This window comes from Chiloscyllium plagiosum, unplaced genomic scaffold (assembly GCF_037043375.1).
Source record: "Chiloscyllium plagiosum isolate Xiang-an unplaced genomic scaffold, Cpla_swu_hap1 HiC_scaffold_32, whole genome shotgun sequence".
Classification (NCBI taxonomy): Eukaryota; Metazoa; Chordata; class Chondrichthyes; order Orectolobiformes; family Hemiscylliidae; genus Chiloscyllium; species Chiloscyllium plagiosum.
In genome coordinates, this window is record NW_028270170.1 from 19,308,657 (window position 1) to 19,452,835 (window position 144,179).

General features: G+C 41.1%; 1 protein-coding gene across 1 annotated transcript; it reads right to left on the reverse strand.

Annotated features, from left to right (window-relative positions):
- Positions 1-2,546: 2,546 nt before the first annotated feature.
- Positions 2,547-115,980, reverse strand: etv4 (ETS variant transcription factor 4). The gene is made up of 13 exons (XM_043675033.2): positions 115,743-115,980; positions 101,364-101,472; positions 100,910-100,994; positions 100,736-100,783; positions 96,132-96,185; positions 64,040-64,166; positions 58,320-58,499; positions 56,469-56,722; positions 44,896-44,964; positions 32,918-32,986; positions 26,815-26,984; positions 11,930-12,031; positions 2,547-8,854 (listed from the first exon to the last, which is right to left on the reverse strand). Exons 2-13 carry the CDS (start codon positions 101,406-101,408, stop codon positions 8,633-8,635), a joined length of 1,425 nt encoding a protein of 474 aa, XP_043530968.1. The 5' UTR covers positions 101,409-101,472; positions 115,743-115,980; the 3' UTR covers positions 2,547-8,632.
- Positions 115,981-144,179: the final 28,199 nt, after the last annotated feature.

Genomic DNA, 144,179 nt, shown 5'->3' on the forward strand with positions numbered 1-144,179 from the left:
AATTAATAATAGTGTTCTTTTAAGTCAAAGGCTGAAAATAGTTCTTTGTTTCACTTCTCTTTGACCAGTCTGTCTTGAATTCAAAGTCATAATGTGGTATCAAACCATATCATAGGAGAGGTGGGGCTGTGGAGGCATTTGGGTTTGAGGTGTTAAAAAAATTGAGGCGTTGCCAGACCAGTAGGCAATGTAGATCAGCGAGTACTGAGCCATAACGTCATAGAGCTGTGCAGCATGGAAACAGACCCTTTGGTCCAACTCGTCCATACTGACCAGATGTCTTAAATTAATCTAGTCCCATTTGCCAGCATTTGGCTCATATCTCTCTAAACCCTTCGTATTCATATACTCATCCAGATACCTTCTAAATGTTGTAATTATACCGTCCTCCACCACTTCCTCTGGCAGCTCATATCGTACATGCACCGCCCTCTTCGTGAAAAACTGCCCATTAGGTCCCTTTAAATCATTCCCCTCTCACCTTAAACCTATGCCCTCTAGTTTTGGACTCCATTACCCTGGGGAAAAGACCTTGACTAATCATCCTATTGATGCCTCTCATGATGCTCCAGGGGAAATAGGCACATCCTATTCAGTCTCTCCCTATAGCTTAAACCCTACGGTCCAGGAAACATCTTTGTAATCTTTTTTGAACCCTTTCACATTTCACAACATCCTTCCTACAGCAGGGAGATCACTGGGCTGACAAGTAGACAGCATTTGGGACACATTAGGAAATGAACAATAGAGATTTGGATAAATTCAAGTTTATAGCAGGTGGGAGATTGGAAACTTACTAGGATAGCATTGGAATAGTCAACCAAGGTGCGCTTCATGTCAAATAGCTTACCAATACTTACTGTGCAGGTCACACATGAACAATGGTAGCTTGTTTGAGTCAACAGATCCAAACATGGGAAGTATTAGGAGTTGGGAAAGGAAAGAGAACAGCAGTAAAAGAAAACATGAGAAACTTGAAAAGCATATAAAATAAGATAGGAGTGATTGATGAAAAAAAATCCTAACAAAGAAATGTACAGACACTGATGAGTTAAATGTTACACCAGATGAAAAATGCCTACTTTGAGAAAAATTGGTGATATTAAACTCAGGGATACAGTGGCAGAGTAGTTTCTCCTGGGGTAGTAATTAAGGGGTTTGGACTAATGATCCAGAGATGTCTATTTGCCAAATCTGGCCACAACAGCTGGAGAAGATATATTTAGTGGATTAAATAATTCTGGAATAAACATCTCCTTTCAGTAATAGTGACTGTGAAACAACCGGAAAATTGGTAAAACCCATCTAGTTCACTAATGTACTTCAGGGGTGAAATCAACTGTTCTTACCCAGTTGAGAAGACTCCATATCCAGTGACTTGGTTGGTTTTTGGCCGATTTCTTGAATGGTTTTTCCAGCAAACCAGTCAGTTCTATTGTAAATCAGTAAACACTGGCATGGCCATTGATTCCCATATCTTGGGAATAAATATATGAAAAGGATTCAAATTGACAATTTTAGCTATATTTCAGTTGTACCCGTAAACATTGGAGAATAGTTAGTGATTCATGATTTCAGAGAAAAGGCCTTTACTGACTACTCTGATGATTCATTTTGGTTTGTTATTATTTGAAGAATCGGAAATGCCCCCCCCCCCCCCATATTATGGGTCATATTTTCTCCAAATTAATTTGTAGTTTGGTTAGCTGTCTGTATTGGAAGATTTTATTTACATAACAAAATGCTCTGCATTTCAAATGAAATTATTGTTTGTGAATTCTTTTAAATATTTGACATAAAATGAATGTTAGCAAGTTTTGAGAGAATTTATAGCTCAGGTTGAGTTTCTGGATTTAGGTTTGCTCACTGAGCCGGAAGGTTTGGTTTCAGACGTTTCATCATCATACTAGGTAACACCATCAGTGAGCTTCCAAATGAAGCACTGGTGGTATGACCCGCTTTTTATTTGTGTGTGTTAGGTTTCCTTGGGTTGGTGACATCACTTCCTGTGGTGATGTCATTTCCTGTTCTTTTTCTGGTGGTGGTAAATGGGATCCAAGTCAATGTGTTTGTTGATAGAGTTCCAGTTGGAATGCCATGCTTCTAGGAATTCTTGCGCACTTCCGTTTGGCTTGTCCTAGGATGGATGTGTTGTCCCAGTCAAATTAGTGTCCTTCCTCATCTATAGAAAGATACTGGTGAGAGTGGGTCATGTCTTTTTGTGGCTAGTTGATGTTACCCATTTACCAACTCCTGAGAAAAAAAACAGAAAATGGCATCACCACAGGAAATGATGTCACCATGCCAAGGACACCTAAGCACATAAATAAAAAGCAGGCTATACCACCAATGCTTCATCCAGAGGCTTACTGATGATGTTACCTAGTATGGTGACGAAACGGCTGAAACATAACCTTCCAGCTCAGCGAGCAAACCCACATCCATAAAATTACTAAAAACCCCAAACTATCTGATTGATAAAGTAGAAATTACTTGGGTTAAGAATGTCTTTTTATAAAAAAAAACTAGTTAATCTGGTAATGACAGAGTGTATAATGGTTTCAATTTATTGATTAATATTCATTTACAAATGAATTGCAACTACGACATTTGTAGTCAATTCATCATTGAACTATTTTATGCAAAAATCCTTGAAAAACAGATTACATTATTTACAAATGCATGATCACTTTATTTTATCAAGCTACTCAATAAAAGAAATAATAATGGTACAGTAAATCTTAGGCTCATCCGATCATTAAAATACATCAATTGAAAATCGATGTAAACAGACCTTGCAGATTAATGGAGTTGGGATGGGGATAACAGTACTGGAGTACATCCACTTTCCTGCCTAAACTTAAATGTCAGTTAAAAGCATTCTGGATGGAGATACGGCACATAGAGATGTGGTTCCAAGCTCCTACTAGCTTCAACCGGAACAGTAACTCTCACTGTATCCCATCATATTAATTGTTCCTACTTTGGATAACATAATGGTTCCTGTGGGTAAAATTGCTGGCCTGTGAACTCTGCTGATTGACACAAAGATTGAAACTCATTTTGCACACAAGCGAGCAGACAGGCTTTCAACCTATCCTGGGATGCAATTGGATTCTGGGTTCAAGTAAAAGGAGAGCTTAGATATCAGAAACCAAAAGTTAGCTCTCACCCCCAGCACTAAATCATTCCCTTTGAAAGACGTGTGTTTTTTTTTTAAAAAAACAATGCCCCACTTCCCATAACAGTTTTACAAATTAAGACAATTGAGACCAACATCTGCAATATGTACAATGCTACATAATCTCTGCTGCGATAATTGATGCCATTTTCCTTAAGTAGTGCTGGAAAACGGCTCTTGCTCGACATAAACTAATGTTATTTTGTTGACCAAATTCCTCATCTCTCTTCCTGAAGGTATATTGACTCTTCGCTGAGGCACTGTTTCACAGGTCCTTATGTGTTTGAGATTTGACCAAACGTTGCAAGATATTGAACTGTAGATGGAAGACATACGTCCAATATTTGCACAGGGACCTCCAGCAAGAGCCAGTGGACAACAAGCAAAGGGAGGGAACTTTAGTCCTCTCTTCCCCCCACCCTTCTCCTTAAGCCTGGAAGGGAGTAGTTTGTGCTTTTTGCTACACTTGCTCTGGAAACCAACACAATTCAGGGATGTAGACCCGATGGAAGTGGCGCAACGACTTTATCATGGACCCACTGAGCCATGGCAGGCATTTTCTGCAAATTAATTCAGCAATGAAGGCAAGGAAAGGGCGGGAATGGGGTACAAGAAGTTGATAGTTCTTTATTGACTATGTGATCAACTGTTCGTCTGCTTGTGAGTTTTACAATTGACAACTGTGCTCGCTGGACAAGAGTCACAAAATTTAATCTAAGCAGTGAGTTCAGCCTCCAGATTGATCCTGGTAACTTTGGTTTTATATCTCAGCACTGCCCACTTATTCCTCCTCAAATCCCTGTTGGATCTACCGTCAGATTCTATATAAAGCATTTACTACATGCTGGATAAAGACGCTTTGAATAGTTAGTTATTGAAGAACAAACCACATCATTAGGTGCGTCTGCACACTCAGTGTGGGCGTTACAGTCGGAGGTTACTGGTGGTTTGTTTTTCATTAACACTCTGTGCTGTCATTTATCTAGCTGACCAGAAAGGAGGGGATAGCTTTCCCAATGTGAGAGTTGGCAAAAATAGCACATAACTGAATCATGACAACACAAGAAATTTTGATTTTCAGTTTGTAGAATATATGCATTTTGGTCTTCCTACCTGCTTGTCATTGGGGGAGTGCAGCAGAAGTCCACTAGGCTGAGACCACGTTGTCCTAGAAGATTGGTTATACTAGGCCTGTGCTCACAAGCAGTTAGAAAGATGCGAGGGGATCTGATTGAAACAAATAAAAGTCTAACAGGGCTGCATTGTCTAGATGCATGGAGGATGTTTTCCCTGGTTGACGAGTCTCAGACCAATGGTCACAGTCTCAGTACAGGGTAGACCATTTTGGACTGAAATGAGGAAACATTTCCACACTCAAAGGGCAGTGAACCTGTGGAATTCTCTACCACAGAAGGCTATGAAGACCAAGTCATCGACATTCAAGAAAAAGACAGATTCATTAAAGGCAACAAAAGGGTATGGGGAGACAGCAGGAATATGGCATTGAGATAGAGGATCAGGCCGCTCGGTCCAACAAGTCCACACCGACCCTCTGAAAGGCATCCCACCCAGATCCATTCCCCCTACCCCATCCCTGTAACTCTGCATTTCCTGTGGCTAATGTGTCTAACCTACACATCCCTGAAGATTATGGGCAATGTAGCACGTCCAAACCATCTATGATCACATCGAACATGCTCTGCCATTCAAAGGGCTGAATAGCCTACTGCTGTTCCTAGTTTCTATGTTTATATCAGTATCCTAGAGTAGTGACCCAAATCAGCAGGGAGCTGTGTGAGAGTATGGCCATTCTGGATAGTAATGTGCCCTCAATGTTAAATGGACTGCCCACACTCACTGCCTAAATATATACATGAAGATATGCCACTCTGGATCTCGTATCATTTAATTGTGTCCAGGCAATCAATGCTTTCAGTGGCAGAGCAGAAAGAAGGCTAGAAACCAGTGTGTGTTTTAAACTTGGTCCTCCTTTTCTTGTTTTGTTCATGATGTGCATTCACTCCTTGGTATCAACCTTTGGTCAGCACATCCAGGATAAACTACCAGAGGTCATCATCTAATGGACACATAGGTCAGCCAAGATTGCAGTAACGTTATAAAGCATAATGTAAAATAAAACACCCATTCACAACAGCAGGGTACAACCTACTTGCTCATCTTGCTGTCTACAGGATGGCAGCAAAGTAAATGATCTCAGTCTTGATCTCAAAAACAAATAAAAATCGGTACAAACACTAATTTGACAAATGGATTTTTAAAAGAAATTTTAAAACTATTGATTGTCCCAAACTTGCATATTTCAGGTGCAACATGCTTGAACTTGCCTAAAATGGCAATGTCAGTTGAGGAATAAAATTTGTTTAACCGTGCATTATAAATACCATGCTTCCTTGCAAAGTTCTCATTCCTACAAATATCAGTAAAAGTTATGGCTCATGACTACACTGAAAAGCCTGTGACCACACTAGGCCACTTTTCCTTCAGACCAACTGAGTGTCTTAAGGAAACAGGATGAAAGCAACAATTGACCAGCTTAGTTTAAACTAATGTGGCCATCACGGGACAGGCCAAGAGCGATTAGTACATTTCTATGCGTGAAGTAGTGAACCTAAAATACATCGCAAATATTTTACACATCATTATATTAATTGGTCAACACAAGAGGTAGCTTTAACCATTCCTCTGCCATAAAGACATCCAGTACTCTACACACGGTTTAATAAATCACTTCACTGATATTATGCCACCTCCACACTAACATGATGAGCCTTAATACCTGTGAGTAAATAAAAGACTTAAGCAAGCCTTCAACCTGGTACAGACTCTAAAGCTGGCTGGCAAGGCATTTATTCCTCATTTTCACTTAACACTATGAGGCTGCTGGAGCTTTCTTCCTCAGAATTTTGCTCCTTACTCTAAGTATCAACTAATTGCATTGGGGGCAATGTACATGATCCATTTGTACTTCTCAATTTCATGTTTAATTTATTTCTACCATGGGGCACATGCTGAAAATATAAAGCTATGATTCAGAGAGTGTGACATAAATAATCTGAGAGTAACTCTTTAATGAGCAATGCTACCTTCCAAAACCTGCAGGCACAGGCAGGTGGATAAACCTATTTGGGTTTAAGCCAAACAAGAGCTCAAACTTTGCTGGCAAGATAACAATGATCATATCCACCACAGCCAGGAATGTATTGTATTTAAGGCTGATCAAGGTAAATGTGTTTAAGAGGAATTAAGTACTGTCTGTTTTCAATACCAAACTAGAATTTTTCCATTTAAAGACAATGTCCAAATGTGGAAGATTTTCCTGGGGAGAGGTCCGTGGCCTAGCTTGGATAGAATACACACCTAATTGGAAAACTCACTGATAGTCATTGATTTACAAAGCCAGGGCAAGATCTCCCCTCCCATCAGGCAAGTGCAGGATCACCAAAGTTCAGGGCTGTTTGAGAGAGCTTCCTGGAGGCCAATGCCTTGCCCTAGGTGTTGTACAAATTAACGCAAACCACCCCACATCCAAACAAATTGACAGACAGGGATTTACCTTTCTGGTAGGCTGGCCCCTGCACATCTCAAATATCGCTGAAGTAATTGCAGCTCATGGTGGATGAGACCCTTGAGTGGTCATTGATTAAATCACCGAAGTGTCTCATTGAACAGTGGGGCATGAAGGTTGGCTGAAATGCAATTTCTCTGACGGCAATAAAAGGGCAGGGATCTCTTTGATGCCAACTCACCCAATTATCAGCTGCTCCCACCAACTGCTCTACATTTTATGGGAGAGGTATATTCCAAACCCAGTGTCGGGTCATTGCATACTTGAGAGAAAAATTACCTCCATCCATATTCAGGCCAATTCCAACTACAGAGAAGTATCATTGTTGTCATTTCCAATGCAATCAGCTCTCGGGGATTGTTCACTGGTGCAAGTTTTTGTCGGTTTTGTGCTATGAGGATGTTCTCACTGGGAACTAGATACAGAACTCACTTATTTTAAAAATGGTTCATTCAAAATAGAGAGAGCAAAATCTACATTTTTGACTGGATCCCACTAATTCCTGGAATGAGAATTTATTTCCCCAGCTGATAGATATGTAATGTAACTTTCAATAACATCACTCAGATCATTTACTTCCATATCTCAAACTCATGCTTAATGAGTGAATAATGAAATGTCTAAATGTGCAGCTACATGATAATCCCTAATAAGAAGTGACAAGATTACAATCCATGCACTCTCCATAGATTTAATGCGGATTGTACACTATTGTTATAAATGCCCAATATTTATACTGCAGGCTGCTGGATTCTGAAGCAGGATTATCCCATTTCAAAGAGAACTCCGCTTCCCCATTTTAAAAAGGTGTGTTCATTCCAAAGATTAGGTTAACCTTCACACGCTTGTATTTGATAGGAAGTGACTTAGTGCATTTTATGCATAATGCTTGTTTTACAAGTAAATATTGGGTTTTGCAGTTCCACTTTGAATTTTTCTGGACTTCTTTTCCAGTACTCCCCTATTCAATTTTGCTAAAGTCAGATGAAGTTTCATTTAACTCAGGTGTTGATTTTCTACTTTACTTAACTTACATCCAAATTACAACCATAGATTTTTTTGTTTATCACAATAACCATCTTATGTTTTAACGATTTTCAAAGCAGGTTTTCCCTCCTCTTTGAACAACTCGAGAATAAAAATATTCCTTTTTTAAAATCTAGATCCTCTGGTGTGAGTCCAATGTGTTAGATTTTTGGGGGTGCTGTGATATCTATTTCCCAGACAAGTCTCTGCTACACAGAAACACAGTCTACACTCGGAGACCCCAACTGTAATACCAGTGTGATAAATGGCTCTAATCAATGCTGATGAGACACAGAACTTAGAAGTTAGAGTGCTAAGGAAGCAAAGATGTCCCAACTGCAGAGAGAGAGAGAAACAGACCAAAGTGAGAAAATGAAGAATATCTGTTCAGTCAGCAGCCATGAGCCTTTGAATGTTGGGCGGATTTCTGAAAATTTCTGGCAGATTTCTACAAGAAAACTCTTGCAATGAAACTCAATTAAAAACGCATAAATATGGCAGATTTCTTTTAAAAATTGAGAAGAACAAATAGAATATATGTTGGGGTTTGATCAATTTGCTGCTTATTTGGGAATAATGAATTTTTTAAAAAAAAAGACGTGCCTCAAACTATGAAAGAATCTTGCACAATGTGTATATGTGGTGGGTGAGACATATGTAAGAAAGAAATAGACAAAACAATCCTCTAAAAATCATATACAGGACAACTTTATATCCCCAGTTATTTGATATACGTATGTTTAAAGCAACAGATTCTAACTTATAATTTCTACCAGTTTCTAATAGTTATTGCAGTGCAATTAGAGAGATTAAAAACCCAACATTTTCCTTGTTGTTGATCAATACATATATCCTTTGTTATAGTGCTGTGAATTGATGCAGCCAGCATCTGGCATGTAGGGGGTGTTCTCGTCCAGATGAGACAGGGGAACAGTGTCTTCTTCATTCACGTGCCGATCAAATTCAGACTTCAGCAGTGGCCGCTGATTGTCAGGGAATGCCAAAGAGAAGAGCGCTTCTGGTTCACAGACGAACTTGTACACGTATCGCTCGCCAGCCACCTGCAAACAACAAAGGTCATTGGAGTACACCAGAGGGCACCCAGCTGCTTTGTACACAGAGGATAACAATGCCTCATTCAGAGTTTGTGCCAGACTTCTTTGCAAGTTCTCTCCTCTCCTCCCCTGACAGTTCATGAAGCAATTGATTTTCCATGATTGCCAGAACCTTCTTTTTAAAATAAAACAGGTGCAAGCTTAGACATGAATCTTGGCAGGCTATTGGACTATGGAGGGCATCATAGAAAACTCTCTCCTGTCTTCAGCTGATCCCTGCACATCCACGCGCTTCCTGAGCATGTCAGTGCTCTATGAACAGCAGCGCAAGGCTGGCTAATTAACTTCTCTCTGCTAGAGAAAAGTAAGGCCAATTATTGTGACTCAGATGGGATTAGACAACTGCATAGAGCAAGGATCTAAATGTGGCTCAGTGCCACACCAGGTCACTTACTGGAAGGCAAGACTTAAAGTAAGCCTGAACTGCCAAGTACCAAGTGGAACCTTCATGACAGATTGTAATTTTTTAGCATGCGATCAGTCCTTGGGCCAGAAGATTGTGTGGAAAACATGTAACTGTGTTCTTTCCTGATTAAAAAACAATATTAAATTAAGACAGAGTTTCAATCCAGCTTTCAGTAGAATAGATTGCGTGGTAAGCAGGAAATAAAGACTTCCCATCATACTATCAATTTTCTACACTTACTTCACCATTAAGTCAATCGTACAGCACGGAAACAAACCCTTCAGTCCAACCAGTCCATGCCGAACATAATCCCAAACTAAACTAGTCCCACCTGCCCACATCCCTCCAAACCTTTCCTATTCATGTACTTATCCAAATGCCTTTTAAATGTTATAATTGTATTCATACCTACCACTACTTCAGGAAGTTTATTCCACGTCCGAACCACCCTCTGTGTAAAACATTTGCCCCTTGTGTCTTTTTTAAAATCTCTCTCCTCTCACCTTAAAAATGTGCCCCCTAGTCTTCAAACCCCCCATCTTAGGGAAAAGACAACTGCCATTAACTCCATCTCTACCCTTCACGATGTTATAAACTTCTATAAGGTCACCTGTCAACCTCCTACACTCCAGTGGAAAAACATCCTAGCCTTTCTTCATAACTCAAACTTTCCATTCCTGCCAACAACTATTCTTTCCCCTACTGCTTCCACTTTCTTTTCTTGAACCCAGTCAGCTAATCATTTGGGAAGCTGGTGGGCAAAGAATTCCTAGAGGACAGGAATTAAAATTGCAAGGGAATCTACAGTTTAACCACATACAGGTCACGTACTATTCTGGCACCATAATATCAAGTCTGGACTTTAATGGGAATGGGAGGGGTTTAAAAGAAAAGGGGTGAAAACATGTTTGCTTCCTTAAGATTGTACCTAAAGTTATGGATCATATTTGGAAAGGTTGATCAGGTTGGGTTTATACTCATTGGACAGCACGGTGGTTCAGTGGTTAGCACTGCTGCCTCACAGCACCAGGGTCCCAGGTTCAATTCCAGCTTTGGCGACTGTCTGTGTGGAGTTTGCACATTCTCTCCGTGTCTGCGTGGGTTTCCTCTGGGTACTCAGGTTTCCTCCCACAGTCCAAAGAAGTGCAGGTCAGGTGAATTGGCCATTCTAAATTGCTCATAGTGTTAGGTGCATTCGTCAGAGAGAAATGGGACTGGGTGGGTTACTCTTCGGAGGGTCGGTATGGACTTGTTGGACCAAAGGGCCTGTCCCTACACTAAAGGGAATCTAGTCATCTAGTCTAAATATGAAAGGTGATCTTATTGAAATACATGAGGTGAGAACAGGGTGATACAGTTTGGGACTGCAGATTCTGGAGATCAGAGTCAAAAAGCTTATACCTGAAATGTCGACTCTCCTGCTCCTCGGATGCTGCCTGACCTGTTGTGCTTTTCCAGCACCATACTTTTTGATTCTGATACAGTTTGGGGTCTCGCAGTTAAGACTCAGGAGAAATTTCCCCACCCCTTCCAAGAGGCCATTAGTCAGTGGAATTCCCTTCCTCAGAAAGCAGTGAAGACTTGGACATTAAATAATTTTAAGGCTGAGTTAAATTGAGTTTTGATCAATTGGTGAGTTAAGGATTATGGGAGGCTAACAAAGAAGCAGAGTTGAAGCCATGATCAAATCAGCCATGATGTTATTACAATACAGAGCAGGCTTGTGAGGTAAAATGGTCTACTCTTGCTCCCAAACCGCGCACTCTCACTTTCCTGGAGACATTCATTCCGACTGCATCCCTGCCCATTATGCTCTCTCCCACCACATCCCACCTTGACAAGGTTGATTAATTGGCAATCCCGCTGCATCCCTATCACAGTCTAAGATGACCCTTGCTGAATTTTACTTAATATGAATTGGGGAGTTGGTTTCAGGCAGCACAGTGGCTCAGTGGTTAGCACTGCTGCCTCACAGCGCCTGGGAACAGGATTCCATTCCAGCCGCAGACAACTGTTTATATGAAGTTTGCACGTTCTCCCAGTGTCTGTAGGGGTTTCCGTTGGGTGCTTCAGTTTCCTCCCGCAGTCCAAAAGACGTGCAGGTTAGATGGATCGGCCTTGGTAAATTGTCCCATAGTGTCCAGGTTGGGTGGATTAGCTATGAGAAACACAGTTTACAGGAATAGGGTAGGGGCTTGGGTCTGGATGTGATGCTTTTCGGAGGGTTGATGCTGACTCTATGGGCCAAATGGCCTTTTTCGCCAGTAGGAATTCTATTAGATTCAACTGTAGAACTGAAACTGAAACTTTGGACCCAGTGGTTGCATTCCTGTCTAGATTGGAATGTGTCTATGACATGGCTTTTGGAAGTTGCAGTCTTATCCAATGTTGTGTAAAAGGAAGTGTGTTAAAGTCTAAAATAAGGAATGTGATCAGGAGATGTGCATAATTAGAGAGTTAGTTGATTGGCAGGGAGTCAGGAGGCTGGTCATGCAATTTATGCAAAGGTTTATTGGGTGGGGGCTCAGTTTAATCTTTACAAAAGAAAATGGTCTGATTTGATGTGGCTGCTAGTCACAATAAAATGATCACTTTAATAATTACATTGAACTTACCTTTTGCATGATCCCCTTCTCATAATAGTAGCGAAGTGAACGGCTAAGTTTATCATAGTTCATGGCTGGTCGGTTCTTTTGCATTCCCCACAATCTTGCCACCTATAGAAAGAAAATCATTTGTTCAACGCGTGCACAAAAATAAGAGAAGGTTTCTGGTATTTGCCACCTTTCAGGGAAGGATATCACATTTCTTAACCAGTCTGGCCTACAGGTGGCTCCAGGTCCACACAGTGATGTTGCTGAATCTTAACTGCCCACAGAAATGACACAGGAATGTCACCTAACCTGCTATAGAAAAGTGCACTGCAGATGTATTGATACTTCAGGGATTGTACCATTTCAAGGTGGTTTGTAACTAGGGCACAAGATAGGAGGTATATCAAGGCACAATAACAGGAGCCTAGGGCAGGAACACCACTGGGGGTCTGCGTTTTCTGTCCTCCCTCACAGCTACCTTCTTGAGGGATCATAGTGATGGGCAATTATCATTGTCTGTGTCAGCAATATTCACGTCCCAAAAACAATAAAAAAAACACAAGTTATGAAGAGTGGCAGAAAATGGATTCGATATTTTATAATTGGCCTCATGGCAATACAACTTTGAATGCAGAAGTCTATGTAGGTTTAATCAGCAACACTAAAAAGTGGTTATCATTAAATAAGACAATACAGCAGATCCCCTGGGCCTAGAAACCTAAAAGCCTCAGTCTGCATTCACCTGTAAGTCAACAGTTTGGATGCGCACCCTTTTGCATTTGTTCTGAGTACAACTTGAAATGTAACTTTTTCTTTACAGATGTTGACAAAGTGTCTGTGCTTTTCCAGAACTTTGTTTTCTTTCACATTTCCGGCTTTTAATTATGTTTAAAAGATTCATTCGGCACCATTGAGTTTTGTTTCACTTTTGTTAAAATTGTAGTCCTCACTTTCACAATGTAAGCAGAGTAATACACAGCTGTTACTTTGGAGAAATAGCTGCTCGAAGTGTAGCTGATACAACCAATCCACATGACCATGGACTTAGGGGTCAAATTACTTTAAGAAAATTTTCAGCATGACAGAGATGAATATTCTTGATGTAACATACAATCACAAGAATTAGGAACAGCACTAGGTCACTTAGTCTCTGGACTTGCTCTGCTATTCCATTAGATCTTAGCTCATTTTTAAAAAATTCATTCACAGGACATGGGCATTGGTCAAGCCAACATTTATTGTCCATGCTTAACTTGCTCAAGGACAGTTAAGAGTCACCACATTATTGCGGGTCTGGAATCACAAGTAGGTCAGACCAGGCAAGCAGTCTCCTTCCATGAAGGACATTTATGAGCACAGATAGATTTTTCTGACAACTGACAATGGTTTCATGGTCATCATTAGGTCCTTATGTTAAGGACTTGTCTGCCCCACCATCTCAGATCAAGATGGCACTCCTGACACGCAGCACTCGCTCCATTGGTGCCCAGAAGGTGCCAGTGGGAGAGCATCTGTGGATTCAGCTGCAGAGTCATCGGTCAACACTCAATGTTAAATCTAATCCATGGCAGAAGGAATGGTCCCCTGGATAAGAGACTGGTCAGTATGAGCGGCTGTGTGAGCAAAACCCCACAAGGGCTTTAGTAGCAAGAGAGAATATTGGCACAGACAAGACTTTACAACAGAAGAGACTGTAGAATTTCTCACTAGTTATTAAAAGAAACTATAATGCAACGTTATTTCTAAGAAATGGCTAGTCAGCGAAAGCAATCATATTTAAACTCGTCAAAGAATTGGATCCATGTCCGAGTGCTTACGCTTTGCTTCCACATTTTTCCAAAGTTGTCATCCCATTTTTAAGGCATCACCTGGGGAACAACTAATGGACTCTCACAGCCAACAATAGCTCAGCCGCAGGGTCATTCTCTGGGTGGAACCTTAGACAAGGAGTGTGATTGGATAACTGGACATGGCCACTATGTACACATTGTAATGTGGTAAGTCACATTACATGTGTATAGTCGGTGGGCGTTTGTGACAACCTCTGGTGAGTAATATTAGAGAAGCAGAGATCAGAATTTCCATTTACCTGTGTGTGCAAAATTGTATATAAATAAGCTAGTTAATACTTTTCCCCCGAAAGGGCAGTCTAAAGGCAGATGTCCCAAGGGTTAAATAATTGAACTGCATTAACCAACAGGTCTTTGTTTAACAATGTGGCCTCAAATGCACAATGCTTTTTGGAAGCTCTGAACACCAAGGGAGAGTAACTTTGTTAAATGGAGTCATCAATCACCGACTGACACTAATGGGCATGTCCCTGATCTCCTCAGTTTATTGCTTTGATGTAAATGTTGATTTTTTTAAACTGTCAGCACCTGGCCCTGGGTACAGAATGATGCCATTTTCATGTCAGCAAATAAAAATGATACATGGCCCAGAAGAAAGCAATAGCTCCTCATGGATGATGCATGGGTCCCAGGGTTTCAGCATGGAGGCATACCTTGCAATGTTAACAGATTGTGGGTGCTACTGTACCAAACTATTCAGTAGGGAACATGGTCCAATCAACAAAGATAGTTTATCTCAATAGATTTGGGCTTATCAGAGAAGGCCTTGGACCAGTGAGAAAAGAAACTCCATGGGAATTTCCATTTCCCACTGGTATCCATTGCGTAGTTCCACAGTGCACATAAACAGCCAGGGTGAGCTTGTGATGTACACACAGATTAATAGCCTGTCAATGCCAATAGTCAACATACACAAAATGGATGTTTTGATGAGGTATTAGAATAGCCAATATCATCAGAAGCAACAACCTATAAATTACACAAATGCTAACAGGTCAAGCAATACTAATGTCATTATCACTGAGCCGTGTGGTGCAGATAAAACCTTCTGCTCTGTGGAGTTGCTATATTCTAACTGGACTTTTCTGGCAGAATGGGGACTGAACAGTACTCGATATGAAAGCAGGAGAAATCATTCAAAAAAGGGACCACCACCACGAAACCCCTCCTTAATGCTTTTCAGCAGCCACCTTAACAGCAACACGTGCAGGGATCTTGGGACAAGGTGTCAGCTAGCCAATAGCTGTTCTTTCAGCAAATGTCATACCCACCCTTGAAAAAAAAACCCCAAGCCTACGGGTGCCTCTCAAACATGATGTTGGCTAGCTGTATTCGATAGCCAAGAGATAACACGATAATTAATACCAAAGTCATACACCAAATCATAATGGACTAAAACTGAAAAGCACTAACAAGAAATAAATAGAAAATCATGCTAATGTTCATACTTTAAGTTTTAAATGGCTAAATATGGATGATTTATTGGAAAACTTTATCTGTGGAACCAAGCACCAAATGGAGTGACTGGACAGAACACTGAAAATTGTAGGCTTATGTGAATTGTGACTAATTAATAGACTTCATATGCCCTTAGGAGTTTTAGGCAATTCTAATGTGAGCAGAACATATCTGAAAAACTATTTAAATGGAACAATTTATCAGAATTGAACCATGGATTTTATTTCATGGTCTAAAAGTTCCTGTTCCAATAACTCAAATTAACATCCACAAGTGTCACTCAAATGTTGTTGCCTTGTTCTGAAGAAATTTGAAATATTACATTATAACGAGCATTATAAATCAAGTCAAACACTAGCTTAACAAAGTGAATATCTTGGCAAGTCTATCTTCCATAATGAAACTTTGTAAGAGTACTGCTCAATTGCAGTGCATTAATTGATACACCCATGTATTAAACAGCACTGCTGGGAAAATAGACACTATTGCACACAAATCCCAAGATGGCAAAACCATAGTCAGTTCCTAATGGAAACTGGCAGATTATGAAGTCTCCACATTGCACTGCCGATTCCTGCTCTGACTGAATCTTCTGTGTGTTCCCAAGCACGAGGTTCTGCACTCCATAAGTGGCGTTTGGCTATAGACTGGGCAGCACTGCAACAGTTAATCCACCAGTTGATCGGGATTTCCCCCCAGTCCATCCCCCAGAAACATTGGCAGATGGAACACAGCATGGAAATATAGGAGATAGAAGCAGGAGGAGACCATTTGACCCTTCCAGCCTGCTCCACCATTTGATCACAGATCATTGAGCTCAGTTATCTAATCCCACCCTACCCCCATATCCCTTTAGCCACGGGAGTTATATCTACCTCTATCCTGAAAAACACAATGTTTTGCCCTCAATGTCTTCCTCTGGTAGTGAATACCAAAGAATCAATTGCCCTCTGCATTCTGCTCTGAGCATGTGGGCCCCAAACTGACACATAGCGGTGAGCGTTTAACTGAAACATGCGTTCATGAAAGTGGCACATAATAGTCAGTTCACTAAGATTTCCACCTCACTTTTCGTGAAATCAAACAGAAGCTGATTGAAGCACAGCAAAGAAAATATGAAGAATCAACAGTCCCTATATAAAATTCTCTCATCCACATTTCTTTCAGTTTGTTGCCTGTGGAACTGGCATTTGACAAAGTTAGGGAGTATCTGTGTGGATTGGCAAATCCACCTGGTCCCGGAATAGAGTGGTGCTGGAAAAGCACAGCAGTTCAGGCAGCATCCAAGGAGCAGGAAAATCGACGTTTCGGGCAAAAGCCCTTTATCAGGAATACAGGCAGAGTGCCTGAAGGGTGGAGAGATAAATGAGAGGAGGGTGGGGAGAAAGTAACATAGAGTACAATAGGTGAGTGGGGGTGGGGATGAAGGTGATAGGTTGGGGAGGAGGGTGGAGTGGATAGGTGGAAAGGAAGATAGGCAGGTAGGACAAATCATGGGGACAGTGCTGAGCTGGAAGTTTGGAACTGAGGTGAGTTGGGGGAAGGGGAAATGAGGAAACTGGTGAAGTCCACATTGATGACCTGGGGTTGAAGTGTTCCAAGGCGGAAGATGAGGCGTTCTTCCTCCAGGCTTCTGGTGGTGAGGGAGCGACGGTGAAGGAGGCCCAGGACCTCCATGTCCTCGGCTGAGCGGGAGGGGGAGTTGAAATGTTGGGCCACAGGGCAGTGTGGTTGATTGGTGTGGGTGTCCCAGAGATGTTCCCTCAAGCACTCTGCTAGGAGGCATCCAGTCTCCCCCAATGTAGAGGAGACTGGATCGGGAGCGAAGGATACAATAAATGATATTGGTGGATGTGCAGGTAAGACTTTGGTGGACGTGGAAGGCTCCTTTGGGGCCTTGGATGGAGGGGAGGGAGGAGGTGTGGGCGCAGGTTTTGCAATTCCTGCGGTGGCAGGGGAAGGTGCCAGGATGGGAGGGTCGGCTGTTGGGGGGGGCGGGCGTGGACTTGGACTTGACCAGATAGTCACGGAGGGAAGGCAGAAAGGGGTGGGGAGGGAAATATATCTCTGGTGGTGGGGTCCGTTTGGAGGTGGCGGAAATGTTGGCGGATGATTTGGTTTATGGAAAGGTTGGTAGGGTGGAAGGTGAGCACCAGGGGGGTTCTGTCCTTGTTATGGTTGGAGGGGTGGGGTCTGAGGGCAGAGGTGCGGGTTGTGGACAAGATGCGTTGGAGGGCATTATTGATCACGTGGGAAGGGAAATTGCGGTCTCTAAAGAAGGAAGCCATCTGGTGTGTTCTGTGGTGGAACTGGTCCTCCTGGGAGCAGATAAGCGGAGGCAGAGGAATTGGGAATACAGGATGGCATTTTTGCAAGAGGTAGGGTGGGAAGAGGTGTAATCCAGGTAGCTGTGGGAGTCGGTGGGTTTGTAAAAAAATGTCGGGGTCAAGTCGGTTGTTATTAACAGAGATGGAGAGGTCCAGGAAGGGGAGGGAGGTGTCAGAGATGGTCCAGGTAAATTTAAGGTCAGGGTGGAATGTGTTGGTGAAGTTGATGAATTACTCAACCTTGTCACAGGAGCACAAGGTGGCACCAATGCAGTCATCAATGTAGCGGAGGAAGAGGTGGGGAGTGGTGCCGGTGTAATTACGGAAGATGGCTATGTTCTACGTAGCCAACAAACAGACAGGCATAGCTGGGGTCCATACGGGTGTCCATGGCTACCCCTTTGGTCTGGAGGAAGTGGGAGGATTCGAAGAAGAAGTTGTTAAGGGTGAGGACCAGTTCGGCAAAACGAATGAGAGTGTCGGTGGAAGGATACTGTTGGGGACGTCGGGAGAGGAAGAAACGGAGGGCTTGTAGGCCCTGGTCATGGCAGATGGAGGTGTACAGGGATTGGATATCCATGGTGAAGATGAGGGGTTGGGGCCCGTGAAAACGGAAGTCTTGGAGGAGGTGGAGGGCAGGGGTGGTGTCTCGAACGTATGTGGGGAGTTCCTGGATTAGTGGGGATAGGACAGTGTCAAGGTAGGTAGAGATGAGTTCAGTGGGGCAGGAGCATACTGAGACAATGGGTCGGCCAGGGTGCTCAGGCTTGTGGATCTTGGGAAGGAGGTAAAACCGGGCAGTGCGGGGTTCCCGGACTAGGAGGTTCAAAGCTGTGGGTGGGAGATCTCCTGAGGTGATGAGGTTCTGTATGGTCTGGGAGATGATGGTTTGGTGATGGGGGGGTGGGGTATGGTCAAGGGGGTGGTAGGAGGAGGTGTCCTCGAGTTGGTGTCTGGCTTCAGCAGTGTAGAAGTCAGCAGACTACCACTGCGCCCCCTTTATCTGCTGGTTTGATGGTGAGGTCGGGATTGGAGCAGAGGGATTGGAGGGCTGTGCGTTGTGAGGGTGAGAGGTGGGGGGGGGGGGGTAGACAGGTTGAGGCAGTTAATGTCCCGGCGGCAGTTGGAAATGAAGAGGTCGAGGACAGGTAATAGGCCAGTATGGGGTGTCCAGGTGGATGGAGTCTATTGGAGGCAGGTGAAGGGGTCCTCGGAAGGTGGACGGGAGTCCTGATTATAAAAGTAAGCTCTGAGGCGGAGGCGACGGAAGAATTGTTCGACGTCACGGCATGTATTAAATTCATTGATGCGTGGGCGGAGGGGGATGAAGGGGAGTCCTTTGCTGAGGACTGATCATTCGTCCTCAGTGAGGGGGAGGTCTGGAGGGATGGTGAAAACTTGGCAGGGCTGAGAGCTAGGGCCTGGTGTGGGTGTGGAGCTGGGAGTAGAAGCGGAGCCTGTAACTGGAGTGGGCATGGTGGTGGGGGGAATGGGGGTGGAGTCATGAGCAGGGATTCCCCTCAGGGTCCTGGGGGGATGGGGATAGTGACTGTGGGGGGCATGTCAGCAGAACGCAGGTGAGTGGCGTTGGAAGTGGTGGCGAACACGGCAGTGGGGGGAGGCGGAGGTCACTGAGCGTGTGACATCAGCGATGATGTGAGGGGCGGAAGTGATGTCACATGTGGTGCATGAGGAATTGTGAGGGGCGGAAGTGACGTCCTCCATTCTGTTTGTAACAGAAATAGCAATGGCTCTTGCGGTGCAGTGGGTAATGTCTCTACCTCTGAGCCATGAAGCCCAAGTTTAAGTCCCATCTGCTCCAGAGGTGTGCTATAACATCTTGAACAGATTGTAAGAATTTTCTAATCAATGTAAGTAGAAGCATTTAAGTTTAGAAAGCTGTAATTCCAGTGAGGAATTCACTTCCTTGATTACTGGAAACTCAAATTGGGAATTCAGGCATAAGTCACAGCAGGATGCCATTTGGCCCATCGTGCTTGCACAAGCCCGATAATTATGCTCATTTAACTGGTGCCAACTTCCTGTTTTGCATAAGCTTACACACTATTTCTCTCCAAATAATTATCCAATGCCCTCTTGAATGCTTCATTGAAGCTGCCTCCACCATACCCTGAGGAAGTGCATTCCAGATCCTGACTTGCTGCTGACTGAAAATGTTTCTACTAACTTCACCCTTGCTTCTTTTGGAGATCACTTTAAATCTATGCCCCCTTGTTCTTGTTCCTTTCCCAAGCGGTAAGTTTCTCCCTATATACTCTTGTCAGCCTGCTCACAATTTTGAAAACTTTATCAACTCGCAGCTCAGCCTTCTTCTTTTCAAGAAGAACTTCAATCTTTCCTCATAACTGAAGTTCCCTAACACTGAAACCATTCCTATAAACTGCTTTTGTGCTCTCTGTCCAATGCATTCACATCCTTCCAATAGTTTGGTGACCATACTGCACACAGTACTCCAGTGGAAGTCTAACAAGTGTCTTATACAGGTTCAACATCACCTCCTTGATTTTGTAACCTATTCTCCTATTAATAATGCCAAGGATATCATATTTTATTTACTACTCTCCACCTATTTTGCCACTTTTTGTGATCTGTGCTCTATACACCCAGGTCCCTTGGCTGCTACACCTCCTTTAGAATTCTACCCCCAACTTTATATTGCCTTTCAATGTTCCTTTTACCAAAATGCATCATTTCACACTTCTGTGCTTTGAAATTCATATGCCACCTATCTCCCCACTTCACCAACTTGTCCATGTCATCTGGAGTTCTACACTCTCCTCCTTACAATTATTCCACGTTTTTGTCCCCTGTGCACCAAGATCCAGATCCTTAATATATAGCAGGGGTTACAAGGGTCCCATTATCACCCCTTGGGGAATTTCACTACAAACATTCATCCAGTTCAAAAACTATCCATTGACCATTATTTCTCTGTTTCCTGTCACTCAGCTCATTTTGTGTCCATGTTACAATTGACTGACACATATTAGTGGATAGAAAATCTGGGGAATTTGTAGTGAAATTCCTAAGATCTGTTCCTAGTAAGTGCCATTTTGTAAAATTTCTCTTCAAGATGTTTATACAAAGCATCTGGAAGTGGATTCCATTTGATTTTGGACCAGATCATGTGAAAGGGGTGTAAGACCACAACAATAATTTGTATTTATGTACCAGCTTTAAATGTAATAAAGAGTTCCGAGATGCTGCACAGGAACATTATAAACTAAAATTTGAGCCACAAAAGGATATATTAAAGCAGATGACCCAAAACATCAGTCAAAGAGGTCTGAAGGAGTGTTGTGAAGAAGAAAGGGAGATGAGAGGTAGAGGGATTTAGAAAAGGCGTTTTTGAAGCTTTTGTCTCACAACTGAAGGCACAACCATCAATGGTGGAGCACTTTAAATTGTAGGTATTGCAGAGCAATGCAAGTTTACTTGGTGCTGGAGAAGATTACAGAGATAGAGAGGGGCAAGATCACAGTGAGATTCGAGAACAAGGCTAAGAAGTTTATAGCATTGCATAATTGGCAGCACAAGGTGATGGATGAAAGGAGTTTGGTGCAAGTTAGGACACAGAGAGCAGAGTTTTGGATGAGCTCAAGTTTATCGACAGAAAGAATTTGGATGTTGGCCAGAAGTACATTAAAACAGTCACATTCGGATATACCAGCAACGAGGTTTCATCAGCAGATGGACTAAAGCAGGGATGAAATCAAGCAATTATTTGGGGGGGGGGGGGGGGGGGGGGGGAGAGGTATGATGTCTTTGTGGGCAAAAGGGTTCTCAACATATTCAAAGATAGCACAAATGTAATCTTTGATTTAGAATTTGAGTCCCAGCAAGTATTTTCATATAAAAGTGGAATTTAAAGCTTCTTTAAAAACGATACAGGCTATAATGCGATGGTTGCGTTCTTGTGTGACCCTGAGCTATATAAAAATCGTGCAATAAAAATAGCACTTAAAGTGTTGGCGATGTAACTGCGTTATAGCCAACACACATTTTACAATTTTGCGCTTTAGAAACAATGACCCCTATGCATCAATCGCATTGCAGCCAATTCGCGTTGACAAAACGCACATTATAACAGAATGACCTGCATTTGGTTTTAATTTTGAGTCTTCTTCCTAACTGGTTAGGATTGTACTCAACCATTTGAGATTCAGTTTAGTAATGAATGTCAGCTTTTTGACGATGTCATGATTAGCTCAGTTCCATTTTAGCTGATGGTGTGACTTTTGTTGTAATTGGTTCATTTGTCTTGTGTTCGGCTGGTAATAAATGTAATGGCTCCCTCCTCAAATTGGTTTTGGCTCCTACACGGGTGACATCATGACAGCAAAAAAAAAAATCAATTTGCTTTAGATCAAACTTGAAAATTCAAATGTCTGAAATTGAAACTTCCAAGAGAGAAATGGAGATATTTCTTTGTCGAAAGAAGATCACCACTTGAAACAGAATCTAGGTAGGTTATAGGAGATTAAAAACTGGAGTAATTTAAGAAACAGTTGGCTGAGGTGTGGTGGGAGGGAAACACAATTAGACCCTTAACAGATTGATCAACAAGGACAGGCTGAACAGTTTTCATCAACTGTTGGTTAGCACTGCTGCTTCACAGTGCCAGAGACCTGGGTTCAATTCCCCCCTCAGGCAACTGACTGTGTGGCGTTTGCACATTCTCCCTGTGTCTGCGTGGGTTTCCTCCAGGTGCTCCGGTTTCCTCCCACAATCCAAAAATGTGCAGGTTAGGTGAATTGGCCGTGCTAAAATGCCCGTAGTGTTAAATGAAGGGGGAAATGTAGGGGAATGATCTGGGTGGGTTGCTCTTCGGAGGGTCGGTGTGGGCTTGTTGGGCCGAAGGGCCTGTTTCCACACTAAGTATTCTAATCTGTATTACTCTTGTGATTATAACTCACTTAGGTCGAGAGTCAGACATGTACAGCACAGAAACAGACCCTTCAATCCAATTCGTCCATGCTGACCACATATCCTAAATTAATTGAGTCCCATTTGCCAACACTTGGCCCATCTCCCTCTAAACCTTTCCTATTCATATGCCCACCCAGCTATCTTTTAAATACTGTAATTGTACCAGCCTCCACCATTTCCTCTGGCAGCTCATTCCATACACACCACCCTCTGTGAGCAGATTGCCCCCTCGGTCCCTTTAAAAATTTTCCCTCTCTCACCCTAAACCTATGCTCTCTAGTTCTGGACTCCCTCACCACAGGGAAAAACCTTGTCTATTTACGCTATCAATGCCCCTCAATTTTATAAACCTCTATAAGGTTACCTCTCAGCCTCCGATGCTCCAGGGAAAACAGCCCCAGCCTTATCAGACTCTCCATGCAGCTGAAACCCTCCATCTCTAGCAACATCCTTGTAAATCTTTTTTGAACCCTTTCAAGTTTCACAACATCCTTCCTATAGGAGGGAGACCAGAAGTGCACACAATATTCCAAAAGTGGCCAATGTCTTGTACAGCTGCAGCATGCCCTCCCAACTACTGTACTCAATGCTCTGACCAATAAAGGAAAGCATACCAAATGCCTTCTTCACTATCCTATCTGCCTGAGATTCCACTTTCAAAGAACTTTGAACATGCACTCCACGGAGTCTTCATTCAGCAACATGCCCCAGAACCTTAACATTAAATGTATAAATCCTATCCTTATTTGCCTTTCCAAAATGCAGCACCTCACATTTATCTAAATTAAACTCCATCTGCCACTCCTCGGCCTATTGGTCCATCTGATCAAGATCCTGTTGTGCTCGGAGGTAACCTTCTTCGCTGTCCACTACACCTCCAATTTTGGCATCAGCTGCAAACTTACTAATTATGTTCACATCCAAATCATTCATATATATGACAAAAAACACACTGTTGTTCAACTTCAACAGCACCTTCCTTAACTAAGCTGCATTGTAGTCTAACACTATTCACCACAGACTGGTTTTGAAATGATCCGACTGTATCGAAATATTATCAACTTAGATAGTGTATTATGGCTCTTTTAATTGCTAATGTACAGAAAAGCTTTGACAAGCAATGCGCAAGTGAGCTCAGTCAGGCCTTTTATAACAGTTTCTTTTATTATTTCTTTCAAATGTGTATTTTTGTTTCAATCTTAGTCTACTTTATTTAAAAATTTTGCCAAAGTACACATTTCCTGTGTCATACATACCTCCTGTAACTGTGCCTGATGCATCTACCTCTGTCAATTTTTCCATCTTGACTCTTCCACGTTTTCAGTCATATTTAAACCTCTCTAAAAGATGCTGCTCTTTCCTATCAATATAGTTCCTGTAAACATCAAACACTTGCCTCAAGCAATGAGGATTCCACCCAGATTCTAACAGAGGCATCATCAGTACAGTCTGTCCTGATATAACATGATAGTTCCTTTCCCGTGCGATCCCATTGTATAAGGAAATCGCTTAATAGCAGCACCATTTAAACCAATGGGGCTGGAACCACATTATATCCAATACAGGTAAGGAAAGTTCGTGCTCTACAAAAACTCTTCAATCGTGCTACAGCCAATTTACATTATAGCAGAACTGACTGTACTTGTTTAGAAGGCACTGATAATGCAAACAATTTAAGTTTGTTCTTGGTAATCGCTTAGAATGTAGCTTTTATTGGGTTTTTGTGTGAATGGCTTACACCTTCAAGCTTGATGATCAAAGTCCATTCAAGGCTGAGCAGGTTCTAAAAAAAGCAAGAGAGAGAGATGCGGTGCTTTAAAAAACTATATTGGTTTGGAGAGAGGGGATGCTTTCCAATGGTTCCCACTTTGTAATGTGTTTTGAGTCATAGTCTCATCCAAACTCTGGGCATTGGTTAGCTCAGTGGACTGGGTGGCTGATTTGTGATGCGGAGTAATGCCAACAGTGTGGGTTCAATTTCTGCACTGGCTGAGGTTTCAATGAAGGACTCTCCTTCTCAACATTTCCCCTCACCTGAGGCTTAATCAGAGAAAAGTCACCAGTGTAAACAAAATGGGAGGAAATGGCGACGAGCTGCCCCTCCATTCGCAGGTTGCTTCTCCCCTGCATGCCTTGCTGATTACCTGTTACCTCAAGACAGTTAGGAAAATGAGAGATCGCAGACAACATTTCTGGGAGTCACATTTCATTGAGCCAGGATCTAGCCCCCGTGCTAGATCCAAGATTATGTTCATCATGTTTGGGGATGTGGAGCAATGGCAGTAATAGATCTCTGGGTGGAGGAGAAAAAGGCTGCAAGCTGGGGTGAAAAGGAGGCTGAAACAGGGGAGTGGAGAAGGTACAGAAGGAGACTGCAATAGGAGTCCATTGGAGAAGATGGATTCTGCCATGTGGAAAGGATAGTTTGAAACCTGTCAAAAGACAATCAACTAAATGGGATTGGAAAAAACAACTTTAAAATCACTGAGGTAATTAATTTATGTAAATAAATGTGGGATATCTAGTTTAAGGCAGTACAAGTTCAGGAGCTACTGTACTTAAAAATCTGAGATGCAGTAACAAGAGTAGTATGAACCTTTTTTATTAATTACTTCACAGAATGTGGGCATCGCTGGCAATTATTGCCTATCCTTAATTGTTAAGAGTCAGACTGGTTAGAAATATTCCAGTTTTGTGCATTAGCCATGATCTCATTATTCTGTTGTAGTTGTCTTTAGGATGCTGGCTTTTTATATATAGAAGTGTGTGTCCATTATTTTGAAGGGAGGGGGAATACTTTTGTTGCTAACTTCTGCCAGTTCCTTGTACCAACTTAAAAACTGTGGTTAATGCTTTCCTTGTGTATTATAGCTTCAAGTTTAATGAAGAGTTGATTATTGAAGATGTTAATAACTTCTTCTAATTCTGTTTCTGAGAGAGTTAAAATACGCTATATTTCAACCTAATACAGAAAACATTGCTACCAAGAGTCCACCATTATAGAATCATAGAGAATTACAGCACAGAAACAGACTATTCGGTCCAATTCATCCATGCTGACCAGGTATCCTAAAGAGGTCTAGTCCCATTTGCCAGCATTCGGCCCGCTATCCCTCTAAACCCTTCCTATTCATATACCCATCCAGATGCCTTTTAAAATGTTGTAATTGTCCTAGCCTCCACTCCTCTTCTGACAGCTCATTCCATACACACACCACCCTCTGTGTGAAAACATTGCCACTTAGGTCCCTTTTAAATCTTTCCCTTCTCATCTTAAACTTATCCCCTCTAGTTTTGGCCACCCTTACCCTGGGGAAAAGACCTTGGCTATTCACCCTATCCATGCCCCTCATGACTTTATAAATTTCTATAAAGGTCACCCTTCACCTTCCAGGAAAAATAGCCCCACCTATTCAGCCTCTCCCTGTAGCTCAAACACTCCAACCCTGACAACAATCTTGTTAATCTTTTCTGCACCATTTTAAGTTTCACAACATCTTTCCTATAGCAGGAAGATTAGAGTTGAATGCAATGTTCCAATAGTGGCCTAACCAATGTCCTGTACAGCCACAACATGACTCTCAACTCCTATAATCAATGCATTGACCAATAAAGATAAATGTACCAAATGCCTTTTTTTCCACTATCCTGTCTACCACTTTCAAGTAACTATGAAAAAAGGTGTATTTTTTTCCAGCAACATTCCCCACCATTAAGTGTATAAGTCCTGCCCTGATTTGCCCTATCAAAATGCAGCCGCTTATGCTTAACTAAATTAAACTTCATCTGCCACTCCTTGGCCCATTTGCCCATCCGATCAAGGTCCCACTGTACTCTGAGATAACTTTCTTTGTTGCCCACTACACCACTGATTTTGGTGTCATCTGCAAACTTACTTACCATATCGCCAACGGTCATGTCCAAATCAATCATATAAATGATGAAAAAAAGTGGACCCAGCACCGATCCTTCCGGCACACCACTGGTCACAGGCTTCTAGTCTGAAAAGCATTCCTCCGCCACCACCCTCTGTCTCCTACATAAAACCAATTTATATTCAAGTGGCTAGGTCTGCCTGTATCCATGTGACCTAATTAATGTGTGAGTTAGTGAGAATGAAAAAGTACTCCTCAAAAAAAAACTTGATCTCCCGCCCTACACTAAACTATATCCCCTTAGCCACTCCACGTTAACATGCAATTCCCAGTCTGTCTCAGATGCTCCCTCTCAACGGTTTCCAGTGTTTCTTCTGGAGCTTATTTGCAATAGATATGAAAATGTGAAAAGCCATTTTACGAAAAGAAACAAATTATTTTCTCACCTCTTCTGGTTCAACCAGTTTGAATTCCATGCCTCGACCTGTCCAAGCAATAAAGTTAGAGTTGGACGGGTCGTCCAGGAGTGCAACCAGGAACTGCCATAACTGGAGAGAGCCTCGCCGCTGATATAGAGGGCCCTCACGATATGTACTGATCTCCTGTTTGATGTCACCTGCCAAACAAAGACAAAATAATTAAATGCACTGAGCGGAGTGAAACCACTGAAGAAATTGGTCTAGATCATAAACAGTGATATGCAAGCATTCATGTTTTCGAAAATGATAGAACCTGGTCATGCATTTACCCTATTGAGAAGTCTAGGTAAAGGTTAAGACTGTGGAAAATATAAAATGAATTGAGAGTAGTGATGAGGTAACATTATGTGTATTTTTAAAAGCGCACCCTGCAGAATAAAGGACATGTCATATGGCTTAATGGGTAGCATTGCTGCCTCAGAGTTCCAGTTCAATTCCCACTCCAAAATTTGATGGGCAGTTGAGATGCATATATTATATGGCCAACAGTTTGATTACCAAACTACAAATCCTTCCAATGCTTTGGTAGATAATTAAAGAGACAGAATTTGTTGGTCAGCCAAATTGCATAGGGTAATGGCGAACCACTGCATATTCATGGAGAGGGCATGGGATTCAACTTATTTCAGAACTGAAAAGGAGCCTTCAAATCTGCCTGAGGCAGTAACCCAGGCAGGAGGTGGAATCTGGTGAATGGGATAAGAACCAGTTTTGTTTCCTTAAATGTTCAATTGAAAAATGTTGTAGTTATGGAAACACACCTTCTGAGGCATGGAAAGAAACACTATTGCTAGCGATTTGGTCAGATGCATTGGAAAAGGCATCAAGGGAGCCTCACAAGGGCAGCGCCAAGTAGTTAGGCAACAGCAGAGGCAGCACAGGAGGACAGCACAGTCAAGAAGGACACATTAAGATAATACTGCAGTCAGGCACGATACGCTTCATGAAAAATAAAAGGACGTAGAACTCAATGAAACAAAATGTAGGATTAGGTGATTGTAAATATGTTTTTAATTAAAGGTTGTCAGCTTCAGTTAAAAAAAAAGTGGCAGCACTGAAGGTGTAGCTTTCCATCATTTTGAGAATGTATTAATTCTCTAAGTCCTGTCTCCAATAGTGAGTGTGCAGAAGTATAATTGGGGCGTAGAAGCTTGAAGAATGTACCATCTATTCAACACCAAAGTACACTAGCTCCTTCTTGATATTAGCAGATGGAGGCTAAGTAAAATTAAAATTAAAATTAAAATATTTGGGTTTTAAACCCTTTGCTTTAATATTAATGTCTCAGAACCTATGAAACAGTCAAAATTCAGAACACACATTGGTGGTCTAATTCAAGAAACTGACCAATAGAAGCCTGGAGGAACAGGCAGTTCCTTCAGTCTTTACTCCGTGTCTTCTTGACAGTCTAATAGCCTTTTAATTTGCTGAATTTGGGAAGGTTATTGCTAGACTTCAGGAAATTGCATTTTCTAAGTTTAGTTAGAATAAAATGCAGTGTTGCGGGAAACTAGTTGAAGATTACACAACACAATAACTATGTTCACACTTCATTGTGAGCTCCCGTGCTGGACGGCATTCAGCAAGTGGTAATAAACTTCATTCCCACTGGAGTCAGGCTGAGCCACTGTTTCCAATGGAAAATGCACTTGGGTACTTTAAAAGGAAATGTGCCCAGCCAGTAATAACTAGGCACAGCTTGGTTTGTGAAAGAGCTATATTAACAACTTTTACATGGATCACTCACAAGCTGTAGACATGAACGCTTCAATATGAAAGTCAATTCACAATTTTCATTCCTGTCTTTCACGAAAAATGAGTGTATGTTGTAATTGAGCCAAGTTATTTAATATTTATATCGTATTGCATCTCTTGCCTACCTTCCCCGTTTCAAAGTGACATGAACTAAAACATAGCAACTCGCCTTCGAGATCAGGATGGGCAGGATACTTACACTGAGCCAACTGAAGGGTTTGATTGCTTTGGCTGACTTTGCATTGTTTGAACTGGATGAAATCATTACTCTGGGCCATTCATTCATACCAGCAAATTATATTTGATGTTTCAAAAGTTCAGTGTACACGTGGAACACTTTACTGGAGAGCATTCTGGAGAAAATGGAAAATCCTTGTAAGCTCTGTCGCTTGTGGAAGTGATGCAAGTTTCTCACTATCGTCCTCAGGGATCTATTATTCCAGTTCCCTGTGGGACACTCCATCTCAGACAAAGGAGGGTAAGTATTGACATTAACAGCAACAATGTTATTCTCTTTTCTTGGGTCATTGTTGAAAACCATTGGAGGTCACTCCTTTTTCAGGGTTTAGAATACGGAATGATCCTGCCTGAAATTCAATAGGTCTAGAAGATGTGTCGGAGGTAATTGTTACTTTTGGCTTTGGATAATAAAGTGGCAAGTGGATCACCTGCCCCTTATACTGTGTGCTTGCTCCATGTATTTCCACCAGTTTGCTGTTCATAAAAGGAGAGAATTGCCCAAAAAGAGCAAAATGAGAATTGTGTGTGAGAGCTAAATGCACAAGACAGTCAAAGGAAAGTCTCAGGTGGTGAGGAGGTGCCTACGCCCAAAGTCTGCCCTTAGCAGTGCTGAAAGAACAGATTAAAACCAAAAGGGAGAGAACTCCAGGAGCAGGCAAAAGTTTACCTGAAGTTCCCCCAAGATTTATTCAGTTTAATGGCTGCTAATGTTGATGTGGCACTTGCATTCAGGGGTCAGCTTTGCAGTACTTCCGCAAAGAGGATTGGTTCATTCCAGCGTTTACACCATATTGACTGCTACACTTTGGTTAACTGAGTTCTATGCTGCAAAAATTCTTGGACTGGTCTCAAAGGGTGTACTCTTGCATACAGTCCCAGATCCTAAACCAGGATCAAGTCCCATCTTCTTGTCAGGCAATTGTGCCAGGGTTTGACAGCACTGACTGGTGGGTCTGCCAAATCAGGTCTGCTGTGGTTCAACTGGTAAGCACTCTTACCACAAGATCTCCAGTTCTAATCCTACTCCAGGTTCCAATGCATAGAGGGATCACTGAACCAACAGAGATGCTGACTTTTGCATGTGGGATTTAATAGACACCCCTTCTCCCAGTTCATGTGGATGCAAAAGATCCCATGACACTATTTAAAGGAGTTAATCCCCAGCCCGATAACCATTTCTCAAATTCAAATACATGATCCACCCATAATCACGTTGTTAATTGCATTCACAGTTAAAAGTAATGCTGGTGAATTTGTTGTCACATGAAAAACCAAAGTAGAAGTAATCCTTGCTCTTGGTCTTCCACCAATGGCATGATATACAGTGTAGCTGGAGTGTTTCTGAACAGTGTTCAGGCTAAACAAGCATTCACATCTCATAACTGATTGAAATGACCAATTTCTGCTTCTTGGGGAAGTTCAGCCTCACTAATGTGGCATCGACCAATAGGAGACCATTTCAGCTTACTCTGCAGATAACTGGGAGCAAAAAACTCCTGTTCCAAACACATCAGTTAGAAAGACCCTGATTGGTAAATCAGGTGTGCCTGCTAAGTCAGTGGGGCAAGACATAATTAGACAAGTCAAAATATTTGTCCCAAAAATATTTACAAAATTCTAAAAGTCAACTCATTGCATGGGGTTGCTTCTCTCCATTTTCAGCTCTTTGTAAACCCCTCCCCTTCGAAGAGACCGTGCCAGTGGGATCAGAAAAAAAAACCCAGCAGAATACCCCAATACTAGTTTTGATTTGGTATTTGAAGTGAGCAGATTAAAATGGATGTTTGACATCATGTGGTGAGGTATGTGTGTGGTATAAGGACACACAAAAACAGGAAGATTTCCTGGAATCAACACGTTTAAAAAAGAACAATGATGAACATTCAGTTTGTGCCCAAACAACGCATAATCAAATAGTTATTGAAGGCATTGGTTTACTTTCATTGGGAAGCAGTTTACCACCCCTTATTAAAATCAAACTATTTACTGAAGTACATTTTTTTCTCTGTTCTTTCATCAGATGCGTGCAAAGGCAGTATTTGTCATCCATCCTTAACTGCCTCTGAACTGAGTCATGGGCTCAGCCATTTTAGACAGTACTTGAGAATCACCACATTGCTGTGGGTCAGCAGTTACATGTACCGAAAAATGTGTTGCTGGAAAAGCGCAGCAGGCCAGGCAGCAAAGGAGCAGGAGAATCGACGCTTCTGGCATATGCCTGGCCTGCTGCGCTTTTCCAGCAACACATTTTTCAGCTCTGGTCTCCGGCATCTGCAGTCCTCACTTTCTCCTAGCAGTTACATGTAGGCCAGATGAGGCAAGAACAGCAGATCGTTTTCTTACAAAAAGGAACTTAGTTAACCAGATGAGTTTCTACAATTGTGTAATTATGTTTCTTGTTACTGACAGTAATTTTTCAATTCCAAATTAATTGATTGGAAATCTTAAATTCCACTAGCTGCCATTGTAGGAATTGAACCCATCTGCCCATACCATTAGTCTGGATCTCTGGACTATCAGCCCAATAATACCACCATTATGCCAAGAAGTTATACAGCTCATTGTTCTCAATTCCTCCACAATCTCAATCAGATCTAAATTTGTTCCCATTTTATAACTCTCATGGACGTCATATTCACATCAGTAGAAGAAATTGCATGCAAATGGTTTATAGTTGATGCCTCGTTTATGGGTTTAGGAGGAGTGGACAATAGTGCTGCGATCTCCAAAAACATCATCCCAGAAAGCACACCTTTCCCTTGTCATGTAGGATTGCCAATCATGGCTTAATGCCATGACATCGTTATGGGGCACAGCAAGAGGCAGTCAAGAACTAGCTCAGCTGTCTGGGGATTGAACCCAAGTGTTCACTCAAATCAACTGAGCTAGCAGGCTGCCTGGCCCCACACATAATGCAGTCACATTGGTTTCAATCAGGATTGCGTGAGTTCTGAATCAGGTGCAAGACCATCTCCAAGAAAAGGAGCCTTGCATTACATCAGCGTCACAGTTCAAGTGCATATGGTGTCAAGTAAATTCTTTAAATGGAGATCAAAATTAGCCAGCTCCCAGGTAGCGGTTTAAAATCATCTTTAAAAGGGAATTTTCAGTCACCAAAGGCCAGTGAGTGGAGCTCTACACACGTTTATATTCTGGATGTAGGTTTGCTCACTGAGCTGGAAGGTTCGGTTTCAGACGTTTCATCACCATACTAGGTAACATCATCGGTGAGTCTCTGGATGAAGCACTGGTGGTATGGCCTGCATCTGGAAGCTCACTGATGTTACCGAAGATGGTGATGAAATGTCTGAAACTGAACCTTCCAGGTCAGCGAGCAAACCTACATCCAGAACCTCAACTCAAGCTATAAATCTTCTCAAATCTTCACTAACATTTATATTATATGTGCTTTACCCTCAGTGGAAAATGGCGAGTGCAGCAAGGATAAAATTACATTGCATAGTTGAACTACAACTTGTATTAATTCATCGCATTTTTGTAAGATGCTTTTTTGGGTGCAATTATTAAACAAAGTTTGGCATCCAGCTATTTAAAATATTAGGATGGATGAACAAATATTTGGCAAGGGGTGAATTTTAAGGAATGCCTCAAAAAGTAGAAGAATAGAGAGGTTTAGTAAGGAAGGTCTGGGCCTCATGGCTGTAGTAACTGAAGGGAGCAGTAAAAATTAATGGAGCAGTGAAAATGGAACAATGTTAAAGCAGATAATGGTGTGCAATCCTGCATTTGGAGGATTAGCAACCACCAGTCAAAAATATTGTAGAGGAAGAGTCCAATGTCCATGGACTGTGAAAACAACACACTTCATGCAAGGTTTATGCATTCAATATTGCAGCCCCCAGTTGAATTTCAGCAATCAAACAAGTTGCTTTATTTCTTCACAGTCTACATATGTAAAATGAATATTGTGATAAGAATAAATAAGAGAAATGCAATTGCAAATAGAATTTGTAAAAACTTAAGCATTTCACACCATAAATCAGAGCTTTTGATCTTCAGTTTATTGAACAATTGATGGACCATTCACCCACTCTAATACAATTAAAGTGCTAACCTTCAAGTTTGTCGGGAACCACAGATGCATCGTCACTGTAAGGTCTCAGCTGTTTCTCATATGAGAAGCCTGGAACGTACAGAAGGAACATTAGCAATTTTGTTATTGCCTGCCTCAATCCAATGCCTTGCCAATCCGATTTTAATATTAAAAGCTGATAGGAGATAATTAACTTCATGGACTGACGGATGGAGGAAGCAATGTGGTGAGGATAGAGTTAAGGTATCACAATGGCGGAGCCGAGTTATGCTGACTACAGGTTTGAAAGGAGTGAGAATTGCCTTAGCACCATTCACCAAGATGTCCTATGTGCACAACATCTTAGAATCTCAAAGGAGTGAGACTTAACAACTGGCAGTCCTCAAAAGTATTTGCAACAGTGTCTTTCATTGACGTAATCTGTGACTACTTGCTAATTTACAACAAACTATATCTAATTAGTAAGGGACTCTTCTACTTTGAACCAGGAAGTGTTTTTCTCCATCATGCTTGACCAATCAGGCCTTAGTTTCCTACACTTAAAGAGGATGACGACGACAATTACCTACATCATGAATAGCAAATCATACACACAGTGTAGTGAGCTGCAACATCCATATGATAATATCAACATTTGAGTCATGAGTTACACTACCTTACAACGGGTTTAAATTGTTCTACAACTTTGAAATGTTGATTGATAACTGCCCAACTACTTCCTGTGCTCAAAACATTCCTTGGCATGGAAATAGATGGACCTTATGAAGTAGTTCTCAACTGTTAGTAATGTTCCTCGTGGTATGTTTACATTTCCAAGGGGGAACAACTTGACTAAAGTGCAAACAATTCTTTAAGACAAGAGCCTGGATTGCTGAATGGAAGTTGTAAATTGCCTTTGTCTCAGTTCAGATCAGAGTTTTACTCGACCATAATTGTTTTAGTGAGTACTTCAAAATGTCATACACATGTCTAAATATTAACTTTCAAACCTATATTCTTTATATTTACTTAATAATTACAGGACTTTACATTTATGATTCGATTAGATTCCCTACAGTATGGAAACAGACCCTTCGGCACACCGACCCTCCAAAGAGTAACCCACTCAGACCCATTCTCCTATCCTATATTTACCCCTAACTATTGCACCTATCACTATGGGCAATTTAGCGTGGCCAATTCACCTAACCTGCACATCTTTGGACTGTGGGAGGAAACCAGAGTACCCAGAGGAAACCCACACAGACACAGGGAGAATGTGCAAACTCCACACAGGTAGACGCCAGAGGCCAGAACCGAACCCTCATCCCTGGCTCTGAGAGGCAGCAGTGCTAACCACTGAGCCACCGCACCGCCCATTTTTTTTTCAAAGCACAATGGATTAGCGATTCATTGCCTTAACCTCTCGGCCACCTCGTAGCCCCCATGATTTATTCTCTCATTTTCTGATTTCTTTTGAACTTAACATACGCCATGGTCAGATCATGGTTGATCTGCACCTCAACTCTGTTTATCTTTGTTCCATATCCTTTGATGCAAGAAACTCAGTGATCTCAACCTTCAAAGTTTCAGCTAACACCAACATCCATCCTCTCTTCCTCAAAGTTATCTAGATTGCTACCGTGCTTTTTGCAAGAAGAAATGCTTTCTGACTCCCCTCCCAAAAAAGGACGAATTCTAATTTGAGTACATCCCTCGCTCCAAAGTCCCCAGTCACTGGTGTTATCCAGTTGAATATAGCAGCACAGTAAAGGTGTTTCAAATAGCAAGGAATACATATTCTGTTTCCACTGATTGAGATAACTTCTCTTGTATTAGTGTCAGACATTTTATTTAAAACACAGTTGAACACACAGGTTTAGCCTCTCATTCAGAGAACAGTGCTGCTTGCCATGTAAAATAAACAGTCAGGATTAATAGATACAAAAAAATACAAAGAAACATTTTCCATTGCAATCATAAACTGAACTATTAATAAACAAGTGTTACCTCAGGAGCTCAGTAAATTAGCAACTTGCAGTTATATAATATTAATCATTTAACTGTAATCAATTACCAAATCTGATCCAAGAATCTGATGCAAATAGCAGGAGGTGAATTCTAAATGTCCACTAGGATGCGTTCATGAAACAGGCCGTACTAAATCGCTGCAAAATTGTAGACAAGCCAGTTAATTGACAGAGGACCTTTAATCTCAATTGGTTCTACAAAAACAAACACCCAACTTATCTTCCATTTTATGTTTGCAATGATCTTCTGGTGAATAGCAACCCACCACCCTTGCAAGTAATGAGTCATTGCATTTAGCTGGCAGTAAGACATTTCAGGTAACAAGATATAAATTTCAGGAGCTGATTAATGGGCAGGAAACTTGAACCAGTGGGTGAGATGGCTTGGGGACAGGTGAGGAATAACTGTAGGTTAACGAAGGTTAGCATCAGCTTTGGGAGGAGAGCAGAAATCCTCTTGGGAGAGGAAGTAGAGGTGGAAGTTCAGGGAGGTTTGCAAGAGGAGCATGGAGGGAAAAAACAGGTAGCAAGGGGCTGAGGCAGGAAATTGACGGCTCTCTTGGCATTTTAGTAGCATCCTCAGAGAGGTCGCTCAGGGTCATGTAGACAAAACTAAGTGGAAACAATTTGGAACATGCCAACAACTACCTCACTACCATCAGCTGTTTCTTCTGTTGTCCAAAAGGTGGTGCATGACCTTTATTCAAAGCAACTGCAAAGAACATTGTTCTTTATTCCTGGCATATTGTCTACATTTTGTGAAGTTTTTAAACTGAAATAATGGCAGGAGGTTGAGGAAGCTGTCAATGCACTGAGACAATTGAAAGGTAAATGACAAATGGTTAACCTTTCAAAAGTGTCATTTTTTTGTGCTGTTAGGTTCAGCAATTTTTCCAATTTGTCCGAATATGGCCACGACATACACGTGCTAGAAACGTACAAAAAACCCTAAAGAGGACTAATACAATAACTCCGTGGTTTTACAACACATTTCTAAATATTTGGTTTCTCATGTAGTTGATGGAACAGGATTTGCCCGGGTTTCAAGAGGAGTAAAGAACTTACCTAACCCCAGAATCATGGCACTGCCAAATCCTGAGGTCACCAGTTTGTTGAAAGTTTCAGTAGCCTAACCTGGCATTTTTTAAAAAAGGTAACCCTCCCTAATTTCCCCAAAATGTGTGTAAACAAGAACTGGTTACCACCTCAAAACAAAATAAAAATGCCCAGGTATCTATCAAATGTGTGTGTCTACTAATATATCAAATCTGGAAGCAAAGACAGGTTTGGGTACATCATGGAAACCCATAAGCAACAATGTTTAAACACCTTTGTATATAGTGGAAGCTTGATTTGTTTGCTTTTAATTTTACAAGTTGCAACTGTTCCAGTCTGAACAACAGCATATGCTGATGGGTGAATTGCAAATTAAAAATTAACTCAGTTTATTTGGAGTACAGGTGACTTCATTCATAAACCTAGATTACTGCTGTCCATTTGTAGTAGACAGGCAGGAGGCTAGAAGAACATGGCAAGCCAGGCAGCATCTGGAGTTGGAGAAGTCGATGTTTCATGTGTAACCCTTCTTCAGGACTGGGGATGGGTGTGGGGGAAGCCACAGATAAAGGGGGAGGTGGGGGTAGGGTGGTGAAGTGGGGATAGGTGAAGACAGGTAGAGGGTATGACCTGGTTGGTCAATGGGAGGAATGAATTCCGTAAGTGGCAGGGAGGCGTGGAAGGGATGGAGTGTGTCTGGGAGGGAGTCGGAGGATGGGAAGGGAGGTTATTTGAAATTGGAGGATTCAATGTTCGTTCTCCGCTCTGTAGACTGCCCAGGTGGAAGATGAAGTGTTGATCCTCCACTTTGCGGTTTGGTTCATTGTGGCATGGTCATGTTGGAAAGGGAGCGGGAAGGGGAATTGAAATGGGTGGTAACTGGGAGGTCAGGTCAGCTCCTGTGGGCCCAGCTGCGATGCTCGGTGAACCGTTCCATAAGTTTATGTTTTGTCTCCCCAATGTGGAAAAGACCACCTCGGGAGCATTTGATGCAGTAAACCAGGTTGGAAGAGAGGTAGGTGAACCTCTGTCTCACCTGGAAGGATTGTTTGGGGCCCTGGATGGAGGTGAGGGGGGGTGGTGTATCAGCAGATTTTGCATCTTTTCAATTGCAGGGGAAGGTACCTGAGAGTATGGGGGGGTGGGGGGTCAGTGGGGAAAGTGGCACAAACCAAGGACTGTCGAAGGGAATACTCCTTGCGGAAGGCAGAGAGGGGTGGGGGAGGGAAAGATGTTCTTGGTGGTGAAGTCTAGTTGAATTTGGCCGAAGTGTTGAAGGATGATGCTTCGGCTGTGGAGACTTGTGGGGTGGAAGGTAAGGACAAGGGGGCTCTGTCTTTATTGAGTTGGGAGGGGGTGGTTTAGAGCAGTGGAATGGGAAATGCAGGTGGTGCGGTGGAGGGCTGTCTGAATGACAAAGGGGGGAAAAAGCACATTGTTCAAAATAGATGGACATCTGGGATGCTCGTGAGTGGAATGTCCTCTCGTCCGAGCAGATGCGGCCAAGGCGGAAGAATTGTGATAATTAGATGGAGTTCTTGCAGGATACTGGGTGGGAGGAGGTGCAGTCCAGGTAATTAGGCAGGAGATCTCAGACCCATGATATGCTCCTCTTGCTCAATATGGGAGCTTAGGGCCATAGCTGAAGTCCCTGACTCCTTCACGTGCAGAAGTGTGTCCAGCTGCAGCTCTTGTTAGGCCACATGACGGCTCTGGAGCTGCGGATGAACTCACTTTGGAGCATACGTGATGCTGAGGTGGTCATGGATAGCACATTTAGTGAATTGGTCTCATGGCAGATTAGGACTGCTGAGGGAGAAAGGGAATGGATGATCAAAAGGCAGAGAAAAAGCAGGAAGGCAGCGCAGATGTCCCCTGCAGTCATCTCCCTCCAAAACAGGTATACCGTTCTTGGATATTGGGGGAGATGGTTCATCAGGGGAAGGCGGTTCATCAGAGGAAGGCAGCACTAGCCAGGTTCATGGCACCGTGACTGGCTTTGCTGTACAGAAGGGTGGGAAAAACAGTGGAAGGTCTATAATCAAAAGGGATTCAATTCTAAGGTGAGTAGATAGGCAATTCTGTGGTCGAAAATGAGACTCCTGAATGGTATGTCCCTCCCAGATGCACGGGTCAGGCATGTCTCAGATCAGCTGCAGGACATTCTGAAGGGGGAGGGTGAACAGCCAGCTGACATGGTGCATGTAGGCACCAATGATATCGGTAAAAAAAGCAGAATTTAGGGAGTTAAGAACCAAGTTAAAAACTAGGACCTTAGAGGTAGTAATCTCAGGATTGCTACCAATACCATGTGCTAGTCAGAGTAGAAATGAAAGAATAGGCATGGTTTCAGAGATGGTGGAAGAGGGAGGGGCTCAGATGTTTGGGACATTGGGACCAGTTCTGGGAGAGGTGGGTGTATTACAAATTGGATGGTTTACATCTGGGCTGGACTGGAACCAGTGTCCTTCGGGGTGCTTTTGCTAATGCTGTTGGGAGGATTTAAGCTAATGTGACCGGCGGATGGGGACCAAAACAATCAGGAGGTAGTAACTAAAGCCTGTAAGGAACTAGATCATGATGTCAGCGTGACTAAGGGGAAAGAGTAGGCAGGGAGCAGACGATGAATGCAAAGCAACTGGTGATTTGAGGTGCATTTGTTTTAATGCAAGGAGTGTAGTAGATAAACTTAGGGTTTGGATTAGTACCTGGGAGTATAATGTTATTGCTATTACTGAGACTTGGTTGAGGGAAGGGCATGATTGGCAACTAAATATCCTGGATATCAATGCTTCAGGTGGGCATAGAGAGGGAGGTAAAAGGAGTGGAGGAGTTGCATAACTGGTCAAAGAGGATATCACAGCTGCGCTGAAGGACAGCAATATGGAGGACTAGGCAGTGAGGCGATATGGGAAGAGCTCAGAAATAGGAAGGGTGCGGTAACAATGCTGGGGCTGTACGACAGGCCTCCCAACAGTGAGTGTGAGCTAGAAGTACAAATATGTAGGAAGGTCACAAAGATGTAGGAGCAACAGGGTGGTGGTGACAGGAGAGTTTAATTTTCCCAACATTGACTGCGATTCACGTAATGTTAGAGGATTGGACGGAGCAGAATTTGTAAGGAGCATCCAGGAGGGCTTTCCCGAGCAGTATGTAAACGGTCCAACTCGGGAACAGGCAATATTGGACCTAGTGCTGGGGAATGAGCCCGGTCAAGTGACTGAAGTTTCAGTAGGGGATTACTTTGGGAATGGTGATCACAATTCCATAAGTTTTAGAATACTCATGGATAAAGATGAGCGTGGTCCTAAAGGAAGAGTGCTGCATTGGGGGAAGGCCAACTATACCAAAATTCGGCAGGAGCTGGAGAATGTGGATTGGGAGCAGCTGTTAGAAGGTAATTCCACATTTAATATGTGGGAGGCTTTAAAGAGAGGTTGATTCGAGTTCAGGAGAGACATGTTCCCGTGAAAATGAGGGATAGAAATGGCAAGATTAGGGAACCATGGATGGCAGGTGAAATTGCAAGACTAGGTAAGAAGAAAAAGGAAGCATACATAAGGTCTAGGCGACTGAAAATAGATCAAGCTTTGGAAGAATATCAGGAATGTAGGATGAATCTGAAATGTGGAATTAGGAGGGCTAAAAGGGGTCATGAAATATCTTTAACAAACATGGTTAAGGAAAAGCCTAAAACCTTTTATTCATATGTAAGGAGCAAGAGGGCAACTGGAGAAAGGGTTGGCCCACTCATGGACAAAGGAGGAAAGTTATTTGTGGAGTCAGAGAAAATGGGTGAGATTCTTAATGCGTACTTTATATTGGTATTTCACCGAGGAGAGGGACATGGCCAATGTTGAGGTAAGGGATAGATCTTTAATTACTCGAGGTCAAGTTGGCATAAGGAGGGAGTAAGTGTTGGGTATTCTAAAAGGCATTAAGGTGGACAAGTCCTCAGGTCCAGATGGGATCTATCCCAGGCTGTTGGGGGAAGAGAGAGAAATAGCTGGGGCCTTAACAGATACCTTTGCAGCATCCTTGAACATAGGTAAAATCCTGGATGACTGGAAAATTGCTAATGTTATCTCCTAGTTCAAGAAGGGTAGCAGGATAATCCAGATAATTATGGACTGGTGAGCCTGACGTCAGTGGTAGAGATGTTGCTGGAGAAGATACTGAGGGATAGAATCTATTCCCTTTTGGAAGAAAATGGGCTTATCAGTGATAGGCAGCATGGTTTTTGTGCAGGGAAGGTAATGTCTTACCAGTTTAATCGAATTTTTGAGGAAGTGACACAGTTGATTGATGAGGGAAGGGTTGTAGATGTCACATACATGGACTTCAGTAAGGTGTTTGATAAGGTTCCCCATGGTAGGCTGATGGAGAAAATGAAGTCACATGGGGTCCAAGGTGTACTAGCTAGATGGATGGAGAACTAGCTGGGCAACAGGAGACAGAGAGCAATAGTGGAAGGGAGTTTCTCAAAATGGACAACTGTGACCAGTGGTGTTCCACAGGAATCCGTGCTAGGACCATTGGTGTTTGGGATATACATAAATGATCTGGAAGGTATAAGTGATCTGATTAGCAAGTTTGCAGATGACATTAAGATTAGTGGAGTAGCAGATAGTGAAGAGGACTGCCAGAGAATGCAGCAGAATATAGCTAGGTTGGAGAATTGGGCAGAGAAATGGCAGATGGAGTTCAACCTGGGCAAATGTGAGGTGTTGCATTTTAGAAGTTCCAATTCTAGAGTAAACTATGTGGTAAATGGAAAAGCCTTGGCGAAAATTGACGTCCACCTGGGTGTTCAGGTCCATTGTACCCTGAAGGTGGCAACGCAGGTCAATAGACTGGTCAAGAAAGCATACGGCATGCTCTCCTTCCTCACTCGGGATATTGAGTACAAGAGTTTGCAGATCATGTTACAATTGTAAAAGACTTTGGTTCGGCCACCTTTGGAATACTGCGTACAGCTCTGGTCACCACATTACCAAAAGGATGTGGATGCATTGGAGAGGGTGCAGAGGACATTCACCAGGATGTTGCCTGATAATGGAGGGTGCTAGCTATAAAGACAGGTTGAGTAGATTAGGATTATTTGCATTAGAAAGATGGAGGTTGGGGGGGGGGGGGCTGACTGAGGTCTACGAAATCATGAGAGGTATAGACAGGGTGGATAGCAAGAAGCTTTCTCCCCCCCAGAGTGGGGGCTCAGTTACTCGTGCTCACGAGTTCAAAGTGAGAGGGGAAAAGTTTAAGGGAGATATGCATGGAAAGCTCTTCATGCAGAGGGTGGTGGGTGCCTGGAACACCCTCCAGCGGAGGTGGTTGAGGCAGGCACAATAGAGTCATTTAAGATGTATCTAGACAGATATATGAACGGGCAAGAAACAAAGGGATACAGATCCTTAGAAAATGGATGACAGGTTTAGAAAGAGAATCTAGGTCAGCACAGGCTTGGAGGGCCGAAGGGCCTGTTCCTGTGCTGTAATGTTCTTTGTTTTTATGCGAGTCTGTGGGTTTTTAGTAAAGGTCCGTCTGGAGACTGTCACCGGAAATGGAAATGGTGAGTTCAAGAAAGGGGAGTGAGGTGTCCGAGATGGACCAAGTGAATTTGAGGGCAGGGTGGGCGCTGTGGGTGAATTCGATGAACTCCTCCAGTTCAACCTGTGTGCAGAATGCTGCACCAATACAGTCATTGATGCATCGGTGGAAAAATTGGGGCACAGTGCCCGTGCAAGTACTGAAGAGGGACTGTTCAATATGGCCGACAAAGAGGCAGGCGTAACTGTGCCTATCTGGGCGCCCATACCATCCCTTGATTTGAAGGAAATGGAAGGAGTTGAAGGAAAGGTTGTTGAGGATGAGGATCAGTTCGGCGAGGCAGGGAGGGTATTGTTGGAGGGGGATTGGATGGGTCTGTTGGAGTGAAAGAAGCGGCGAGGGGGGGGCCTGGAGGCCACCCTTATGAAATATGGACGTGTATAAGGACTGCACACTCAGTGAAGATAAAACGCTGGAGTCCGGGGAACAGGAAGTTACTGAAGATATGGAGGGCTTGGTTGGTATCGCGGATGTAGATGGGAAGTGCCTGAATGAAGGGTGAGAGGATGGAGTTGAGATGGACAAGAGGAGCATGCAGAGATGATGGGTCAACTGAATATTTAGGCTTGTGGGGCAGATAGAACTGGGCTGTGAGGGGCTGGGGTTTATATGTTTGGAGGTAGTGGAGGGGAGATCACCGGAGGCAACGAGAGCACGGACAGTGGGGGTGATTATGGCTTGATGGGTATTTGTGGGGTTGTGGGCAAGGGGAAGGTAGGACATGGTGTCGGAGAGTTGGTGTTTGGCCTGTCCAGACTACCGCTGCCACGCCTTTGTGAGCGGGTTTGATGGTGAACTGGGGGTTGTTGCAGAGTGAGTGGAGTACTGCATATCGAGGAAGTAAGGTTGGAGTGGCTGAAGGGGTTGGAGAAATTGAGATGGCCGATATCACTTCAGCAGTTTGCAATGAAGAGCGTACGAGGCCATCGGGTGGTGACCAAGTGGAGGAGGAAGGTAAGAGTCAAGAGAAGAGGTCATCTGAGGGAGGTTGGGAGTGTTTGTCAAAGACGAAGTCACAGAGGTGGCGGAAGAAGTGGGTCCGGAATTCATTGAGATGGGGGCAGAGGGGTACGAACATTTACCCTTTCCTGAAGACAAAATGTTCAGCCTCAGAGTGCGAGGTCAGGGGGGATAGTGAATACGTACCATTTGTAGAACCACTGCATTGAAATGGCACTGAAGGAGACCTTTCAGCCCATTATGCCTTTGCCAGTTGAATTACCTACGACCTTTTCCCTATAGTCCCGAACATCACGTCTACCCAAATAATCATGCAAAACCCTACTGGGGAGCAAAGCCTGGGGATTTTTGACTATTCAGCAATTGATATTATCCATTAGGATCACAGTCCGTGAGACAGGAGACTGTGCTATAATAGACTATCAAATTCCTACTGGATACTCTCAGGTCATGGTTGATAGAAAAATTGAAGCATTAATACTTTAAGCAGTCATGCTTTGTTGCTTGTGCATAATTACTAACCTTAATGCCTTGACAAAAATGCATAAATGGCATCAAGTGTCAGATTGCCTGTGAATAAGTGCGAGGTAAGCAGGCTACCTTACAGACACACAGTCCCAAGCGGGTCTCAAGACACCCGGTGCTGGTGATAGCTCAGCTTCCTGAACAGACACAGGCTCCAATCCTCCAATCCTCAAGGAAATCAAGCCTGATTAAGATTACCACTTTTATGGGCCTGTTTTGTTATTCAGTGCTAGCATCAGCCAGCTGCAGAGCAGCAGTAAGAGTTTATACAACCACACTCCCATTCTGCAAGCTTGATGATTTGGCGCTTTTTGATAATAGATTGGGGTGGCTTTCAGCTGTGGATTAACCGGCAGGAACAAGATTGAGACAATTTCAAGGTGAACCTACATTTTATTCCAACAGTGACATCTTGACTCAACCCTGAACCGGTGGCACTGTTTCAGCTGGCAATTGCCAAAGGCTGATATTTGTTAAGAAGTAGATTGGCTTGGATTATATAACTTGGAGGTTCCATAAACTAAGGAAAGGCTTGACATGTGGCATCTTTGTAAACCCATCACGAGCTATGCTGCACCACGTTTTTTTTCCAGAGACTCATTCGGATAGTAATGCATAATGCAATAATTGTAACCTCTGACTAGAAAATATCAGCATCACAATGTGGCAGTTCTCCAAAGAGACTTAGATATTCTGCCGACAGAGTCTATTCTTTGTCATAAAATGGTCAAGCATGAGCTGAGTGTAGAGCAAAGAGTTATTCGACTACAAATTGTGGAAAACAGATATGAAAAGGTGTACTGAAACTATGATTCAATGTTTTAAGATGACAAGGTGACAAGGATTCCCTCCCCGCAAAAGGATAGTCAATCTGTGAAATTCCTTACCACTGCCAAGGCAGTGTCGTAAAGTTTATTCAAGACTGAGATACACATTTTTAAATCAGTAAGTGAGCCAAGTGTTATGAAGATAAGGCAGGAAAAGTGGAGTTGAGGATTATGAGATCAGCCATGATCTCACTGAATGGCAGAGCAGACCTGATGGATGAAATAGCTTTAGGGTCTCCTTTATATGCCCCTTAGAGGTTCAGTTAGTAAATACACCATTCAGAATAACCTGTACAGAGTTAACTGGTGAACAGCAGCAGCTCGCATTGACTTTGGGACATAGAGGAGATCTAGTAAAGATCCAGTCTCTGTTCCAAATTTCTGGTGATTGTACCTATGCCAAAAAAAAAGGGAAAAGTCAAGTTTGGCTTTTTAAAATCACCCCTCAGCATGTAGTCAGCCAATCACTTTCAAATTGGTGCTAGAAGAATAACCTGGCCATTAAACATACTTCGGAACTCCTTCAAAATAGGAGGGAAGATAGTTGGAAAACCTTAATTTCTGCACTCAACTTGCTATAGAAATTATTATACTTCTTCAACAAAGGAACTGACTGAAAACTATTCAGGAAGGAAAAACAATGAAAAGAAAATCCATGAGTAAATTGAAAGCTAATCAGGAGATTCATCATATCACTGTCTATTTGCTATACAAACAGAATTTGCAACATCCTTATTCAATTATATATTGAAACCACTTACTTTAACAATCCATTGTCTTAAAATGTTAGAACAAAGAAGTGTAAGGTCATTAGACAATAACATTGCTCCAATAAATGGGAAATGTACAGGACTAGAAAAGTTCTTTGCAGTCCATCTGGCTGACTCCAGTACATATGTATTTAGGAGTACAAGACATACACTACCAACTTGGTACTATGTCATTTCACAGAGTAGCATTCTGATCTGGAGAAGTTAATATCCTGAAAGAACTTGCATTTTTACAGAACTTTTACCTTCAAGGTTGCTGGACTGAGTTGCATAACCTTCACTGGGCACATACATAGAAGGACAGCCAGGAATATCTAGGAGAAAAAAAAAAGGGAAAAAAAAAACATTACCAGTTATACGCTGGAGTCCTTTCTTTCCACACGTTTATCATAGATATGAGTAACTTTAAGCAGGTCTACTATAACAGATTGATCAATATGTTGCAGCTCTAAGAGGACTGTATGGAAGCTATTTCATTCAAATTAGTCCAAAAAACAAAATAAATATAACATCATGCATCAAAAGAATTATCTAACTGCAAAAAAAAGTATAAATTTAAAAAGTTACAAAAGTGTAAGGTGTAAACTACATACAAAATTCCATTCTACTCCAAAATGTTCATGATACAACTCAACCAATTTGAGATTTTTCAGCTATAATAAAAGGTAACAGGCTTCCCAGGGTAAGAGAGCCCAAAAGCTAGAGGGCACAGGTTTAAGTTGAGAAGGGCAAGATATGTAGATACCTAAGAAGCAACATTGTCATGCAGAGGGCAGTGTGTGTATGGAATGAGCTGACAGAGGAAGTGGTGGAGGCTGGTACAATTACAACATTTGAATGGGTATGTGGATAGGAAGGGTTTAGAGGGATATGGGCCAAATACTGGCAAATGGGACTGGATTAATTTAGAATATCCAGTTGGCATGGACGAGTTGGACCAAAGGGTCTTTTTCTGTGATGTCAAATTTTAATGACTATTTAAACTGCTCAAGCTCAGCTCTGAAGCTGAAGTGTTTTATCATGTGTAAAATCATCACAGGACATAACTCCTTGTACTAATGTAAAAGGTAAGCAGGCCATGCTTGATGCCCAACCTTCTATCCTGTTGATGGGGCAGAACAACAACCACCTAACCAATACCACAAACTTGCTGGGTTTGGAATCATGGACATAGTCACATTACACAACTGCAAGATAGCTAAACATTGGGATCATGCTGCACTCGGGAATCAGTCAATCATTTGAATGTTCTGAAAAAGAGAAAAAAATTGCTCCCATCCTGAGTGTAAACTGGCCAATGGAACCATTATCTCTTTCTATTCCCCAGATACTAACACCTTGTCATCATTTTAGTTTTACATTTATCCATTCCTGGATTTTTCTGATGCTTTATTTGTGTCAAAAGCACACAAGAATATAAATTTAATTTCAGCTAGCTATGAAAATAAGTACAAACTGTACTGACCAAAAAAAAGTTTTCAATGTGAACTGATCTGTATTAGCTCCAGCAATAGGGGTTTTTAGAATGGACTTCAATGTCCGGTTAAGAAATGGGAAAATTAAATCAAGACTTGCCCAATTATTGGCCAGTGGCCCACACATGCATTGTTGTGATGCCTCATGAAAATGAGCAGCTTGTAATCATTCAATATCTAGTCCCATATGAAGAACAGCGAAGGGTCCTAGTCTGAATGACTTGTAGAATGTCAACCCAACAAAATCAACAGGTCCCCGAGGTAAGTGGGTAAATGTTAGCAGAAACGAGCAGGTAGGAGGTAGACAACGTAATCGCATTTAAAACAAAGTGCCGGAGAAACCCAGCAGGTCTGGAATCAGCAGAGGATACAGAGAAAAAACAGAGTTACTGTGAAGGCAAACATGACTCTTCTTCAGAGGTTCATGTTTTCTGAAAAATTGTCACAGGCTCAAAACATCACCTGTTTCTCTCTCTCCACTAATGTTTCCAGATCCGTGGAATTTCTCCAGCACTTTTGTTTTTATTTCAAACCCCCAGCATGTGCCACATTTTGCTTTTATTAGAAGTATTTTGTATTTGTTGAATAAACCAAATAAAAACATCTCTGGTGTTATCATTATCCATTTTAAATGGTTTCCTAAAAGTACTGCTCCAGAATTAAACTTTAAAACATTAAAAATAGTCTTAAATCAGTGTAAGAAATGCTGAATGAATAATTTGTCCATTGTCATTCAATAGTAGCAAACTTGCTCCAAGTCAGAAATTCAGGGCTGCGAGCTCTCAATAGACAATGTGATGCAGCACTGAAAGAGAGTTTTTTCAGAGGAAAGCATTAAGGCATCTCTTCTTATTAGTGGATGCATAAGATTCCATGACACTTTGCAGAATATTATTGACGTTCTGCCAGACTCCCCGGCTGAAATTTACTCCTCAAATAAAAGATTTTATCTGGTCATTATTGCCTTACTGTTCGAGAGACTTTGATGCCATCTTTCCCGCCTCAGGCGACTGACTGTGTGGAGTTTGTTGACTAAATTCCAAACGTGACTAAAATTACTTCCTAGGTTGTGAAGTGTTTTGATCAGAGTGGTGTTGGAAAAGCACAGCAGGTCAGGCAGCATCTGAGCAGCAGGAAAATCGACATTTTGGGCAAAAGCCCTTCATCAGGAATGCTCCTGCTCCTCAGATGCTGCCTAACCTGCTGTGCTTTTCCAACACCACTCTGATCTAAACTCTGGTTTCCAGCATCTGCAGTCCTCACTTTTGCCTGTGAAGTGTTTTGGCCCATGATTGACTTTGGAAATGGTGCTAAGTCAAATTCAGTTAATTAAACAAAAAGCTGGAACAAAGAGTCAGTGTCGCTATTGGTGACTGTTGTGTAAAGGCTTCAGCAACCTGGAGCATCCTTATAATGATGCCATGGAGCTGCACATCACTGCGAACACAAAGCGTGGAATTAGAAAAATGAGAGCACACAAGAGCAAACCTCGTAATGAGCAGACAAAGATACATAGTGCTTACCAATGGTAACTATACATCAGAGCCTAGTGTATCTGGGATGACCATGAAAAGCAGTGTGTTGGAGCAACGGATAATAAAAGGTGTTACTTTGAAGTCTACATCTGAAGACAATTCTTGAATTAGCCTTTTCAGTCAGTCTGACTCAAACCCAAACTCTATCAAGCCATGGGACAGAAGAGTGACCAAACTTCCAGTACGCTGATACAACCAATTGGTTCACCAACGTCCTTTAAAGAATGAAAATCTGCTGCCTTACCATCTGGCTTTCGTATGTGACTCCACACCCACAGCAACATCAACTCTTAATGCCCTCTGAAATTACCAAGTAATATGTTGTCTGAAAGCGTTAATACTTGATTGAGTGCACTAAGCACCATCCATAGTGTTGATGTCATAGGCACTTGGTCAGGGTAAAGAAGGAGCTTGAAGGGGGACAGACTTGAGGTTTGTGTGCTCCCAATAGTTTTTGTAGTAAAGTAGTTCAAATTCATGCAATCTGTAAATAGTTGCAGTAATATCACGAAGTCCCCAGTGTTTAAGCTGCAAGACTCCTCTCAAGAGCAACTAGTAACAGACAATAATTGCTGATCTTATCAGACTTATGTCACGTGAAATTTAAAATAAAACATCCATCAGGTGAGAAAGTACATTTAAATACAATTGGGTATGTTTTATGGGTCCACAGAGGAGCTTCAACCACAGCACTACATTTGCTAATTTGCAAATTCTGCAAATGATTTCTCAACTGTGAAATTAATGATCAGAGAATCCTTTTCAGCATTGGCCCCAATATGCTCTGACTGCAGGCAGTAAACTACGATAGTCTCTCAATGTATTTCCCTCCCATTTTACTCCTTTTCCTTCTTGGCTCCTGCAGGCAACGATGCTGTAAACGAATTGGTGCCATGAGACACCTTGAGCTTGGAGCATGAAAATATGAACGTTGGTGGATTGTATCGAGCCGGCTGGGTATGGGCATGGGCATGGGCAAGAGAAAGGGAAATCTGCTCATGCATTCCAATGGATAATAACCAGAAGCTGAAATGAACTCATGCTTAAATGCAGTATTCACTAGGCAGTGGTTAAGATCATTGTGATGTAACTAATTAATTTGAGTGACACAGACACAATGATATTCCTGATTGACATCAGTTTTCCAAATAGTGATCAAACCTCAGATTATCGTAGTCTAGGAGACACAGTTGCAATTACTGCTCATACTTCCCATTTGAGGAATTGGAATACACAGCAATGAACAAAATAAATCCTTGCAATCATTAAAGGGTTAATTAAGTTGGGAAAATGAAGCCAGTCTCTGGCTAAATCGGGTGTACAAACAGTTTATGTATCCATCAACCCAGACCATAAAAGGGAATTTACTTAATACAAAAGGTCGCACAATAGGAAATTCCCCTCTAATAGCTCACCATTCATCATGATTTTTTTTCCACTAAAGGCACAAGACTGACCACAAATCAAACAAAAATAAAAGGAAATATCCTGTGCTGGATTGCAGAGAGAATTTGTAAGATCATTATAATAAATAATGGGTATCGAGATAGAATTGTAGAGCATTGCAGCTTAGTCATCACATAACTATACCACCGGGCTCTTTAATAAAAGCTTGGGGGGCATTCCATCTGCCCAATTCTCTCATATGATCGCAGCAAGGGTTCCAGAATTGGTCTCATCACACCATGACTCAGGAAGGTAAAAACACTGATGTCTGTTTCTATTTTGGGAACATAGGAGGGAGGGGGAAAAGATGACTGTTAAAAGCTGCTTTGCTTTTCAAACAATAAAACAACATAGCAGATGCATTAAAAAAGCACATAAGCCCAAGTTTATCCTGGTTATAAGCTAGTTTGCCAGACCACCACATTAGAGTGGCAGAAATTGGTCCACACGACGAGGCTTTCCCCCTCCACCACGACGCACCAAACACTGACAATGACGTGACACATTTTGCAATGGTGCATTCCTATACATAGCCAGAGATGAGCCGATAATTCATTTGGATGAAGAATGGTTCTCCTTTCCTGGTCATGAGCAGCAGTTTGCATTCTGTAACGAGCAATTAAATTTCAAGGCAGAAGACTGGTTGTCATCCAGTCAACAGCTGGACAGACTACAGTGTCTAACACATTGTCAGGCAAGGGGAGATCCAAGCTTATCCAAACACACATGCACACTTTTCCAGCACTGGGGTGGGCCCACACTGGATGGATTACATAGTTTAAGACAACAGTTCACCACCAACTTATTGAGATTAATTAGGGATGGGTAACAAATTCTGACATGAAATCATCGAAATAAAACCAAATGCAAAAGCATCCAAATGAGGAAGAGGTCAGTGAGCATCATCGGCCTGCAGGATGCACTGCCCCTGCCCGGATCTTATTAGCACTCAGCACCATGGATGATCAGTCAAATAACTTCCCTTTCCATCCCCCGACTCCCTTCCCAACCCCTCCCCTCTCCCCTCCCTTCCATTCCTCTGACCTACCCTTCCTTCTAGCCACCAATTGGATTCATTCCTCCCATCGACCAACCAGGTTGTACTCTTTACCTATGTCCACCTATCCCTCCTCACCACTCTGCCCCCACTACCCTGATTTGCTGCAGCTCCCCTTACACCCACCCCCCCCCCCCAGTCCTGAAGAAGGGTTACACTCGAAGCATTCACCTCTCCATCTCCTGATGCTGCCTGGCTTGTTGTGTTCTTCCAGCCTCCTGCTTGTTGACCTCTTGTTTCTAAGGCCACTAGCTAAGTCAGCATTGACGTCACTGGATGACGATCAGTCTTCTGCCTTGAAATTTAATTGCTAGTTACAGAATGCAAACTGCTGCTCATCTGACATCAGTTGCATCAACATGGACCAGGAAAGGAGAAGCATTTTTCATCCATATGAATTATTGGCTCACCTCATCCCAAAAACAATTGACAAGCCCACTCTAAAACCTTTATATGATGATGGTAAAGGGATACAAAATTTGGCTTCAAACTTCTCTAATGCCATCCAGATTGACAGGGTTGTTAAGAAGCAGTATTTTGGCCTTTATTAATAGAGGGATTGAGTTCCGGAACCAGGAGGTTATGTTGCAGCTGTACAAAGCTCTGGTATGGCCACACTTGGAGTATTGTGCACAGTTCTGGTCACTGTATTATAAGGAGGATTTGGAAGCTTTGGAAAAGGTGCAGAGGAGATTTACTAGGATGTTGCCTGGTATGGAAGGAATGTCTTACGAGGAAAGGCTGAGGGCCTTGAGGCTGTTCTCGTTAGAGAGAAGAAGGTTGAGAGGTGACTTAATAGAGGCATACAAGATAATCAGAGGGTTAGATAGGGAGAGCCTTTTTCCAAATATGGGGACGGCAAACACGAGGGGACACAACTTTAAAGTGAGAGGAGATAGGTATAAGACAGATGTCAGAGGTAGTTTCTTTACTCAGAGTAGATTAGATTAGATTAGTTTAGATTACTTACAGTGTGGAAACAGGCCCTTCGGACCAACAAGTCCACACCGACCCGCCAAAGCACAACCCACCCAGACCCATTCCCCTACATTTATCCCTGCACCTAACACTACGGGCAATTTAGCATGGCCAATTCACCTGACCTGCAAATTTTTGGACTGTGGGAGGAAACCGGAGCACCCTCAGGAAACCCACGCAGACACGGGGAGAATGTGCAAACTCCACACAGTCAGTCGCCTGAGGCGCGAATTGAACCCGGGTCTCTGGCGCTGTGAGGCAACAGTGCTAACCACTGTACCACCGTGCCGCCCATCTCAGAGAGTAGTAAGGGTATGGAATGCTTTGCCTGCAACGGTAGTAGATTCGCCAAGTTTAAATGCATTTAAGTCGTCATTGGACAGGCATATGGACGTACATGGAATAGTGTAGGTGGGATGAACTTCAGATTAGTAATGACAGGGCGGTGCAACATCGAGGGCCGAAGGGCCTGTACTGCGCTGTAATGTTCTATGTTAAACAAATGAAGCAAAATTGAACTGGGGTTCCCGTCCCGACTGCAGGATTCACTGGATGGTGCATTTAAGGATGGCAGGTAAAATGTGTCTCGAGTTTAGCCACGATACCTCCCGAGTACGAATAGCCTATAGCCACTCTGTCTAAATGCGTGTGCATCGAATGCAGAACCAGAGGCAACACCCTCTGGACAGAATTGATACAAGTTTTAGTTAAATAAAAAAGGCAGTTTATAAAAGCAAAAAAAAATCACGGCAAATGAACTCCACCAGACTGTCGCCAAACTAACATCTGGCCAAATCCTTTAGTAGCTGAGATGTATAGCATGGTCTCCAGTTTCACTGGGCATGCTCATTTAACACTGGTGAAGTCATGTGCCCTTATAGAGGAAGTGTCTGGTGAAATACTACACCGCAGAAATTCCAGCTGGGAATTCTAGTCTTTCAGCCCTCCATTTTATGAATGAAACGCTGCTAACTCCATTCATAGAAAAACAAGTTCCTACTGGCTGGTCCCAGAGGAGGGACAGTCATTGAGGGTAGTGTAACAAAAGAGCTCAGTGGACTGAATAAGAACTGCAAACTTCTATTACCTGAAGTGTAACAACAAACTCAGTCATGCTGTCTGTTCACAGGCTTTCTAGTGAAGGTGGTCTCGCTAATTTGGAAAAAAACAGTGCTGCACAAAGCCTTAAAAAAAGGATAAGAAAGCAAAAGAATGCAAAAGGAAAAAGAAATGAAACCCACAATCTGTCAACAAGCATAAGATGAACTAAGATTAAACCATGAACCTGGAAGGTTTGCTATGAACTAGCAACAGGTTTGAAGACAACCACTTCAGAGTCACATTCTACTTTTTTAAATAAACGACAATGCAAAATTCTAAACAGAGCAGCCGAAAAGGTGAGATACAGAGTGAAATCTAGGCTGGCATGGGGATATTACAAAACAGCAATTCAGCAGGACTGGGCTCATTACTTCACAGTTCAGTTTAAATGCTTTATGTCAGCAGAACCCTCAGAGTACAGTATTGCCCTGCAGTTTTGTTATTGAGTAAACAGAACAGACCAGGCATATCAGAGCATGAGGCACCGTTGAAGACAGTGTATGACACACATTTCTGATGGACTGGTAGGTCATTTGAAGTCAACTACATTTGGATGTTATGTTGCGATACAGCATCATCGTCAGACCCTGGGGAAACTACAAGCCCCAAACTTTCCTCAGCGTGCCATCTCCGCACATGTTTATTACATTACAACTAGAGGCCCAGTGGCAAAAAGATGCTTTTATTTTTGCCCACATAATGTTCTGTTCAGATAAACTTGCCTGTACCTCCTGCCCTCCTCATTCCCATGATGGTAATAGTGTGGAGGTCCCTGACCTTTAATAACCCTGCATCCCAGTGATTTGGGATACGTTCAGTGCTGGCCCAGATATAAATCCCTCTCACTTCCAGTGGCATAACCGGAATTATGAGGCTGCTCCTGCCGTCAGCCTTTGCTCAGTGACAGCCCCTTGGGTGCGTGGAAGGCACTTCAGCAAAGGAAGTAGAGTCAGATACATTAGGGACTTTTAAGCAACACTTGGATAGGCACATGGAAGTTAGAACAATGAAAAGTAAGTAGGTTAGTCTGATCTTAGAGTAGGATAAAAGGCCAGCACAACATTGAAGGCCAAAGGACCTGTAATGTGCTGTACAGTTCTATTTTCTATATCATAACTTTATTACTTTTGGCTCTGGAGCAAACAATCCAGACTGGATTGGAGGAGGTATTGGCCTTTGAGAGGATGAAGTGTTAATCTTCGATGCCGTCCACGCTCTGATAAACATAAACGTTCCTAAGGCACCGTGGATCAGGGCATTCATCCTGGTGTCCAGACAAATATCACTAATAATTAAAAACAGATTTTCCGGTCATTTGTCTCATTGCTGTTTGTGGGGCTTTGCAATGCAGCAGGATTTCTTACAGTAAATCCTTTTTATGCTCTTTAACGGCCCTACAAGATCACCGGAGGCCTTCCTTTAGCTCACATTTTCACCAGGGACTATTGCCTCACTCTCCGATGTTATAGCCAAATAGGGAATAAGAAGGTGGCACGTTAAAAAGGCAGCCAGCGAAACTGGTCGAGCTGCCCTGCTGTCCTCCCAGATGGGCTGATTGCTCGCTTATCAAACAGCAGTCTGGAGTTAAGCCAAGCCCAACATCACAAGCTCCATGAGGGGCATTTAGATCCTCATTGTTTTGCACACAGCACAGTCCAGCCTGTGTGTCACTGAGCACAGTGAGAATGGGAGGAGGGGGGGGTCACTGAGCACAGTGAGAATGGGAGGGGGGGGGTCACTGAGCACAGCGAGAATGGGAGGGGGGGGGGGTCACTGAGCACAGTGAGAATGGAGATGCCTGAACTGTTCATGTTGTTTAAAAAAAGCTTCTTCAGACGTAAACCACATCCAGAATTGTATTTTTGCGCAACCTCTCAGATTTCGGACTTTCTTTCAAATGTAATAATCCTGTTCATTGCCGTTTCCTGCTTTCGTCCCCAAAATCCTGAAGGTTAGAGCCTCAGGAAATGCATACGTTATAAAAGCACCTTCAGGCAACAAACGGGCTCCACTCCAACAATGACACTTATTGACAGAGCTCTATTAGGAAGTCAAGCCGTGCACCCTTCGGTCGCATTTACATTTTGCAAATAAACATAGGGTACAATTTTCACCAAAGCTTTTTCCTCAAATGAGCTTAAGGCTGAGTTTGTGTTGCAGTCGTTTTTTTTTCCCCAAGAAAATGTTCTCATTTCTAGTCAAGGCCTCAGCCAGCATTAGGGGAGGGGCAAAATCCCAAACTGACCAGATGCTGTCAGTGCACAAATATCCACAGGTGCACAATTTCCAATGGAGCCCCTGGATAATAGATGAAGGATGGAAATCCTCACGTATTCATTCTCACGGCCAGTTATTGTGCTCTCCCCACAGTCACTGAAAGGCAGTGAAACACCACATTCAAGTGATCAAACCTGTGATAATCTTGGTTGAGACGACAGGCAAGAGATGATAGCATGCTGATAATGTCATTGGAGCAGTAAACTAGAGGTTAATGCTCTGGAGAAATTGGTTCAATTTGCACCATCACTGCCGATTGGAACTAGAATTCCGTTCCTAAGTCTTGGATTGTAACCTAGGCTCAGCTTTGGTGAACATGAAGTATTGATTGATATAAAAACCCCACCTGGTTCACTATTGACCTTTCACTAAAGAAATCTTTACCTGCTCTGGCCTCCTTGTGACTCCAGACCTACAGAAATGTGATTGACTCTTAAATGATCTAGCAGGCTACTTAGATGGGGTGCAATCACCCACTATTGAATGCTTTACATGAAAGATGAGTGGGCAACCACTAATTGGGAACAATCATCCTGAGGGAGTTGACACATTCAAGAGAAGGAAGGACAACATTTAGAGAAAAAAGTTCCTTGGATATCAAGGAGATCATTTTACACATTTAAAAACAAACAGAATATTTGAAGAGCAATCTCTTTCTTTCCTTCCCAAGCAAGCTTGATCAGCATTCCTTGGATAAAGGAATGGGAAACATGAGAAATCAATAACAAGCACCTTATGACAAACTCCATCTGTTGAATGGCAGACTTTGAACAACCACAAAGAGTGGTCCTTTCTAAAGGGTTCAGGGCAAGCCACTCCCCTTTCAGTGCCAATCTCCACCAGTGAGGTCCCAGTACAAACCACTTGTGTGTTTGTGAAGAAACAGACAATGCTTCACATTGTCAGGGAGCAACTCCTCTACAGATTAAATGGCAGACTAAATTACTTTAAACTCAGTAAATGGGATGGTGATTGCTTAGCTTCAGAGATTTGCAATTGCAAAATATATCATTGAAATACTGCAAAGCAATATGAACCACCAAAATCACTGGCAGTGGTGTTTTCAAACTGTTCACGTGGAAGTGCTTTCATGCCAGTACTAATGGAATCATGCCAAAGTAATTGGATTCATACCAATGTAATTGAACAACAAACTAGATGCCAAATCATTTCCATTCTGCTCGTAATGCACACAACAGCATTACTGCATGACGGATTCTAAATAAACAGCACTTGTACAAATATTGACCAGTAGATGCAAAACAAGTGCGAGACAAAAACGAAGTGTGGAAATGTCCCTTTGAGACTGTCTAAATGGTCTTGGAACAAATGTGAAGAGACTAGCTGTAATGTTCTAATGCTGGGTTTCTGCAATAGTCAAGGCAACATTACAAGGAACTTCAAGCAGTGTACACTGAACTCAGTTTGATTCCCTAGCAGCACTGGTTTAGATGCATTCTTGTATAACTGGGCAAAGAATGCTGTTATCCCTTAATTAAGGGCAAGTATACAAACAGCTTCCTTTACCATCTTCACTCCTGCTAATTTGCCAACCCTCGAACTTTTATAAATTCAAAAATGCATTTGAGAAGACCTCAAATCCATTTTTGGAGTTTCCTCGACTCACTGGAAAATGTCTTGCATTTACCTAGCACCTTTCACAGCTTCACAATGTTTCAAAGTACTTTATGGTCGATGAAACACTTTTAAAGTGTCACTGTTGTTATGGAGAAAATTGTGAAACAGTTTGATTTGGGGGAATTTGTTGCTTTCCACTGGCACAAGAAATATTTCTGTATTTACTATTAACAACATTCAGCTCATTGAGGCAGGAATGACCTCTCACTACTTTGTTTTTGCAGTTCTACTTACTATGGACTGGTCTAATTTTGTCAAAATGTTTCTCTCCCAAACCACTACACCACAATCAATAAAAGTCATCACCTTACCTGGGTCATATGCATAATCTGGAGGTTCCTGCTTGATGAGCATGGAGTGTGAGAAACAGTGGGTGCTCCCACTGCCAATCGGGTTTCCCTGCTCATACATCGGGTCCTGGTACTCCTGCTTGTAACTTTGCTGTGGGTATGGAACACAGGGCTCAGACATTTGCCGCTGGTATGCCAAAGGTGCTTCCCTGTTCATGCCCTGGGAGGAATGGAAGCGATGACAGAGCTCCAAAGGCTGTTGTTGAAATTGTGAACTGGGGACAAATAACAAAATCAACTATTAAGAAAGCACAGTGACCCATGTGAGACTTATGAATCTTCCCCTCACCAACCCACTGAAACGACTTTAGCATCCTTCTTGTTGCTTTCTAGACACTTATCTATGCTACTTAACTCGGTAATCTGCCTGTATTGCTTGCAAGACAAAGCTTTTCACTGTGCCTTGGTACACGTGACAATAAATTCAATTTAATTCACACTTCCATGGACTCGATCCACCTTCCATGGACAATCTCCTTAGGTCATGTGTCCTTACTCTTCATCCTTTGCCCCAACTGCCCCTAAATTGGTCTTTAAAATGCACTATATGTTTATTTAGTTGATGAAAGCAAGAATCTGGAACACTGCAAAAATACACAGACTGGAGTAGACAACGGCCATTCAGCCTGCTAAGCCTACTCTGTCCAGAGATCACATCAGTTTGCTTTCATAGATGGCCTCCCTCCAACACCACCTCAATATCATCTTTTGTTTTGTTGCTTTTGGTGATGCTGAGGGATTCAGGGTTAGACAACTAAGACCAGAATTGGGAGTCAAAATTATCAGCTATCCATGATCCAACTGAATTGGCCAATGGGTCAAAGGGGCTGAACTATCTCCTCATATTGCTATATTAAGGAACACCAATCCCTTCTCCCTAAATTACCTGAAAAATATCAAGCATTATGAAAATAAGAAATACCAGCCAATCTTTTGAACATGTTCCTTACTGTCGTAGCACAGTGTAGCTTTTACATGCTCCAGAGTATGAAATCAGGTCATACGTTGAATTTTATATCATCATTAATAAAATTGTACAGCAGATAAAAGAAACCTTTGCATCAACTCAGGATATATAAAATCTCCATAAAAGATTTCTCAGGCCCTTGTTTAAAGTGTTATGATTTTCTGATTTTGCCTATTGTGATCTTATAGGATTTTACTCATCAAGTTTTAAGTTACGTTTCAATTTACTGTTCAGCTGCCCAACTTGGAACTGCTATCACATCAAAGCCAGCGTGTGTTAGCATGGAAAGCCTTTCAGCAATATTGCTACTTCTGACCGAACAAAGAAATGCTGGGTTTTCCTCATAAATCAGGACTCCCAGGCCACTCCAGGTGTAAAGGTTTCCATCCAAAACCAAGCAGACATTAGGCAAAAAGGACACATGTTATACTGGGATCAGAAGTGTTCCATGTTAAGCTAAGGTATTCCAGGTATTCTCAAATTCAACTAAATGCAAACCTTCCTCGGCTCAAAACAAACGGTCAGAGACAAATGCTGCAAAAATGACAGCATGAAACTTTTTCAGATTGGAAACTTCTAAACTTAAATACAATAGTACTCCCTCTAATAACTGCTACTGGATTCCAAACAAAATGCTTCACATGAATTATGTTACATTAAATTGTGGTACACTAACTACAACGCAAACAAACAGAGGCATGGTCAATGAATTCCAATTGATAGTACCAGTGACCCATTGTAGGAGTAAGGGGCATTTCATCATTAAAACATTCAAATAATTTTATTGCTTTTTGAATCAAAGTTATGTGAAACTCAAAGACAATAGGAGATCTTCAAATCTGTACCTGTGGTCCATTGGGAATCGGCCATTGGTTATGGACTGTGTGGGTGTATGGAGATTCACAAAGCCGTGCTCCCGTCTGGGATTCACCGTGGACTTACTGCAGGGTTGTTGTAATGGAGTATTTGAAGGGGTCCCTGGAGGTGGGGAGTTGAGACCAACATGTGGCTTTTTCTCATAGGCACTACATAAAGTGAAACAAATGACTTGATTAGCTAAACGTTTTCTTTAACATCTTAGTATCAATTCATTATATCTATGCCATGATTAAAGGCTTATTATTATGTTTTGGACATTCCTTCAGCCTGTCATGAAAAGGATATTGTACCTCACCAAATAATTTCTTTCCAATATAATTTCAAAGCTTCCATTTTGGCTCCTTCCCCATCATTTACGAGGTATATCTCAACTACATCATTAAGCATAAATCCTGCTTTTACAGGGACACAAATGAGAATCAATTCTACCTCTCCCCACTTCCACCTACCAATCTCATGGCTACAAGTATTCTTTTCAATTACATGCCTGGTAGGAAGACGGAGGGGAGCCACAATTGTATCCAGCTCAGTGGTGGCCAGGTCTATATTCCAATTAGCAAACACATGCTTCGAGCATGGATTTCAAGAGGCTCCCTTGCTGTCGACGTATGCCAATTCCAGACATGTGCTTAAGCTCGACTGACTTCAGATATCATACTCTCTTTTCTCCGCTTCTGCTGTATCATTGACCTTCAGCTTATCTCATCTCTGTTGACAACTCTTTTTTTTTTACACCTTGAGATTTAACTTGGACACAGTCTTACAGCAAGATACCCCCTTGGAGACATTATAACTCAGTTTCACCTCCATCAACTCCATTGACCCACCCATTCCTTTTCCTACTCCAGACAAGTTAATGTTAGGACCAGTGTTGTTTTTTTTTTAAAGCCTTCTTTGGCAATCTCCTTCTGTCATACATCCTCGTATACATCTGTTCTTTACTGTTTCTCTATTCTTTATACCTCTCCACAGTGAATTACTGAAACCTTATTCTTTGGAATCCTCTCCCCAGATTCTTGCCAATATTTCTTTTCCTGGAAACTCTTGGGATCAAGGACTCCATTTGGCCTAATTTTTCAATGTTCTTTCTTGCTGAACTTTCTTTCCCGCTCAATACTGTATAGGTGCGTGGAAATGTGAGAGTCACATAGCACAGAGACAGACCCTTCTCTTCAATTTGTCCTTACCAACTAGACATCCCAATCTGACCTCGTCCCATTTGACAGTATTTGGCTCTGATCCCTCTAAACGCTTTCTATTCATGTACCTATCCAGATGCTTTATACATATTATAATTGGATCAGCCTCTACTACTTCCTTTGGTAGCTTGTTCAATACACGCACCACTTGCTGCATGAAAACCGACTCCTCGGGTCTTTTTAAAATCTTTCCCCTCTCACCCTAAACCTATGCTCTTTTGGATTCCCCCATCCTTGAAGAAAGACATTGGCTATTTATCCTATCCATGCCCCTCATGATTTTATACACCTCTAAGGTCACCCCTCAGTCTCCGATGCTCCAGGGGAAAAAAAAAGTCCCAGTCTGTTCAGCGTCTCCCTATAATTCAAACCCTCCAGTTCTGGCAACATCTTGTAAATCTTTCCTGCACCCTTTCAAGTTTAACAAATCTTTCCCACAAAGGCAACCAGGACTGTACGCAGTATTCTAAAAGTGGCCTCACCAATGTCCTATGCAGCTGCAACATAACATCCCTACTCTTATACTCAGTGCACTGACCAAAGGCAAGCATGCCAAATGTCTTCTTCATCACCTTGTCTAGCTGCGACTCTATTTTCACAGAACTGTGCACCTGCACTCCTAGGTCTTGTTTGGCAACACTCCCCAGGACCCTACATTAACTGCGGAAATCCTGCCTTGATATGCCTTACCAAAATGCAAAACCTCACATTTATCTAAATTAGACTCCATCTGTCACTCCTTGCCCAGGCCCATCTGATCAAGTTCCAGTTGTACAGAGATAAATCTTCTTGGCGGTCCACTACACCACCTATTTTGTTGTCATCTGCAAACTTACTAACCATATATCCTATACACACATTCGAATCATGTATATAATTAGAATGGATACTGGATTTTAAGATCTATGGCCCCAGGCACCAAAGTTTATTTCAATTCTACCACTTTTGCTGTTAGATCGGCTGCATTTGAAACACAAATGTTGAAGCCAGAATCACAGAGCACCTCAATTTATTTTCCAGGTCTAGCATACAAGTATAGTACTGTATTTATTGTTAATACAGTGATCACTGCTGGTTTGCAGAAAGAAGGCTACTGAAATACTAGTGTCACATCAAAATCTTCATTTTAACTTATAAAAATATAACATAAATCATCTTCATACAGGGTCCTTTAGTTGTGTTGTGTATAGAGGTAAGAAACTTAGTGAGCATTGCCTTTATAGAGATTATTTTGTAGATGCTGTTGTTGCTTCATGCAACTGCACCAAGTCACCAGGCACATCCCAATAGTATTAATGATAGTAATTTCAGCCAATGTGCACATACTGGAACTGCACAATGCTAGTTTAGCCTCCAAGAGGAAATTGTTGAGCTTAATACAAACTTTTTAGCTTGCTTTAATCATGCATGAAAAATTCCTCATTCACCCTTTACTAATGCATCCTGTAGTGGATTGAATCACATTCATAAGGAATGTCTGTTGCCAATGAATTTCAGCACTGGGAGTACTAGAAAACAGACCCTTCGGTCCAACCCGTCCATGCCGACCAGATATCCTAACCTAATGTAGTCTCACCTACTGGTACACGGCCCATATCCCTCAAAACCCTTTCTATTCGTATACCCATCCAGATGCCTTTTAAATGTTGTAATTGTACCAGCCTCCACCATTTCCTCTAGCAGCTTATTCCATACACGTCCCACCCTCTGCATGAAAACGTTGCCCCTCAGGTCCCTTTTATATCTTTCCCCTCTCACCCTAAACCTATTCCCTCTAGTTCTGGACTCCCCGACCCCAGGGAAAAGACCTTGTCTATTTATCCTATCCATGCCCTTCATGATTTTATAAGCCTCTATAAGGTCACCCCTCAGCCTCAGACACTCCATGGAAAACAGCCTCAGTCTATTCAACTTCTCCCTTTAGCTCAAATCCTCCAAACCTGGCAACATCCTTGTAAATCTTTTCCGAACCCTTTCAAGTTTCACAACATCCTTCCTATCGGAAAGGAGACCACAATTGCACACAATATTTCAAACGTTCTGTATAGCCGCAATATGACCTCCCAACTCCTGTACTCAATACTCTGACCAATAAAGGAAAGCATACCAAACACCTTATTCACTATCTGATCTACCTGCGACTCCACTTTCAAGAAAGTATGAACCTGCACTCCAAGGTCTCTTTGTTCAGCAACACTCCAGACGACCTTACCATGAAGTGTATAAGTCCTGCTAAGATTTGCTTTCCCAAAGTGCAGCACCTCGCATTTATCTACATTAAACTCCATCTACCACTTCTCCGCCCATTAGCCCATCTGCAAATCTGACTAAAAGTAAAGGTACAATCAAAATGCGGGAAGTAGCAAAGAAATGTCACTCTGTATCGCTGTCTTCTCTATTTCTGTTAGAGCCATGAACAAAACAGCAAGGTTTGGAAAGCATTCGGCCTGAATATTCAAAAGTATTTAGGACAAAAAGAACTAGAATTTGTGCTCTGGAAAGTTTCAAGGATACAGATAGTTTGTGGCATGAACGTTGGCCGAATTCAGCTTTAGAAAGGTAAGAAGAATTTTACTTGATGCATTCCCTCTCGATACCATTTCTGTACATTTTACACGGCAGTCTGAATGCTAGCCCAAGTCAGAGTGTTACTTTGTAATGCTGCTTCACCACTTCATGTTTAATATACTCTTTGATGAGGAAAGTGATGCAGAGAGTCTGTCACTGATGCTGGATCCCAACCTACGCTTTGAATTAAGTTGTGTATATCGGGGGGAGAAAAAAAAAAAGTGAGGACTGCAGGTCAGAGTTGAAAAATGTGGCACTGGAAAAACACAGCATCCTTCGATGTGCTGTGCTTTTCCAGCACCACACTTTTCTACTTCGATATATAGAGGTCAGTTAGCTCAGGTGGTTGGACGGCTGGTTTGCAATGCAGAGTGACAACAACATCGTGGTTCAATTCCTGCTCTAGCTGAGGTCACCGTTAAGGATTCTCCTTCTCCAAGTTTCCCTTCACCCTGAGGCATGGTGACCCTCACGTTGAACGGCCAGTCATCTCTAATTGGAGAGCATCTGGTAAGACCATGGAGACTTTATATTTCACAGTTTTCCTTTTGTCATTTATCACAGATACCTTTTCCCTCCTGCACATCATACAATCCACCATTGCTGGCCTGGAACAAAATGTTTTTGACCACAGGTATCACTGCAAGTCTTGTCAATGCTGTTGTATTGGCAACCCGTGAGGCAATAGGTTGAATTGAGCTGTCTCCATGCCTCATATCAAGTTGGAAAACTATAGACATTGGGATGCTTATAGTACAAAAATTTGTTGAGACAAAGAGACTGAACCTGGAGACACCCAGTCCAAATCGAAACACCACTTGCAAAGCTACCAGACGACATTTGTAGATTAGGTCTTTACATTAAATACCAGCCATGACAGAATGCCAATAACTATTTACAATTATTATGCAGGCATACCCTGACTCATTTCATATCTGTTTATAGATTAATGTGAATAAAATAGCTGATGTATTAATCATCAGCTATTTCTAGAAGAATGAAGTTGAAGTTGCCATGAAGTAAAGAAAAACAAAATTATCCACATGTTCCGCTTCCTTGGGAAAAAAAAGCCAACCCTGTTAATATCAGAAATAGTTACAAACTTTGGAACTGAATTCCTAGGAAATGATTAAAATGATGCTTGTGCGGATGTGCAAATTAATTTTACATTGAGAGCTTGTGCTAAGGTCACCTATTGTCTTTTGATTTCCTTTATTAAGTCCAAATTTCCACACAGCCTGCCTACGTATTTTATAGGACCAAAGATAGGGAGATGAAGCAAAAAATAAAAACAGAAATAGCCCTCATACTACTATTTCCCTCAACTTCTATGTCACTCTTCCTGCTCTCTCTCAAACTAGAGACCTTGGCCTTATACTTAGATTTAACCACAGGAAGAAAATAATAGGAATTGTATGACTTTAATGAATGAATGTTATAAATATTACAACATGTAATGGCAATAGTGGAATGAAGTCATTTGTGAGAGTTTTCCCATCAAAGAAACAAGAGAATTTGAAGTAATTGGGAATAAAATCAAAGCATCAATGGGAATATTCTCCGAGGACCAGAGCTACCCATTTTGTTATCATACAAACAAAGAAAATAGGAACAGGAGTAGACCATTCAGCCTCGGAGCTCGCTCCTCCATTCAATATGATCATGGCTGATCATGTCATTCAGTACCCTGTTCCTACTTTTGCCCCATACCCTTTGATCCCTATTTAAAGTTTGGCATGGAAGCCAGCAACATAATTTTCACTAAGATACAAAAAGTATTGTTTTGCATACTTTTTCAGCCTCTGCTCTATGAAGACAAAGATCAGTACTTTTTAGAAAAGGCAGAATGTGAATGAAACATTAACTCTTTCTATCACACCATTCTTCTGTGACTTACAGTAACAACCCATAACACTAACCTGGCATAAAGGCACTGTTCCCCATTGTTGTAGTGGAATGATTGCTTGTGACGACAAGACAAGTTTGGGTTAGAAATGGGACTCTGGGGCTCCTTTTTAATCTTCAGTGTGGGGCTGTGAAAAGCCACTGTTGGAAGGAAAATATTAAATGGTGGTTATTAATTGTCTTACAAAACTCTATTCTCTTCAATTCTATATGTTCAGCAGAACTCTGATCAATGTATCAGCACTACCTTAAATGAAATAATTTCCAGATGTCACAGGAATCTTATGCTGCTGTTACAGATCTCAGTTACCAATAAACAATTCAGTATATTATTGTTCATATCGGAACCTAGAAAAAAAGTGAACTTTCTCAGACACCTCCAAGACTATTAGGAGAAAGTGAGGACTGCAGATGCTGGGGATCAGAGTCAAAAAGTGTGGCGCTGGAAAAGCATAGCGGGTTAGGCAGCATCCTAGGAACAGGAGAGTCAACGTTTCGACCATAAGCCCTTCATCAGGAATGCTTGGGGGGGCAAGGGGTTGAGAGATAAATGGGAGGGGTTAGGGCTCGGGGGAAAGGTAGCTAGGAATGCAATAGGTGGATGAAGGTGGGAGTGAAGGTCATAGGTCGGAGTAGAGGGTGGAGCAGATAGGTGGGAAGATTAACTGGTAGGACAGTTTGAGAGGAAAGAGCCAAGTTGAAGGTTTGGATCTGGGATAAGGTGGGTGGGGGGGGGGGGGGGGGGGGGAGGGGAGATGAGGTAACTGGTAAAGTCCACATTGATGCTATGTGTACTGCCTCCTGGTCACAGTTCAGACTGAAATTCTACAATATACATTTGAAAAAAAGAGAAAACTTTTAGTGCTACTGTACATCAAGTGTACATAGGAGAAACATGTTTGAAGTCAGAACAGTTAGATAATTATAAACAATTAAATTATTTGGAAGAAATTAACATTATTGGTATTTAATGGAGAATTTTGTCAGCTTATTTAAGCAGATATTGCTGAGTCTAGATATAAAAACAATTATTATGCAACTCTTCTATTAAAAACATACAATTGCAAAGCATGTGTACATAGGTTTACTAACCAGATAACTGGTCCTTGTACAGAATACTGTAAATTTCACCTGAAGAAATCAGAGTCAGCAGAAGACAAAAACACAGACTAAGCATCAGGGGCAACCTGGATGGCACAATGCTACAATTCCCTTTGCATCCCCATAGCTCAAGGTGCTGGCTTTGGCTGAGCCTCCAAGTCAGATATATTGTGGTTTCAAGTTACTCTCCAGAAAGTTGAACTCAAGATGCAGGCTGACATTTCAGTGCAGCAGTCATAGCCATAGAGACAGAACTGTAGAGAGCAGACCTTTTGGTCCAACTCGTCCATGCCGACCAGACATTCTAAATAAATCTAGTCCCATTTGCCAGCATTTGGCCCTAGCCCTCAACTCTTCCTATTCATATACCATCCAGATACCTTTTAATTGTACCAGCATTTCCTCTGGCAGCTCTTCCATACATGCACCACACTGCGTGAAAAAGTTACCCCTTAGGTCTCTTTTATATATCTTTCCCCTCTCATCCTAAACCTTTGCCTTGTAGTTTTGGTCTCCCCCACCCCAGGGAAAAGACTTTGTCTATTTATCCTATCCATGCCCCTCATGATTTTATAAACCTCCCAAAGGTCATCCCTCAGCCTCCGATGTTCCAGAGAAAACAGCCCCAGCCTATTTAGCTTCTCCCTTTTGCTCAAACCTTCCAAACCTGGCAACGTCCTTGTAAATCTTTTCTGAACCCTTTCGAGTTTCACAACAGCCTCTCTATAGCAGGGAATCTAGAATTGCACACAATATTCCAAAAGTGGCCTAATCAATGTCCTGTACACTGCAACATAACCTTCCAATTCCTGTACTCAATGCATTGACTGATAAAGGCGAGCATACTAAACACCTTTTTCACCATCCTATCTACCTGCGACTCCAATTTCAAGGAACTATGAACTTGCACTCTTTGTTGTGCAACACTCCTGAGGACCTTACCATGAAGTGTATAAGTCCTGCCCTGATTTGCCTTTCCAAAATGCAGCACCTCACATTTACCTAAATTGAACTCCACCTGCCACTTCTCAGCCTATTGGCCCCTCTGATCAAGACCCAGTTATAATCGGAGGTAAACTTCTTTGCTGTCCACTATACCTCCAATTTTGGTGTCATCTGCAAATTTACTACCTATACCTCATGTATTCATATCCAAATCATTTATGTAAATGATGAAAAGCAGTGGACCCAGCAGCGATCCTTGTGGCAGTCCACTGGTCACAGACTTCCAGTCTGACAAGCAACCCTCCACCACCAGCCTCTGTCTTCTACCTTTGAACCAGTTCTGTATCCAAATGGCAAGTTCTCTCTGTATTCCATGTGATCTCATCTTGCTAACTAATCTATGTTGATGAACCTTGTCAAACGTCTTACCGAAGTCCATACAAATCACGTCCGCTGCTCTGCCCTCATCAATCCTCTTCATTACTTCCTCAAAAAACTCAATCAAGTTGTTGAGTTCTGTAACAGGTACTTTTTTCAGATGAGATATTAAGCCAGTATCAGGTTTTTTAAACAGCCCCCTCAGATAGGTTACAATGATCAAGGCCAGTGCCTTGCCGAACATTCAGTTTTCAACCAGCGTAATTGAAACTGCTCATTAGTACACCGCAGTGTGAAAATTGGCTGCCATGATCCCTCCATTATTACGGTGACTGTACTGCAAAAGGACATCATTGGCCGTAAAGGGTATCTGAAAGTCACAAAAGACACTATACAAATGCAAGCCATTTTCCTTTAGACTCTTGATTATAATTTTATACCATCACAGTAGAATAGAATTTTGATTGGTAGCAATCAACCCAAAGGAAATAATTAACTGTTCACACTTATAGCTGTCACAAGTCTCACTAGGAGATAATGATCTGATGCATGCACTGACGTTGCTTTGCCAGCTGAATGCCAGTCAATTACTCATATCAACCTGCTGCTTCCAGCTGCAGTGATAATGCTGCAGTAGCTTGTACCATGTAATACAACTAGAACTAGCCCTGTAAAGTTTCTATTTGGCTACAATCTTTCGAACAATATGAACCTGCGAACAGGTAATTGGCCATAGTTGGTAACTAGTCAAATGAGATAATGATGTTCCAAAATGAATGTTGTTTGACCTCATCGTACCCATTTAATGTGACTTCAACTTGTAGCTTACTAATAACGGAATTGGGATTATACTCAAACATGTTTACACAAATACAATCCAGTCTTGTAGTGCCCTAAATTGCTACTTTTGTATAATGTTTTCTGTTGACATTACAGGGGAGATTCTATAATACTGACAGCAAGAGGAAGCCTCTGTCCCATTAAAAGTTTTGGTTTATGACTTGATCTGCTGAATACTACAGTTACCTCATGAGATCATTTCTACTCTGTCATATCTACAGTAAACAGAAAGGAAAACTCTCAACCTTACGAATCCGAGAACATGTGACTGCAGGATCATTACAGACTTCTCTACACAAAATAGGTAAACCAATTACCTCAAAGTTGTGCCATTTAACTAAGTCGGCAGATCTCTTGGTTAGAAGATTGATTTGTATCTCCATATCTAGATGGAGCTCTTCATCATAAACAGATGCTTCAGTACAGAGAGAATACTGCACTGACTGCTATGTATGTTAATAGTTCTAAAGGGTAGATGTTGGAGACTGCTCCACCCAATCTATATCATTTTGGCTTGGCTTGGTGTCCAGCTTATGACCCAGAGTCAGGCGCATCATTCGTAGCTCCTGCTGGGTGTAATTACCAAGACCAAACTAACCAGTCTAACGTGCAACTGACATCATGTAATAAACTAAACATTGTTGTGAAGACTAGCTTGTGGCTCATTCCCTACAATTATTAATTAAACAGGATCGTTGATCCAACAGGAAAGAAAGATCATTCATGTTCAGTTGGAACAAAAGTAGGAGAGGAGATTTCCAAAGTCACAAGATACCAATGATTGCTAGCTCAGAGTTGAGGAGCATTTTCTAGAAGCCAATGTGAAGACCTGAAGTTCTAATTTTTGATTGCAGACAAAAATGGGAAGAGTACGGTTTTAAACATCTAGGACTGTGGAAGGCAATACTGTGTTACTAACGCTCATTACAAATGCTATTTACAGTGCTGTATCATCAAGCAGTGGAGGAGCAGGGGCAGCTTACTGCCAATGAGTTGGAGCTGGTGGGTGTGTACACAAACAGATTCAGCTGAAAACAGGTAACTGGTTGGTCTGTAGAATAGTGACCAGAGACCTTCTAGAGATGGAAATGTGTTGCTGGAGAAGCGCAGCAGGTCAGGCAGCATCTAGGGAACAGGAGAATCGACGTTTCGGGCATTAGCCCTTCTTCAGGAATCCCCGAAACGTCGATTCTCCTGTTCCCTAGATGCTGCCTGACCTGCTGCGCTTCTCCAGCAACACATTTCCATCTCTGATCTCCAGCATCTGCAGACCTCATTTTCTCTTCACCAGAGACCTTCTGCCTGTCAACAATTTTGTGATGGGCTCCCAGGTAGTTGAACAGCTTAGGGTGTGAATGAGATGGTCACAAGCTTCTGGACCTCTGGAAATGGAGGTGCAGTCTTTTCTCTACAGTAAAAAAAACATCAAAAGCCTGAAGAGAAACAGCATATTTTCCCTCACCAGTTGCTGTAAGCCATAACTTTTAAACAATTAAGCTGTCCCTAAAATAATAGTAACAATATTAAAGACAAGCCAGAGAAACTTTGAGATGAGGAGCTCCTCAAGCTAAATGTTATTTTTCCTTGTATAGAACATAGAACAGTACGGCACAGAACAGGCCCTTCAGCCCACGATGTTGTGCCGAGCATTAATCCTCATGTATGCACCCTCAAATTTCTGTGACCATATGCATGTCCAGCAGTCTCTTAAATGTCCCCAATGACCTTGCTTCCACAACTGCTGCTGGCAACGCATTCCATGCTCTCACAACTCTGTGTAAAGAACCCGCCTCTGACATCCCCTCTATACTTTCCTCCAACCAGCTTAAAACTATGACCGCTTGTGTTAGCCATTTCTGCCCTGGGAAATAGTCATACAGTCATAGAGATGTACAGCATGGAAACAGACCCTTCGATCCAACCCGTCCATGCCAACCAGATATCCCAACCCAATCTAGTCCCACCTGCCAGCACCCGGCCCATATCCTTCCAAAGCCTTCCTATTCATATACCCATCCAAATGCCTCTTAAATGTTGCAATTGTACCAGCCTCCACCACATCCTCTGGCAGCTCATTCCATACATGTACCACCCTCTGCGTGAAAAAGTTACCCTTTAGGTCTCTTTTATATCTTTCCCCTCTCACCCTAAACCTATGCCCTCTAGCTCTGGACTCCCTGACCTCAGGGAAAAGACTTTGCCTATTTATCCTATCCATGCCCCTCAATTTTGTAAACCTCTATAAGGTCACCCCTCAGCCTCCGACGCTCCAGGGAAAACAGCCCCAGCCTGTTCAGCCTCTCCCTGTAGCTCAGTTCCTCCAACCCTGGCAACATCCTTGTCAATCTTCTCTAGCTAACAACTCTAGCTATGCCTCTCATTATCTTGTATATCTCAATTAGGTCCCCTCTCCACCTCCTTTTCTCCAATGAAAAAAGTCCGAGCTCAGTCAACCTCTCTTCATAAGATAAGCCCTCCAGTCCAGGTAGCATCCTGGTAAACCTCCTCTGAACCCTCTCCAAAGCATCCACATCTTTCCATTAATAGGGCAACCAGAACTGGACACAGTATTCCAAATGCAGTCTAACCAAAGTTTTATAGAGCTGCAACAGGATCTCACGACTCTTAAACTCAATCCCCCTGTTAATGAAAGCCAAAACACCATAGACTTTCTTAACAACCCTGTCCACTTGGGTGGCCATTTTAAGGGATCCATGTACCTGCACACAAAGATCCCTCGGTTCCTCCACACTGCCAAGAATCCTATCCTTAATCCTGTACTTAGCTTTCAAATTCGACCTTCCAAAATGCATCACCTCGCATTTATCCAGGTTGAACTCCATCTGCTACCTCTCAGACCATCTCTGCATCCTGTCAATATCCCACTGCAGCCTACAACAGCCTTCTATACTGTCAATGACACCTCCAACCTTTGTGTCGTATGCAAACTTGCTGACCCATCCTTCAATCCCCTCATCCAAGTCATTAATAAAAATTATAAACAGTAGAGGCCCAAGAACAGAGCCCTGTGGAACACCACTCACCACTGACTTCCAGGCAGAATATTTTTCTTCTACGACCACTCGCTGTCTTCTGTTGGCCAGCCAATTCTGTATCCAGACAGCTGGATGATGAGAGTTCCCCTGTATCCCATTCCTCCTGACCTTCTGAATGAGCCTACCATGGGGAACCTCATCAAATGCCTTGCTGAAGTCCATATACACCACATCCACAACTCGATCCTCATCAACTTGTCTAGTAACATCCTCAAAGAACTCAAGGTTTGTGAGGCATGACCTGCCCTTCACAAAGCCGTGTTGACTGCATTTAATCAAGCCATGCTCTTCCAGATGGTCATAAATCCTATCCCTCAGAATCCTTTCTAACACCTTGCAGACGACAGACATGAGACTTACTGGTCTGTAATTGCCGGGGATTTCCCTATTTCCTTTCTTGAAGAGAGGAATTACATTTGCCTCTCTCCAGTCCTCAGGTACGACTCCAGTGGAGAGCGAGGATGCAAAGATCTTCGCAAGTGGTGAAGCAATTGCATTTCTCATTTCCCAAAGCAGCTGAGGACAAATCTGGTCCGGGCCTGGCGACTTGTCAATCTTAATGTTTGACAAAATTTTCAGCACATCAGCTTCCTCTATCTCTATCCATTCCAGCATGCACACCTCCTCTTCAAAGGTTTCATTCACTACAAAGCTTGTTTCTTTCATAAAGACAAAAGCAAAAAAACTCATTTAGGGCTTCCCCTACCTCCTCAGACTCCACTCACAAATTCCCTATGCTATCCCCGATCAGCCCTACTCTTTCTTTGACCATTCTCTTATTCCTCACATAAGTGTAAAATGCCTTTGTGTTCTCCCTAATCCGTTCTGCCAAGCCTTTCTCGTGCCCCCTCCTGGCTCTCCTCAGACCATTTTTGAGCTCCTTCCTCGCCTGCCTGTAATCCTCTAGAGCGGAGCTTGACCCTAGCTTCCTCCACCTTATGTAAGCTACCTTCTTCCTTTTGACGAGAAGCTCCACCGCTCTCGTCATCCAAGGTTCCTTTATCTTACCCCTTCTTGCCTGTCTCAGAGGGACATATTTATTCATCACTTGCAACAACTGTTCCTTAAACAGTCTCCACATGTCTATAGTGCCTTTACCATGGAACAATTGCTCCCAATCCATGCTTCCTAACTCATGTCTAATTGCATCATAGTTTCCTCTTCCCCAATTAAATATCCTCCCATTTTGCCTAATCCTCTCTTTCTCCATATCTATGTAGAATGTGAGGCAGTTGTGGTCACTATCACCAAAATGCTCTCCCACCACAAGAACTGATACCTGCCCCGGCTCGTTTCCGAGCACCAAGTCTAGAATGGTCTCTCCCCTCGTCGGCCTGTCAACGTACTGAGTTAGAAAACCCTCCTGAACATACCTTACAAAAACAGCTCCATTCAAATCTTCTGCTCGAAGGAGGTTCCAATCAATATTGAGAAAGTTAACGTCACCCATTACAACAACACGTTTCCAAAATCTGCCGACCTATGCTTTCTTCAATCTCCCTGCTGCTATTGGGGGGCCTGTAGTAAACGCCTAACGAGGTGACTGCTCCCTTACTGTTCCTAATTTCCAGGAGAAAGTGAGGTCTGCAGATGCTGGAGATCAAAGTTGAAACTTTATTGCTGGAACAGCACAGCAGGTCAGGCAGCATCCAGGGAACAGGAGATTCGACGTTTCGGGCACAGGCCCTTCTTCAGGAAGGCAGAGAGCTTCTTCAAGGAAGGCATCCTTGTAAGAGGATTCGCAGTAGGTTGATTTCAACCTACTGCGAATCCTCTTACAAGGATGCCTTCCTTGAAGAAGCTCTCTGCCTTCCTGAAGAAGGGCCTGTGCCCGAAACGTCGAATCTCCTGTTCCCTGGATGCTGCCTGACCTGCTGTGCTGTTCCAGCAATAAAGTTTCAACTGTTCCTAATTTCCACCCATACTGACTCGGTAGACAGATCTTCCTCGACAATGGAAGCTTCTGTAGCTGTGATACCCTCTCTGATTAGTAGTGCTACACCCCCTCCTCTTTTTCCCCCCTCCCTATTCTTTTTAAATGCTCTAAACCCTGGAATATCCAGCAACCATTCCTGTCCCTGAGAAACCCATATCTCTGTTATGGCCACAACATCATAGCACCAGGTACTGATGCATGCTCTAAGTTCATCGCTTTTATTCCTGATACTCCTTGCGTTAAAGCAAACATACTAAAATTGATCCCTTGGTTCCTTCCCAGAAAGATCCTTCCCACTAGCTGGTCTACCTCTTGCTATTGCCTCATCTGCATCAACTCTCACCTCTGGTATACAGCTCAGGTTCCCACCCCCCTGCCATACTAGTTTAAACCCTCTCGAACTACTCGAGCAAACCTTCCACCCAGGACATTATTCCCCATCCAGTTCAGATGCAACCCGTCCTTCTTGTACAGGTCCCACCTTCCCCAGAAGACATCCCAATTATCTACATATCTGAAGCCCTCCCTCCTACACCAGCTGCACAGCCACATGTTAAGCTGCGCCCGCTCCCTGTTCCTCGCCTCGCTATCTCGTGGCACCAGTAGTAAACTAGAGAACACGTCTGTTTGTCCTGCTTTGCAGCTTCCATTCTAACTCCCTGAAATCACTTTTTATATCCTCAATCCTTTTTCTGGCTATATCATTAGTGCCAATATGTAACACGATTTCTGGCTGTTCGCCCTCCTCTTTTAGAACCTTATACACCCGGAGATGTCCCGGACCCTGGCACCAGGGAGGCAACATACCTTCCGGGAATCCCGATTCTGACCACAAAATCTCCTGTCGATTCCCCTAACTAGCGAGTCCCCTACCACGAGTACTTTTCTATTTTGCCCCCTTCCCTTCTTTGCCAGTGTCAGAAAACTGACTACTATGGCTTTCCTCTGGTAGGTCATATACATCTCAGCAATGTACAGAAGATACCAGATTTATTTGCGAGAGAGTGTTAGAATACCTCTACAATCACAAAATGCCAGCAATCATGCTTACAGCTCAGCTTCTGTAGTGCCTATTTGTTCTGAATCCACAATCAGGTTTAATTAATCATACTGAATAGATCAGTCACTAGACTTAAACACTGAACAATTGAACAGTATTTTATGGCAAGACATAACCTGCCGATGTTAATGAAGATGATGGGGATTCTGGAGCTGATCCTTTGGCCTCAGGAATACAAAATAGACAGACTGCTATGGTACAGTTAAAGCTAGACCAAACCAGAAAACAGTACAAGCTGTGGCCATTAAAACCAGTTAGTTTAACTGGGGTCATTGCAAAATTGTTGGAATCGATTAAGGAAGTAGCAACCGGACACTTAGAAAGTCAAAATGCTATCCATCAGAGATAGCATAGTTTTATGAAGGGTAAATCACTTTGCTTCTTGCATCTTTGAAGAACTCTAGCAAATTAGTCAAAGTGGATAAATATATAGATTGAATATATCCAGACTTTCAGTAGGCATTTGATAAGGTGCCACATGAAAGGCCAATACACAATGTATGATCAAATAGGATTAGGAGAAATAGGTTAGCTTGGATTCAGGATCGGCTTATCAACTGTAGGATAACTGGGTCTTTTTCTGGTTAGCAAGCTGTAAGTAACGGGATGCTGCAGGGTTTGGGTCTTGGGTCCCAACTAATTACAATATGTATTAATGACAGATACAGGATAGAATATACTGGAACCAAATTTACAGATGACATGAAAATAGGTGGAAAAGTAAATTGCAAATGAAGAAATAATAAATTTACAAATGGATATGGATTGGTTAGGTGAATGGGCCAAAATTTGGCAGATGAAGTTGAACGTGCGTAAGTATGAGGTTATCCATTTTGGTTAGGAGAATAAAGAGGCAATTAACTAAATGGAGAGAAAATTCAGAGTGCTTCAGTACCAAGAGATCTGGGTGTCTTCGTACATAGTTGCAGAAATCTAGTATGCGGATACAGCAGATAATAAAGGATGGCAAATGGAATTTTGGTATTTATTTGCTAAAGAAATGGAGACTAAAAAGGTTGGGAAATGTTGCTGCAATTATATGAAGCATTGGTTAGACTGTGTGTGGAATACTCTATACAATATTAGTTGCGTGGAGGAAGGATATAATTGCATTGGAGACAGTTCAGAGAAGGTGACCAGATTAATTCCAGAGATGAAAGGCTTGTCTTATGAAGAGATTTGAACAAGTTAGTCCTGTACTCACTAGAATTTAAAAGAATGAAAGGAGATCTAATTGAGGTCTAGACGATGCAAAGTGGATTGTCCCTTGTGGGACAATCTAGAACAATTAGTCAAATTAGTTTTAAGCTAAGGGGTGGCAGATTTAAAATACAGGAGGAGGAATTACTTCTCTCAAAAGGGTCATGAATCACTTCTCCAGAGTGCAGCAGATGCAAGCATATGGAGAAATTTAAGGAAGGGATAATAATCTTTTAATTAGTAATGGGTTAAATGCTAACAGGAAATGAGCAAGGAAGTGGAGTTGAGGCAGGGAGGAGATCAGACATGAATGGGGGGAGCAGACTTGAGTGACTCCTACTCCAAGTTAATAATCTGGTCTACTTCCCCAGTTGATGATACTGACTCTTAATGCCAAATCAAGGAGTTTTACAACACGATCTTACTTGGTACTTATTGAGGGATTTGGGCTAGGATAGTCATATTGAGTAAGAGCTGAAAATGTGTTGCTGGAAAAGCGCAGCAGGTCAGGCAGCATCCAAGGAACAGGAGAATCGACGTTTCGGGCATAAGCCCTTCTTCAGGATTCCTGAAGATCTTATGCCCGAAACGTCGATTCTCCTGTTCCTTGGATGCTGCCTGACCTGCTGCGCTTTTCCAGCAACACATTTTCAGCTTTGATCTCCAGCATCTGCAGTCCTCACGTTCTCCTAGTCATATTGAGTAAGACAATTTCATCTGGAGCAGTGGTAGGCACTATAAATAGTTTCAGAACTCCAGGGCGGAATAGAGGGACTCTGTTGCAACATTCTGAGCCAGTAGTTACTGTTGGAAAATGCAAGCTGCCATGGAATTTGGGACAAACTGGCTTGTGATGATTCAAAACGTTTACAGGTTCCCTGTCTCAGCTCATATATGGTGCAAACGTTTTCAGGAGAGAAAAAAGGGAGAAATGCAACATACTAACAGAGACAGGCACTGTTATTATACCGTAATCCCACTGTTCTCCCTGATCATCTCCCAGTTAATCAACTTTTATTAGCAGCAAATAATAAAACAAACAAACAAAAAAATTCTTTGGACCAGCTATCTGGCAAAAGCTAACTTAGTGGACATCACAGACTAGCCCACTATTCCAATCTGTTTAATGTATTTATAGCTGACGGGTTTGCATCTGCCTGTTACACTGCTCAATAATTTAAAAACTTTGATATGCCAGCCCAAAAAACCCTACGACTCATGCTTCAAGAGTTAATGAAAAATACATTACACTTGTGCAGGAATGATGTAGACTGGTTAGATTTATCATTTGGATTGTTATTAGAGAGGAAAAGGCTTAAAACCAAATGATAAACAGATGGGTTTACATCCTCCCCAGACTCTGCATTTGGGGTCACAATAAGCCAGTCAAGAATACACTCAGTACTCCTACTACCATGTACCTTAGCATACAAGGAATGCCCTGGAGAGCATTCACATCCCAGGATACAATTGCTGTTTCAGTAACATGTTTTAGCCAGAACTGGGACTTGTTTGCTGTCTTGATACACAGTGAATGTGTAGACTTGGAGACACATTAAACCGTGTGAGAGAGGGGTCTTCTACTGGACTTCCCTAACAAATCATAGGACGACTTAATTTCCCAAGGAGATTGGCTCCAGGGTGCAGTATTATGAACCCACAAACCTCTTTGTGAGAATCCTACACTTTTCTTTGGGGATGCTGATGTCAGGAAAGTGGGAAACCACTCTAACGTTCTCTCAAAAAATATTAATTTGGTTTCTGAGCACATGAAGCTCGGCTGTTGTGGGCCAATAGATTGTATGAAACAAAATAGCCTTCCTCATCCACAGCTGTTAGATGATCTAGGAGCAAAGCAGCAGTAACAACTCCTCACGGTAACCACATGGATCCAGAATTCCAGAACATTAGCTAGCAGCTAATAATTTAACCAACCGACACACTGGAGGAAGATATTAGTATGTTATTTCATTCATCTGTAAATAGATTTCAAACTGTAGTTTATAGCAGAAGTTACAATAAGTCAACTCATTCATTAATTTTATGGTGGCTAATTAAAAACCAGTTAGTTAGAGTAGAAAGTGTTTTCTCACTTTATTTGACAAACACTCTGTAGATGACCGCTTCAGAATTTCCAACAGATTTGATGAGTCCCTCTGTCTGCTCAACCAGTTGTTAAAGATCCATGATAGATTATAAAGAACAGCGAGTACTTCCTCCTCAAACAGGACAAGCAAAACCAGGTGATCTGATCAGACACTTTTCATATACAAGTTGCCACAAATGACAAGTAGCTATTCCTTCCGCCCACTTAACAAATGCCTCAGTTGTAAGGTATTTAAAAGGTGTCTTGTGGATATGATTAAAGTGCTGAACAGAATCATGGAATAGAATTGGGGGCTGATACATCTATTTCAGAGTTGACACAGGTTTGGAGACATACAGCACAGAAACAGACCCTTCGGTCCAATCTGTCCATGCTGACCAGATATGGTAAGCTGACCTAGTCCCATTTGCCATTATTTGGCCCATAGCCTTCAAAACCTATTCTTGTACCCATCCAGATGCCTTTTAAATGCTGTAATTATACCAGCCTCTACCACCGCCTCTGGATGCTGACTCCATACACACATCACCCTCTGCATGAAAATGCTGCCCTGTGGGTCCCTTTTAAATCTTGCTCCTCTCACCTTAAATCTATGCCCTCCAGTTTTGGATTGCCCAACACTGGGGAAAAGATCTTGGCTATTCTCCCTATCCATGCCCCTCACCATTTTATAAACTTATATAAAAGGGCGCCTTTCAACCTCTGATGCTTCAGGAAAACAGCCGTAGCCTATTCAGCCTCTCCCTGCAGCTCAAACCCTCCATCCTGACAACATCAGTGTCAATATTTCCTGAACCATTTCAAGTTTTACAACATCTTTCCTATATCAGAGAGCAGAATTGGTCTCCCTAATGTCCTGTTTAGATGCAAGTTCAATCTTGTTTCTATAAGCTTAGCAGTGAAAATCCAAATGTGTCTTTTCTGTCTCTTTAAAAATGAGCTCCCTTGCTCTTTTCCAAAAGGTCAATCAATGGTTTCCCTTTAAGTGGTTATCCAATTATTGAGGGGGGACCTTACTGAGGTTTATAAAATCATGAGAAGCATAGGAAAGTTGACAAGTGTCTTTTCCCTAGGGTGGTGGAGTTCAAAACTAGGGGGCATATTTTTAAGGTGAGAGGAGAAAGATTTTAAAAGAACACGATGGGCAACTTTTTGACACAGAGAGAGGCTAGTGTGTGGAATGACCTGCCAGAAGCAGTGATGGTGCAGGTACTGTTACAGCTTTTAAAAAGACATTTGGATAAGTGCACGATTGGAAAGGTTTGGAGGGATATGGGCCAAGTGCAGGCAGGTGGGACGTTTAGTTTAGGAACATAGTTGGCATAGACTGGTTGAACTGAAGAGTCTCTTTCCATACTGTGTGACTCTAATTTCCATTTGCATGTACTTATTGAATCTACCATCCTTTCAGGCTACGAGCCCGAGATTATAATAACTTGCTGCAAGAGAAATAAAAGCCTCTGAGAAAGCCATTCAACCCATCCTGTTTGTGCTGGCTTGCTGAATGTCTCATTCTCCTGCATTCACTCGCAATCCAGCATACACTTCTTTGTCATAAGAGAATCCAATTCCCTTTTCACTACTTTGATTCAATCTGCTTCCACCACAGGCAGGCAGTACATTTCAGATCTTACCCACACACTGCATTATTCTAAATCATTTGATTTTTACAAATTATGTTAAATCTGGGCTTATTAGTGGAAGCTATTTCCTCCCTATTTACATTAATCAGATGATTTGTCTTACTTTTACATTACATTACATTACAGTGTGGAAACAGGCCCTTCGGCCCAACATGTCCACACCGACCCGCCGAAGCGTAACCCACCCATACCCCTACATTTACCCCTTACCTAACACTACGGGCAATTTAACATGGCCAATTCACTTGACCTGACCTGCACATCTTTGGACTGTGGGAGGAATCCGGAGCACCCGGAGGAAACCCATGCAGACACGGGGAGAATGTGCAAACTCCACACAGTCAGTCGCCTGAGGCGGGAATTGAACCCGGGTCTCTGGCGCTGTGAGGCAGCAGTGCTAACCACTGTGCCGCCCACATTATTCAATATCATATCTCTTCTCAGCCTTCTCTTCTGAAGAAAATATAATTTCTCCAATAAAAAAGTAAACAGAATCCAAAATTCTCAATGTCTCAGCACCTGTGGACGTCAACAAGTTTAATGCTTCAGGTGAAAACCCATCAGAACAAGTTCACCAGTTCTGATGAATGATCATCAATATGAAACATTAAAATCTTCCTTTGCATAGATGCTGCCCAATATGAAGTCTGCAGCTTACTTTTGTTCTCATTTAAAGTTTTCCAGCATCCTCAGTATTTTCCTTTTGTAGTAGTGTACAGCTTCTTCAATTTATCTCCGGAATTGAAATTCCCCCAAACCTGGAGCAGTTCTCATGAATCTTCCCTTCCCTAAAATGTTGCACTCAGAAATGGATGGCAACTCCAACTGAAACTGAACTGGTGTCTTGTACAAGTTCAACATAACCTTCTTGCTCTTGTCTTCCATGTGCCTTTTAGCAGAGCCGACAATACCATATACTTTAATTAACTGCTCTCCCACAATCTGTCCTCCCACATTTAATGAATTATGCTCATCTACACCCAGGTCCATCTGCTCCTGAAACCCCTTTTTAAAAATATTGTCCCTTCCTACTAAAATCAATCATTTCCCATTTATTTGCATTGAGCTTTATTTAAAAAAATAGAAAATCACTCATGGGATGTGGGTGTTATTGCCTGGCCAGCATTCATCGCCTGTACCTCACTGCTCTCGAGAAAGTGGTGGTGAGCTGTCTTTTTTAACCACTGCAGTCCATTTGGCACTTGTCAGTCCATTCCACCAACCAGTCCATTTCCTGCTGAACTTAAAGATAATCGTTCTCATGGTTCACTGACAAGTTTTAAATTGTGTCTTATACAGAAAAGGTCCAGGTCATTAATATACATCAGGAAAAGCAAGTGTCCCAATAATGACTCCTGAGAAACTCCACTCCATTGAAAAACATGCATTAACCTCTACTTTCTGTCACTCATCCAATTTCACATTCATGTTGCTACTGTCCCATTTATTCCTGGAGCCATAACTTTGCAACCAAGTCTACCGTACAGCTCCAAATCAATTGGCTTTTGAAGTCCACGTGCACTATTGAGAGGATCACCCATATCAACAGTAATTTTTCCAGAAAGTCCAGTAACTTTATGATACCGGAAATCAGTGTTGGCTTTCCTTGATGACTGCATAATTGTCCATGTAATGATTACATTTTGTTCCAATCTAATGTTTTTGGAATTTCCTGCTCAACCAAAGTCAAAGCGACTGATCAGTGGTTGCTAGGTTATCTTTACGCCTTTTTTTGAGGGAGGATGCGACATTCACTGACCTTCTGCCACCAGAAACAGTTGCTCCAATGTGTCCTATCAAACTTAATATCTTTGTTAAATATTTAGTAAATACTTCATATCATTAAGTTATATTAAATCTGCACCAGAATGATATTAGATTAGATTACTTACAGCATGGAAACCGGCCCTTCAGCCCAACAAGTCCACACCGACCCTCTGAAGAGCACGTCACCCAGACCCAATCCCCATATTGACTTGTATATTTCTAATTTTCGCTGGCCTTTCCTCCCACAGCAACTCCCTTTAAGATACTTACTTGTGCTAGCTGTTGGGTCACGGATCCAAACATACTCCAATAACAAATTCCAAGTGGCCATTAATTACATTGCGATTCTTGACCAGCAGAGATGGAAAGATACTGGACTGAGCAGCACAACCGACAAGATCGACCTGCCTTCCACAGAGGTCATCAGATCGCTAGGAAGAGCAAAAACCAATGCAGGTTGTTCCTTCTCTAAAATTGGAGACATAATACTAATATTCTGACACTGCTACAGTTGAAATTAGCAACTAGAGTAAGGGCTGATATTACACTCAACAATGTCCTGGTCTTTCCAGCTCAAGGAGTAAGGTATGAACTTGATGAGACACTGTGGTGGTGGGGAGGTGGCGGGGGGGGGGGGGCAGTGGAAACTGAGTGCATTAAAGATATAATTAGAATGATCTAAATTACATACAAATACAATTAGATTTATTACAAAGTCATAATTGGTATGAGTTATTTGAGTAGAAATACATAACACTATAAACTCTCCACAGGGTAATGTGAGTTAGGATCATTCAAAAAGAAAGTTGCAGATATTATATCTTTTTAAAAAGAAGAAGTCACAAATGCATTTAGAGTTTAGCCCTCTACCAATGGTTGGTAAGTCAATGTTGAGTGGAAATGACACAAAGAGATCAGGAGAGATGCAGGTATAAACATGGCAATTTCTTATAGTTAAGAAGTCCAAGGGGGAAGTATAGTGAACGTCGGCGCCCCTGGGTAGGAAGCGGAAACATAAATCTGCTGGGAGTTAATATCGTTTGGAGGAGTGGTCTACAGCGTCAAATAGGATGTTAGCACAGACTCTCATATATAATAAATAGCAAGAGTAGACCATTCTGCCCTTTGATCCTGTTCTGCTGTTTCATATACCCACAGACAATCTGATTATGATCTCTGAGATTTTCTTTCACAATGTTCAACTCGCTTGTAGATCAGAAATTGGTCTAATTCAACCTCTTGCATGCATCAAATAGGCCAAAATAGAATATTTGTAAAGATTAAATGGGCTTCATGAAAGAAATTCCTCCTAATCTCACTCTTAAAATGGAGACTCCTTATTTTTAAGTAATGTCCTCCTAGTACTAATTTGCTCATCGGTTTGTAGGAAGAGTGGGGCGAAGAAAGAGGTACTCTCAGCAACTACCATGGTTAGCCCAGTGGATCAGTGGTTCACACTGCTGCCTCACAGTGCCAGGGATCTGGGTTCGATTCCAGCTTTGGATGACTGAGTAGAGTTTGCACATTTTCTCCGTCTGTGTAGGTTTCCTTCAACAGTCCAAAGATGTGAAGGTTAGATAGTTTGGCTGTGCTACGTTACCCATAGCGTCTTGGGTTGTGCAAGCTGGGTGGATTAGCCATGAGAAACACATGGTGACAGGAATAGGGTAATGGTAGGTTTGGGTGCAACGCTTTAGAGAATGGCTGTGGACTGGATGGGACAAATGGCCTGCTTCCACACTGTAGGGATTCTATGAACAACTTTGTCAAATCCCTTCAGAATCCTTAGCGTTCTTCTGAACTCAAATGAGTACAAGGCCAACCTGCTCAACGTTTCCCTACATGATAACCCTTCCACCTCAAATATAAAAAAAAATGGGCAACTGAGAGAAAAGAGAGTTCTGCTAGATTCGATGAAATTATTCCAGCATGACTCAGCACCTTTTTAGAAGGAGGAAGAAATAAAATACCACATTTCCCAATTGATTCGTATTGCAAATTCCTTTGACAGACAGGTTAAGTGGGCCCTGGAGTGGAGCATTAAATTCTCGTACCAGTTTTATCTGAAAGAAAAAAATTTACAAAAAGGAGTCTGGATTGGTAGATAACCTGCCAATGATAGCATTGACTTACATTACATTGACGTTGAAGCTTTATGGTAAGTACAATGCCATATTAAAGGGAAATTACTGATTAAAGAGTGATATTTAAATCCCATATGTGCATACACAATATGAATTGGAGGGATAATGCTTTCATCATGTTTAATGATTAGCTCCATCATACTTTCAAATGATTACCCACGCCATATTTTATGACTGGGTGCAGAAACGATGCTGTAATAACTGGCTAGTAGCTTGAAATTGACATGATTTATATTTAAAGAAAGTGTTTGAGAATACTGGACTTATTTTTAGCAGCTGGGTGCTGTCAGAAATAATTTGCCTTCAGCAAAGAAAGGAAGGAACCTGGTGTTAAACTGGTCATCTCTCTCTCTCCACTCAGCACCACATATCTCAACCACTCTTTAACCATTTCCACGTTGAATCTCAAGCGCATGTTATTCTTTCTTGTCACTTATAGATGTATAGCTACTTTCTCACCACATGCCCAACAAGATCAAGCCTGACCAGTGAACAGCTTGCATTCGTTCAGACAATTCTTCTCAGCTTTAGATGTTAAGCACTAATCTGAAAATTGATAGTCTGTCGTCTCATTGCTTCCTTAAAAAGTTGCATTCTGCTTGTATCCTATATACAATGCCCCTTTTACCTTTGCGTCTTCTTATAGAATCAGATGTACAGCATGGAAATAGACCATTCGCTCCAACTCGTCCATGCTGACCAGATATCCTAAAATTAATCTAGTCCCATCTGCCAGCATTTGGCCCATATCTGTCTAAAGCTGAAAATGTGTTGCTGGAAAAGCGCAGCAGGTCAGGCAGCATCCAAGGAACAGGAGAGTCGACGTTTCGGGCATAAGCTTTTCTTCAGGAATGAGGAAAGTGTCCTCCATATCTGTCTAAACCCTTCCTATTCATATACTCATCCAGATACTTTAAATGTTGTAATTGTATCAGCCTCCACCACTGCTTTTGGCAGCTCATTCCATACACACACCACCCTCTGTATAAAAAAGTTGCCTCTGCGTTCCCTTTTAAACCTTTCCCCTCTCACCTTAAACCTATTGTCTTGTCTTGTCAGGAATTACTGTGCTGTCTTACATGTTTTGCACTTTTCTATGCACTTTATGCTGCCCGGTGTGTGACTGTGCTCTTGTGTAGTCTGTGTGTTCATGCAGCACCTTGATCCTCGTTTTTTTATTGTACCAGCTGTATATGGTAGAAATGACAAATAAAGTTACTCTACTGTACTCCACCTCTGCCCTGTAGTTCTGGACTCCCTTGTCTATTTACCCTATCCATGCCCTCATGATTGTATAAACCTCTATAAAAAGTCACGCCTCAGCCTCTGACGCTCCAGGGAAAACAGCCCCAGCCTATTCAGCCTCTCCCTATAGGTCAAATCCTCCAACCCTGGCAACATCCTTTTAAATCTTTTCTGAATCCTTTTAAGTTTCACAACATCTTTAGTAGGGAGACTAAAATTGCACAATATTCCAAAAAAGTAGTCTATCCAATGAGCTGTACATCCACAACATGACCCCCCCAACTCCTATACTCAATGCACTGATCAATACAGGTAAGTGTAACAAACGCCACCTTCATTATCCTGTCTACCTGCAACTCCACCTTCTTTTGTGCCAACTTCCGATCTCAATGCCACTGTCTCTATTGCAATTCATGTTGCCCCTATGCTGGATTTCAACTTTGAAGGCCATCCCTTTCTTCTAAAAATGAACACAGTTATTTAAAAGAAGGCAGCTTGGCATTATTTAAGCACAATGATTTATGCTCCCTTTTCAAACTTCTCACAATGTGTTTCCACTCCCCAGTAACAGGCTGAGGACAATAAGTTGCATTCATCCAGCAGCTTAAGCACAGTGACACTGAAATCCACACGGTGCTGCAAGTAACCTTAAGGGAACTGTCTGAAGACATGGTAAAGGAGGAGGTTTCTGAAGAAGGCTCGAAGGGTTGCAAGGTGAAAGGTCAGAACAATCTGGGAAAGACTGTCGAATGAGGAGGTGATAACTAAAGGCTCTGCTAAGTGGGAAGATGCAAAGAAAAAGGTCAAGAAATAACCAGTGTGTAACACCACAAAGCTGGAGGATATTACAAAAGTAACAAGATGACTTATAGCAACAGAAGAGAATTTTTAAAATATTTTGTTCATGGGATGTGGGAGTCACTGGTTTTGGTATTTATTGATCATAAGACACAAGAGCAGAAGTAGAACCTTCATTACATCATCTGCTCCACCATTCAAAGAGGCCATGGTTAATCTAATAATTCTCAGCTCCACTTCTCTTCCTTTTCTCCCAGAATTCTGATTCCCCTACCAATTTTTTAAAAAAGCCATCTCTCAAAGCCTTTAATGTAATTAATGACCCAGCCTCGAGCGCTCTCGGCAGCAAACGAATTCCACAAATTCACCACCTCAGAAGAAACTGCACTTAATCTTGGTCTTAAATGGGCAATCTCTTGTTCCGAGATTGCGCCCACTGGTCTTAGACTCTTGCACCAGGGAAACAACCCCTCAGCATTTACGTTGTCAAGTCTATTAAGTCAAGTCTTATATCCCCCAAAAGGACACCTCTCAAATCTTCTAATCTCCAATGAGTAGATGCCCAATCTGCTCAACCTCTCCTCAAAAACAGTCCCACCATACCTGGGACCAACCTAGTGGACCTTTTTTGGACTGCCACCTGTATATCTTTCCTTGGATAAGGGAACCAAAACTGTTCATCCTATTCCAGCTGCAGCCTTGACCAGTTTTAGCAAGATCTCACTTTATTTGAAATAGAATATAGAGCATTTTTTAAAAAGTGCTACATTCCATTTGCCTTGCCCCATTTCCCACTGAATTCGGGTGCTTGCTTTTTGTGGTTTATGCATAAGGACTCCCAAAACGGTGTTGGAGCTTTCTGCAGTATTTCACCATTTGAATAATATTCAACTTCTCTACTCCTCCTGTCAAAGAGCATGAACTCGCATTTTACCACATAATGTTCCATCTGCCAAATTGTTGCTCACGCGCTTAACCCGTTTATATCCTTTTGTAAATTCACATCTTCTATTTATACATCATCCGCAAGCTTGGCTCTAATACATTCACTTTTGTCATCTAAGTTGTTAACATATATATTGTAAATAATTGCAAAATTTGTCAAGAATGGAGAGAGTTCAACTGAGCATAAATTAAATCAGTTACACACACACACAGGACTGTAATTTGATATATGCCATGACTCTGAGACAAATATCAGCATTGAAATGGAACAAGTTGCAGACACATACAACAAATTCAGCTATGAGCAAGCGTGGGAGAGAGAGAGCGCGAACGAGAGAATGAGAGCGTGTGCGCTAGTGAGATAACGACAGTGTAAGAGAAACAGAGAGCACATGAGATGGGTGCTGTGTTAACTTTCCACTGTCTACTAAGGCACATAACCTGTAACCTGCAATCTATTCATTTAGAAAAACACTGCTTTATAATTGTACTAATTACTGCATCTTTCTCACAAGGACAATTTAAAGTCATGTACTTTTTGTCAGTTGGCTAATGTTTAAATGCAGTACTAAGTTGCACAATTTAGATGAACAATTATTTGGGTTGCTTAAAGAAAGGAACCATTCAATTAATGCTAAAATGTACATGAATTACAAACTGCTCACTTAAACAAGTGACTCCTTAAAGACTTGTGAAAAGTAAATTGAATTCAATAGGATGGCGTGAGGAGGAGCCGACATTTCATAGTCACTTTGTAGGAAGTGATTAACAGGTTGTCAAGTTTATTGGTATTAAAGTTTAAAAGCTGGCAGCGTGAAGTAAAAGCAAATACTTCAAATATACAGCAGGTCTACCTGCACTATTAAAAATAGAAAAAACACCACTTTGTCACCGCATAGAAGATAAAACAAAAGACAAAGGATAGTGAAGGCGGTGTTTGGAATGTTTGCCTTTATTGATCAGTGCATTCAGTACAGGAGTTGGGAGGTCATTGCTGCAGCTGTACAGGTCATTGGTTAGGACACTTTTGGAATATTGTGTGCTGTTCTGGTCTCCCTCCTATTGGAAGGGTGTTCTGAAACATGGATAACACCATTACGCGTGGGGACACTTCCCACCATGTACATGGCAGGTACTCATGCGACTCAGCCAACGTTGTGGATCTCATACACTGCAGACAAGGATGCCCTGAGGCATGGCACATTGGTGAAACCGAGCAGAGGCTACGGCAACAGATGAATGGGCACCACACAATAAATCAACAAATGGGAGTGTTCCCTCCCAGTTGGAGAACACTTCAGCGGTCCAAGACATTCGACTTCAGACCTTTGGGTGACCCATCCTCCAAGGCAGACTTCGGGACAGGCAGCAGCTAAGTTCAGTACCCATAGGGAGGGTGTCAACCGGGACCTTGGGTTCATGTCACACGACATGTGACCACCACACACACACACACAGACACTCACAACACCCCCCCCCCCCCCCCCCCTCCAAACACACATTTGTGGGGTGAATTTGTACTTGCAGAGTTAGTGTACTTTGCTCAAAAACTGCATGAATCCACGCAAGATCCTGGTAATTCATTTTCAGATTAGAATCAGTCTAAACATTATGGCACAATGGGCAGTACAGTGGCACAGTGGTTAGCACTGCTGCCTCACAGCGCCAGAGATCCGGGTTCAATTCCTGCCTCAGGCGGCTGACTGTGTGGAGTTTGCACATTCTCCCCTTGTCTGCATGGGTTTCCTCGGGTGCTCCGGTTTCCTCCCACAGTCCAAAAAAGTGCAGGTTAGGTGAATTGGCCATCCTAAATTTTCCGTAGTGTTAGGTGAAGGGGTAAATGTAGGGGAATGGGTCTGGGTGGGTTGCAGGTCGGTGTGAATTTGTTGGGCCGAAGGGCCTGGTTCCACACTAAGTAATCTAATCTAATCACAGACAGCAGCACACAGGGAGCTAACACCTTCAACACATTATCTGGGTTGACACCAATTGTTAAAGTTAACCTGAGAATGTAACTTTTAAAAAAATGTTGTGTGATTTACATATGAAAGATGTGAAACTAACATGATCATTCTAACAGATGTGAGACTTAACAAACAATCAAAGTATTTTTCAATTTATAGTTTCAGTTACATCACACTGTAAACTTCTGCCATAAATTCTTTGTTTTACAATTGTGTACTCCACAACCACCTGATGAAGGAGCAGCGCTCTGAAAGCTAGTGCTTCCAATTAAACTTGTTGGACTATAATCTGGTGTTGTGTGATTTTTAAACTTAGTTCTGAAACTTGGAAGGGTTCAGAAAAGATTTACAAGGATGTTGCCAGGGTTAGGGGATTTTAACTATAGGAAGCAGGTTGAATAGGCTGGGGCTGTTTTCCCTGGAGTGTTGGAAGCTAAAGGGTGAGCTCAGAGGTTTATAAAATCATGAGGGGCATGGATAGGATAAATAGACAAAATCATTTCACCAGGGTGTGGGAAAATCATTTGAAAGGGACCTAAGGGGCAATTTTTTCAAGCCGAACTGCTAGAGAAAGTGGTGGGGGCTGATACAAAAACAAAATTTAAAAAGCATCTGATGGATATATGGATAGGAAGGGTTTAGAGAGATATGGGCCAAATACTGGCAAGTGGGACTAGATTTATCTCGGATATCTGGTCAGCATAGATGAGTTGGACCGAACGGTCTGTTTCTGTGTTGTACATCGCTATGACTCTGTGACAAGGTGATTTTTTTCTTCCCTGCATCACTTTGACCACCCTGTTTATATTGAAGAATGTACTCTCTAATTTTGCTGCTTATGAAAGGGTTACAATGAAAATAAAAGTTGTTTACAAATGCTGAATATCCTACACCATTGTTTGTAACCTTTTACTCCTCTAGTTATTAGCATTTTAGACTTCTATTTACACATTTAACACCAGTGATGAGAAAATGAAATTGCAATTTAATGTAACAATTGAAAAAAAAACAAATCCTATAAAGCAGAAAGAGGGGCATTTGAACAAATTGAACTACATCCACCTCTTCTCAAAAGCAATAAGGATGGACAAGATTACTTTTGCGAACAAGCCCACAACTCATGAATGACTTTAGGAAAAAATACCTTATGGATAAAGTATTGTTTGGTTGCTTCCAAAGCAAAATTGAAAGGATTTACTTGCACTATCAAATATAACCTATACACACAAAAAAAGCTTGAATCCCTTGTGAAACTAGTTGCTCAAAAATGTTGCAATTTACACTTATAGCCCTACACTGATCAAGAGCATTTACTGCATTATTGCTTCATTTAAAATGGATGAAAGCAGAGGTCAAGACTTAATTTAACAAAGCAGCTATTTCTGAAGTCAAAATGCAGCAAGAACCATAATTCTGTAACAAAATGTAATTAATGTAGAACAGGACAGAAACACATTGCAACCTTATTTTAAAAAGTCATGATTTCAATACTCTCAAGCACAATGTGTTAAAAAATATTTCTGAAAACCACAACAGTCTATGTGAGCTTGAATCAAAGTTGGGAGTTGCATGAATTCTTATTGTGCTGTCTGTGGTTCTGGAGCCACAGGTTGTAGACTGCTTGATTAAAGCCTTAAAAGAAGTTGTCACATTTGACTATGTTGATATAATGCAGTGTTTTGACATAAAAGCCAGGATATTGACAACTCGCTAAGTCATAGGAGTTTGCAACTGAATTTAGTACATGATTAATTGAAATATTGTAAGGATGTAGCAACCCCCAAGTATACATTTCATTAGATCCTAAGCATTTTCCACTTTTTGTCAGTGTAGAAACAATCATGCAGGGATAATTGAAAATTTTGACTAAGTCCATGGCGGATTGCTGGGAGGGTTTTTGATTCATGCCTCAAATGAAAGGTATTGACAAGGGCAATATTAAATTGGAGAAGATACTTTAGTGGATTCAATCCAAGTGAATATAAACTTAAATGGCAGGATAAGAGGAACTAGATAGATCCTAAAAATGTGTTTAATGTCTTCCACCTCCAGCTGGTTAAAAGAAATAGGCAAGGAAACTGCAGATGTTTTTATCAGAAGCTTTTCAGTGCTCTCTAGATTCTAATTATGTCTTTCTATTGGAAAGTAATACAACTACATTTTCAATTTAAGATTAGAGTCAGAAAGAAATACGTAATCACAAATCTAGAGGATTAGCATAAATTGTGGGGCAGTTATTGGAGTCAGTCATCTGGGTGAGCACTTGGGCATATGCCAGCTGTTACAAACATGGACAAAACACAATTTGCTTGCTTGAAGCACTCAGACTTTACAAAACACTCCATTTAGGTGCTGGATTGAGAGTGAACACTAAACTGGAGGAAGGCATCAAAACTTAAAAATTCAACGGGCACAGCGCTGAAACAGACTTCTGTAGGGAAAGGAAATACATGGCTGCGATGCTGAAGGGAGGTTCACGGAAGGAGGGCACTTCGACTGGAGGAGCCATTGATGTTGGATTAATGAAGTGTTTTAGCCTCCTTTCCTTAAACGTAATTGTACTCTGATAGGGTCAATCACGACTAGAGTAATGAAGGGCCAACTTTTTCTAGCCTTCTGGACTCAGTTTGAAGAGTTACAAATGAGTTGAAAACACATTAATAAAAGTACTTGCGTTTGTGTGATGTCTTTTACAACTACAAGCCATCCTAAAGGACCTCATGGCCAATTAAATACTTTTTTGTGATCAGACTTCATTATGCAGGGAAATGCAGTGCCAACTTATGTGTCATAAACGATCAGATAAATTATAAGTATGGTTATTCGGAGACAAATATTACCCAAGATGGGAAGACCAATTCCAAATAGCAAACTACTATCGACGCTGAAGATTTGAATCTACGAAAGGAAAACCTCAAAACATTAACTCAGAGGCTGACTGACCTGAGAGTTTCTCCAGACCTTGTCTGAAGATAAATAAAACAATGGGGATCTACTGCATGCACCTTATAGACATATGCTGAACAGACTTGGGCAGTACACCTTATCCAAAAGGCAACCCCTTTGGTAGTGCAGGACTCCCTCACAACCTCCAGTTTTCAACCTAAATCACATGCTAAAGTTCACGTGGGATTTCAATTCTTGTCCTTCTAATGGAATAGAAACATCTACCAGTGACCCACAGTTCTAAACAAGCAGCTATGGTCTCATGAAAGCAATTTTCCTTGCAGGCTGGTCATTACCATCTTGGAGTGAATGCCTGACATAACACAAATCTAAACATGTCAAAAAACTTTCAGTACAATCCCAGGAGTGGACTGAGTTAATGGAACTGAGTAAAGGGTGACAGTAGTACATTACTATCACTAAACCCTGACTAAGGAATGCAAAAACTGCTAAGTTCTTGCTCCAGTCTCTTAGTAGATGTATTCCAATCAACCTGTTTGGAGATAGAAGCCCTACAGTGCAGAAGGGGGCCATTCAGTTCATAGAGTCTGCACTGAACCTTTGGAGAGCACCTCATCCCCAAGACTCCATCTCCATAATCCTCCATTTACCATGGATAATCCACCTAGGCTGCATATCCCTGCACTATGGAGCAACTTAGCATGGCCAATCCACCCAGCCTGCAAGCATTTGGACTGTGGGAGGAAGCCAGAGCAACCAGTGGAAACCCATGCAGACATGGGGAGACACACACTCTCAATTACTCAAGGTTGGAATCAAACCAATGTCCCTGCTGTTGAGAGGCAGCAGTGCTAACCACCACGCCACATCTCAGGAGCATGTGGACCTTGAACGTAGTGCTCCTGGTTCCAAGGTAGGGACACTACCTGTACAACATTACAGCCCTTCTAGCCACTTGATAATATGTGAATTGTCAAGTAAGGAAACAATCTGTTCACATAGAGGTCTCCATGCACAGGAGCTCACCAATGATCTCTGCTGGCATAAAGAATGCCTCGTACAGCAAGAAATCAAGTCTGCCAGTATTGATGGGATGATATTCCATTAAGAACCACAGGAAAGATGAAATTGGTAAGCTGACAAACCTAAGCAACACAAGATCGTCTTCAACATTACTCTTAGTATTTATGTAAACATAAAAGTTCCTTTTTAAGAAAACAAACTAGGTTCCCATTATATTTAAATCAGACATTTGTAAAATGGCTCAATGCTAATTTGGATAATTGATAAACTTGATTTTTACAAAAATAAAATTGGCTGCTAAAATGTCATTGTCAGGAGGATTTTCCAGGAATTATTTTCATTGGAAAGCATCTGGAATGAATTGCAGCAAAAAGTATAAATAATGGAACTGATAAATTATTGGTGTCCAAATAACAAGCAGTTTAGAGGAACAGTCCTGAAAGATTTTTTTTTTTTTTTTTTAAATCGAGTGGGTATTTTTGCTTTTAATAATGTAATCAGCCAACATTAAGAGGCTACAGGAGACATGATAGTTTCAGGTTTGCCAGTCCTAGGAAGTAGACTGTATAATTAGATACAGAGTTGAATATAAAACCCTCTTACTTTACACAAATGGCTTGCCCCCTTTCCAAATATTCCCTAGTGTCCCCTGCTGAAACAAAGAATCATTGTAACCTGAAAAGAGCACTGGGTTTGTTCACCTTTCACCTGAATCAATGAACCTCGCAACATCACATGCCAGACTTAGACATTAGGATGTTGACACAGAATTACCAGCCAGCACAGTAAATAAGTGACCATCATCCAGATTTTGTCTTCCTCCTGCATTCTTTGACATTGTAATGCATCTAGAACTCAAGAAGTCAAAACTTTAGTACCAATTTAAAAATATCAAGGTACCTTGAAAGTGATGATAACATGAAATTAAAAGTTGTTTCTATTGTACGCCATAGAGACTCAGTTTAGTCAAAAACACCACTCGTAATCTGGCAAGTAATTGGGCTTCAGGTTCAAGTAAAATGATGGAACCAGGTCAAACAGAGTATGCTGTTCTCCTAAGACGGAACAAGACAGCAAAGCTCAATCAAAACCATTGGAGTTTACCATTTTGTTTGGGCAGATTGACTATTCTGTTTAGAAGTGGACAGAACTACAGATAATTTGCAAATGCAGCACTAAACAATTTGACCAGAGTTTAAAACCAATTGCAAATCACTGCAGTTGTAGGAAACAGAGACAGAGACAAAGAGAGAAAGACAGAGACACAGGGATAAGCAGTCTACAACTTAGATCCACTTAGCTCCATAGATTGAATGTGAATTCACATTCAAACAAAATTAAATCCAGGGCAGCAAGAGTGAACTACAATTCCAGATTAAATGCAAAGCCTGGAACTTATGCTTAAACAATTCTTAAATATCATATACTCTGTCACAACAAAATAGGATTCATTCCAAAATCACCTCTATTCCCTGACATTAAAATCAGCATGTTTATAACTTGGAAGAAAGCTAAATTTGGACCTTGTCCTTTATATTGGTTGTGGAAAAAATGCAATTCAATAAAACCCTTATGTAGTTCTTCACATGACTTAGACGTCAGAGGGAGATGTCACCTGCTGAAAATTGGCTTGTGAAGACTTGGGGTCTTAGGCATTGCATTAGGCGGCTGTGTTTAGGAATCTACATTTACAGATATAAACAAAGGAGTGTTCTTTGCAAAAAGATTTGAAGAGCCATCTTCTAAAGGAGCAAGTGGCCTTAGGATGAAAGTTTGTATGTTTGTGCAGACACCCACAGAACAGGCTATTCCAGATCAGTATCTCAATGTATAAGTAGTAGCATTGGCTTAAAACACAAGGTAAAACACTTGTTACTGTCTTTCTTTTCTGTAAAATTGCATTTTTATCTATATGTAATGCTTACACGATTTCATCGGTGTGGAAACAATTCTGGAAGGTATGCTAACATTAGAAAGAGACAAGAATTTTAAGAAATTAAAATGGATGGCAGCCAGACAAGGTGAAAAAGCATTTAAGTGAAGTTCTCAAGGTTTGATATCCTTACAGATTGGAGTCAAGGACAAATGATGGCTTAGTAAAATCCTCTAGTCAATGGCAGAGCCATAACTTAGAAAGTCCCAAGTTCAATTCTCAATTTGTACAAAAATAACTGGTCTCTTTCTCGCAGTCTTGGCAGTGTGTATTTTCAGTGCCAGCAAGCTATGTGGAGTTAGAACATTGGGAAATGGTGGTATTAGAACAGGTCTAGCTTGATTTTGGAAGAGTTTTTATGATCAAAAGTTGATCTGGTTATTACACAAGCATGCCTACAGGAATTATCATCTTACAGACCTCAAAATCAAGCCAACTCACCCCCTTAAAACAAATCAAACAGGCAAGTGGTTTTACACAGCACCAACATGCTGTTTATAAATGGAGTAAGGCACAGACAAAAATTCTGCTTTATTGAATTGCCAACATCAGTGACCATGCCACCCTTAAAAACTCTTTGGGGAGACTGGACATTTTTCTTCTGGACTTTGAGAAGCAAAACAGAGTTGGGTTTCCAGAACAATTTTGCAAACATTTGACTGGTTCCAGATTATCATTGACGGCCAGTGTCCTAGGTTTATGGTCTTGTTTATGTCAATATACCTTCCAGAAATATGCCTATATTTGGAACACCATTGGAACAAAGCATATGATGCAAGAACATAAAGACACTCCATCTTTGCCAGATCATTTGAAGTATTACAATCACTTACTATGAGCCCAGCCACTTGAATGCCTGAGAAATCCAACTATTGGTACATTATACCTTTAATAAAATAATTGTTGGATTTTTCAATACCACGATATCCACACAGAGTTTCTTATGTTACAGAAGCTAGAAAACATCGTCACATCAAATAAAACATCTTGCTGGAAGGAAATTCAGCAGAATAGGGTGGCCAGATTGGAAGAGAGGTGTAAAATAAACATTTTTTTAAAAAAACAGAAATACAAATAAAAATCACAAAGCTATTTATAATCAAACAGCTTTAAGAATATCAAAAATGCTTTTTTTCTGATTGGATATGGAATTATGTTAATACATTAAACTGGTGAAGTATCTGCTTGTTGAGACATTGGAGACTTAAAAACACTATTAGGTTATCAATATTGTAAACCTTGTGCTGCAAAGTAGTTAGCTGTGACAGTAAATGTAATCCAGCTGGCTATGCTTTTTAGCTTTTACTGACAACATGTTATGTAACAACTCATCTTTCTAGCAAGAGGCACTGGTAAGCCTGTCAACCATTCATCACCAGTAAAACAAACTAATGACCATATATGGAAGCACTTCCTGCTCATAATGATCTGTTGCAGCCAGCTTTCTGTTACAGATTACAACCAACCCATTCATAAAACGTGAAGGGCTGCCTGCTTTCACTTCAATGGGCCAGTCATAAGGGAGGGGCACATCACATGACAAATACCTCCTGATGGGAGGAAACAACTGATTGAGCAGATGTAGACTGGTTGCAGTTTTGTAATTTGTGATGCATTTACATTGCAAGATGTCTGAAGAATTCAATTATTCAAAGCTTTAAATAGCTTGTAGTGGTGCATGGAAACTCATTTGTAGTTGCATTTTTACATGATAAGATTGTGTTTCCATTGAGGCACATGCTGAGTTGTCCAAGAGCAATGTTCTTGTCACAAAAATGTAGGTTTTGTTACTTGGTGCAAGTTTAGTGGACAGTTAGGCTGAGGATAGCATTTTTCCCCAATTAATTCTTGTAATGCAAACTTTGCTGGTGAGACCTGCATTTATTATCCATCCCTAACTATCTTTGAATAGCCATGATATGGAGGTGCTGGTGTTGCACTCGGGTAGACAAAGTTAAAAATCACACAACACCAGGTTATAGTCCAACAGGTTTATTTGGAAACACTAGCTTTCAAAGCAGCTCTCCTTTGTCAGGTAGCTCCTTCAAATTACCTCATGAAGGAGCAGCGCTCCAAAAGCTAGTGCTTCCAAATAAATCTGTTGGACTAAAACCTGGTGTTATGTGATTTTTAACTTTAAGTAGTGGGGAGCAGTCTGTGACGAAGTGGGTTATGAAGCTGTTTGAAGGTGCAGGTGGGAGTGACAGGCAGGCCAGACAAAGTAAGGACAGCAAATTTCCTCCCAATGGTTTTTATGACAGTCCAATTATTTGAAGATTAGTAGTAATTTTAGTCCAGATTTGTTAACATAAAGCCCCCAAATGCCATAGTGAGATTTGAACTGATGTCCCTTAGAATTAGAGGGGGTCATTTCAGAACAGAAATGCGAAGACATTTCTTCAGCCAGAGAGTGGTGGGCCTGTGGAATTCATTGCCACGGAGTGCAGTGGAAGCCGGGACGCTAAATGTCTTCAAGGCCGAGATTGATAGATTCTTGTTGTCTAGAGGAATTAAGGGCTACGGGGAGAACGCTGTAAGTGGAGCTGAAATGCACATCAGCCATGATTGAATGGCGGAGTGGACTCGATGGGCCGAATGGCCTTACTTCCACTCCTATGTCTTACGGTCTTATGGTCCCCGGATCCTGAGTGCAGATCACTGGGTCACTAGTTTATATAAGTCCTTCTACCATCCTCAATTCTTCTGACATAATTAAACTCCCCTCTCCCTTTAATTTCAATCTCCAAATAGTCCTTGATTTTCTCCTCCCAACTCCACTGTACATAGTCATATCATTCGATGAGCAGCAAAATCGACGTTTCGGGCAAAAGCCCTTCATCAGTTATTGGCAACGTCGATTTTGCTGCTTGTCGGATGCTGCCTGAATTGCTGTGCTCTTCCAGCACCACTGATACAGAATCTGGTTTCCAGCATCTGCAGTCATTGTTTTTACCCCATAGTCATATCATTGGTGTGTTGCTGTTATAAGGGCATCAGCCTTCAGGAGGAAATGTAGAAGTTTGGTTTCTTCTCTGTGGCATCAAAATGCCCTTTTCCTGAAGAGATGGGATTCCAAATCACCAAAAGCCAAGGAGCAATAAAAAATATACTCACGGCTTTCACAGTGATAATCCGGCACAAACTGCTCATCGCTGTCTGGCACCTGAGCTGGAAAAAAAAAAATAAGAGGAGACAGATTTCAGAATTGTGAAAATGTTGCTCCTTCCCCCGCACGCACTCCAAATTCTCATCACTCTGCCCCTCAAGGTGGGGAATGTATTTTGCAGAATTTCAGTACAATTGAGAGCTGGGTCGATAGCAGTGGCGATTCTTGTGGCTGATTCCACATGTGTACTTTCCCCAGTCGCCATTCAAAATCGGAGGTGATGAAACATTCTTTGGAAATGTTGATAATCACTAAGTGGGATGCCACTCTCAGCCAATTTTTGTACTCTCTCGCTTTCCAGCAAAGGGTCACTACAGACCAGGACAGAGAATGGTTTGTTGACTCACTATTGTGCCTCAGCCTAGATGGTTAAAGAACTCTTGGCAGAAGTTGGATAAAAGTATACAGTTGGGAGTATGCTGGACTTAATCAGCGTGCTATGGTAGGGCAATAAGTGGTACAGTTACTCACCAAATAATTGAATAAGTGGTGGATGATGTTCTTAGAGAACATTGAACTGCACAGTACAGGAATGGGCCCTTCATCCCATAATGTAATGCCAAAAATGACACCAAATTAAACTAATCCCATATGCCCATTCTTGATCCATATTCCTCCATTCCTGGCATATTCTTATCTAAGGCTTATCTAAACAGCCCTTAAACACCCCGATCGTATCTGCCTCCATCACCACCCTTGACCATGTGTTCCGGACTCCCATCATACTGTGTATAAAATTTGCCCCTCATCTCCTTTAAGCTTTCCCCATGTCACCTTAAATGCATGCCCCCTAGTATTAGACATTTCAACCCTCGGAAAAAGATTCTGACTGTCGACCCTATCTATGCATCTCATCATTTTATAGACTTCGATCAAATCTTCCCTCAGACTCCACCATTCCAGAGAAAACAATCAGAAATTTTCTAGCCTCTCCTTATAGCTCATACCCTCTAATTCAGGCAGCATCCTGGTAACCTACTTCAGCACCCTCTCCAAAGCCTCCGCACTCTTCCTGTAATGTGGTTATTTAAGTGTAGCCTCACCAAAATCTTATAAAGCTGCAACATGACATCCTGACTCTTGTACTTAGTTCCCCAACCAATAAAGGCAAGCATGCCATACACCTCCTTCTAATGCTTAAAAAACAATTCATATCACAAACTACCAGCAATCGTGTAAATGGAAAAGCCAGGCTATTAATAAATTTGCAACTTGAATTGCAGCTTGAGATCAACTTTTAAATACAAGATGCAAGCTCCAGGGCTTTTTCCCCCCAATAGAGAGATCCTTCAACAGGAAGTAGCAGTAATATGCACCCTGCACAGACTCTCTGACCAGGTATCAGACTGTTAAAAGCTAAACATCTGAGACTATATGTGATTCAAGAAGAGATTTTTTAAAAACCATGCAGTGGAGTTGTAAATGTATTCACAAACCAAGGCTCCATTTCCACCTTTGACCACATATACTTACATGCAGTCCTGGAATAAATGTTTATGTTAAAAGAAAATTCTCTCTCATCCCATTGTGGAACTTAATATCACAAAAATAGTCATCATTTATACATACTTGCTGCAAGGTTTCCTTTCAAAATGACAAGATACTGATTTTTAGCCGACAAAATATGTAACAAATGACATGCATTAATGTTTGGATTCTCTGCCCATATATTGCGTGAGCACACCGACTCAGCACTGAAACAGCAACCTTTTATTTCTGAAAACTCTCAGATGCTCTTACTGCTTGGCATAAAAAAATGGTTTGAGCAAGGGTGACTGTGGAGACCCCATTATATTCCTCCCTTTTTAAAATTAATATGGAAATCTGTCTTTAGATTTCAAAATATTTTAATATTCACTAAATGGAAATAAAGTTGACGAAATAGCTGAACACTTGCACTACTAGTTGGGCTTACGTGCAATGAACAGCTCACCATGTTAATTGTGGATACACCCTGTGATGTTCAATCGATGTGGAAAATAAAAAATCATAACATCACTTCTGAAATGTTGTTATTTCAGATGAAATCGTGTTTGTGGGTTTGAGGAAATCTTGTATTCAAAGGTTCAGCAATTTTCTCTCAAATAATTTACAATGATGATTATATAACTCCAAGGTTTGTTCAGCATCACCCATGCTAACTTCCTTCTGTAAAACCATAAGCCCTTTCTAATGATCAAAGCTTCAGTCATTAATTAGTGGGATCGCCTCTAAAAATTTGTCCACATTATAAATTAACAACATAGTCTGTACTAAAACCTTATAATGAAAACGGAGAACTGAAATCGCAATACACACATCAGAAAATATTTGAATGTTAATTGATCAGTGAAAATATCAATTTAATCATAATAGTCATTTTTCTGTCGCACTTCAGCCAATGTAACATCATACATCTGACCAAAACCGAAGATAAACAGAACAAAATCTTCAGATGCAAGTGAAAAAGATCAATTTTATACTGAATTAAAAGCGACTCTTCAATCAATAAATTGAACATTGTTTAAATAAAAATGTTTGAAAAAGGTTTGGGGTGGAAAGATTTCGTCAGTTTAAAGAAACCACACTGACAGTCAGAACTAAAATATTACAAATGTTTAAGTACAGGTCTACCAGCATTGGAGAAAATAAAGAGCAGCTGTTTACATTAAGACCCTAGCCTCCAGCTATGGTTTCAAACACCAAACAATCCATGTATATCATAGCATTTTCTGTTCTCAGAAATTAAGGAATTTCCTATGCTATCACAAACAACATAATAAAACAAGATACCGAGATGTACATCTTTAAGTAGAAGCCAAGCACCAAAGGAGCTCCACTGGGGAAGAATGGGGATCCAAGTCAAGCTTGAATACCTTTCTCCCCCGTTTGCTGCTAAACACACTGATTCTTACAGAGATGTATTTCCAAAAGGTGCTGGCAATTTTTTTTCATAAGCGCCTCACCCATTCTGTATCTGGGAGCCAAACCAATGAGTATCCGCAAGCTATTTGACCATGAAGGGCATCAGTACCAAACCTGAACCGGTCTTCACCTGATGGCTAAAGGCTGTTTGTCCAGCAGCAGTTCCTGGAAAGACGGACGTTCTCCCTACCTGGACACGAAGGCCAAGTGTCATCAGACTTTACAGCACAAGAGGAGGAGGAAAAGGAGGAGCAGGAGATCATTTGGCTCATTGGGCCCATGCTGACACTTTTGAAAGCCCGACCCACTTTGTCCCCCTCCCTTGGCCTTCCCTCACAGACATTTTTTAAAATTTCTGTCAGCTGCAAGTTTACAACTGGACACAAATTCAGAAGACTGGGTTACTTTGTCGTGTCAGGGAGTCTGTCACTGCCCCTCGCTGCTTTGGCAAAGAGAATCAATCACATGACTGAACGAATACACCATCAGTCTTCTTCATTTTTGGCACAGGGTGGGCAAGTATGATAGTTAATAAGGGGCGTCACTAACCAAACGCCAGCAGAATCCATGGCTGTCAACAACAGTTGCAAAGACAAGACCTGACCCAGCAATCTATTTTCCTTCCCCTTTTTTTTTCTGCAATTTTCTAATGCAGCAATTTCGGGTAATTCCTCCAGGGTTCATTTCTACCGAAATAAAGTGGCACCCCTCGGGCCTGAAGTTATCCACCCAGGAGTGAAACTCCTTTTTCAAGCGGGAAATCTCATTGGATTGCCCGAACTTGTATTTGCTGTGGCCTTTGATGTTTTTACTTCCCTGACGGTTTCCAATTACAAATCCAGGCAAAGCAACAATAAAGAGGACACTTGTTTCTTCAAAACACCCGAACTCCAGACTGCTCAAGGTCTTTTTTTTAAAAAAACACAAAAAAATGTACTCATCGTGGCTCTCACACCGCCACATCCCTCATCTCCCCACATTAACAGTTAAGAACTTGTTTAGACACATGCAGGAATTCTCTGCAGTTCCTGTACACACAAATCAGACTGCAGGGGATTTAAACAAAAAGCACACATCGACTTGCATGATGCTGGAAAAGGGAGCCAGGTTTAACTCACGTGTTCTCCACAAGTGGAACCATCCGATCATTCGACAGAATCACTTTTCTCATCCCTCCCCACAACCCCCCTTTTTTAGTGGGAAAAATCCGCACGTTTCTTCAGCAGTGTCGACGTTTTGAAATTGGTGGGGTTAAAATTTTGGCATCACAACAAGTCTTTTAGAAGATGCAAAAAAAAAACAAAGTGCAGCGATCTGTCAGTTTCAGAGACTTTTGTGCAATCACTTTTAATTTATTTCAGTCGAGTGCTTCTACAGCCAAGAGGTTTAATTAACTTTGTAAGTTTTGCTGTGAACTGTCGAAATGATTTCCGCTCGGGGCTAGTAGAAAGCACGGCGGCCGAAGTACAAAGCTTTGGAAAGAAGGGGAAACATTGCAGATTGGCAAGTAGAAGAAAGAAAATTTTAAAAAAGTGAGTCATTGAGGCAAAAGAGAACAATGTTCACCAGCGTCAGAGTTGAGCTGCACTGGGACTGGGAAGATGAAAAATGTCCCCACTTACACTCCCATGTATTATTTTAAACTCACCTTCTGCAAGCCAAGTTTCTTGAAGTTGGCTTAAATCCTGGAAGAGATCTGCAAGAGTAAAAAAGGAATTAGCAGGAGAGTGCTGGAAAGTGCACCTTCTCCCAGATTTGTTATTGGAAGCAACAAAGCTGTCAATATTCATGCAGAAGTTAGCTTCCTGGAGAAAGTGGTTACCTTCTGAATCCTGAGTTAGTTCTTTGGGGATATATCTTTTCTTTCTGGCAATCACTGCCCGCCCGAAGCTCCCGTCGTGCGCTTTCTGTAGATTAAATCAAACACCAAAGTTTTGGTTTGAACCCGCTCTGTGAGCCTGTACCTGGCATGCTAGAACTTACTGATACAGTTGGCGGATTCCAACAGTTAACATCCTCCCCGCTCCCCCTGCCCCGGCCAGTGATGATGGACTCGGCTCCCTTACCCACTCTTTGGTGCCATCGAACTGTAGCTTCATGTAGTTTCGCGATGATTTTACAAACTTCAACTCCCCCCCACCCCGATGCACACACAATGAAGACCGGAAAAAAAAAGGGAAACACTTCAGTTTTAAAATTTCAACTTTCTTTTTTTGTTAACTCCCACCGTTTCGAAGGGTGAATACAGCACCAAATTTCTCAGAATGACTACTCACGTTTGAAAATGTGTAAGGCACTTGCTGATCTAAGTAGCCATCCATCCTGTGTTCTGTTGTTAACCGTTTATGAGCATTTAGACTGGATTTGACATCAAGCTCGATCAGCCTGCGGAGATGGGGGGGTGGGGGGGGGGGGGGGGAAGCAGAGATCATGAATGAACGAGCGAAGCATGCATAAATAATAAGCTTCATTCACAAAAAAAATTCAACACAGACAGCCTGCAGGCAATGAACGGCTGCTCTCTCCCGCAGAAACACAGTCTCTTAAAGCGAGGATGTACCTGCTTAAAGAGGGACACAGTTTGCTCCAGGTTTTGCTGAAAATTTTACGGTGAAATAACGCTGGGGGTCACATTTTTAACCCGACGGATAAAACAATCTAATGGAAGTCATCAATTTAAAAAACACGCTTCTTATAGTGTTTTAGACAAACAATTAGGTCCTTCTGAAGTGTAGACACTTCTTATTGAGGAATGGAAGTAGTCAATTTGTATACAGGAAGCTCCGCAACCAGTAATAAGATAATAACCAGCTAATTTGTCTTTTGGAATATTGTTTGATGGATGGATATTGATCTGGACACAAGGGACAACCTCCCTTCTTCTGCTTTGAAAGAGAGTCATGGAATCATTTACATTTACCTGAGAAGGTGAACTCTAATATAACTTAGGATGTAGCATTTATCTAACAGAGCACATTATTTCCACTGCTCTATTGCTCATTACTGCACTGGTGTGTCAGTCTAAACTATTACACTAAAGTCTTGGGAGTTTGCAGATGTTGGCAACATTTCTTGACAAAAAAAAATCATCAAGTGCATCTCTCTACAAACAATTTATAAAACCATTCATAGGATTATAGAACCCCCTACAGCATGGAAGCAGACTGTTCAGTCCATCAAGCAAGTTGTTGGAGGGAATCCTGAGGGACAGGATGTACATGTATTTGGAAAGACAAGGACTGATTAGGGATAGTCAACATGGCTTTGTGCGTGGGAAATCATGTCTCACAAACTTGATTGAGTTTTTTGAAGAAGTAACAAAGAGGATTGATGAGGGGAGGACATGATCTATATGGACTTCAGTAAGGCATTCAACAAGGTTCCCCATGGGACATTGGTTACCAAGGTTAGACCTCAGTTGAAAGGGTTCTCTAAAGATTTACAAGCATGTTGTCAGGGTTGGAGGATTTGAGCTATAGGGAGAAGCTGAATAGGCTGGGGCTGTTTTCCCTGGAGCGTCCGAGGTTGAAGGGTGACCTTATAGAGCTTTTTAAAATCGAGGGGCATGGATAGGTTGAATAGACAAAGTCTTTTCCCTGGGGTGGGGGAGACTGGAACTAGAGGGCATAGGTTTAGGGTGAAAGGGGAAAGATATAAAAGAGACCTAAGGGTTTTTTTCATGCAGGGGGCAGTGCGTGTGTGAAATGACAACATTTAAAAGGCATCTGGATGGATGGATATGTGAATAGGAAGGGTTAGAGGGATATGGGCCAAGTCTGGCATTTGGAATGAGATTAGGTTGGGATATCTGGTCAGCATGGACGAGCTGGACCAAAGGGTCTGTTACTATGCTGAACATCTCTATGACTCTCAGTCCACACCAACCCTCCAAAGATCATCCCATCCAGACCACATCCCTGAAATCCTGCATCTCCCATGGCTAATCCACCCAGTTTGCACATCTCTGGACATTATGTGTAATTCAGCATGGCCAATCCACTTAACCTGCACATCTTTGGACTGGAGGAGGAAACCAAAGGAAACCCACACAGACTTATAGAATTCAATAGAAGATCTGCTAGGAATGAATGCATAGACTACATTCAGTAAACTTAAAGAAACATTCTGCAACAGCTAAGTTCATTGGTAATACACTTGCTGCTGTTTCAGAAGATCATTGGTTTATAAGATGTCCCATTAGGGCACCAAGTGACAAAATTGTCCCAGTGTCCTGCACAACATGTCACTTCCATTACAAACTTATAAATATATTGACTGGTCATTCATTTAATTGCTGTTTATGCAGTGCAAAAAAAAACTGTCATATTTTCCTACAAAACTACAACGACCACACTCAAAATCTATGAAACATTTCAAGACTGCCTGGGGATGTGAATTTTGAGACATAAATAAAAATTAATTGGTTTTGGTTAGCACAGATGCAAACAATGGCTGAAGATTCTGTACTTTTAACATCAACATGACTACTGTCTACGCAGATTATGATGTGAAGGTGCTGGTGTTGGACTGGGGTCGACAAAGTCAAAAATCACCTGACACTGGAGGGGGGCCTATAATCCAACAGGTTTATTTAAATCCTTCACCTGATGAAAGAGCAGTGCTCAAAAAGCTTGTGATTTTAAACAAACTTGTTGGACTATAACCCTCCTGGTGTCATGTGACTTCTGACTGTCTCTACATGAATACCAACTCGTCTGTAAAGCACTGATAGCATTTTCAGTTTTGATTTGCAGTTGAATCACCATTTTAATTTGGGTAATTAGCCACTCCCAATATGGCTAATCATGCATTTAAAAAATTAATTCTCCTAAAGGCAGTCTATCAAAAAGTTTAAGTTCAATTATATTTTTGTGAAGAGTGGTGGAAATTCAAAACTCATAACACTAGTATCATTGATTCAGTGCATTTGGAGAGATTAACTTATAGAAATGGAACAATTGCAACAAACAGACTCCAACCTACTTCAATAAGGGTGCAGTGAATTAAACAGGTGACAGGGATGACTGCAGTACATATTGATTTGTGCCTGTGTGGATAAGGTTTCAAGGGAAGACATTTAACAATAGACCAGTTCATACCAGATGTATGGATTGAGTATCACTAGTTTACTTCTGAGAGTTATTTCTGAATCAAGCACTTCCTCTGTCTCAATTGTGCAATATTCATGTGACAAAATGTACACATATTGCCAGTGGCCAACCACTTTGAAACCATCTTTTCTTGCAATACTTTTTGTCAGTTCCAGTTATGCAATCTTTGACATTATGTCCAATTTATGAAGTTAAATGCAAAATTTGTCCACCACTTCCTCATGTCCATAACAGAGATGTTCCATGTAAAACCCATCAAACATAGACAACGCTGCTGCATACTCATGAAACAATGATTAAGCTCCCACAGAATAAAATTGTATTATTATCAGTGTGTAGCATTAATAAAATGCACAGGAAAAAAAACAATACTGTTCTGAAAAAAGAAATTAGAAATGAACATCCTTGCTATCTGGCTACTTCATGTTTTAATCAATTACAAAATCCTGTTGTGCATCTCTTATATTTATTATAGGCATTAATTATTTTCTGGAAGTCCTTGCCCCAGAGTGTTGTGGAGGCCAGATGATAAGGTATTTAAAGAAGAGGTCAATTGATTTTTGAAATATCAGGGAGTTGAGGGCTATCATCAGATGCACAAAAAAGGATTGAGATCCACTGGAAATCTTATTGAGTGGCTGGGGGAGACTTGTGGGACTGAATGGTTTACTCCTGTTTCTATTTCTTACGTTCATATTTGTAAACAGGGAATGAAGGACCAAATATTTCTTACGTATATATGAAAAATATCAAAGCTTACAATTATAATAGCACTGTTCACAACTTCAGAATGTACCAAAGCACTCCACAATCAATGAAATACTTTTCATATGCAACCACTATTGTGATGCAGGAATTTTATAGCCAGATGCACATAGCAATGTGACACAACCAATAATGAGATAATGACCAGATAATCTGCTCTGTGATGTTGATCAAGAAATAAAGATTTGCCTGTACAACAAGGAGTTCAACCCTGCTATTTTATCAATTGATGCCACGGACTCTTTAACATCCACCTGAGGAGCAGATCCAAAGGATATTTTATTCAAAAGATTGCACCTTTAGCGCAGCACTGTCTAACCACCTGTCAAATCTGGATTAGGTGATCAACTCTTGAAAATCTGGTAAATGCACAACCTCTTGAATCAAGGTGAGTGTGTTTACAACTTGAGCCATAACTGATAAATAGATGCACATATAGCATACCACAGAAGACGGGACATTCTGATTGTAACAAGGACAGACAATATTATTACATAAGTTTATAAATATAAAGAACATGAATCATTAAGGGCAGGAAATCATATTTTGTGCCTGGTTACCAAATATTGTATTGATGCCACAATTTCAAAGACAGTAATTTGTATTTACATTGAACATTTAAAATAACGATTATTGTAATGTACTTCACAGAGCCAAAGCAAGGCCCCAAGCAATAACAGCAAAATATTCAGGGAAGCTGACTTGAAGGGCAAAAGCAGGTTTTGAGAAGATGAGGAATGTGTCTTTTTGGGGTGGAGTAATTTATTGTTCAGATTGCAGGACCAAATTTGATTGAAGACTGACTCTGAAAATAAAGCAGAGCGATTCATAGAATTCTGAAATCAGAAGATCAAAACGTGACAGATAAAATTGCAGAAATAAATGGCAACAACATGGAATTCTACTTTGGATGAGTTGGGACTTTATGCAGTGTGGAATGGAAACAAATGAGGAGAAACAGTGAACACATTAAGCCTAGAAATGGAAAAGATCTTGCTTGGGGGTGGGTGGGGGGGAACTGTAGGACAAAGAGAGACAATATTGCAGAATAAAAAGATGTATTTCTATGGATTTCAGTATATCAGTAAAAGGTGTTATGATCAATGTGATATTATTTAATTTACTTCCATATTATATGAACTGTATTTCAACAATCTCTTGGGCTGATTAACAACCTTCTTGAAATGTCCTTGCTGAATAACTCAATGCATCAGAGTCTACAGGTGATCTTAAATTGATTGAGTGCTTTCAAAAGCACCTTTTAGTATAAATGCATCTGATCATTCAGGAGAGCTGAACATGGAAAATTTTAGAATTTCTGTTTGAGTGGCTCTCATTTGGCATCACTCACTGGTAACATTATGTGCCAGCAGAATATTGTTTACCAGAGCATTGCACAACCATTATAGATTTGTTTCAGATCACTGACTTGTTCTGTTCGTACTTGCTATGTGACTCACCTTTATGATACTTCTGGGCTGAAGCATTAAGTAAAAGGGACAAGAATCAAGATACAGTAGGAAATGTCACTTTGTTGCTACTACTGAATCCTTACATTATGGGAGCAGCAGAGAAAATAAATTCTCAGATCACAAATCAAAGCCATGTGATGTCCGGAGTGTGAAATGCTCATTTATGTTTCATTCTTTCAGAGAATGTTGAAACAATGACAAACTTAAAAATGAATAAACAGAGCCAGTAAAGGAGCAATAAAAATAATAGTCTCAAACTTATTGTTGACATTAATTAACATTAACATTCTGTAAGATTAATCTTTTTTCAAACTAAACTTATTTAAAATGAACAAGTTAATCCAATTATTGGAGGAACATTGTATGGATGCATTAGCATTTAAGTTTGAATATCATGTGCAGGATTGTAATTGATAGATCTGATGATCATTTTGATTTGAGTCTTTACTATGGATACTCAAATGGTACAAGATGACACACCAGAAGCCAAATAATCTGCCAGAGAGGAAAAAGTGTTTTCTAAAGGATATCCAGACATGGTGGCGTCATTTTCAATTCACCAGTAGAGATTTATGCCGGCAATGTATCAGAGACATCAGTTTTAGAAACAGCCAGAGAAATACATGCTTGCTATGACACTTGCCTGGCCTGCAACACTAGTTTTATGCTTGGATGGTAAATTGAAAATTACGCTTGATATGTTTACTCCAGGAAAAACTAAACAAGATGTGAAAGTTATTTTAATGGGGGAATTTAATCAACCAAATGTATGTTGAAATGCTCAAGTGGTTCACAGTCAGAAATGGTACATATAATGGAGTGATTGCATTGTGACCTGGTGTGTCAGAGAAGCCACAAGAGGCAGTGCACATCTTGACTTGCAATGATCTAACTAGAATTATATACAGGGAATATAAATCATGGCACCTATGACACACAAATGTCAAATTCAAAGTAAGAAGGGCTTCAGAAATAACTTCAAATGAACTGAACATGTCCTTTTTTCCAAATAGCTATCTCACTGCAGGATGCAAAACTACAATTGAAACCCATAGACTGGAGTTTGATCAAAGGGATAAAGAATGACTTAAAATTTATATAGCATCCTTTAATGTATTCAAACATGCCAAGGGTCTTTACAGAGGCATTACAAGGAAAACTCGGACAGAGTCTCATAAAGAGATATTATGTTAGTTGATCCATAGTCGAGAGTGTGGTGCTGGAAAAGCACAACATGTCAGGCAGCATCTCGGGAGCAGGAGAATCAACGTTTCTGGCATAAGCCTTTTGTGGGATGCCTGAAGAGCATATGCCCGAAATGTCAATTCTCCTGCTGCTCCTCAGATGCTGCCTGACCAGCTGTGCTTTTCCAGCTCCACATTCTCAACTCTGATCTCCAGCATTTGCAGTCCTCACTTTCTCCTAGTTGATCTGTAGCTTGGTCAAAAAGGTCAGATTAAAAAGGAAGAGAGAAAAGAGAGAGAGATCCAGAGGGAATTCTAGGGCTTTATACCCTGGCTACAGAAGGAACAAACACTAGCAACTAGAATTGGGGATTCCCGGGAGACCAGAATGATACAAGTGAACATATCTTGGAGGATGTGGGGCTGGAAGAGATTACAAAACAATAGGGAGAGGTGAGGTTATTATAGGATCCATAAAGCAAGACGTCCAGATTCCATGATATTTCAGTAAACCATGGCACAATAGTTACCCAGCCCAGGAATAAATAAAACATGACCCAGTTCAACCAGCTTTTTGTGGTTGGATACAAAACCTCTAATTGAGGAGTTTTACTCAGGAAAATGGGTTTCTATGACACAATGGGACATATGTTAATTCTCAATAAACAAAATTAAAACCTGCAAACTATACTTAAATACAATGAAACTTCAATTGTATGTGTCCCACTTAGCTGTTTTCCCACCTATCATCTGCATGATAAACCTTTTTGTGGGATTTAATCTTATTGTATGTTGCATTAACATTAATGTCCTCCTGTAAATGATAGCAACCCAATTAATTCAAGAAAGACTGAATTCAGTTGCTGTAATTTGCATTGTACTTGTCTTCAATGCTGTACGTGAGATATTTGTCTTTCTGTATGACCAAAATCTAAGGACATTTAATTATTCATCAGCTTCCATTAATGGAGGGTGGGGCACTTGTTTATCATGGCAGATACATTCAGATAACAACGCTAACAAAACAAAATGTCCCAGTATACTCCCTAATTCCCATGGACCTTCTACAGTAATGGAAATCCTATAACTTAGTAATCAGTTTTTTTTTATTATTTAATAGCTTCCCTTGCTGATGGTTTCTTTAATATTGTTATGCTAGCATTTAAATAAAAAGTTCTCAAGTGATTTATTTTTTCTTTTAAAAAAAAAGGGCGAACACAAGATCATGAGATCTAGTTGAATGAAGAAGGCTCTTTAACCACTTGGTAACACTATTTGATCTCACATACCTTCACCCCTTTATATTTTCTATTTGCTCCTTAACTTAAACTAGCCTCTGGCCTCAGTCACACTTCCAGGCAATTTGCTGTTAACACCTTTCATGTGAAAGAACATTTCTTGATTGTCTTAAAAGTTTCCCTTCAAATACCTTGAACTTGCCACCTCCTGCCATAACATATCTGAAAGTGTTATTTCAAATTTATTTCATTCACTTAAGCTATCTTTATCCAGGTTTCCATTTCAACTCAAATTCTAATTATCTATACAGATATTAAAATGCAACATCCACAGCACAATGCTATTTCTTACCAATGATTTTCCTTGAAGCTTAGTAAGTCTGGTGATTCTGTTATAATCATTACTTTTGCAGTAAGATACATCAGCACACCAAGTAAATTGAGTATTAGGGTATCAACGCCCATCAAGACACCACGACCAGCAAAACAAAAATATAACAAACCTAGCTTCAGCTAACAAAACGTATTCCTCATACTTGAGATGTTGCTAAACAGTAACCAAAGAGAGAGTTTAGATGACAGTAGTTAGGCAAGGTGAGATTCAATCTCTGATGTCAACTGAAACCCTCAGTGGAACTGCTGACAGCAATTACCCTCCAGTATCCATTATTCTGTACGTTATGGAAAACTACAGAAAGCTCCCAAGATACCTGGTAGTTACAATTGGTGATACTCTCCAGTATGGAATGTGGGACAGGACTCTGTGTAAACAATGCTGCCAAGAAATGATGGGGCCTGATTGTAACTCCGTGTAAGTGAATGGGATTTAAGTGATGTCCCATGGTCCCATGTTTGATAGGACCAAATTAAAATGAACACTTTGATGGGTATGTTTACTTCTTGCCTTAAAGACAGCAATGTGGGGATGCTGCATTGAATTCAAATCTGATGAAGCACTTGACTGGGCAGTGAGTGAATTTCTATTTCCCATGAATGATGAGTTAGTTATGGCAAAGAATTCTGGTTAGGAACAAAGTAACAAGGGGGTGGTACAGTGGCTCAGTGGTTAGCACTGCAGCCTCACAGCGCTAGGGACCTGGGTTCGATTCCAGCCTTGGGTAAGTGTCTGTATGGAATTTGCACATTCTCCCTGTATCTGCACGAGTTTCCACCCATGGTCCAAAGGTGTGTTGGTCAGGTAGATCGGCCGTGCTAAATTGCCCATAGTGTTAGGTGCATTAGTCAGAGGGAAATGGGTCTGGGTGGGTTGGGCCGAAGGGCCTGTTTCCACAATGTAGGGAATCTAATCTTATTACAAGGCAGAAGAAATGAGAACATTGCAAGTTTTTATTTTAAATCGGATCCACAAAATCCTCTCGTGCTGCTTTGCCTGAGCAATTTCATTGGCCTTTAAAAAGAGTTAAATAGTTTATTCCTCTCATTTAAAGAGGTATTCTTCAAAACAAAAACAAAAAAATGAATTATTTTACAAAAGTTGAAAATGTGCTAAGTATTTCAATATGTTTGCAAATTCATATGGTCTGCTAATAAAATTTGCCTTGCTTCACAGAACTGTTACCAAGGTCGCACTGCAATATTCAAGGGAATAGTCTGAAAATTATCTGACTGCTAGCAAATATTTTCAACAACTTTTCATTCTTCATTGCAGTTTAGAATGTGTGGAAATGTCTGCTTTGAAAATAGATTACAGTATCAAAAGATAATAAACAGACTCATTAGCAGATGGTGCATTTGTGCAAGATTAATTCAGGTGTATATTGAAGATGCTATATAAATGCAAGTCCCTATTGTAGTTTAGGCAAAACGTCTTGTAAGTATAGATGAAATGAATACATTTTAACTTCTTAAATTCTTGCATTCAAACAAACTATGTGAACTTTTCAAAGAACTAAAGCACAAAATCCATTGTTTTCTGTGTGTAATTTAATGGTATTATTATTATAGTTCTAGTATATTCACCTTATGGCCAATACTGATGTATTAGCATTTCTTCTTGCAAAGCAATGTCAATGTGCTTTTAGTGGTTAATCCTTTTAGATCTTCAAGTTTGCAAATGTTATATCTGAACTCTGAAGACAGGTTCAGAGATGCTTTTCTGATCTCTTACCCAAACCAATAATCCCCATCTACTGAGTTTCAAATTACACTCACTGGTGATAAAATTTAAAGACCAATTAAAATGTTAAAATTAAAATACTCAATTCATTTACTCCATGTGTGCATTGTTTAGGTCTATATTCTCCATTAGATGTAACTGAAAATGAAGTTGCTGCTAACCCAGTGATGTGAATGATTCATAAAAGATAGAATGATTACAGTATCTAGTTCAGTTTAAGTTTGATGGCATAAATGGACTTACCTCTCCTTGTCCAGTTGGACTCTAGTGTGTTATTTTTCTGTTATAAAATTATTGAATGACTTGGAATTGCCAGAAACTTATTATGCCTGGATATTTTACATATTATGCCTTCAAATAGTGAAAACTATCATTGTGTGTCATGAGGAACTAAGGTTTTTAACAATGTTGTGCAGTGTCTTGCAATTACATTCTTTGATGCTATCTATCTGAACATGAAAAATACAAATAATGCTTTGCAGAAGTAAATTTATCAGTACAAGGCTGGAAAATACACAGTTCCATTCCAAATCTCACAAAACAGGCAGAAAACAGTGCGCAGTCTGAATACAAAGGTGGAATTGCAAGGCTGGATTGCTACTCTTTTCTGGTTAATTAATATTAATAAAATACAATGATCACTAGGCATTGACACTCATCATCGTGCCTCTAAATTCCTGACCTTTTTTCTTATATACTGAATAAAATCACTGATAATGAATAGGAAAATTTTCATAAATATTTTGGAAGAGTCACATAAAGATGGCTTATTTGAGTAATGTAATTCAAAACAAAACAATGGCAAGTAACATTGACAAGGTTTTTTTTTAAACTGGCCCTCAGAAATACTTATATGGGCTTTTGCCCGAAACGTCGATTTTACTGTTCCTCGGATGCTGCCTGAACTGCTGTGCTCTTCCAGCACCACTAATCCAGACTCTGAACTACTATATCGAAATGCATATGTGCCACTGTTTTGGCCATTTTTCTCCATATACTTTTGCAGAAGCATATTCATTGAGTATGTAACTCAAAGAAGGATTGCTCATGAAACAGCTAAATTCAAGCTGAGCCACCTATGTCTTAAACTATTTTTCCAATAAAAATAAGTTGATAGAGACTTAATGGAACTCAATGTAAAGTGAATGCTTCACATTATGTGAAGATCATATGAATTTATACTTATGTATAAATTATACCTTATACCTTTCACACATGTGGCAAAAAAAAAGTCACTGTTGCAAATTTCAGAGTTATCTTCACGTATTCAGCTTGGGTTTGAAGTTTCCCTCCTTTGCACAAGTAATGCAGTCGCACATTTGTGTGATATTCTATAAGCACCTACTGATAATGTCTATAGGCAATGCTTTCTATCAGAATGTCTGAAAAACATGATGGGGTGATAAGCAAAAAAAAAAATTCATATTGGAGCATGATTCCACATAGTGAGAATGCTGTGTTTTCCTCCAAATTTCTCTCCGATTTAAAAGGTAACAGTGAATGAATTAGAGGAGCCATGGAAACACAAGAGAAAATCATGAACATGCAACATTTCACTAATGTGGCCTGGTAATAAGAAAAATGGCATTATGTTAGGAATAAAAAAATACTGTCAAAAAGATTTTCTAATATATTTCTAAAGGTACAGAAAAGGACAAATGTTGAGTTACCTGTTAACACTCATCTTACATTGACAATAATTCAAAAGGAAGTTGGGGAGTACTTACATTGTTGATACAAGTTTATATTTTACATTGTACTAAATTGAGTTTCATGGTCATTGCCAGTAATTTCAATCTTTGATTTTTTAAAAAATAAACTCTGTGTAAATACACCAAAGATTGTGACTCTGAGCTATATCTGCACAGTGATTAGCACTGCGACAGAGACCCAGGTTCAAATCCCACCTTGGGCAACTGTCTGTGTGGAGTTTGCACATTCTCCCAGTGTCTGCGTGGGTTTCCTCCGGGTGCTCCGGTTTCCTCCCACAGTCTAAAGATTAGGTGAATTGGCCATGCTAAATTGCCCGTAGTATTAGGTGAAGGGGTAAATGTAGGGGAATGGGTACGGGTGGGTTGCTCTTCGGAGGGTCGGTGTGGGCTTGTTGGGCCGAAGGGCCTGTTTCCACACTGTAAGTAATCTAATCTATCCAGATTAAGAGCATCCCAATGTAATTATTGTGTAAAACAGAAATGGCTAAAGAAACCCTGGCAGCATCTGTAGAGAGAAAACAGAGTTAATGCTTCTAGTCCATTGACCCTTCTTTATTGTCTATTTTAAGTTCACAGATCTCAGTCAATGTATGAGGCTAAACTGGCTGCAGTGCCCTAAGACTAGCAAGTGAGAAATCAAAAGCTCCTGCTCTTTATTTAACGACCCTTGATTGAAAGTACATCCAAACATGTATCAGCTAACAATGAGATCAATCTCAACTGTAATACTATGCACAGTCAATTGACCTTTAAGTACTCACTGGCTAGATCACCATAAGAATGATCACTTGTCAAAGATATCAGGGGGCTTCTGGCACCTGTAAAACTGTCTCTAAACATATCAACAGTTTCCAGAAAGGGGATTTTAAAGGGGTAGAATGTTCCTACTAAAATAACCCGTACTCATAGCACCTTTAAAATAGTAAAATAACCCATAAAGCAATATGGTCAGTCTTCATACATCTACGCACAGTGATATGGTCAACATTACTATATCTAGGTTTAGTCACTTCTAAATTTTCCTTCCTTTCCCCAAACGTTGTATACAATAAGACTCTAATGTCTATTGTTTCAGCAGTTTGATTCCTCTTGTGACATCTAGAAAGATCATTTGAGACAACTCTGGGATTAGACATTGTCAGCAATTAATGTTTTGCAGAAAGTGTAATTCGTGTTTATGAACAAGACGATCAAATAGGATTGCTGGGTGTTTAGTACTTCTGAAGAGCAAGTTGGGAATTTAGATGAACATTCAACACACACCTAAATAAATTGCCATTAATGTCATTGAGTAAAATTGACCAAGATCATCACTCCTGATGATTGTTAATTTATACCCAACTGGAAGAATGAGTGTGCAGAATTTAGGTGAGGACTAGAGTGTGTTAGATGTCCTAATATTCAAATAATATGCTGAGAGTCACCAAGAGGAACAAGAGAATAATTAGCACTCTAATTACACCCCAATGGCTCCCAACATAAGTGAGGGAAGAAAAGTTCAAACGTCAGAAGTTGATGAGAGAGTAAACATTGCACAAAAATCCACTCTTACCACAGTTTATCAGTTCCAGTCTAGCTACTAAATGAGGTACCCCAGTCAATGTGCAATAATTATGATGCAATAACTGACATCTTCTACTGAAAGACAGAAGGAATTTAAGAACAAGGTAAAAGCAAAGAGTCCACTTTATGATAACATCAATACTTACAGCAACATCGACAAATCCAAAGAACAAACTATTACCAGGCTATATAATGCACTTTCAAGTACTTTTCAAAATAAATCCTGCTTATTACAGCAAAGTTCTCTTCCATTAGAATCACTCTGTTTCACATCATGACAACATAATTCTCTGACACTTAAGGATTTATGACCCATTTCCCCCCATTATAAACAGAAAGCCCATCTATGAAAAAGACCAATTATGGCTTGCAGCTGAGGTGTTTTAGATGCCTCTTCAGTGAAACATCTAAACCTTAATATTTTCCATCACTTTGTTCCTTCTTTCTTTCTACAGGTCACTAAAACATCCATGTTCGAACACAGTCCATCTGACACTCATTATCAACACATTGAAACATCCCATATCTCAGAGACAATGGAGAGAGAGAGAGAGAGAGGTATGATTGAACAAAAACTGCAAAGTTTCAATAGTCACAAAAAGGTTAAAGATCTACAATTACTTTTGTCTCCAACGGTATTGAACAAAAAAAAATGCAAAAGCCTGTTTTCCACAATAAACAAAGTTCCATTCTTTGCTATTGAGGCGAACAACCTTTAGGCACCAAACTCTCTAATCAGACTACAGCTGGATAACATTAATAATTTACATATAAATAGCCTTCAATCTACGTTTTCAGATCTGTAGGAGTTAAGAATTGAATGACTAAAAATTAATGAGATATTAATCAAATTGCATTGAAAATAGGAATGAGCATGTGGTTGCTAAAATTCAGAAAAAAAGCAAGCGCCATACTCGACTACTTTACTGTTTAAAAACTCTTTCTGTCTCAGTCCTGAATAGTTTTGCAATAGCGAAAGCCTAAATCGGTAAATAAGTATTAGATAGCATTTAAATATTTGGTAACGTTTTAATTCTCAAAGACAGCTTGAAGAGGATAACTGAATTTTGATTTCATTTGCAGCAAGTCAGATGTTCTTTGTAATCAGGCAGGGGATTTGGTAACTAGCAATGCCTTTGCAAACAGCCCATTTGCAAACATGAACTTTCGTTTTAAAATATAATTAATTAATTTCTTCCCATTTCTGCAAAAGATGCGCTCAATATTCAATGTTATTTTAAAATAATTTGAAATGATAGTGGATTTAAATGCGCCCTGTCTCAGGTTGGCTACTGGGGCAGTGTAGCTTTAAGCATTTCCACTGTCATTGCCCAGCGCTTCATGTTTGTCCGGATCAGACGAATAAACCACAAAGCAGATCATCGTGCGATAAGCACCAAACGTCAGGGGCTGGAAGGGATGAATAAACTGCTGCAACAAGAAATTAAACTTCATCTAAAAGTATGATCTCACCTGATTTATGGAACTGTTTTGGCTGATGCAACATAAATCCCCGGAATCGGAGAGCTGCATATGTAAAGTTTTTTTTTAATTAAGTCTGTGCAGCCGACTTCAGTGATGGTTTCAAAAGACTTGTTTTTCTTGCTCCAGTCAGTTGTTTGCCCAAGGGATTCGGCGATTGGTTCATTTCCTCTTTCACGGGCTCAGATTTCGTGTCTTTTTTTAAATGAATGACCTGACTTAGTCAATGACATGACATTAACAAAGATTCCAGCCTATGAGAGGTGAGAATCGAGGTGTTATATTACCTGGAGCTGGAACACCCACCCCCAGCTCGAAAACCAATCAGGATCCAGAAGCTCATTTCCATTCATAGTTCTGATCCTCTGCCATGGCCTCTCATTCACAAAAAAAACTTTCAAGGGGTCATTGATAAAATCTGGAAGCGGTGGAAGCGAGTATTTATTCAGACCTTTTTTTTTAAAGAGAAGACTGAATTTTGTTAGAATCAAATTTTTCAAAGCAGAGTTTTTGTACATAAAGTTTCTTAGTTATAGAGTTTGAAGAACAAGTTCATTAATTAACAGGTATCCCTTGTTATTTTCTTCAGATCTAGCTCCAACATGATACACAGTGGAGCACTGTTTACAGAGAAAAGCTGGAGTCAATTTGCATTTAAATCTTGCCTTAAATTACATAGGATTATGAGGCATCAGGCATTCATAAGAGTTGCATCATAGGAATATTTCTGCAGCTTATTTTCCACAGACTACTTGGTGCATATGTGTGACTTAACCCTTTTAATCACCTCCATCCTCAACACACATAATGACAAATACGTGAATTATACCTTTGTTACTCGTCTTTTGGGCATTTTAAAAAATGTGTTTTCGGGGTGACTTAGAGACAGCATCACTGAAACACTCTCGTTGACATATCACAATGGCAGTAGTATATTAACAAACATTATTCATGTAGAAAGTCTTAGTAACATATGAGAAACATTAACCTGAGTTTAATAGATGATTTATTGGAGATATAATGTTTAGCAAACATAGATGGGAAACATTTTTTGTTATTTATTTTTGAAGAAAAACACTTTAGAGAATCAGTTTTAATGGAGTGACTAGGGAATTCTGAGGATAACTATTGATTTCAAAGATTAGAAATGTTCTAAGTATTAACTCTTCATGGGCCAGTTGCAAGAACTGCTTGCTTCTGTAAAGCTTTGTAAGAAATACTCTGAAACCCTTCACAAAAAGGGACTGATGAAAAACAAACACCAAGACAGCTGAGGAAGCACCAAAAATGTTGTTAATGAGTAAAAGGAAAAGATTATTACTTGGGTAAATGAGAAGTGAAGATGTTTGTGAAGGAAGAGTCAGAGTTTAGGATTCTGACTGTTCAGTGATTTAGTATTAAAGTTGATGTGAAAGGAAAGGTAGACACAAAAGATCAGAGTCAGAATTCAGAGTGTTAGAAAGGGATGCAGGACTGGAGCAGATTGCAGTGACAAAGTGGAAATTAACTATGGAGTGATATATGATTAACATTAATATTTAAAATATAGTACTTGGGGGAATAGGAATCCATTGTGGGTCAGTGAAGATTGGGTGGAGGGGAAGCCAGACTTAGTACAGGAGTGGATCAAACTAAACACAATACGAACAAGGCAGGGAAAGAAATGTCTCTTTGCATCTTTTCTTTTGGCACTACCGGTTCCATTAGGACTCCAAAAGGGTGTCAACTGCATTGGAAGAATGGGTTGGACTCCATATTGGTGCCAGCAGTAGTCCATAAGAAATGAATGTTGACAGAAAGTGTGCAGCACAGGAGTAGAGCATGATGTCAATCAGTGTGCCACACAGACTTGACCCTAGTAGGTGATATTTTGGAACTCAATAGTCAAAGCAGTTGTGAAATGGAAATATTTCCAGAGATCACTGTCCAGATGAATGAAATTTAACAGGGTTTAGGGTGTAGGTTTGCTCGCTGAGCTGTAGGTTTGATATCCTCCAAACACCAGTCCTCCACTTTTCACCTTTGTGACTCACACCCTGTTAAATCGCAAGGTTTGTAGCTCAGGTTGAGGTTTAGGGTGTAGGTTTGCATGCTGAGCTATAGGTTTGATATCCTGTTCATTTTCTGAGGGGTTGATAGATGGCATCTAGATCTATGTGCTTGTTTATGGCGTTGTGGTTGGAGTGCCAGGCCTCTAGGAATTCTCTGGCATGTCTTTGCTTAGCCTGTCCCAGGATACATATCCTGGGACAGGCTAAGCAAAGACATGCCAGAGAATTCCTAGAGGCCTGGCACTCCAACCACAACGCCATAAACAAGCACATAGATCTAGATGCCATCTATCAACCCCTCAGAAAATGAACAGGAAATGACATCACCACAAACCCCTGGAACCCCATCCTGGAGAAAGATATAAATAGAAAGCAGGAGACAACAGCTTCGCTTCACTTGGAGGTTGCCACTGATGATGTTACCTAGCCAGCGAATGAAACGTCTGGATATCAAACCTATAGCTCAGCATGCAAACCTACACCCTAAACCTCAACCTGAGCTACAAACCTTGCGATTTAACAGGGTGTGAGTCACAAAGGTGAAAAGTGGAGGACTGGTGTTTGGAGGAAAAATGACATGATCAATTCTATTGAATGCTATGGAGAGTTACAAAGCATGAGATACTTCTTGTGATCACCATATTAAATTCCAATTTATTCAGCAACAACCATATTGCAGTGCAGTGTTAATGTTGCATTGCCTGAAGTGCTCACCTTCAGATAAAATATTAAAAATGAGGCTCTGCTCAGGTAATTGACTTGTGTTTCTATTCAATGGAGGTCTCTGAGAGCCAACATTTACTCCACAACCAGTACCACTAAAAACAGAGGAACTGGTCATTCAAATTATTATTCTCTTTGGGTTCTTGTTGTATACAAATTAATTTCTACATAATACAGTATGTGATGGAATATCAATATGAGATGCTGTGAAATGTTTGTAAGAGTGAGTAAGATGTTACGTAAACATAAGACTGGCTTTATACCCACTTGGCATTGACGCAAAAGGAAAATAAACTTTGCCAGGAATGCTGACGCCTTCACCATTTGGCATTCTCACCTCCTGCCATTGGTAAAATAGCAGCAGCAGTGGCAGGAAACTCTTCAGTGTTGTAAAATGGCCATTTATGGACCCGCGATAGTCCAAATGTTGGCAGACTGCCAGACAACTCTGTCACCCTAAAAAAAACAAAGTAGGCAGGTGATAGGCATGGCACAACCACCATGACACCCAGTTCTACCCCTCTCCTCATATACCAGCCTGATCCTGGAGGAAATGTAACATTCTGCTCTGAAAACTCCTTTTATAGTACTAGTTATTTAGGCAAGATTTCAGGAGATCAGCATCTTTAGACTGGCTGCCAATCTCTACATCACTAAGTCTGACTTCCTTATTCCAAAATCATTATCCCAGGGAAACCTGGGTGAAGTATTTTGATACCATTGTAAGTGTATGTAGTACTGTCATTACTGTAAGCTGTCACAGATATGGTGTCCCAGAAACCAAACTAAATAGCCCAGCATGAAAATAACTAAGGAGGAGCAAAATAAAGACCTCTTTCCTGTCAACAAATTTCTAAGATTTCCCTCCTAGAATAGTTAAATCATTCTCATAAGGCAAGTCTCAATCCCTTTAATGTGCCCCCGGTTTCCAGAAATTTTTAATCAAACTGTGCAGACAGATTACAATATCAGGGCAGGTGGGATTTTAACTCTAACCTTCTTGTCCAGAGGTATCACTGCACCATAAAATTCTCCAAAATTCAGTGCCATGTATGGAGTTTTGAATTACTCCAAAGTGTTGTTTTTGTACCATTTCCAAGCCAGGAGTGCATTTTGAATCTCTCTCCCTTGCACCAGAACTCCAATGAGTTTTTTATGTGTTGCATCCTCTTTCTCTTGCTTTTAATATGAAGGATTTGAGGAATATAACAATGTCCAATTGTTATATAGTCAGCCGATTCCTCCCCTAAGCAGTGTATTGATCAATTTCCATTGTACATTGAATTATCAAAGAGCTGCAGTCATGAAATCTCGAGGACAGGACGAAACCTCAGCTTGTGCCAAATTTATGAAAGAGATATCTGATTAGGCAAGGCAAGGTAATTACCCACTCCCCAAAGGAACAGAGGCATTTTGTTCTGTTCAAGAGAAATAACTGGGTATTACCTCTGCATCAACCCTGGACAAGATGAGGAGACAGACCCCCATGAACTACCACAACCTGCATGGAAATTGAATCTATCTGTGCCATCCAACCAATGAATTAACCCACTCCCACAATAGAATGGTGACAGCACCATAGGAAGACATTAAGCCCATCAAGTCTGCATGAAGAAATCACCGAATCCCACTTCTCAACTTTTTCCCCGTCAGGTGCAATTTCATTTTGAAAGTCACAATTGAATCTTCCTCCACCATTCAATCACAGCCAGTTCATTCTTGACCACTCAGCGCAGCAAACAATGTTTTCTAATTAGTATCATTGCTTTCTTTTTGCCAATTTCCTTAAATCTGTGTCCTTAGGTTCCTGATCCATCCAACAAAATAGTTTCTTTCTATCTACTCTATAAAATATTAAATATCAAATCTCTTCTCAGCCTCAGTTCTCTGCCGAACAGCCCCGCCTCTCCCTGAAATTGTGCACCCTGAAATCTTTGTCATTTTTTTTAATATACTCTGTCAAGTTCTCAAACTGAAGTGCCCAGGATTGAACACAATATTCCAATAAGGGCCAGTGTTTTGTAAAACTTCATCACACTCTCCTTATTCATAAAGCATGGAACATTGAATTTTTTTTAAAGCATTTTGTCAACCTATTCTGATATTTTAATGATTTGTTCATAGGTATTCCAGAGCCCCTTTCTTCCTGGAACCCTTGCCTTTCAATTTATCTTCATTATGCTTTTGTTCAAAAATTTTAGCAAAATATATTAATTCATGTTTACTCTGTTAAATTTCTTCTGCCATATGTCTGTCCATTCCACCATCTATTGGAGCTTTACAATATTCTCGTCATTTTACTTCCAAGTTTTGTGGCATTTGTAAATTTTGAAATTATGCCTAATTAATCTCACACCCCTGTTCTTTCCCCATAGCCACGAAAATATTTTCTTTTTAAGTACCAATCAAGTCTACCTTTGATTGTCTTATTACCATTGCTGTTACCTTGCAATTTTATTAATTATATCCCTTCTGCTTTAAACTCCATCCATAGACTTCCCCTTTTGATAAAGCAAACAACTACAGATGCTGGAGATCTGAAATACACAAAAATAAAATTTGCTGGAGAAATTTAGGAGGTCTGGCAGCATCTGTGGAGAGAAAACAGAGATAACATTTCAAGGCCAGTGACCATTCTTCAGAACTTAGCTTCAGAACTGAGCTTCCTCTTTTGACTCTCCCTTCCCACCATCTCTCTCACTCATTTTCCAGCACCTGAGCATGTTATATCTGTCATTTACAAAATATCTTGCAAGAACTGTAAGAAACATTACATTGGACAAACAAGCAGAAAACTAGCCACCAGGATACATGAATATCAACTAGCCACAAAGAGATATGACCCACTCTCACAAGTATCCTTACATACAGATGAGGAAGGACACCACTTCAACTGGACAACACATCCATCCTAGGACAAGCCAAACACAGATACACACAAGAATTCCTAGAAGCATAGCATTCCAACCAGAACTCTATCATCAAACACATTGACTCGGATCCCATTTACCACCGCCTGAGAAAAAGAATAGGAAATGATGTCACTACAGGAAATGACATCACCAATCAGGGAAACCTAAACACATAAATAGAAAGCGGGCTATGGCACCAGTGCTTCATCTGGAGGCTCATTGATGATGTTATCTAGTATGGTGATGAAATGTCTGAAAACGATACTTCCAGCTCAGTGAGCAAACCTACATCCTATATCTGCCAGTTTTGCCAGTTCTGACAAAAGGTCACAGAGCTGAAGGTTTGAGTGGAATTATCTGGTAGCAGCTAGACTATTGGTGGGGGCCACCAAAACTACTTGGCAATTTTGTTTGGGATGAATGGTTGGCCATACGTGACCACTCACCACCAATCCACTGCCAATTCCATTCCTTAGTGTTTTATTTTCAAAAGTTGACTTTTTGTCCTCACATGCAAATGAGTGCCCCAGTTTCCCAATTCCCAAGAGGTTCTCAAGCTTAAGTCCATGAACTTGGATGGTTTCTCGACAGAAACTGTCTGACCTACAGTGCATTTCTAACATTTGTCATTTCCATTTCACCTCTCTAGTAACCACAGCATGCTGTCTGTCCCTTTTTTCCAAGTCTGAGTGTAGTATTTTCTGAATTTCCTGTCAAATGTCAGCTAATTTCTCAATCTAAATAATATGTCAATTAATCAGCAAAATAATTATGTTCTGTCATCACATTGCACAATGGAATAAATGATGTACTGGGCAAACTTGTTGATGGGAAAGGGGAAAGCCTGTCACATTTTGTAACTGCTGAATTGCAAAGCGAGTAAGCAGTGCTGTGTTTTCTGAATGCAGACCTTTCTGAGAAACTGATCAATGAAAGTTTCACATTGTTTCTGAAACCTACTTTCATTGATGGTCAGAGTAGATTGGACAGCGTCGAGACCATTACTCGACAGCTTAGTTTGTTTACAGAGAGGATTTTTTGTGTGTATTTTGTTTGCTTGGAAGTTCCTTCCAGGACTCAGATTTAAATGACGCTCCAACAACAGGTTCCCAGCTACTTTTTCTACTTGATGGGTTGCCTTTGCAACTCTTTTTCGATGGTTTAATGCTGCTTCCCCTCAAAATGTCCCCCAGCAGCTTTGAGTGATGGAGAGAAAGTGATGTTCCTCCCGTGGACTGCGCCGGAAGTATAGCTTTCCTTGACAAGTTTCTGATTGGCAGATCTGACAGCAGCTTTCTTCATGAATGTCCAGACAGCCCAACCCCTGGGAACAGAAAACAATGAGTGCAAGTTGTGCAGTTGTAAAAATATCAACATCTTCTATGCCATGGAAACAAATTGCATTCAAAACAATTCTGTTACGAGATGAACCGTCTGGCTTGCTGAAATTGTGAATGCAATTGGAGCTTTTACCTGTTAGTACGAATTAATCTTTGTTTTCTTGAAACGAAGTGTGCGTACTTTGTACAATATGTGTGACTCAATCCCGTCTTCTTTCAAGCTTGGTTCTCTTATTGTGTTTGAAATATGCAAAGTGCCTTAATTATTCTGATGTAACCTCAGTCAAGCCGCCAGACTTCCTCTCTGTGTCATTTGAACAACCAAAACATAGGCCCGTACAGCAGAGGCATGTCTAACTCATTCAGGGTACACTCTCAAACATGGTAATGAAAATGAACCAACGGGAGCTTGCTGGACACAGCAGACGATTAATCTGATGGAGAGTGGATGCCATCAGAGGCTGCACAGCCTTTTCTGAAGTGGGAATAGAAGATGATTGATTAGCGGAAAGGGGGCTGTGCCAGAAATAACCGTTTTTCAAATAAAACGAAAACAGGAAACAATCATTTTGTGATTTCACTGGCCTCTCAGTAGAGGAATAAATGAATATTTTTTCTTGCTATGCTTTGGCGGTGGGATCGAGAGCTTGTTGAGCAGAATACATACTGATTCTTAATTATTCAACTCTTGTTTTATTGTTTGAAGTTTCGGTTTAGCGGGAAAATGCTGCACTGGTCATTATGAAACAACAAAGTAATATCTAATGCACAGCATGCTATCACTTCAATTAGATGTTGCAATAGAATGCCAGTCAGTCTCCTCCTGTCCTCTGGCTTCAGGCTGACGCCAGTTTTTGCTTCCTCCCTAGTCAGTTCCCGTTCACTGGTTAGATCTTCAATCAGATCGCAAGACCTACGACCTCAGCAAGTTTTTCTTCAACAAAATTGCTCGATTGTGAGAGTCGCATTCAGATCTTTGAAGTTAATAGGCCCTTGTTTTACACTTTAAATCTGTAGGTTGCTACATCAAATCTATATGTTGCAGAGAAGTGGCAAGGGTCACGTTTGCTGATTGGTTTGAACTAGCAATGTCACCTTCCAGATTCGGTTTAATATTGATCAGTACAGATGCCGTGGACACGGAAATAAAAGTAACCACTTGGAAGACTGAAATTTCAATCAATTGTTCTGTGGAGTTAATTCTTTTAAGTGATTTAAGACGTCATTTGTATTTATGATCACTCTAAATATCTTATCGTGTAAATGGTCTTCATGACAAGGATACAAAAATGTCCTGGTAACATTATTAAATATGAGCTATTCTGTTACCTGCATGATATTTTGTAGCTCCACGACGTGATTTGATGAGGTTTTTTTTCGGATTTTGACCATCAGGTTTGTTTCTTTGTTTGTAAGTTTGTTTCTTCAGCTGGTCTTTTGCCCATTCCTTTGGTACAGTGTCAGACGCGATATTTGAGACTTTATTTTCTGTTTTATTTGCAGAATACCTTCGACCTTCTTGTATTTGAAGTTGACCACTTACCCTCCACTGCTACCGAGTTTCCATTAATGGCGATTGCTATTGAAACTTTGGGGGCTTTTATGCTCACATGGTTTTCTTTCAAGTACAAAGTGATTCAGGAAAACAAGAGATGATTCATGCACTTTCCTTTTCCATTGAAAACAAGGAGTGGCAGAGGAAAGTTAGTGGGGAAGGTAACCTAGGCAAACCCAGGGATGTCTATTTTATACAATTTCAGGTAGACCTGGCCTGCTCTAAATGGGAGGCTGTTTAAATATGTCCTTGGTGACTGTCATATGTTACACTACCAACCACTTTAGTTGGGTAAAGTGCAGGCTACAAACCTACTTTCCATGCTACGTCTGAGGACCTATGCAGTGGTAGAGGATAGGCCACTGGTGAGCCCTAAGAACAGCAACTTAACTTAAGATGTTGTTTACTGAATACTAGAAGGTAGCACAAATGCTACAACTAGGATTAGAATAGTTAGGTTGTGGTTTCTTTTAACAGCATAGATGTGATTGTTTAAAAGGGCCTTTTGCTGTGCTGTAGATCTGACACCAAGACATCAATGGGTTTGACATCATTATTGAGACTAACAGGAGTCAGAGATGACAGCTCTGATGTTATCCAATCTACAGCTAGACGTTCCCATTCAATGTATAAGGCTGTATGACAATCAGATTGGGTGGAACCAAATGTAATCTCCACAATTAACCTCTTCAGAACCTTTAACTTTTATAACAGTGGCCATGTGTACTTCTAAAACCTGGACCATTGAAGTACAATGGGTGGCTTGTGCATTCAGTAAAATAATGGTCCCAAGGGACCACTGGCAGTCACTCCATAGGAAAGCCCTAAGTCTTGTTCTGTCTTATTCTTGTGGGGCCAACTGGAGCAGGATTACTCATCCTAGCTTCACAAAAGTACAGAGGTCCCCTGTTCCTGAGATATTAGTTATATGGGATCTGAACACGTTCCCACCTTCCCACAACTGGTGAACTTGAAAATGCTTCATTTTGCTCCTGCTGTCAATAACATTATATGCCTTTTGGACAGAAGTTGAAAATTCTTCCAGAGAGACACAAACGGTAAAGTATTATATCCTGAGCAGGAAGAGATGACAATTTGAACGAAACATAGAAATATTTTAACGAATTTAACTGAAGAAGAGAGGATTAAGAAAATGGACAAAAGACAATGATTGAGAAAGTTGTGGCAATAGAAAATTAAGATGGGAGGAAAATAATAGGTGGAGAAAAGTGATAGAGACCCTTTACTCAGTGACATTTTCCCAAGAATGGTTATCCATATTGCATTTCATGGACAAGCATTTCTCATATTGCTTTTGTACAAGATGTCCTGTAGAACGTTGGATAAATGCACTCTAACTTCTATAGGCACTAATGTTCAATCAGCTAAAGAACTTTTAACTACTCTTTTTATTTTCTTGGCTTCCAGAACAAAAGACAACATTTATTATTCTTTCGCATTAAGTATATGATGAACCGTGCTATAAGTTTATAGTTATCTGGAAGATTGGTATGGGAAACATTTTTTCAAAAGATAAGGTTCATATCTTAAAGATCATCCAAGTCTGGAAACTCAAATGCATTCTTCGAATGTAATTTAGAGTCATAGAGATGTACAGCATGGAAACAGACCCTTCGGTCCAACCCATCCATGCCGACCAGATATCTCAACCCAATCTAATCCCACCTGCCAGCACCCGACCCATATCCCTCCAAACCCTTCCTATTCATATACCCATACAAATGCCTCTTAAATGTTACAATTGTACCAGCCTCCACCACTTCCTCTGGCAGCTCATTCCATACACATACCACCCTCTGCGTGAAAACGTTGCCCCTTAGGTCTCTTTTATATCTTTCCCCTCTCACTCTAAACCAGGCCCTCTAGTTCTGGACTCCCCGACGCCAGGGAAAAGACTTTGTCTATTTATCCTATCTATGCCCCTCATAATTTTGTAAACCTCTATAAGGTCACCCCTCAGCCTCCGACACCACAGGGAAAACAGCCCCAGCCTGTTCAGCCTCTCCCTATAGCTCAAATCCTCCAACCCTGGCAACATCCTTGTAAATCTTTTCTGAACCCTTTCAAGCTTCACAACATCTTTCCCATAGGAAGGAGACCAGAATTGCATGCAATAATCCAAAAGTGGCCAAACCAATGTCCTGTGCAGGCGCAACATGACCTCCCAACTCCTGTACTCAATACTCTGACCAATAAAGGAAAGTATACCAAACGCCTTCTTCACTATCCTATCTACCTGAGACTCCACTTTCAAGGAGCTATGAACCTGCACTCCAAGGTCTCTTTGTTCAGCAACACTCCCTAGGACCTTACCATTAAGTGTATAAGTCCTGCTAAGATTTGCTTTCCCAAAATGCAGCACCTTGCATTTATCTGCATTAAACTCCATCTGCCACTTCTCAGCCTATTGGCCCATTTGATCAAGATCCTGTTGTAATCTGAGGTAACCATCTTCGCTTTCCACTACACCTCCAATTTTGTTGTCATCTGTAAACTTACTAACTGTACCTCTTATGCTCGCATCCAAATCATTTATGTAAATGACAAAAAGTAGAGGACCCAGCACCGATCCTTGTGGCACTCCACTGGTCACAGGCCTCCAGTCTGAAAAACAACTCTCCACCACCACCTTCTGTCTTCTACCTTTGAGCTAGTTCTGTATCCAAATGGCTAGTTCTTTTTGTATTCCGTGAGATCTAACCTTGCTAATCAGTCTCCCATGAAGAACCTTGTCAAACGCCTTACTGAAGTCCATATAGATCACATCTACTGCTCTGTCCTCATCAATCCTCTTTGTTACTTCCTCAAAAAATGCAATCAAGTTTGTGAGACATGCGTTCCCACGCACAAAGCCATGTTGACTATCCCTAATCAGTCCTTGCCTTTCCAAATACATGTATATCTTGTTCCTCAGTATTCCCTCCAACAACTTGCCCACCACCAACGTCAAACTCACTGGTCTATAGTTCCCTGTCTTGTCCTTACCACCCTTCTTAAACAGTGGCACCACGTTAGCCAACCTCCAGTCTTCCGGAACCTCACTTGTGACTATCGATGATTTCCTGAAAGTTTTATTTACTGCCAACACCAGTACTCAGTTCCAATATGTCATAACTATCATTGCATCTAGTTTGAGTGAAAAACCAGTTTAATAATCCAACAAACTTCTTAATTGGTTTTGTTGGTCATTGGATGCAAAATCACCATTCTGTGAGGACCTAGTCTGATTTATTAGGATGAAATTACTACTTTCCAAGTAAGACTACTCATTCAGAGTCCATCCTGATTTCTCTGTTTAATGTCTAACCCTAAATAGACAAAGGCCTCTAGATTCTGGATTAGTGGTGCTGGATGAGCACAGCAGTTCAGCCAGCATCCGAGGAGCAGTAAAATCGACGTTTTGGGCAAAAACCCTTCATCAGGAATAAAGGCAGAGAGCCTGAAGGGTGGCGAGATAAGCTAGAGGAGGGTGGGGGTGGGGAGAAAATAGCATAGAGTACAATAGGTGAGTGGGGGAGGGGATGAAGGTGATAGGTCAAGGAGGAGGGTGGAGTGGATAGGTGGAAAAGAAGATAGGCAGGTCGGACAAGTCATGGGGACAATGCTGAGCTGGAAGTTTGGAACTAGGGTGAGTTGGGGGAAGGGGAAATGAGGAAACTGTTGAAGTCCACATTGATACCCTGGAGTTGTAGTGTTCCAAGGTGGAAGATGAGGCGTTCTTCCTCCAGGCATCTGGTGGTGAGGGAGCGGCGGTGAAGGAGGCCCAGGACGTCCATGTCCTCGGCAGAGTGGGAAGGGGAGTTGAAATGTTGGGCCACAGGGCGGTGTGGTTGATTGGTGCGGGTGTCCCGGAGATGTTCCCTAAAGTGCTCTGCGAGGAGGCATCCAGTCTCCCCAATGTAGAGGAGACCGCATTGGGAGCAACGGATACAATAAATGATATTAGTGGATGTGCAGGTAAAACTTTGATGGATGTGGAAGGCTTCTTTAGGGCCTTGGATGGAGGTGAGGGAGGAGGTATGGGTGCAGGTTTTGCAATTCCTGCGGTGGCAGAGGAAGGTGCCAGGATGGGAGGGTGGGTTGTAGAGGGGCGTGGACCTGACCAGGTAGTCATGGAGGGAATGGTCTTTGCGGAAGGTGGAAAGGGGTGGGGAGGGAAATATATCCCTGGTGGTGGGGTCTTTTTGGAGGTGGCGGAAATGTCGGTGGATGATTTGGTTTATGCGAAGGTTGGTAGGGTGGAAGGTGAGCACCAGGGGCATTCTGTCCTTGTTATGGTTGGAGGGGTGGGGTCTGAGGGCGGAGGTGCGGGATGTGGACGAGATGTATTGGAGGGCATCTTTAACCACGTGGGAAGGGAAATTGTGGTCTCTAAAGAAGGAGGCCATCTAGTGTGTTCTGTGGTGGAACTGGTCCTCCTGAGAGCAGTTACGGCGGAGGCGGAGGAATTGGGAATACGGGATGGCATTTTTGCAAGAGATAGGGTGGGAAGGGGTGTAATCCAGGTAGCTGTGGGAGTTGGTGGGTTTGTAAAAAATGTCAGTGTCAAGTCGGTCATTATTAATGGAGATGGAGAGGTTCAGGAAGGGAGGGAGGTGTCAGAGATGGTCCAGGTAAATTTAAGGTCAGGGTGGAATGTGTTGGTGAAGTTGATGAATTGCTCAACCTCCTCGCGGGAGCACAAGGTGGCGCCAATGCAGTCATCAATGTAGCGGAGGAAGAGGTGGGGAGTGGTGCCGGTGTAATTACGGAAGATCAACTGTTCTACGTAGCCAACAAAGAGACAGGCATAGCTGGGGCCCATACGTGTGCCCATGGCTACTCCTTTGGTCTGGAAGAAGTGGGAGGATTTGAAGGAGAAATCTGGAGTCTGACTTTCTATCTTAAATTGCTCTGATTTATTATTTTATCTACCACATTTTGCTCTGAATACCATTGAACCCTCCCAGCAGAAACTCATTAATGTGTATCATAAATATGCCTGTTAGTTTCTCTGTGTAATACCAGTAGAACATTGCTGCTTTATCTTTAGCTGAAAGCAACCTAATTTCACAAGACAAGCCTAAGAGAAATACCTTCCTTGATAAATGATCCAAACAAAAAGCTGGCTTGTTTGCATTCCATAGCTTCCCTCCTGTAATACCTGCTTCCTTTGGTTGTTTCAAAAATATTTCCCTTTGAAATTTTTTGCCATGCACAAATGAACTTTTTATATCAAAAGACTTGCATTCCCATGAATATGTTACCAAAGGAACTAAGAAGATCTTTAAGATCATTTTTCCCGCAGGAGGGAGATTCCAACTAATGTCTTGACCACAACTTTCCTCTTGAAACCTGAGCCACTAGTTTGGTATTCACCTTTCAGAGAGCAGAGCACTTTTCCTGTGTATAGCTATCTGTATGATAATCCTGGATGTCCCCTGTCTTCTACCTTAATTTCTTTCCAACTCTCCAACTCTTCCAGTTTGGCATCCTTTATCAACTTATGTTCTACTATACATAGACACGAAATCTTTCCGATCCACGGGCTTCTACTTGCTTGGTATTCCCAGCTTGTTCCATAACCCTCATGCTGTCAAACTATAAACACTATTTGCCCTCCTATCTCATTCTGAAGTACTACTGCCTTCCCAACATCAGGATTCCTTTTGTTAATTTGCCATCATTTCCGAGGAAAAGCCATGTTAACTTCCAGGTTTGTTTTTAGACTTTGAGCTGTTTCTCCGACCTTCAATATTTTAAATGAATTTTGGCAAAGCATGGATCTTGCCGGTGTCCCTCATCCTGCACTTTAGCCAATGTTTGCATTTTTCAGTAGCTTTCCCTGTTCTTATATTGGTAATATTCCCCCATTTTCTTGCTTCTGGCAAAATGTAACTTTGATGCCTGCTTTAGCTTGTTGTCCTCTAGGGCAAATCGTGTGGTCCTGTATTTCTGCATCAGGCTGTTCATCTTCAGACAGCTCAGCATCCACCATAATCTGCTCCTCATAATTGACCAACATACGTATATGTGAAGTGCATGGTACCTTATTACTTCCTATGATTTGTTCAGATTCTCTCTGTCTAATCAGTGCTAACTAACCTCAAGGAGTTTGGCTGTCATGCTATAAAATAACACCTGTAACCTTATTGGATTTTTTCCACTTTTTTGATTCATCTCTTTTGTATGTTTGCATTTCTTTGCCTTAAAATTAAATTCTTATGGACCATATGACATCATAAGGTTCTCCAAATGTTCTTCGAAACCTCAACCTTAGAGTGCTCTTCCCTCTGCATACAGGCCATTTAAGTGCTCAGAAAAATTGGAGTTAATTGTGGTCCCATCCAAACTAGTGTTGGAGGATGCATGATCACTCAATAATGATTTAGTTTTTGTGTTTCTCCCAGAAACCAATTGTTATAGTCTTTGAAGGAAGGAACAGTGCACAATGGTTGGCATTATTAAGCTGTAAGTGACATTAGACATTGGGGGAAGAGGAGCCTTAGACAGGGTTCCAAGATGGGATGGTGCTGATGACAGGTAGATTTGGAGTTTGGTTCATAAATAGCAATTCATTCACAAATGCACAATTGTATTTGAAATGAAGAATCAACCATGCTACTCGTGTCCTTCTACCTTGTGTCCTTGTGTCATTCTTCACAACACTTACCACATGACATAATTGCTCTTTTTAAATCTTCATCTTTGCAATAGCGTTGCTTCAGTATGTTCTCGCAATATTGAGGGGTGTTGGGTCCAGTGGGATGTTCTTGGGAGCGTTGGTCAGACTCAGTGGGCTGAATGGCCTCTCTGAACTGTAATGATTCTGTGACTCTTCCCCATCCTTAAAGAAGGTTTCAGCTACTCTAGCATCTGCTTATGGTATCACTTTGTCTCTGGTGATGAACTTCATTTGGCCATTGCCCTGGTTACCACACAATATAGAAAAATAACTTGTTCCTATAATTGTGTGTCTTGAATCTCTTTCGGCCTTTCCATTATTATGTGTGAAGGCGAAAATCTTGACTTCAGCCAGTTCAGGTGAGATTGAGTTAGTTATAGTCAAATTCACGGAGTTTAGAAGAATGAAGGGGGTGGGGGGAGATGGGGTTCTCATAGAAACCGATAAAATGCTAACAAGACTAGACAGTTAGATACAGGAAGAATGTCCCAATGTCCCCAAGGGGGTAAACATTTTAGGTGAACCTTCAGATGAGACATTTCTTCACCCAGAGAGTGGTGAGCTGTGGAATTCACTACCACAAAGTGTTTGAGGTCAAAACATTGTGTTAAAGAGATAGGTAAAATATATCTCTTGTGGCTAAGAGGATCAAGCAATATGGAGGAGGGTAGGTTTAGGGTATTGAGTTTGATACTCAGCCATGCTCATATTGAATGGTGGAGCAGGTTCGAGGGGTTGAATGGCCAACTTCTGCTCCTATTTCTGCAGTTCAATGTTAACTAGGCATATATCAATTCCATCTACAGAATTTCTAAATAACTGTCAAGGAAAGGCTACTAGCATTCTCAAAGATCCATCCCACACTGGCAATAGTTTTTTACAATGGCTACCATCAGGGAGAAGGTACAGAAGCCTGAACACATGCAGCAGCCAGTTTTGTAACAGTTTCTTCCCGACTCTTGTTAGAATACTGAATGGACTCGCAAACTTTTAACATTCACCTGTGCCTGTGTTTTTGTTTTTGCAGCTGTTTACCTATTATTTACTATCTATTCTACTTAACTCTGTGATCTACCTGTATTGCTTGCAAGATAAAGCTTTTCATTGTGCCTTGGTACACATGACAATAAATTCAATTCAATTCAATTCAATTCAGTATTGACTAGCACTTTTCTGGATAACCAGTCACATTCAAACCTTTTTTTTAAGCAACGGAACTGTGATATATTTTTCCCATTTACTAATCTTAACTTTGAGTTTGAGTAGCAATTTATTGCAGTACACTTGTGGGATTAATGTTATCATTGGAATGAAAAAGGGTCATCTTTCTTTTTAACAAAAAAAGTCTTCTGACAAAAATTGTCTACCCAATTCACCTTGCCTGCACTTACGGCAGCTTTCAACCCTGGTTTCTTGGTTATACTCACACTACAATTTAATTTGTGGTTTTTCCTTTTGAGTTCCATTTTTGGCTTGCTGTTATGAGCCCCAATAATTCCCATGGCCTTCTCTTGCAATTTCCAGTAATTTCAATGAATGTATCTTGCTTTATTACACTCAGGCCTTTAATTTTCACCTCCACCCTCTGTGCCTTCCTTTCTGATCTGAAATGGGATTTTAGGACATTTAGCTGTTCTTTCTTTACATTGACTACTCACCTTCCTTTCATTCTACCATCCTCTACCTTTCTCATGTTGGATGATGGATACAAGATTTATTATTATGGATCAGCTCATAATAGCTATTATTGATGCCTATCTAGTAGTTTTTACGCTTTGACCTTCAATATGGGTTCTCATTACAAAAGGCAGTGAGTTTTTGTAATTCTTCCAAGAGAACGATCTCTTTGAGAACTTTATCTGTGGTCTCAACACCTAATGCTCCAATCCATCTGTCAAAATTACTTTGTGTAATGTTTTCACATTCACATTGTCATAAAATGTACATTGTTTCCTTAAATTTTAAAAACTTTATACGTGTGCTTCAGGAACTCTTACACATACGCGCACATACACATTCACTCACTTGCACATACATACACTCATACAAAGTAGTCTTTTTATAGAGTTATCGAGTCATAGAGTCCTACAGCATGGACACAGGGCTTTTGGCCCAAACTGGTCTGCTTCAACCAAAATGTCTGTCCATGCTAACCCCATTTCCCTGAACGTGGCCCATAACTTTCTAATCCTATCCTATCCATGTATTTGTCCAAATGGCCTTTAAACATTGTTAATGTACCCGCATCAACTATTTCTGCTGGCAGCTCATTCCATATGCGTACTACCCTGTGTCTAAAAATAAAAAGTTGCTGCTTGGGTTCCCTTTTATATTCTTTCCCCTCTAACTTTAAACTAATGCTCTCTAGTCCTCAATTCCCCAACCCTGGGAAAAAGACTGAGTTCATTCAGCCTATCTCATGCCTCTCATGATCTTATGCACCTCCTGTAAAGTGCCCCCTCAGTCTCCTATGCTCTAAAGAAAAGTGTCCTAGCTTGTCCAACCTCTCCCTGTAACTCAGACCATTGAGTCCAGACAACATCCTTGTAAATTTCTTCCACACTCTTTCTAGTTTAATAACATCCTTCCTATAGCAAGGTGACCAAAACTGAACACAACACTCCAAGTGCCACTTCACCAATGTCCTGTATAACTGCAACATAACTTCTCAACTTCTATACTCTGTGCACTTACTGGCGAAGGTCAATGTGCCAAAAACATTTTTCACTGTCCTGTCTACCTGTGACTCCACTTTCAGAGAACTGTGAACCTGAACTCCAAGATCCCTCTGTTCCACTACACTCCTTAAGGCCCTACCATTCACCATAAAACGCCTACCTTGATTTGACTTTCCAAAATGCAAGACCTCACAGTTATCTATATTAAACTCCATCTGCCAATTCTTGGCCCACTTCCCCAGCTGATCAAGGTCATGCTGCAATTTCTGAGAACCTTCCTCACTGTCTACAATACCGTCTATTTCATCAGCAAACTTTCTAATCATGCTTTTACATTATCATCCAAATCATTGATATGGATAACAAATCCCTGAGGCACTCTACTAGCCACAGGCCTCCAGCTCAACAAACATCCTTCCACTATTACCCTCTGCTTCCCACCAAGAAGCCAATTGTGTATCCAATTTGCCAGCTCGCCCTGGATTCCATTTGATTTAACCTTCCAGAACAGCCTACCATGTGGAACCTTATCAAAGGCCTCACTGAAATTGATATAGACTACAACTACCGCCCTGTCCCCGTCAACCTTGCTGGTCACTTTGTCAAAGAACTCTAACAAATTTGTAAGGCATGATCTCCCACTCTAAAAGCCGTGCTGACTACTTCTAATCAAACTTTTTTAAAATGCCATAATTCTTAGAAAGCTCCTCTGACAGAAAAGCACTCATTTTCTCTGCTCTACCTGTCAATTTGCTCTGAATGGACAGTGTTCAGATTTTTTTTGACCACCTAATTTGGTTTGCTGTTTTGAACCAGTGTTAATTTGGGGCAGCATGGTGGCTTAGTGGTTAACATTGTTGCCTCACAGCGCCAGGGACCCCAGTTCGATTTCAGTCTTGGGCAACTGTGTGGAGTTTGCATATTCTCTACGTGGGTTTCCTCTGAATGCTCTGGTTTCCTCCCACAATCCAAAGATATGCAGGTTAGGTGAATTGGCTATGCTAAATTGCTCATAGTGTTCAGGGATGTGTAGGTTAGGTGCATTAGTCAGGAGTAAATATAGGTTAGTAGTGGAATGGGTCTGGGTGGGTTACTTTTCGGAGAGTCAGTGTGGACTTGTTGGGCCGAAGGGTCTGTTTCCACACATTAGGGATTCTTCTATGAGTTGGCGCGGGTGTTGATCACCAGTGACATCACTTGGGTGCCCAGGTTGTTGAGTGGCACTGGCGGTTGGCTCAGCACAGCACAGCCTCTGAAAGATATGGAGTGAAGTGAGACAGAGGGATTGACATATCTACGGACAATGTAACCTTCTCTTTGTGACATTGAGACAGAGTAGAGTCTGCCTCATTGACTGAGGTCGGAAGCTTGGTGAAGAGATGAGATAATTGGTATAGTTTCTCAGTAGCAGGTAAAGTAGCTGAGGGCTGAGTGGTTGCCGCTGGTTTCGAGCTGGTACCTGGTTTGAGAGGAAGGGGAGAAGAAAGGCGGCACGATGGTTAGCACTGCTTCCTGACAGTGCCAGGAACCTGGGTTTGATTCCAACCTGAGGTGACTATTTGTGTGGAGTTTGTATGTTCTCCCTGTGTCTGTGTGGGTTTCTGGTGGATGCTCCGGTTTCCTCCCAGAGTCCAAACATGTGCAGTTTAGGCAGATTGGCCATGCTCAATTGCCCATAATGTCCAGAGATATGCAGGCAAAATGGATTAGCCATGGTAAATGTGGGCTTATGGTGATAGGGAGGGCTTATGTCTGAGTGGGATGTTCTTTGGAGGGTCAGTGCAGACTTGGTGGATTGAATGGCCTTTTTCTGCACTGTAGGGATTCTATGATTTTCTCAAATGATAAAGAGTGCTTTCACTACATTCTCCTCAAATTTTGGCAGGGCCTGCACAAGTGTAAACATTTCCTTACTGGCCTTTAGACTATGACTGGAATTTTCCCTGTCACAGCCTTCTTTGGCTTTGTGGTCTTCTTTTTTAAACTGCATTATTTTAGGTTTAAATGATTTTACTTCGACTTTTTCTCTCCCTCGAATTTCTAGTTCCAGTCTTTTCGTTTCCGTTCCCATTTCAATTCCAATTCTTTTTCCTTGTCTTTCTCCAGCCTTTGAAATTCCATCTCTTTCTCCTGTTTTTCCATCTTCAACTGCTTAATTCAAACTCTTCTCATTCAAACTGCTTTAACTGTTAGTCCACATTTTTCAAGTATGGGCATGGCAAACATGAGGGGACACAACTTTAAAGTGAGGGGAGATAGGTATAAGACAGATGTCAGAGGTAGTTTCTTTACTCAGAGAGTAGTAAGGGTATGGAATGCTTTGCCTGCAACGGTAGTAGATTCGCCAAGTTTAAGTGCATTTAAGTCGTCATTGGGCAGGCATATGGACGTACATGGAATAGTGTAGGTGGGATGGGCTTCAGATTAGTATGACAGGGTGGCGCAACATCGAGGGCCGAAGGGCCTGTACTGCGCTGTAATGTTCTATGTTCTATGTACATTAACTGACTCGGAGTTACCCAATCTCTCCCGAATTTCTACCCAGCCCGAGTGCTGTGCTAGTCCTACAATTATTCTTGGCCTCATAGTTTTGGCAGAAAATGATGTGACCTTTACAGTTTCATGTGATAATTGAGGTAGAAAGCGGTGACTATAGTGGTTTGCCACCAAAAATGAAAAGAGTTCAGATTTCACGTTGCAAGAAAGTTAACAATGAAGTGTAACTCAAAGAAGCAACAGCTGAACTACCTGCACCACCCCAGTGGATGTATATGATAGACAAATAATAGAAGCACTATAACTAAGTTGAGGTTGATTGCAATCTTGTAAATGACTAGTTTTGACAAATTCAAGTCTGTCATTAGATGCTGTGGTGATAAGGAATGGACAATGTCAAGCAAAATTCCAAAGAAGAATCCCTAAATAATTGAAAGAGTATTGCTATAAGTAAGAGTGAATCTCTAGATAACACAGCAAACAATCTGGTTTCACAAATAATTTAATCACTGAGTGAATGAGAAAGGCCAAAATATTCAAGGAGTTGAACTAATAAAATCTACCCACTTCAATGAGAAATAAGAACAAAATTCTGCTGATGCAGTTTGAAGGTGTAGTACATACATGTCACAGAAGAAATAAACAGAACCCAAATATTCAAGACACTGCAAACAAAATAATTGCTAGCCATGGTAGGATCATGCTATAAATAAAAGACATACCACACCAAAGTCATCTGTGAAAGACATTCCAAAGGTTCAAGGGTCTCCAAAGAGAAAATGTTTGGATCTCGGACTATTGAGAAAAACAGTTCAAGTCAACTTTCCACACAACAAACTGCCATTCTTCCAGCTCTGTGAAGAGAACATGATGGGGGGAGAGTGAAAATATATAATTAAATGTACAACTATTGAAGCACAAAGGGGGAAGAATTGACCTTGTGGGAGAGGAGTTGGTTATGGGTCTCAAAATGTTAATACTTTATTGTATGCAATAATCACTAGCCACTGTGATGACAACATGGTGACTTGATGGAGTCAAGTCACTTGACTTGAAGGAGCTTGTAGGAGACTCACCTGAGATTGACATGATTCTAATAGAGCAGTCATGTAGAACACATGCATGTACCCTGTAAATCATTGCGGTAATGCAACTTCATATTGTTTACTCATGATTCTTCTAGTTAGGTCACAAATGTGCTCTCCTCGTTCATATTAGATAGGTTTGGGTTTGAAGGAACCTATGCAGAGAATGTGCATGGCCCATATCCAGCATGGGATAATCTCCCATGTACCGTACTGATCTCTTTAGTGTCCATATTTTCCTGAAATTAGAATACAATTAGAATATCCTTTATTGTCACATGTACTCAAATACAGAAGTATAGTGAAAAGTTTACAATGTCACCCCATATGGTGTCATCTTAGGTACAGAGTACCTAGGTTAAGATCTTTGATACAAAATAAGGAAATAATGGGAAAAAAGAAAAAAATGTCACATTACTCACAGTTGTTCAGAGTACAATTTGCAAAAATGAGAATAAAGTTAAAAAGATAACCATTACAGTTTTTCCATAAAGGGCCAACTGTAGATCAGTGCAGGGGGCTTCTACACGTGGTCTGGTCTGGCCAGGCTCACAGGCCACTGACTGCCTCACTGATCCCGAGTCCAACAACAGCCCCCCTCCCCCTTGGACTTTGAGCCCACTCTACCTTAGGAGAGAACACCAAGAGGAGTAGAAAAGAGCAGAAAATGGGAAATAAATGGAAAGAGCGATGCAGCTCCGATTACAGTGTCCTATTTCGCCGCCATCTTGACTGAAAATGTAGTGATCACATGATTTCTAAGCCTTGCCTTTTGGAAAATTCCAGTAGTTGAGATTTTAATTTCTCACAAAGAGTAAGGATTGGTCTTATTTGTAAGAAATGTAAGATTTGAAAAAAAAATAACATGAGTAGCTGTTGTGCATAAATTTTAAAACAGATTCCACCCTCAAGCACTCCAAATGAGGAGTGATGGTAAGAAATTAAAGGCCCACAACAAATGATTTTCTGTAGTATCAGGGTAATTTTATAAACTTTTCTCTCCTGGGTTTAAAATCAATCTCTGGTGCCCGCCTATAACAGAACATTCCCTATTCTGGTGGTTAACCTGGTTGGCTTGTCTGGTGTGTCTACCAATGGCAGTGGCCACAAGAAGGTACACTTTTCAGGGTGAACTTGGCCTTTCCAACATTCCTCTCTCAACCAGTAACCAGTACAACTGGAAAACTAGTACATTGGCCAGTCATCTTTTCTGTGAATATGACGTGCAAAATTGGTTCCTGTGTTTGCCTTTATTACAACTTTCTGTTGTACTTAGAGAAGGCCTGAGGATGTAATAATGTGCTACATATAAGCAATTCTTTATTCTTTAACTAACAGCTTAAAATTTGTACGTATGCCACTTATACTGTTATAATCTCATCTGGATTTGAAACGCAGAAACCCACCTTTTGGATGTCATGTAGATGTAGTAAACATTCAATATTCTTGTGGATGTATTGTTTGAATTGAGGTGTTGAAAGACTTCTCTGCTCACTTCCAATTTTCTATATTAAGTAATGGAAGTCAACCTGAAGTGATTCCAGTGTGTGCACATAGAATTAACTTTTTTGGAAACAGAATGGATGTAATTTTCCAGCTATTCATTTACCCTGTGGTTTTAATAAGGGAAACCTCTGCCCACTGGTTCAGATGGAACATCTCTGCCACTGAGCCTTGAAGCTGTGCAGCTTTGCAAGATTCTGGTTTAGGTCCCAGATTTGTGCTGACTTATTTCAGTTAGTCACAGTGCCATAGGTCGTGGAGGGGGATATCAGCCATGGCTCCTGCTCCTGGGAATATGTAAACCAGTATACGTGCATGAGCAGATAAGGAATAAGTATAGAATCAGGCTTGGCTGTGACATTATTGGCGCAGATAGTTAATTGGCAATCCTCATTTATGATTGAAAGGGAACCCCTCAACTCCACCCCGCCCCCATCAGCTTACATTTTCTGTCCTGTCTTGAATGCCTTTGCTGAACTGTTCCAGTGATGGAATCTGTGGTTACAGGCACAAAACCCAAGATCCTATGATTTTTCTTTCCTTCAAATCCTCCCCCACCCCCATCCTGTCTGAGATCAGAAACAGACTGTGTGTGAATAATGGGACAGATGTCTTCAGTGCACAATCTGTAACAAATTTGTAAGCCCAAATAAGTTGGTTTTGTGATTTTGATGCTCATGAACGCAAAAGGAAATCTTATCCCTTCATGTTTCCAAATAGTGTGGTTGTAGGTCTTTTATAATTACTGGATTGATGCTGTCTCAATAACAACTCCCCCAGTGGCTCAGCTGGTTAAGGCAGCAAACATTGGAGTCCTACAAAGCAGGAAGTCTCTAATTAGATGTTGGTTTCTGCGTTAACTGATCTCAGCCAAAAGAGCAATTGGGGTGTTGCAAGTGGTCACTGTGTGTCATGGTTAGGAAAGGTAAGTTGACCAAGATTCCGTTTAATGATCATTATTTCCAGGAATGCTTGTTGGAGATGAACAGATGTCAGGGGATTTTGGAATGATCAATTTTTGTGATACTGCTATGGGTGATTATCCAGTGAGCATGCACTATCTTGGCACAGTTTGTTATTCCATGTGGTTTGTTTGGTTTTGTACATTTTCTCTTGCAGTGGTGTGTTTATCATATTTCCTTCACACACAATAGTTGTCCGGTTCAAAACCAGGCAGAGATATTATCAAAGTTGCTCATCTACATTTGAGCGAAAGATTGCACTGTCTTGGCTGACAAGATTAGCACTTGGCTAAGCTAGTGGAGGTCAACAATTACTCAAGAGATGAGGAAATGGCAGAAAAAGGAAGAGGGGAATTGGAGCATTGACTTAGAGTCATCGAGTCATAGAGATGTATAGCACGGAAACAAACCCTTCAGTCCAACTTGTCTATGCTGACCAGATATCCTAACCTAATCTAGTCCCATTCGCCAACTTAATGAAAAAGACAGTGGATCATAAACAAGGGGTTCATCTTCAAAAACAAAACCCTATTGGTTTCATTAATGGTCTGACCTTGAGCTTAACTTCCCTAAAATTCTATGGAAATTGCTGTGGATTTATTAGGTGGATCATTGAATTAACAGTAGTGGCTGCCAGCTCAGTTCACAATACTCTTGCCTCCAAGCCAGAAGGTGGTGGCTTCAAGTCTCACCCGAGATACTTGAGATAGAGATGCTGTTAAGTCACCGATGAAGCAGTGACTCTCACTGATGATGTTACCTAGTCATGATGACGAAACATCTGAAAACAAACCTTGAAACTCAGCGAGCTAACTTACATACTTATCATCAACCTGAGCTACAAATCCTCTCAAAAATTGTGAATAGAGATGCTGTACTAAGCATTGTTAGATTAGATTAGATTCCCTACAGTGTGGAAACAGGCCCTTCGGCCCAACAAGTCCACACCGACCCTCCGAAGAGTAACCCATCCAGACCCATTTCCCTTTGACTAATGCACCTAACACTATTGGCCATGATAAATTGCCCATTCACCCTGACCTGCTCATCTTTGGACTGTGGGAGGAAACCGGAGCCTCCGGAGGAAACCCACGCAGACACGGGGAGAATGTGCAAACTTCACAGGCAGTCGCCTTATTTAGATGAAGGCTCCACCTAATCTCTCAGTTGTAAGTAAAACATCCTTATTTTGAAGAAGAGCAGCGATGCTATCACATTGTCCTAGCTAATAGTTAACCCTCAACTACCATCACCGAAACAGGCTATTGGATTCTAAAGCTAATTAGTATTTGTGGGACCTTGCTGTGCATAAATTAGATGCCATGCTTCTTGCATTACAACAATGGCTTGACATCAAACGTGCTTAATTGGCTGTAAAGTACTTTGGAATATCCCGAGGTCATAAAAAGCAATATATAAGCAAATGTCTCTCATTCGTACTTTCTTTTGATATTGTTTATTATCTAAATTAATCCTTAACAACACCATATCTCACGGAACATGACACAGAACCTTGCAGATTAACCAATCTAGCAAATTACTATTTTGAGTCCGGAGTTCACCATCCTGTGTAAAACCAAGAATCTGAGGTACATCTTCGCTCCTTTTTGGTTAGACTGTGTGCATTGGTAGAAATATCCCTTTTCATGTGCTTTATTTAGTTCATTTCTATCATTAAACTTATTTCTTGTTTTGAACTAATTTGACAATAAATGTCACCTAACGTGGATCTGCATTAATATTTCAGGATGTAATTAATCTATTTGTTAAAAATGCGAACAATGTTTAAATGTGCAAAACTGAGATAGTGAGCACACCTACTAGAATCCTGATAATTGCTTGCTTTAGAAAAACTGTTTTACCAATTTATCCTGGCATTAGAGATAAAGGTGAGTGATTGCAATGTCTTGTGTGATCTTCAGCTTCACAAAGGCTGGTGATTGAAGCCAAATTGTGATGTAAATAACTCACTGTCACTCCGGGTTATCTGATTATCCATTAAATGATCAGGTACTAGAAAAGTAATATCATACTTTTTAATAGACAGTTAATTACAATTTTAATAAAGAATTGTGTGTGGATCATTATGCATTCCTGTTCCAGGTATAATGTAAATATAAGAAACTAATGCCCGAGAAAACAGGGGTACAAGGACTTGCATCAAGTTTACATTGGCTTTGATTTTATTATACATTAATGAGTCAGTTATGTTTGTACAGCTGCACTCCATTTAAATGCTCAGTTTACAAAGCCTTTATGGATCCTACAATCTGACGTTTAACACACGCAAGGGCAAGTCACAAGTGATAGTGGGGCAAGTCAACCAACCTCATTTAAACAAGAGCTTTATGAATTCTTAGAAGGGACATTACTGCTTCTACGTCACATTGTCCACTGTACAAAGAAACTGGAAATCTGTACCATGCAGTATTGTGAAAGAGCGTAAAGTTGCCAGTGGAAAACAGATGTGCAGCAAATATGGAAATTGTGACTCAGTGACCAGGATGGTGGTTTTATGCTTCAGTCGGTCACAAAGTTCTGTTTATAGATGTTTAGTTATTCTACCATAATCCTATTAAAATGCACAGTATAAATGACACTAAAATAGAAAAGGACAGATTCATTCTGAAGGGGCAATTGAGGACATGCAAAATGATGGAAAATGAAAACACACAGATTTACTGGTTGATAAAGTTTACTGCTAACAAGGTCTTTCAATCAGAGAGACTGAAAAAGGTTCCCTATTACTTGTTGAAATAGTGTTGAAATACCAAGGATGCAATTGAAAGAGTTGCATCACATGTCTTGTCATTACAGAGCAACAATCAACAAGGAAGTACGATAACAAACAGACATCAACACCAGTCAGAAATTGTCTGATTGCTCTGATCAGGCCAAGCACTAACTTATTGTGAAATCATAAGGTTTAAGGCACATACATATGAATTGGCCTTCTTCCCTCATACATTGAAATGGCTGGGCCAACATTTATTGCCCATCCTTAATTTGAACTGAGTGGCTTGCTGGGCAATTTCACCTTGCTGGAAGCCTGGAATCACAGAGGACAGACCAGGTAAAGATATCGGATCTCCTTCTTTTTCTGACAGCAGGAAGAGAACCCTAGCTTTTAGCTGTAAGAGAGAGACAGGAATAAGAGCTTCCACACTCAGCTTCAAGACCTCAGCAACTTCTACTGAAAACTAAAACTAAAAATTCTGGTTCTGTGGGAGCTTGACCCCACTCATACAGGCTGCTTCTATTGTTCTAATTTTTAAAAAAATCCCAAGGCCTCACAAGCTATTTACTGTTTTGAACTATATAGATGCACACTTGGCGGCTATATTGATTAGCGCCTTTGTGTAGCCACGGGGGCTGTGTCTGTGGGCCGGGAGGCCCTAAGAGGAAGAATTCCGAATAAGTACAGGTCTCAACATTTCTTACAACATACACCTTTTTGTTTCTTTAATAAATATTTTTATTGAAAGAAGATCTTGATTTTTTTTTACAAAATCATAAAATTACTACAAAATAGTACAACAATCTTTTAACAACAATAACTGGCTGTGCAGGACATTGGTTAGGCCACTGTGGAATATTGTGTGCAGTTCTGGTCCTATCGGAAGGATGTTGTGAAACTTGAAAGGGTTCAGAAAAGGTTTACAAGGATGTTGCCAGGATTTGAGCTATAGGGAGAGGCTAAACAGGCTGGGGCTGTTTTCCCTGGAGCGTTGGAGGCTGAGGGGTGACCTTATAGAGGTTTACAAAATCATGAGGGGCATAGATAGGATAAATAGACAAAGTTTTTTTCCCTGGGGTGGGGGAGTTCAGAACTAGAGGGCATAGGTTTTAGGGTGAGAAGGGAAAGATATAAAAGAGACCTACGGGGCAACCTTTTCACGCAGTGGGTGGTATGTGTATGGAATAACCTGCCAGAGGAAGTGGTGGAGGCTAGTACAATTGCAACATTTAAAAGGCATTTGGATGAATTTATGAATAGGAAAGGTTTGGAGGGATATGGGCCAGGTGCTGGTAGGTGGGACTAGATTGGGTTAGGATATCTGGTCGGCATGGACAAGTTGGACCGAAGGATCTGTTTCTGTGCTGTACATCTCTAAATGAACTGCTATTCTACTCCACAAACAGTTTAAAAGAAAAGGAATTTTAAAAAATCTACTCACACGACAGATCAATAAATAATTTTTAAAAATAAACTAAATTAAATTTGATTGAACCAAGGTAGATTAAATTACAACACTCAGCTCCCCATCACCAGGAGCATCAGTTGGCGTACCCGTACTTATTCGGGATTCTTCCTCTCAGGGCCCCCCGGCCCACCAGACACAGCCCCCATGGCTACACAAAGGCGCTAATCAATATAGCCGCCAAGTCTGCATCTATATAGTTCAAACGGGCTGCTACATCCCATAAAAAATTCCAT

Bases quoted from the DNA above. Each gene is read 5' to 3' on its own strand.
- etv4 (XM_043675033.2), bottom strand. From the start codon at position 101,408: ATGGATGGCTACTTAGATCAGCAAGTGCCTTACACATTTTCAAAC. The intron at 64,167-96,131 runs GTGAGTATATTT...TCCTTCCAACAG, and splicing joins GGATTATCACTGTGAAAGCC to TGGCTTTTCACAGCCCCACA. The intron at 12,032-26,814 runs GTGAGAAAATAA...TTCTTTCTATAG, and splicing joins AACTGGTTGAACCAGAAGAG to GTGGCAAGATTGTGGGGAAT.